Below are 111,839 nucleotides of genomic sequence, written 5' to 3'. Positions count from 1 at the left end.
AGAACATTGTGAGTCTCCTCAATATGTCACATGTGCTCATTCCATCAGACAAGAGGCGTAAATTGCATCACAGAGTCATTCTTTCTTGAGGCAGGGGCATGACCTTTGGTAAACCAAGCCAGTCAGGGTAAGGCAACTTCTACTTTGACCAAAGGGCAATTGTCTAGAGAAGGAGGCACTAGTAGGCCAGCATCCCCAGCAGCTGGGAATAACACACTGGATAGTAAAATCTGGGTAGGACACCACCAGCACCCTTATAAACAATAACAGGTGACATTTATTGGGCACTAAGTGGCCTCTGTGTTAAGTTAATTTTTTGTAAACTTACAGTGAGAACTCTCAACACAGAGGCTTAAAGAATCCTTTTAAATAGGAGTTAAGTCAGGATATTTCTCTGCTCAAAATCCTGCATGGCTTCTCATTTCACTCAGTGAAGAAGCTGGAGTCCTTGCAATAACCTCAAAGCTTTCCTCCCCCCACCCCCTCAGCTGATCTCATCTCCTGTCCCCCCACCCCGGCTCACTCTGCTCCAGACACAATGGCCTCCCTGCTGTCCCGTGAAGACAGCAGACATGTACCCATAGGGCTCTTGCCCTGGCCGGTCTCTCTGTCTGGAACACTCTTGCCCTAGATATTCACATGGCTCCTCCCTCACTTATTTCAAGTCTTTCCTCAAATGCCTTTTGTTGTGGGTCAGATCGTGTCTCCCCCCCCCGCCAAATTCATATGCTGAAGTCCCAACCCCCAATACTTCAGAATGTGATCTTATTGGGAAATAGGATTGTTGCAGATGTAACTGGTTAAGATGAGTTCATTAGGGTGGGCCCTAATCCAATAGGACTTGTATCCTTATAAAAAGGGGAAATGTGGACACAGAGACATGCATAGAAGGGAGATGATGGATGGGAAGATGTAGAGAGAAGATGGCCATCTACAAGCCAAGGAGAGAGACCTGGAACAGATTCTCCCTCCCCGTGTCAATTCCAGTCCTCAGAAGGAACCAACACTGCTGACACCTTGACTGCAGCCTCCAGAACTGTGAGACAATAAATTTCTGTTGTTTAAGGCACCCAGTTTGTGGTTCTTTGTTACAGAAGCCCTAGCAACAAATACCCCCTTCTCGATGTTCTTAATGAGGCCAACTCTGGCCATCTCACTGTAAACTGGGGACTGCATTTCCCTTACCTCTGCCCCGGCACCCCCATTTCCCAGACCATATTCTATTGCTCTTTCTCTACAGCGCTTATCACCTATCATACTCTACAGTTCACGTGACTATTCTGTCTGTTGTTTATTTTCTGCTCCTTCTACTAGAATATAAATTCTGCAAGGACAGGGATCTTTATTTTGTTCACTGATAGGTCCCAAGTGGCTTGACCAGTGCCTGGAACACAGTCAGTGGTCAATAAAAATTGGCTGGATGGAGGGAGAGACTGTTTCTTGTATTTACAGGTCAGAGGACTAAGGCTCTGGGAAATTCAGTATTTTGCTCGGGCACAGAACCAGTAAATGGCCAGTCAAGCTGGGTGTCAAGTAAACAGTGAATGTGGGGAAGGCTTGAATGATTCTCTTTCTGTTGGTTAATATTCCTCTGGTATATCTTTTGTTCTATCTCTAACTTTTGACCTCTCTCTGTTATTCTTTTAAACTTTCAATCTGTTTTAAGTTTAAATCTTGCTTTGTTTCAGATTAACAAATGAAATTTATAAATTTTAATTTGTGAGTTTATTTCATCTAAATATACTGTGATTACCAATGATGTTTTATTTCTAGCATTTTATTTTGTGATTTCTATTTACTTTGCTTTTCTCCTTTCCTGCTTTATACCTTGCAGTTGTGGTTAAGAGCATGGGGTCTAGAGATAGCCTGTCTGGGCTTGGTTCCATCACTTGCTAACTGTGCAGTCTTCACCAGGATACCTAATCTCTTTGAGATTCACTTCCTTCATATATAAAAAGGGATACTATCCACCTCAAAGCTTGTGAGCCTTCAGTGATGAAATATATAAAGAACTTTTAGAATAGTGACTGGCCTACTCTGAAGGCTTTATTTTGGCCCCTTTATTTTTATTCTCTTTTTAAACAATTATTTTAGAGATTACCCTTGAATTTTAATGAATTTACTAGATATTGCAAGTTAAAATGTTGTTTAACCCACCCTGTGAATTGTTTTATTATTAGTGTATTTTATTTATTTTTTAATTTAATTTTTATTTTATATTGGAGTATAGTTGATTTACAGTGTTGTGTTGGTTTCAGGAATACAGCAAAGTGATTCAGTTATGCATATACATATATCCATTCTTTTTCAGATTCTTTCCCCATATAGGTTATTACAAAATATACAAACAGCTCATGCAGCTCAATATCAAAAAAACAAATGACCCAATCAAAAATTGGCAGAAGACCTAAATAGACATTTCTCCAAAGAAGATATACAGATGGCCAAAAAGCACATGAAAAGATGCTCAACAACACTAATTATTAGAGAAATGCAAATCAAAGCTACAATGAGGTATCACCTCACACCAGTCAGAATGGCCATCATTAAAAAGTCTACAAACAATAAATTCTGGAGAGGGTGTGGAGAAAAAGGAACTCTCCTACACTGTTGGTGGGAATGTAAATTGGTGCAGCCACTGTGGAGAACAGTATGGATGTTCCCTAAAAAACTAAAAATAGAATTACCATATGATCCAGCAATCCAACTCCTGGGCATATATCCAGAAAAAAAATAATTTGAAAATATACATGCACCCCAATGTTCACTGCAGCACTATTTACAGTAGCCAAGACATGGAAGCAACCTAACTATCCATCAACAGAGGAATGGGTAAAGAGGATGTGGTACATATATACAATAGAATATTACTCTGCCATAAAAAAAGAATGAAATAATGCCATTTGTAGCAACATGGATGGACCTAGAGATTATCGTACTAAGTGAAGTAAGTCAGACAGAGAATGACAAATATCATATGATATCGCTTATATGTTGAATCTAAGAAAAATGATAAAAAAGAACTTTACAAGTTTACAAAACAGACTCACAGACATAGAAAACAAACTTATGGTTACCAAAGGGGAAAGGTGGGGAGAGGGATAAATTAGGAGTTTGGGATTAACATATGCACACTACTAGATATATAATAGATAAGCCACAAGGACCTACTGTGTAGTACAGGGAACTCCACTCAATATTCTGCAATAACCATTGCATTTTATATATCAGATGTTATATATATTTCATTTACAGAAGTTCTGTTTAGTTCTTTTAAAAAATTGATCTTTTTTTATGATGTCCTGATTTTTCATGTTTTCTATGGTTTATTTTATTTTTTTAATGACTCATTCATATTTCTTTTATGCTTTCTTTTAGATTGTTTCATAATTTTAGGCTCCAGAATACTAATCATCCTGGTTTTTGGGGTAAGCTACTTCTTCCTCATGGCCAGTTATTTACTTCTAGTTTTTGTCTTGTGTGTGTGTGTGTGTGTGTGTGTGTGTGTGTGTGCATGTATGCATGTGTACTGTAGTGTGAGCTCTCCAGCAAGCATTATTTTTTCCTATGATTGTCCCATACATTCTGCTTTATAAAAGTTTCCCTAGAGAACAATTCTGTATTGCTTATCCTAAGGACCCAAGTAATTTGATCAATCTGGAATTGTTATGTTTTTTGCTTGGGAATTCCTGAATCATAAATAGAGTATACATTTGGATTCCATATCCACATGAAATGTGGGCTTGGAGTTTAGATTTTTTATGGGAGACTTTTTTCCTAGAGACCCTGGAAGCACCAGTTTCTTCATCCCTTTCGTGTGTGTGTGTGTGTGTGTGTGTGTGTGTGTGTGTGTGTGTGTGTGTGTGTGTGTGTGTGTAGTTCATTCAGTCTCCCTTTCAATGAAGGGGCAGCTCATCCAATAACTTTTATGAGGGAGGTTTCTATAAAGGAAGTCTCTACATCTGGTATGAACCCTATTTTTTTCTAAATAGACATTATAGCCCTATTCACTGCAGATTAAAACCTCTTCCCTCCAGAGTGTTGTGGCATCAGCTTACAAACTTGCCATTCTGGCTTTAAGTGTCCTCTTTATATGTTACCTGGGAACTTCTCTCTCCTTCATAGTTAGCCCTATATTATTTTAGTTGTTGTTGTATTTTATCCAGCATTACTAAAAGTTTTACTTAAAAGAGATCCAAATCAGCTCAATTCACCATGTTTTCCAGAACTGAAAGCTTCAGTTCTGGAGTATCAGTTTGATTTTTCTTAAAAATAGATGCCAGTGTATTTCTCTGGTGAACATCTTTATACTGTCATCTATTTTCCCATAATTGCCTCTATTTTCTTTAATATATTAAAGGTAATTATTGTATAGTCTTTATTTTTAACTCTTTACATCATCTGTGGGTTTGCATCTATTGTCTAATGTTTCTTATTCTCATATTATCAATCATGCAGTCTTGACACTTTTCATGTCTAGAAATTTTTTATTACTTGGCAGACATTGTGAGTGAAAAATCCATTGATGCTACGTATGTTATCTTCCATGAGAGAAATTCCCCTGCCCCTTCCTGTTAGGCAGACAGAATGAGGGGCTATCATCTCACTCCAGTGAGGCATTGAGGTGGGTCAGGACTGAATTGCTTTTTCTTAAAATAGTTTTGGGGTATACTTGGCAAAATAATTTTTAACACTTTTAAAGTATACAATTTAATACATTTGCCCTAAGTGTTTCTCCAAGAAACCATCACCACAGTCAAGACAATGAACACACCCATCACCCACAAAAGTTTTCTCCTGCCCTTTTGTAATCCCTCCCTCCCCATCTCTTCCCCTGGAACCATTGATCTGCTTTCTATCACCGTATATTGCTTTGCGTTTTCAAGATACTTGTATGAATGGATTCATGCAGTATCTATTCTATTTTGTCTGACTTCTTTCATTCAGCATAATTATTTTGAGATTCATCCATGTTGTGTGTATTAATGTTTATTATTTTTTTGCTGAGTAGTGTTTAGTGCTGAGTTATTGCTGAGTAGTTCATTGTGAGTAGTGTTTGGACCCTACTTGTTTAGACCCTAATTTGTTTATCCGTTTACTTGCTGATGGATCTTTGGGTTATTTACAATCTTGGCTACTATAAATAAAACTGCAGTGAATATTTGGTTACAATTCTTCGTATGGACACATGCTTTTATTTTCTAAAGCACCTAGAAGAGGAATGTCTGGGTCATATGGTAGATAGGTGTTTACCTTTTTTTTTTTTTTTTTCGGTAAGGTGTTTACCTTTTTAAAGAAACTGCTTAACAGTTTTCTAAAATAAGTGTATTACTGTAAATTCCTTACAGTGTATATGAATTCTTATTGCTCTACTTCCTTGCCAAAGCTATGTAAGGTCAGTCTTTTTAATTTTATTCATTCTAGTATGTGTGTAGTAGTATCTCATTGTGGTTTCCGATTGCATTTCACTAATGGCTAATGGCATTCAGCATCTTTTCATATGCTTATCATCCATCTGGATATCTTTCTGAGGTGTGTTTTCAAGTCTGGCTCATTGTCATATTGGGGAGTTTGCTTTATTATTGAGTTTTGGGAGTCCTTTATTCTGGATATAAATTCTTTATCAGATATATGATCTGCAAATAGTTTCTATGGCTTGTCTTTTCATTTGCTTAACAATGTTTTTGAAGAGTTTTGAAGACTGTCTTCATTTTGATAAAGTTCAGTATATCAATTTCTCTTTTAAGTGGATCATACTTTTGGTATTATAGCAAAGAAATAGTTGCCAAACCCAAGTCATAAATGTTTAATCTGATGCGTTTTTTTCTAGCAGTTTTACAGTTTTAGATTTCCTATTTAGATCTATAATCCATTCTGAGTTAATTTTTGTGTATGCTGTGAGGTATGGAGCAAAGTTCATTTTTTTTTTTTTTGCATATGGATATCTAATTCTTCCAGCACTATTTGTTGAAGAGATCCTTTCTCCACTGATTTGCCTTTGCACCGTTATTGAAAATCAGTTGTCCGTATATGTGTTGGTTTAGTTCTGGACATTCTATTCTGTTGCATTATTTTATTTGCCAGTTTTACACCAATATCATACTTCTAGATTACTGTAGCTTCAAAAAGTCTTAAAATCAGATAGTGTAAGTCCTCCAACTTCATTTTTCTTATTCAAAGTTGTTCTGGGTACTTGGGGTCCTTTGCATTTTTATATGAATTTTAGAATCAGTTTTTAAATTCACTTCCTTACATCCTGTTCTGCCAAAGTTCCACCCATTTCTTTGGCCATCTCTTTTCCAGAAAAGGCTCTCCAGAACCCAGGTGAAAGGAATTTCTCTTTCTTCTGTGCTCCATTCACACTTCATAATACTTTTATTGCATTTATTCATATTTGGCTAGATGTAGTTTTCTGATCTTTCCTGCCATATAGTAAACCTTTCAAGATCAGGAATCTTGACTTTGTTCCCTTTGTCTGCTGAAAAAACTAGTTTTATACGTTGCAGGTGTAAGCCCTGCATTAACAGCTCATTTCCTGCATATTGTCAAGGAATCCAACAGATTTAGAATTGCTTATTCTATTGTTTATCTCCAAGATGGCTCTTTCTTTATCATTTCTATTACTACTACTGCACTTTCAAAGAAAAATGGGATACTTATTTTCCAAATATCAAAACATAGTATAATTGACTTGTGGTGCTAACTACATGCAGCTGTGTCTTAACAATCTACTTATTGTTCACATACTCCCTCACTCATTGAACTTTTGGGAAAATGTCTATCCTTAAAGATATCAGTGATATCTTTGGCTGTCAGGGCAGCAGTACCTCAACTCAGACCTACTGTATTTCTAATAGTTCCCTCCAACCCTACTCTAGCCCTCCACTGGGGGAACAGCAGTTATGCCCTCTAAAAGCTTATTATTTCTCAGGAAGAGTTTCTGTATGAAGTATAATCATGTCCTTCTTATGCGGACATTCAACCCAGAGATCCGGCAGCAGGGGAAAATGTTTAGCCTGCTTTTTGTAGAGACTAAACTGTTCCATACTTATTAGGAACAAGTACAATGAGGAAATTGTTTTAGCACCTAACAAATTAGCGGCATAACTGTATGATCGCGGAAATCAGCTTTCCCATCACGCTCAGGCCTTACGTTGATGTGTCACTTACCTTGGGTAATGTTTTCTCCTGTGAGCAATGTAAGGTTCAAGACACTTAAGAATGGCTTTTTGTTTTCTTCCTTAGTCTTTCCACATTCGTTACATCTGGTGAGATCATATGGCTCCTGTTAATATGCCGCCCAGCACTAATCATTTTTTAAAGGATCACGTGTTTAAAAGGCTAGCAGACGATTAGTTGGAAGATAGAAATCCTCTTAGAGTTTTGTCCTAAAGTAAAATCTTGGTTAGTGGCTAAAGAAAATTCTCATTAAGATCTTAAATACAGTGATATAAAAATTTTTTAAAATGCTGAACTATTAGTTGATTCCATTAAACACTATAGCAGTTAAGCCTGTTTCTGTGGCAGCCTTAAAATGATTCCCTCCTTATCAGAGTCCTTGAGAGGCCCCTGCAATCATTGTCAATATCATCATCATCATCATGATGGAACTGATTCCTCTAGGAGAGTCTAGGAAAATAAAGAGATGGGTAGGGGATGTATGTGTGTGATTGTGTGCATATGTAATGAGAACAGTGATCAGACGTTAGATGCAGGATACAAGTTCCATTTAGAGAAGATTTGATCATGAAATCCTGATATGGATGTGAACAAAGGAAGTGGTGGGAGTGAGATGGCCAGTGGAAAGGAGGAGGAAGTGAGTAGAGGTGGGAGTATAGGTGGCTCGGTTAGAAGATCTGCACATTGATGTGAATGAGGGGAGTATGGTGGGCAAAATAATGCCCCTCCCTCCTCCCCAAGGTGGCCAGCTGTGAAAATGTTCCTGTACATGGCAAAAGGGACTACAAAAATCTAAGAGGATTTATACCTTCTAATAAATTGTCTATTAGCCTTTTAAACACGTGATCCTTTAAAAGAAGATCAGTGTTCGGCTGCAAATAAACAGAAGTCATATAATCTCACCAGGTGTAACGAATGTGGAAAGACTAAGGGAGAAAAACAAAAAAGCCATTCTTAAGTGTCTCAACCCTTACATTGCTCACAAGAGGAAACATTACCCAAGGTGAGCGTCACATCAACATAATACCTGAGTGTGGTGGGAAAAGAGGATCCTGAGAGGAGGCCATGGGAAGAGGAGGCCATGGGAAGAGTAGCCTGGATTATCCAGGTGGGCCCAATCTAATCACATGGGTCCTTAAAAGAGAACACTTCCCAGCTGCTTTTAGAGTCAGAAGGGGATGTAACCGCAGAACGTTCAGAGAGATGCAAGCTTGCTGGCGGTGAAGATGAAGCGGAGGGCAAAAGCCGAGGGATACGGGTGGAAACGGCAAGGAAACATTCTCTCCTAGAGCCTCCAGAAGGAACGCACCCTGCTTTTAGCCCGGTGAGAACTGTGTTGGACCTCTGACCTCCAGAACTGTAAGGTGATAAATCTGTGCTGGTTTAAGCCATTAAGTTTGTGGAAATTTATTACGGTAGTACAAATAGTAGTAACATAGGGAGGATTTGGGTAAGAGATTAGAAGTCTGCTGGAGAGGGAGGCCGGGGTAAGGATTCTGACATTTACACCTAAAAAACAACAGAGTGAACTGGGAAGGGGAAATGCTCAAGCAGAGCTGGCAGTGCTGTTTGGCGGACTATTTGGAGTGAGGAGAACACTGGAGCAGAGGAATCAATTAAACCTCTACCAGAAAAATAAGGAGTGAAATGGTGACAGGGCTTCAGTGGTGGTGGACATGGGAATGGAAAAGGACATTGATATAAGCATTATTCTGAAGAAATTGGCTACAGGTTTGATGACTCCATGTTGGGAAAAGTTACTCAATGTATGGACTGAATGTTTGTGTCCCCTCAAAATTCATCTGTTGAAACCTATTCCCCAGTGTGATGGTATTAAGAGGCGGGGCCTCTGGGAGGAAATTAGGTTTCCGTGATGTTGTGAGAGTAGAGCCCTCCCGAATGGGATTAGTGCCCTTATAAATGTCCCAAGAGATCTTGCTTCTCTCTCCTCTCTGCCATGTGAGAATACAATGAGGAGACAGCCTGGAAGCAAACCCTCACTCAGATACCTTGATCTCAGACTTCTCAGCCTCCAGAATTCCTTGTCTAAGCCACCCAATCTATGGTAATTTGTTACAGCATCCCAGATTGACGAAAAGGGTCAAGAATGCCTTAGAGTTTGGAACTCATTGGAGAATGCTGCAACTCAGGGGAGTGGGCAGCTGGTTTCAAACATGCAGACTTTTATGAGAACAGTGGGTGATTCTGACAGGAATTAGGAACAGGGGCTGGCACTCAGGAGAAATGAAAGGTAGGGATCAGACCCAATGTTACCCTGCTGGTAGTGGTGGCTGTACCATGAGTATGAGAGTAGATGTGATCTCTGGGGATTGGAGGGAGCAGAGGGTTGTATGTAGATGGAGGTGAAAGGACAAGAGAAGGTGATAAATTTATTAAGCCCCTGCTATATGAGGGACTAGGCTGCTATGAGGCTCTGACCCCAAGCCAGGAGAGTGAGCACCTGCCTGATCTCATTAGGGTTCCTTGCACGTGGCCTTGATAATGAGCAAAACAGGTAAGACATGGGCATGAAAATATCTTTGATCGCTGACACTGCCTGAATCCGGTGGGAGAAAAAACCAAGATGCTTCATTCCACTCAGCCTTCTCCAATGAGCAGGGTCAATTTAACCCTTTTGTCAACAGTCCTTCTCTAATGACTTCACTTTTGCCTGCCTCACAAATCCTTCCCCCAAGTAGCTTCTAGATCCTTCTCCAAGGAGTTAACACAGGCCACGTACAGTTCTATGATCTGTTCTCTGCATCAGGACTTTCTCATTGTAATATCAATACCCTAAGGTGGGGACCACTGGCAGGCCACCAGGAGTTCAAGAGCAGGCCAAGCTTACTGAGACTAGCTCCACTGGACCAGACTCCTGCCATGTTCCTGCCTCTTCGCTTTTGTGCTCCAAGGATGCACACCTGGTACAATTATCGCACCCCCCCCCCCGCGCCCCGTTTTTTGTCCCCTTTTCCACAAAGTCTCGTCTCTTGTTACTGAATTTACTAACAACCCATTTTATTCTACTAATGGAACTTGGTGCCTCTCCCCCTTTCCTCTGAAATTAATACTGCTCTTCAAACTGATTTGTTACAACAATCCTAGAGAGTAGGTGTTGGTGGGAAAAAATGTTTCCCCGTTTGCACCATTTAAGTAGTGGTGATGGAAGCTTTCAGCAAACCTGGAGAGAAAACTGGACTTACTTTGGTTTAGAGGGAAGGAAATAGGTTAAGTTATGCTAGGAACTAATCCCTTACCAAGCTGGACAGGTGCTGAGAAGGAATACATGTGCTTTTCATTAAAGACTCTTCGATAGAAACTGAAAAAGGCTACAATTAACAGGCTCAAATACTAAAGTAGAATTATCCGCAACTTGGATTAGGAAACTTTCCAACTTCACTATTCCAACCATTGCTAAGGGGCTCTTCAAAGTAGGAGGCCATTGAATAGTTATGTAACTACAAAGTGTCCAATTCCAAGTAAGTTTACCTGTTATATAACATGCCAGCAGATATTAGACCTACCCAGTTAGAGCCCTTAGGAAGTGTGAGTGGGAAAGAGGAATAGATGTTTCCATCTTCTTGGCATTTAGTCACAAATTTAGGGTTTTTCTAATATAGAATGGGACCCTAATACTAAAGCCTGGATTTCTGAGGGTTGATGGGTAGATACTAGTTATGGAATGCTGTGGGCTCACAATAGATCCAATCAGAAATCTCTGCACAAAAGCAGCGGTGAGAGCAGCAACCATGTATCTTGACCAGGTTCCTGAAGGGAAGGCCTGTGGGTGCAGGTGTCCTACAACATTGTGAGGGAGATGGAAGTGGTAGAAGAGGACTGATAATTTCTGGAGTCTGAATCTTCATAAAAGCTTTCCTTTTCAAGATGGCCTAAATGTGTCCACCTTCTGTGTTCTCATCCTAGACCCTCAGTGCAATAACTAAGGGATGGGGTATGGTCCCCAAGGTTTCTAGTTGTAACTAATAGTTCTGATAGTACGTATGGACCTTTACTCTGTAAGTAAAACTGAAGCTGTGCCATGTGCACAGCTTATTCCAAAACAGAATATGGAGTCCTCATCAATGTAGGATGTACTTTCTCTGTAAGTGATAATCTAGTGTCTGTACTTCTTGTGTTTCAGAATCAGCTGTGTTTGTGCTTAGAATGAACGGCCCATGGATAGTCAAAAAAAACAAACGGGGGCGGGGTGTAGTTATAAATGAGCAGGTTTGCAAATAAAAAAACCGACAAAAGCACACTCAAATAATAACAAAATAGTTTATAACTTAAAATTCTTTCACATAAAAAACAACAAACTATAATTAATGCTTTCTACCCTCTTAGGAAAAGGACATTAAAAATTCTGGACATTAATTGCATTCCTTTAATTTCCACATTTCACATTTGCTACCTACAATTTCACTAAGATTTATTTCAACTGTCCTTTATAAAGCATTTCACTTTGTAATGATTATTCTAGAACTGCACTTGCTGGCATGTAGTTACTGAGCACTTGGAATGTGCTGGTCCAAACTGAGATGTGCTATAAATGGAAAACTTGCCAGATTTGGGGGACTTAGTATGAAAAAAAGAATGTAAGAACCCAATTTTTATATTGTTATTTTAGATATATTACATAAATTACCAAAATTAACTTCATTTGTTTCTTTTTATCTTTTTAAATGTGGCTACTAGAAAATTTAAAATCACATGTGGCTCGCACGATCCTTCTACTGGACAGCACTGGGCCAGAACATTTGAAAACAAAGTCGCTGCAGCTTTAACTTACCAGTTATCTTGGATGCCCACTATCTGCTTTTGGAAATGAAATTGTAAAACAAAAGAATAATCTGGCTACCTTTATGCATGTTTTTAATTTTTTCTAGTGAACATATATTTACTTTTTAAATGAAGTAAAAATGTTATATTCTGTTTATAACCTTAAAGTTACAAAAAAGGAACTGACATTTAAGACATGTAGCATGAAAGATTAAAACAGTGAATAAATCAAATTCCCCTATTACTTGTGAAATATATTTTGCACTTTTACATCAGGTGCAAAATGAGGCACCTAGAGGTAGGAGTGGAAATCTGGGAGAACACGAGAGTTCACTCCCTATCTACTTGTACAGAAGTTACAACTCTCATCAGGATGATCACGGAAGCGCCACTACTCTAGTGCCTGTCCGAGCCTCTGTGCTCACATTCCTCTGTGTCTCTGTGGGAAAGAGGAGCTGTCCTTCTGGCCAGGAATTAAGAATACACACTTAGTCAATGACGGCAAGGTATTTGCAACTTTGTTTTCTTTGCATATCTAGCGCGAAAGTGAGAACTTTTGCAATAAATCTCACTAGTTCTAGTCACCTGACAAAAAGGGACTTGTCCATAAATTATTTAAAATGTGACTGGTTAATGATTTTCAGTAAAATACACCATTAATGCTGCTCTTTTTTTCCCCTCCTAATCGGTAAAGGGTAATTTATTTTGAAATGTTGCTTTTGTGTTCTGGCAACATACTGTTAACACTTTTTTCAAAAGCATCCTTCTGACAGAGACCCCATCCACCGTCCATCTTCAGGCCTTTCTGTGAGGTCACATGAAATGTGAGTTTCTAGTAATGCTCTGGTGCCTTCACTTCTTCTGCCAAAGCAACTGGCATGACCAACCCCTGCCGGTGCAGCTCTCGGAGAACATCCAAAATCGAGTCTAACTCCGTGCGGAACTTGTCCAGCTCACGATTCTTCAACTGTGCAAGTCTTTTCCATTTCTCAATTTCTTTGTTTTGCTCGGTTTCTACTACTTGGTGTGTCTGCTGTATTATCTGCAAATTAAAAAATGCCGAATTACTTTTAGGGTTCATAGTGTGGGTGAAGAACCTCTAATAGCCTCAAAGAGCTCAAGTGGGACGATGCTGATGACGGTAAACCTGTGACCTATATATCAGAGGGGAGGGAGGAAGAGGGAGGGGAGCATTACCTAACGGGCCCCGCTGGGTCAATAAACAGGCTTGTAAGTAAAGAGTAAGTGGGAATTTTAGTATCTAATTCTGATAGGGAGTTATGGAGTTTAGTCTTTTTCTTTTAAGCCATGGTGGGGGGAGGGGGGAAGGGTACCATTTAAAGCATCCAATACCTTGGAATGAATCCAAACATCCCCCAAATGCTGTTTTTGGTTTTTTTTAAGGATTTTTTTTAAAATTTAATTTAATTTTTGGCTGCATTGGGTCTTCTTTGCTGTGCGCAGGCTTTCTCTAGTTGCGGCATGGGGGCTCGGTAGTTGTGGCTTGCAGGCTTTAAAGCGCAGGCTCAGTAGTTGTGGCGCATGGGCTTAGTTGCTCCGCGGCATGTGGGATCTTCCCGGACTAGGGCTCGAACCCGTGTCCCCTGAATTGGCAGGTGGATTCTTAACCACTGCGCCACCAGCTAAGTCCCTAAAGTGCTGTTCTTAAGAACAGTACTTGGGATGCAATCAAGACAGTTTTAATGCAACACATGTCATTAATGAACCATACATTGTAGCAGCAGGAATTATATAGGATAAAAGCACATACATCTATCACGTGCCAGGCTTGGCTTTAAGCATTTTACATATGTTAACATTTCATCTTGCCAACACACTAGGAGATATTCTACATATTCATCCCCATTTAACAGGTAGGGAAAGAGACGCACAAATAAACAAAAAATTAATCTGCCCTAGATTCACACAGAACCCACTGCAGGCGGAGTCACGATTCACACCCAGGCAGGGTGGCCCCAGAGTCCCTGCTCTTAACTACCACACTAGACTGCCTTGCTTATGTGGGTCAATTTTTTTCAACTGTGAAATGAGTGTACCTTGTCCAGTAGCTTACAACACTGTTCTTATAATTTCAAAATACGTCATCATAAGGGAATCGTTAGTCACAGGCACTTCAAACCACAGAAAGCTATAGACATACAAAAACAATTAGGGCAACAAAGTCAATAATGTTGCCAAACATTACACCCGCTGAACCTCTGCAATAAAATTTTTTTTTAAATTTATTTATTTTTGGTTGCATTGGGTCTTCGTTGCACAGTGTGCGGGCTTCTCACTGTGGTGGCTTCTAGTTGTGGCACGCGGGCTCAGTAGTTGTGGCGCACAGGCTTAGTTGCTCCACAGCATGTGGGATCTTCCCAGACCAGGGCTCGAACCCATGTCCCCTGCATTGGCAGGCAGATTCTTAACCACTGTGCCATCAGGGAAGCCCAATAAAATTTTCGTTTATAATTCTGCCTGGCTACAGAGTAACTTCATAATTCTAAAATGAAAGAATTTCAGAAGTACTGTATAAACACGTGCTTGAGTTAAGCGGAATACAAAATGCTGTATGAATTTTCAATTCTAAGTTTTAAACTTTGAAAATTTTGGATGTCTATTATATATTGAAATTTGGCATTTAACCATAACTAATGTAACACTGTATAAGTTTAAGGTATACAGTGTAGTGACATGACATATGTAAAGGCTGTGAAATGACTACCACAGTAAGTTTAGTTAACATCTGTCACCTCACGTAAGTTTCAAAATCTTGTACTGGAAGTTTTAACCTTCTGACCACCTTCCCCCAATTCCCCCAATTTCCCCGCACCCTGCCTCTGGCAACTGCCAATCTGATCTTTGTTGCAGCGTGTTTGGGGTTGTTTAGAGTACACATGTAAGATTACATAGAATCTGTATTTCTCTGTCTGACTTAATATAAAGCCCTCAAGGTCCATCCATGTTGTTGCGAGTGGCAGGGTTTCCTTTTTTTTTTTTTTTTAATGGCTGAATACCATTCCACTGTATGTATATATAATATATCACATTTTCTTTACCCATTCACCCACTGATGGACACTTAACATTATTTCCATGTCTTGGCTGATGTAAATAATACTTCAATGAGCACTGGCTGCACCAATTTACAGTCCCACCAACAGTGCACATGGGTTCCTTTTTCTCCACATCCTCATTGATACTTGTTACTTCTGTGTTTTTGATAATAGCCCTTCTTTTTGATATAGCTCACTGTGGGTTTGACTTGCATTTCCCTAATGATTAGTGATGTTGAACACCTTTTGATGTAGCTGTTGGCCATTTAAATATCTTCTTTGTAGTAACGTATATTCAGGTCCTTTGCCCATTTTTAACTTTTTTTTTTTGCTCTTGAGTTGTGAGTCCCTTGAATATTTTGGATATTCGCTCCTTATCAGATGTGTGGTTTACAAATATTTTCTCCCACTTCATAGGTTGCCTTTTCATCACGTTAATTATTTCTTTGGTTGTGCAGGCTTTTTTAGTTAGATGTAGTCCCATCTGTTTATTTCACTGCTTGTGTTTCAGGTGTCATATCCACAAAGGATGTATGCCAAGACATGTCAGGGAATGTTCCCCCTATATTTTATTCTAGGAATTTTATGGTTTCTGGTCTTACTTCTCTAATCCATTTAGGATTAATATTTGTGTGTGGTGTAAGGTAACGGTCTAGTTTCAGTCTTTTGCATGTGAATATCAAATTTTCCCACAACCATTTATAGAAGAAACTGTCTTTTGTCCAAAGAGTATTCTTGGCTCCCTTATCAAATATGTATGCATGGATTTATTTCTGGGTTCTTGATTTGATTCCATTGGTCTATGTGTCTATTTTTAATGCCAGGACCATACTGTTTTGATTACTACAGTTATATATTTGTATAATATAGTCTGAAATTAGGAAATGAGACGCTTCCAGCTTTGTTCTTCTTTCTTAGGATTACTTTGGCTATTTGTGGTCTTTTGTGGTTCCATAGAAATTTCAGATTGTTTTTTCTATTACTGTAAAAAATGCCATTGGAATCTTGACAGGGATTGTAGTGAATCTATAGATGGCTTTGGGCATTTTAACAATATCAATTCTTCTAATCCATGAACATTGAATACCTTTCTATTTGTGTCTTCTTCAATTTCTTTTATCAATGTCTTATAGTTATCACTGTACAGATCTTTTATCTCCTTAGATAAATTTATTTCCAGGTATTTTATTGTCTTTGTATTATTGTAAATGGAATTGTTTTATTTTTCAGATAATTTGTTGCTAGTATATAGAAGCATTACTGATTTTTGTATACTGATTTTGGTATCCTGCAACTTTACTGTATTTGTTGACCAGCGGTTTTTAGGTGGAGTCTTTAGGATTTTCTATATATAAAATAATGTCATTCAGAGACAATTTTATTTCACCCTTTTCAATTCTAATGCCTTTATTTTTCTTGACTGATTGCTCTGGCTAAGGCTTCTAGTACTATGCTGAATAAAAGTGGTGAGAGTGAGCATTCTTTTCTTGTTCCTGATCTTAGCAGAAAAGCTTCCAGTCTCTCACCACTGAGTATGATGTTAGCTGTGGTCTTGTTATCTATGGACTTTATTGTGTTGAGGTACATTCATTTTGTACCTAATCTGTTAAGACTTTTTTTTTTTTACCATGAATGAGTGTTTAATATCGTCAAATGTTCTTTCTACACTGATTGAGATGATCATATGATTTTTATCTTTCAGTTAATGTGGTGTATCACATTGATTGATCTGCATATGCTAAAGCATCCCAGGAATGAATCTCACTTGATCATGGTGTATGATCCTTTTAATGTGCTGTTGAATTTGGTTTGCTAATTTTTTTTAAACAAGGAATATATGCCTTTTTGGAAATAATTATATCCTGATACGGTCATCTTCTATACACTGACAGTGGTAATACTGGTAGTATAAGTATGCCTTGGTGCAGGTGGGTCATGAAGGCTTCCCCTCATATTCACTATAATAGAACTCAGAGCTGAGAGCAGCTTCCAAATAGAAAGGAAAAACACAGGTTTAAAAGGTCCCTTTCACAAGTGCTACAAGCATTAAATTTGTTCTGTAATTTCAATTCTGAAAGAAACCCACAAAACCAAAAAACATTACCCTGTAGCTTCTTACAAGCATCTGCACTGTTAATCTAGGAAATAAGTCTCTCCAGAAGATGCAAAGGTTTCACTATATGTGCTGCTAGAGCAGCCTTTTGACTTCACTGTTCCTTTTTTATTTTTTTAACTTTATTGGAGTATAGTTGATTTACAATGTTGTGTTAGTTTCAGGTGTACAGCAAAGTGATTCATTTATATATTTATACATATATTCTTTTTTTTCAGATTCTTTTCCCATATAGGTTATTACAGAATATTGAGTAGCGTTCCCTGTGCTATACAGTAGGTCCTTGTTGTTATCTATTTTATATATAGTAGTGTATATATGTTAATCCCAAACTCCTAATCTATCCCTCCCCAACACATTTCCCCTTTGGTAACCATAAGTTTGTTTTTTGAAATCTGTGAGTCTGTTTCTGTTTTGTAAGTAAGTTCATTTGTATCATTTTTTAAAAAAATTAGATTCCACATGAGTGATATACGATATTTGTCTTTGACTCATTTCACTTAGTCTGATAATCTCTAGGTCCGTCCATGTTGCTACAAATGGTATTATTTTGTTCTTTTTTATGGCTAAGTAATATTCCACTATATATATATATATATATATATATATGCATGCCACGACTTCTTTATCCATTCCGCTGTCAATGGAGATTAAGGTTGCTTCCATGTCTTGGCTATTGTAAATAGTGCTGCTGTGAACACTGGGCTGCATGTATCTTTTCAAATTAGTTTCCTCTGGATATATGCCCAGCAGTGGGATTGCTGGGTCATGATAACTCTATTTTTAGTTTTTTAAGGAACCTCCATACTGTTCTCCAGAGTGGTTGTACCAATTTACATTCCCACCGACAGTGTAGGAGGGTCCTGTCCCCTTTTCTCCACACCCTCCCCAGCATTTATTGTTCATAGACTTTTTGATGATGGCCTTTCTGACTGGTGTGAGGTGATACCTCATTGTGGTTTTGATTGGCATTTCTCATGTTGAGCATATTTTCATGTGCTTTTTGGCCATCTGTTTGTCTTCTTTGTCTATTTAGATCTTCTGTCCATTTTTTTTTATTGGGTTGTTGGGTTTTTTTGATATAGACCTGCATAACCTGTTTGTATATTTTGGAGATTAATCCCTTGCCAGTCACTTCGTTTGCAAATATTTTCTCCCATTCTGTGGGTTGTCTTTTTGTTTAGTTTATGGTTTCCTTGGCTGTGCAAAAGCTTTTAAGTTTAATCAGGTCCTATTTGTTTACGTTTGTTTTTATTTCCATTATTCTAGGAAACAGATTCAAAAAGGCATTGCTGCAATTCATGTCAAAGAGTGTTCTGCCTATGTTTTCCTCTAAGAGGTTTATAGTATCTGGTCTTTAATTCATTTTGAGTTTATTTTTGTATATGGTGTTAGAGAATGGTCTAATTTCATTCTTTTACATGTAGCTGTCCGGTTTTCCCAGCACCACTTATTGAAGAGACTTTCTTTTCTCCATTGTATATTCTTGCCTCCGTTGTCATAGATTAATTGACCACATGTGTGTGGGCTTATTTCTGGGCTCTCCATCCTGTTCCATTGATCTATGTCTGTTTTTGTGCCAGTACCACATTGTTTTGAAGACTGTGGCTTTGTTGTATAGTCTGAAGTCAGGGAGCATGATTCCGCTCGCTCTGTTCTTTCTCAAGATTGTTTTGGCTATTTGAGGTCTTCTGTGTTTCCATACAAATTTTAAAAGTTTTCGTTCTAGTTCTGTGAAAAACGCATTTTGATAATGCGTTTATTTGACAGGGATTGCAATGAATCTGTAGATTAGGGTAGTATAGTTGTTTTGACAGTATTGATTCTTCCAATCCAAGAACATGGTATATCTTTCCAACGGGTTTAGTCATCTTCAATTTCTTTTGTAGACTTTTGGTTTGCGGTTACTATGAGGTTTTGATATCGCAGTCTATATATATACAAGATTGTTTTAAGTTGCTGGTCTCTTAATTGCAAATACATTTCTAATATCCTGAATTTGTACTCTCCTCTTCTCAACAACTGCTGGTTCTGATATCATATTTGTGTGTGGATGATTTCCTACCTTTACTTATATTTGCCTTTACTGGTGAGCTTTCCCATTCATAATTTTCTTGTCTCTAGTTGGGGCCTTTTCTTTTCTGCCTAGATAAGTTCCTTTCGTATTTGTTGTAAAGCTGGTTTGGTGGTGCTGAATTCTTAGCTTTTGCTTGTCTGTAAAACTTTTGATTTCTCCGTTGACTCTAAATGAGAGCCCTGCTGGGTAGAGTATTCTTGGTTGTAGGTTTCTCCCTTTCATCACTTTAAATATATAGTGCCACTCCCGGGCTTCCCTGGTTGCGCAGTGGTTGGGAGTCTGCCTGCCGATGCAGGGGACATGGGTTCGTGCCCTGGTCCGGGAGGATCCCACGTGCCGCGGAGCGGCTGGGCCCGTGAGCCATGGCTGCTGGGCCTGTGCGTCCGGAGCCTGTACTCCACAGCAGGAGAAGCCACAGCAGTGGGAGGCCAGCGTACCGCAAAAAAAAAAAAAAAAAAAAAAAAATATATATATGGTGCCACTCCCTTGTGGCCTGCAGAGTTTCTGCTGAAAAATCAGCTGATAACCTTATGGGAGTTCCCTTGTATGTTATTTGTTGCTTTTCCCTTGTTGCTTTTAATAATTTTTCATTGTCTTTAATTTTTGTCAGTTTGATTAATATGTGTCTTGGTGTGTTCCTCCTTGGGCTTATCCTGCATGGGACTCTACTGTACTTCCTGGACTTGAGTGTTTCCTTTCTCATGTTAGGGAAGTTTTTGGCTATAATCTCTTTGAATATTTTCTCAGGCCCTTTCTCTCTCTCCTCCTTCTGAGACCCCTATAATGCAAATGTTGGTGTGTTTAATGTTGTGCCAGGTCTCTGACACTGTCCTCATTTCTTTTCATTCTTCTTTCTTTATTCTGTTCCACAGCAGTGATTTCCACCATCCTGTCTTCCAGCTCACTTATTTGTTCTTCTCCCTCATTTATTCTGCTATTGATTCCTACTAGTGTATTTTTTCATTTCACTTATTGTACTGTTCACCTCTGTTTGTTCTTTAAATCTTCTAGCTCTTTGTTAAGCATTTCTTGTATCTTCTCGGTCTGTGCCACCATTCTTTTTCTGAGATCTTGGATCATGTTTACTATCATTACTCTGAATTCTTTTTCAGGTAGATTGCCTATCTCCACTTCACTTAGTTGTTCTTGTGATTTATCTTGTTCCTTTGTCTGGAACATATTTCTCTGTCATCTCATTTTGCGTAACTTTCTATGTTTATAGTCTCCTTTCTGCAGGTTGCGGGATCGTAGTTCCTCTTGCTTTGGGTGTCTGCCCCTGGTGGGTGAGGCTGGTCCAGGGGCTTGTGCAGGCTTCCTGGTGGGAGGGACTGGTGACTGCCTACTTGTGGGTGGAGCTCAGTCTTGTCCCTCTGGTGGGCAGGGCCACGTCAAGTTGTTCGTTTAGAGGTGGCTGTGAGCTCAGTGTGGCTTTAGGCAGCCTGTCTGCTGATGGGTGGGGCTAAGCTCCTATCTGCTGTTTTTTTTGCCCTGAGGTATTTCAGCACTGGAGCCTGCAGGCTGTGGCGTGTTGGCTAGGGCCAGGAATTGGTGCCAAAATGGCAGCCCCTGGGATAGCTCATGCTGATCAGTGTTCCTGGGGCCTCTGCCACCAGTGTCCTTGCCCCCCAGTGGGCCACAGCCAACCCCCGCCTCCCCAGGAGACTCTACAAGACCCACAGGTAGGTCTAGCCCAGGATTCTATGGAGTTACTGCTTTGTGCTGGGAAAACTTGTGTGCACCCTCCAAGAGTGGAGTCTGTTTCCCCCAGTCCTGTGGAGCTCCCGCAGTCACGTCCCACTGGCCTTCAAAGCCAAATGCTCTGGGGGTTCCTCCTCCCAATGCCAGACCCTCAGGCTTGGGAGACTGACGTGGGGCTCAGAACTCTCACTCCTGTGGGAGAACCTCTGTGATAATAATTATCTTCCAGTTTGTGGGTTATCCACTTGGTATGTATGGGATTTTATTATGTCATGAAAGTGCCCCTCCTCCTGTCTCACTGTGGCTTCTTCTTTGTCTTTGAATGTAAAAACATCTTTATGATAAGTTCCAGTCTTTTTTGTTGATGGTTGTTCAGCAGTCAGTTATGATTTTGGTGTTTTCGTGAGAGGAAGTGAGCTCAAGTCCTTCTACTCTGCCACCTTGTCCAGAATTGAGGGGCTGTCTTTAGTTTGGATGCTTGCTGCCTCTTTCCTCAGTGCATGCTGGCCATTATCCCCTTGATGTGGGGTGCGCATGCACGGCCCCTTGTGTGCTTCTGGGACAGTGAGGGCAGCCCTTGGTGCCTGCTCAGGGGTCCCCTAGGGGTGGCTGCAGCCCGTGCACTACCAGGACAGGGGGCAGTGCTTGCTGCCTGCTTGCGGGTCTCTATTTTTTTGTTTGTTTTTGAGAATTGTTGCATCTATATTCATCAGGGAAAGTGGTCTATTGTTTTATTTTCTTGTAGTGTCCTTATCTGGCTTTGTTATCAGGGTAATGCTGGCCTGTAAAATAAGTTTGAGAGTATTCCTTCCTCTTCTACTTTTTGAAGTTTGAGGACTGACGTTAATTCTTTAAAAATTTGATAGAATTTACCTGTGAAGCCATCTGTTCCTGGAATTTTCTTTGTTGGGAGACTTTTGATTACTGATACCATCTCCTTGCTAGCATGCTCTTTTCAGAATTTTCTATTTCTTAATAATTCAGTCTTAATAGATCGTACGTTTCTAGCAATTTATCAATTTCCTCTAAGTTGTTCAGTTTGTGGGCATTTTTTTTTTTTTTTTTTTTGCGGTACGCGGGCCTCTCACTGTTCTGGCCTCTCCCATTGCGGAGCACAGGCTCCGGACGTGCAGGCTCAGCGGCCATGGCTCACGGGCCCAGCCACTCCACAGCATGTGGGATCTTCCCAGAACGGGGCACGGACCCGTGTCCCCTGCATCGGCAGGCAGACTCTCAACCACTGCGCCACCAGGGAAGCCCGGCATTTAATTTTTATAGTAGTCTCCTATGATCTGTTGTACTTCTGTGGTATTATTTGTAATGTCCCCTCTTTCATTTATAATTTTGAGTTCTCTCCCTTTTTCTTTCCTCAGTTTAGGTAAAGGTCTGTGGTATTATTTGTAATGTCCCCTCTTTCATTTATAATTTTGAGTTCTCTCCCTTTTTCTTTCCTCAGTCTAGGTAAAGGTTTGTCAATTTTGTTTATCTTTTAATACAACCAACTCTTTGTTCTGTTAATCTTTTCTATTCTTTATTTCTGCTCTAATCTTTACTTCCTTCCTTCTTTTAACTTCGGGCTTAGTTTGTTCTTTTTCTAGTCCCTTGAGGTATAAAGCTAGGTTTTAAAATTTGATACCTTTTTTCTTGAAACATACATTTATTTCTATAACCTTCCCTCTCAGAAATGCTTTTGCTGCACTGCATTAGTTCTGGTATGTTGTGTTTCACGTTTCATTTATCTCAAGATACTTTTTTTTTCTTTCAATTTCTTCTGTGGTCCATTGTTTATTTAGGAGTGTGCTGTTTAGTTTCTATGTATATGTCACATTTCCAGTTTTCCTCCTGTTGATATTTAGTTTCATATCATTTAGGTCAGAAAAGATACTTGCTATGATTTCAGTCTTAAGTTTACCAATAATTGGTTTGTGGCCTAACATGTGATCTATCCTAGAAAGTGTTCCTTGTGTGCTTGATAAGAATGTATATTCTGCTGTTGTTGGCGGGGGGAAGTATTGTATATATCTGTTAGATCTATTTTTTCTATAGTATCACTCAAACCCTGCTGTTTCCTTATTGATTTTCTGGATGAAATATCCATTGTTGAGAGTGGAATATTAAAGTCCCCAACTATTACTGTATTGCTGTTTGTTTCTACTTTTAGTTCTGTTAGTGTTTGTTTTATATATTTAGGTGCTCTGATGTAGGATGCATAAATATTTACATGTTATATCGTACTGATGGATTGAGCCCTCTATCATTACATAATTACCTTCACTGTCTCTTTTGGTGATTTTTAGCTTAAACTCTATTTTATCTGATATAGCTACAGCTACTCCTGCTTTCTTTTGGTTACCATTTGCTTGAAATAGCTTTTTCCATCTCTTCATTCTCAGTCTACATGTGTTTTTAAAGCTAAAGTGTGTCTCTTGTAGGTAGCATATTGTTTGGATCTTGTTGTTCATCCATTCAGCAATTCTACTGTTTTGAATGAAAAATTTAATCCATTTAAATTAAAGAGAATTATTGATAAGAATTTACTATTGTTATTTTGTTGTTTTCTGTCTTGTAGATCCTTGCTTCTTACATTTCCAGTCTACTATTGTGAATTAATGATTTGTTGTGGTATGCTTTGACTCCTTTAGCATAATCTTTTGGATAACTATTACAGGATCTTTTCCTTTGTGGTTAATGTGAGGCCTACATAAAATGTGATATATTTATAACATCCTATTTTAAGTTGATAAAAACTTCAATAGCATACTAAACTTGACACTTTTACTGCTTCCCACCTCAATTTTAGGTTATTGATGTTACAATTTACATATTTTAATACTGTGTGCAATAACTAATGTAGTTATGGTTATTTTTAATACATTTGCTTTTTCAACTTTTATACTAGAATTGTAAGAGAATTATTCACCACCATTACAATATTACAGAATCTGACTTTGACTATATATTTAGCATTACCAGTGAGTTTTTCAACTACATTCATATATTTTTATGATGTTAATTAGCATCTTTTTATTTCCATTTGATGAATTCCCTTTAGGAGTCTTGTAAGGCAGGTCTAGTGGTGATGAACTCCCTGACGATTTTTAATTTGTTTCTGAAGGAGAGCTTTGCCAGCTATAGTATTTTTGATTGACAGTCTTTTCTTTCAGTATTTTGAATGTATCAATCCATTGTCTCCTCACCTGCAAACTCTCCACTGAGAAATCTACATATCCTCTAATGGGGGTTCCCTTGTATGTGACACATTGCTTTTCTGTTGCTGTTTTAAAAATTTTCTTTGTCTTTGGCTTGTTTCTTGATGTAGGCATTTATTGCAATTATCTTCCTTCTCAGGACTGATTTGCTGCATCCTATAAATTTTGGTATGCTGTGTTTCCATTTTCAATTGTCTCAAGATATTTTTAAATTTATCTTTTGATTTCTTCTTTAACCTGTGGGTTGTTTAGCAGCATGTGATTTAACTCCACATATTTGTGAATTTTCTAGTTTTCTTCTTGCAACTGATTCTCAGTTTCATTCCACTGTGGTCAGGGAAGATGCTTGATGATTGATTTTAATCTCCTCTTAAATTTATTAAGACTTGTTTTGTGGCCTAATATATGATCTATCCTGGAGAATTTTACACGTGTGCTTGAGAAGAATGTGTGCTCGAAAATGTATTTTGTTCCTTTTGGATACTATATATTATATATGTTATAAAGTCCATCTCGTCATAAGTCATAAGGGTGGAGCCCCAGTTAGACTGGATTAGTGTCCTCATAAGAAGAGGCATTAGAGAGCTCTTTCTTTCTCTACTCCCCCTCTCCACCACACAGAGCACACATGGAGAAAAAAGTTCATCTGCAAGTCAGAAAGAGCTCTCACCAGAAACTGAACCAGTTGGAAACCTTGATTGTAAATTTTAGCCTCCAGAGCTGTGAGAAGATTTGTTTTTTAAGCCACTCAGTTTATGATATTTTGTTGTGGCAGTCCAAGCAGACTAATACACTGTTCAAGCAAAGCTAAATATCAAGACCAAGGCTAGTGCCTAAAAACACATCAAGCCCTTCTGCCCATTTTAATTTCTGTTAATTTATCTGTTTAACCCCAATGTTACTAGTGCTAGGCAAATAAGATTTTAAGTGATCGCATTTTAATATAAGCCTGTTTCTTACTAACATTTATTGAAATGACTTAAATATGGAACACGGTTCCCAAGAGCCCTGTTCCCAAGGTAAAATGCCTAACTTTCAGGCATCCATCAACAATAAAGAACAGAATACAAAAGCTGTTACTCTATTTCTGTAGATATAAGGCAAACCAATCTTCAGGTATTTAAGAATTAAAGTCTTATTTTCTCTTAAAAGCTATACATTTATTTTTAGTAAAATCAATATACAATGGAAATACTTTTTAAGTAATTTGCTAGGGAAGACAAAACGATAGCAAACGGGAGGTACTTAAATGTGAAGAACTGTACAAATATGTAAAAGTGATTTACTACTTCACCTGTTGAAGCTCCTGCTCTCTTTGCTCATGTCTCATTTCCATCTGTTTAATTTTCTTTTCTAAGACCATGAAATGTTTCATCTCTGGTGTATGGTTTTCTTTGGCTTCTCTCAATTCTTCCAAGAGTTTTGTAATCTAAAATTGAGATATGAAATAAATGGGAAATTATGATAACAAGGAAATAATTCATTTTTAACAGGCAGTCATAAGAAGTAAGAACAGTCACTGCATATTCTTTGTATAAAATTTCTCTAGATAAGAGGCTTTTTGTTAACATCAAAGGTATCTGGAGTTGTTAAAATAATAGCTTTCATTCCCTTGGTCCAGAAAGTAAAGGCTCATCCTTGTTCTGAAGTGACCTCACATTCCAAAAGGTTCCAGATGATTGGACCACTTTCTCCCTCCCAGGTATGCCAGGCTGGTTGTGGTGCAGAAAATGAAGTTGGGCACTTTCTTTGATGTATTCAGCCTTGTTACAAAGTATTTGTTAATAGTGTGATTACTGTTGGGATTAAATAATACATTTAAAGCACCCAATACACAGAAAGAGTTCAATAAATATGGATCCTCTTTTGTCAACTCCCTATAATTCTATTTGTAATTATCTTCTGGTTCGTATCACTTTGTCACTTAATTCATTCCACATGTGAATGTATGCATAGAAAACAGAGATAAGGAAGTACTGAACTCTTTCTGTGCTGGCTCTTAGGTACTGAGGATGCAGAGATGAAAGACACAGTTGCTGTCCTCATGGAGATGACAGTCTGGTGCAGTACCTCCTTTTTCATATCATGACCCAGAAAAAATGGTAAAACTTTTATGGCACCAGGGAGTGAAATGGAGGTGACATGAGGGATCTTTACATTGGACTTCATAAAAAAAATTAATTGCATTTTGTTTATACCATAAAATTATGATAACTTTGCCAACTGTTAATATCAAAAGGCAAAATAATTAACAAGCAAATGAAAATGGATAAAATTAACAATTCAATTATGCTTTACATGGAAACACCCAAGTACTTAATAACACTAATACAAAAAAAAAAAAGAACCCATATACTCTTCTGAAGTTAGTTTAAAAAATGTGAAAATACAAGCAAATTAAATCAGAGGCAAATCTAAAAATTTTAAGTGTGGGACATCCTTGATATCATCAGTGACCAAAGAAATAAGCAGACCTTAATTAGGATGATTTGCAGAAAGGTTGGGGAGATGCCATACATACCATGCTGGGCAGTATGGGTGCTGGGCAGTATGTCAAAACTATGATTGCTAAAAATTGTAAAACAAAACAAAAAACCAAACAAAACCCCCCCTCCATCGAAACAAAACAAAAAAAATGATACTGAACTAAGAAAGTTGTCAGAGGCATTGTCATACTTGTAATGGTCAAATATCACTTCATCTTCTATAAACTAACTTTTTAATAATTGAAAAATGACTGAGTTTGTCATTAGACGACCTTTCCAGCCATCATCATCTTGTGACCACAGGTAACCCATTCCAGATCCACCAGCTGGGAAGTTCTGGTCTAGTGGAAGGCGCACTTGAGAGAATGAGAATTCTAACATGATGTGCTGCCATGGAGAGATGCCCAAGAAGCAGTGAGGTGGTAAGTGAGGGAGTCCTGAACCTGAAGGAGAGGTGGGCTGCAGGATTCTCAACCTGAGGCAGCTGTGGCTGAACTGACTCTTAAAGGACAGGCAGTAGTGAGTTATGGCAGTATCATGTGCTAGGCTAAGTACTTAACAGATGTTGTCTCAGTTGATCTGATTTATCAAAAGTTACATTTGTTTATTGTCTGATTCCCCAAATAAAACGTAAGCTCCATGAGAGCAGGGATTTTTGTCTAACTTTGTTCTCCTCAGTATTCCTAGCACCTAGAGCCATGCACAGCAGAGAGTAGGTGTTTAACAATTATCCATGAATAAATCAACGGAGTCACCTTTCAGAGGCTAAACATTCATTTGTAAACTACCTAAATTCAGAAATTTGGTTCTAGACAAAGAATAGAGATAACGTCCCTTCATCTGTACCTACTTAAAAGCACCTTTAAGAGTATAAATTAAGGTTGAATCTTTACTTTTAAAAAATTCTTATATTTTAGTGAATTAATCCATTGGAGGCAACTGGATGCACAGGCAAAGATGTATGATCAAAAATGCTTCCTGCTACTTGAATGCTATAGAAAAAAACTGGTAACAACCTGAATGTCCGTTGATAGGGGATTCGTAAAAAAGTAACTGATGGGACTTCCCTGGTGGCGCAGTGGTTAAGAATCCACCTGCTAATGTAGGGGACACGGGTTTGAGCCCTGGTCTGGGAAGATCCCACATGCCACGGAGCAACTAAGCTCGCGAGCCACAACTACTGACCCTGCATGCCTAGAACCCGTGCTCCGCAACAAGAGAAGCCACTGCAATGAGAAGCCCGCACACTGCAATGAAGCGTAGCCCCCCCTCACTGGAACTAGAGAGAGCCTGCGTGTGGCAACAAAGACCCAACGTAGCCAAAACTAAATAAATTAATTAAAAAAAAAAAAAGTAACTGAGAGCCTTGGACCTGGAGCCAGAGGCCCTGAGTCCTAATGCTTCCATTTCTATATTCTGCTTGGTGACCTCAGGTAAGCTATTTCATTTTACTTAGCATCAGTTTCTTCATCTATAAAATGGGAATAGTAGTACCTACTCTTTTGGGTTATTGTGAGAACCACACAGAACACCTCAGTGCCTAGTAAACACTTAATAAACAGTAACTATTATTACTATTTTGACTCCTCTATTATAAAATGTAGGTTCAAGTAAACATTTAGAGTCATACAGTGAATAAACCACAGTTGGCACTCTGGATACAGGCTAGGCAACAGCTTCACTTGGGTAGGGAACCAAACCAGGAATCCTGTCCAACTGTACTCAGCTAGTGGCATCCCTCTTCCTCCAACTTCAGAACTCAGGCAGTGGCCTTGCCCAAAAATAGACCATGAAAGCAAGCCCAAGGATGTGACCAGCAGACACATCCAGAAACCCAAGCTGAGCTGACTGGTAAAGAACTATCTCTGCCGTAGCAAACCTGCAAAGTCTGGAAGAGGACACCAATTACTCGAATGCACAGATAACCAATGCAGGAATCAAGGATCAAAAAAAATCAGGTTAAGTATGACACCATCAAAGAGAACTAAAAATCTCTAATAGCTAACTTGAGCTATGCTGAAAAATTTGAAATCACTCAGTGTTCTTGTAGCTCTAGAAAATTACTTTAAAAACAAGCAGTCACGGACTTCCCTGGTGGTGCAGTGGTTAAGAATCCGCCTGCCAGTGCAGGGGACAAGGGTACAGTCCCTGGTCCGGGAAGATCCCACATGCCGCGGAGCAACTACCCCTGTGCGCCACAAGTACTGAGCCTGTGCTCTAAAGCCCGCGTGCCATAACTACCGAAGCCCGTGCGCCTAGACCCTGTGCTCCGAAACAAGAGAAGCCACCACAATGAGACGCCTGAGCACCACAAGGAAGAGTAGCCCCTGCTCACCACAACTAGAGAAAGACCGTGCACAGCAAGGAAGACCCAATGCAGCCAAAAATAAAAATAAATAAATTAAAAGAAAAATAAAGCAGTCATAAAACAGAATTCACCACTGTTTATTATGCTTTCACCTGAGGCCATGGTGGAGTAAGCAACAGGGATTTCTTAAACAACCAGAAAAAACAGACAATATACGAAACAACTATTTTCCAAAACTGGCTAATAGCACTGCAGGGCTGTAATTCATGAGAGAAAGGAAACAAACAAGATGAGCTCTATAACTGCCTAGTCTGTTGTCCAGAGGCGGTTTCGAAGCCAGTGGAAACAGTAGCCTGAACGATTCTTGGAGCTCATACGGGCTGGGAATGGTTTATATTCCCACTGGCCTGAGACGGAATGCCTCATGACACACAGGGCACCAGAGAGGGAATAAATTAGCCCTGGTAAAACAGCTATGATAAATATGGTTCATATCAAAAGGCAGACTGTCATTAACTTTATTCAAGACACAGAGTGCTTTACTTAGTTTTCCAGTAAATAGGCTTGAAAATCATGTGTTATAGCTTTTCTATTTTCAAAATATTTAGCTATTCTCAAACTAAGAACACTGTAACTTGACCAAAATTGACCTTGCTCTTTATCTTGCAAACATGAACACATACTTCCTTTTACTGTCTTCCTAAAAATTTTACTTGAGGTCTGTGAGGTTCTGTACGTTTACTGCTTATTACAACAAAGTTTATGTACCTCTTAAACACTGAAAAGGATGCACGGTGCTGAACTATATAGCCTTTCAACTCCTAGAACAAGATTTTTAAAACAGATAGTTGCATAATTGTGGAGTATTTTTACATTAATCTTTCCATAATGCAATTAGTTGTATGTTTTGCTTTTATCATGTGATTTAATAAGTCCTTGAATAACAAAAAAATGATGTATATGCTTCAAACAGAATACACAGCTTATCTGGTTTTTCATACGTCCTAGAATCAAAAGAATCTCAGAGTAATAAAAATGGTGAGTTTTGGGGCTTCCCTGGTGGCGCAGCGATTGACAGTCCGCCTGCCGATGCATGGGACACCGGTTCGTGCCCCGGTCCGGGAAGATCCCACGTGCCGTGGAGCGGCTGGGCCTGTGAGCCATGGCCACTGAGCCTGCGCGTCCGGAGCCTGTGCTCCGCAGCGGGAGAGGCCACAACAGTGAGAGGCCCGTGTACCGCAAAAAAAAAAAAAAAGGTGAGTTTCTAGAAAGATCTATTTCCAATAATGGTTTTCTTCTTAGTGATCCAGCATCACTGTCATAATTTCTTTACCTATTTCTTAACCAAATTAAATAGTCTTAGTACTTAATGCAGAAATGGCCTTAACCATCCAATTTTACCTCCTAAAAACTCAAAACAGCCAAACCAAACTCGCCCCATTTCCCTACTGCCCAGAAAATCTCAATGACAAATACAAACATATAAATAACTTAATCAACTAACATTTGAGCTTCATCTGGGGAAAGCTGGCTTTTATTAATATTTTCTTGATGTGATAGATATTTCTGGGTTATCTCTGTACATTTAAATTTAAAGAATTATACAGAAATATGAATATGATTGAAATGGTTAAGAAAGGCTTATATTAGCAGAATATTTTGGTTATTTCTTACCTCCTTCTGTAGGATTTCTTCTCGAACGTGAGAAACTACAAGAGACTCTTGTTTACCCTGCAGCTCGTTAACTTGATTTTGGAAATGTTTTATAAGTACCTAGGAAATTATGTTAGAAGTACTGAGTTAATAAAGCTTTTCCTTGAACATTATCTGAAAAATGAAAGTGAACTAATGACTTGTTTGTATTAAAAAATAAAAAGGATCCTAATATTTTATAATTGCCAAAATCTAACATCATTGCCACAGAAATTAAATTCATTGAATAAATTAAACTCATTGAATAAATTCATCATTTTGTTTCTTTCAAAGTTTAATATATAACACCACACACATAAATTAATAACTATGTAACTACTTGGCTTCTTTATCGCTAATACTTTTCTTTTGAAGATCTGAAAAATACCACTTAAAATCAACTTCTATAAAGTTTAAACATTTTGAAGAAAGTGGCCAATATTATCTTTATACTTTGTAATTAAGATAGTTTTTATTAAAGAGCTAGTGACTAAAATAATAAAACCTAACATCTGTGAAAAGTCTCATTTTTAGACAAAGAAACTGAAGTACGTAAGTAAATACTTCCATCAAGAAGCTGCAAAAACAGGAAAAATTCATGTTTCTTTTCTCTAATGATTTACTTTTACTGTTTCTACAATCGGACTATGCTGACTTCATTTAACTCTCAATTTAAAATATTACACTTAGAACTCCTCTGGGAAAATTACATATTGATACTTATGGCACTGTGGCCTAATGACACTACTTTCCCCATCCCTCCCAGACCTCTCCTTATCATATAATCACTTGATATTATGTTTGCCGCCCACTGACACCCCATTCCTTTGGGGGTAAGAAAGCTAGAGAAGCTCTCTGCAACGCTGTATAATGGTTACTTCAAAAAAGCACTTTAAATCTTTTTCAGTCAAGTATTAAAACAGTCAAAGTTCTTTATTTCTGAGCTATCTGAAATTAAATTACTGACCTCATTACATCTCACCCTTAGATACACCAAATATTTCAACACGCATTTTCTTACAAATCCACAATAACATTTTTACACCTAAGAAAATTTGCAGTAATTTCATAATATCTCCTGTCTTGTCCACACTCAAACTTCCCCAACTGACGGACTTGTTTTTAATTAAAATCCTATTAAATAATTATGGGTGGGAGAGGTGATCATGAGATAATTATTTCTTGAAGTTTTTCCCCCTCAGTTTGGTATTAAAACCTACAGAAAGATGAAGAGCACAATGAACATTCATCTATTCTTCAATTTGAATTACCGACTGCTAACATTTTGCCATATTTGCTCTCTTTTCTTTTTTTCTTGGATACACCATTTGAAAGTAAGTTGCAAATTCTATTTTAATGCTGTTTTTTCAACTGGCAAAAACCACAGAAGATGGGCCACACAGTAGATATTTATAACTATTCCAAGTTGACAAACATGCTATCCAAGAAGGAAGACACACTTGAGGAAATACGGATGAGCTGTCACCGTGCCCTGTAAAAATTCTCAGGAGACTATGCTTCATAATGGCTGTAGTTGTGTACATGTCTCTGTTCATTATTTTATCCCCAGTGGCTGAATGACCACAAAACATTATTTAATGAACAACAGGTCATGGGGAAAGAAGAGTGACTTGGCAGCTGGGACTTGGGGTGGAAGGAGGTGGTTCAGCATTCAGGCTTAAGTACAAGGTCCCCATCACATTGGATGTATCCCTCAACCATCTATTACAACCTACTTACAGGAAGATATATTTGAGAAATATAGGGACAAAATTGCAACAACACTTACTTAAAGGTATAACTGTAAAGTAGAATAGTTAAACACATATACGGTAAGAGTGTTGTCTTCTATTAAAAAAAAAGAAAGTGACAGTAATTTCCCATTCCTATCACCAACCTCAAGAATTGAAGTTAAAATATTTCCAGATACTTTGTCAACAGTCTTGAAAAAGAAAATTGCATTACACTCAAAGTTTATTAAAGTCACCTACCTCTTGAGTTGCTATTTTACGATTTAGTTCGGCTACTTTAGAAGAAGAATTTTCGACTGCGTTTTGGCAAAGGAGTTTCTCTACTTCCCTCTCATGAGATGCTTTGAGGGATGTGATGTGTGCTGCAGTTTCTTCCTTGAACCTTTTGAGCAAATGAAAGAACACCACACATAAAAGTGGCTCTTCAACCTCTAATTCAGAGTCAGCACAAAAATAGTGTAAGAAGCCTGGAAATTAAAGAAGCAAAGGGAGAGAAGGCACCAATATCTACTGTACTGTGCTTGGTGCTTTATACATTATTGCCTATGAGTTCTTACAACCCCTCCATGAGCTTGCTCTTGTTTACTCAATTTCATAAAGGCAAACTTGAGTGTAGGAAAGAGTGATGTATCTAGGGTCCCAGATCAGTAAGTTGCAGAGCTGGACACCCCCCAGCCTGGGGCACTTTCTGAGAGAAACAAAGGTTCTAAATGTTCTGTCTGGATTTAAGGCAAAGAGCTTGTCATTTTATCTTTTAAGATAAACTCAGATTTCTTGCCCCAATTATTTAGACTCTCCAATGCTTTGTTTCTAGGCAACACTCACCAGTTTTTGGTCCATGCATATGACTCCAGGGCTGGCTGCTGGTTGCAAGAATAAAATGATCTTTACGGTAATTCTTAGGACATAGGGTAGTCTGAACCTGAGACTACTTGAACCTGAGACTACTCGTTTGTCTCTATGACAAAATTTATGCATTCAGTGGCAGTTCAGTAAATGGTAAAGTTATACCAAAAAGCTGATACATTTCTTATGAACATTTCCCCTTATTGGAAAAATTATTAAAAAATGACAATTTTACTGAAAGCAGATATTTAGTAAATCACTGTTGATACTTATTAATATGGCAATCCCCAAACTACAAACATATCAGTTGCTTACTTGACTACATTTCTTCATGGAAACAGTGTGATTAGGACCCTCGGAAAAGCATAAAAATCTAAAGCACCCGTGATATAACTGAACTGTAGTAAAAAGCAGCCTAAATCTGGGCCTAGGAAACACTTTTCACTTCTCAGGCCCAGAGCTGTCTGAAAGACAGATTAACAATACTAAAAAAATTATGTATAGGAAAATTTATAGGAGAACCTGAATTTTAAATTATTTCTAGGAAGGAATATGATTCTTTCCAAACAGCTTCATTACTACTATCATATTCAGGACTAAAGAAACAAGGTTTCAATTTGGAAGCAGTCTGACTGCCATGATGACTCAATTAGATGCGGCTGCTAATCAGTCGATAAGCATTTGTTAGGTGCTTCCTATCCTCATTCTCTGGTAGAAGCCCTGCACTCTCCCAGGTCCTACCTCTTCCTTCACTCAGGCGCTCATTACGTATTCTGATGCTTCCAACTCTGGGTTCCGTAAATCAGTCAAATGTACTGAAATCCTAATCTCTGAAGGGCATGACGTTACATATTCTCAATATATATGTTATATAACTTCACAATTCATATGTTGCTTCACAAACATTAAACTACACATGTTCTGTACGCCCCAAACCTTATTTTAAACTTCATAATCAAACCTATTATTGCCTACAGGTTGCAAAAGAAGTATAATCATACATCAGTTCTCAAGGAGCTATTAGGTGGTGTACAATTAGTGCTTCTTGGTACATAAGTTATACAGGAGTTGAAGATGGGAGCAAGAAATTTCTAAGAAGTTCTAGGTAATATTTTTCCTAGAAAATGAAACATGAGTGAGCAAAAGGCAGGAAAGAAATTTGGCAAGTAACACTACTCTGATGGCGCAGGATGAGAATGGTGATGGGACTTGAGATGCCAGGTAGAGAAATTCAGTCTTGATACTTTAGGAAGTTGGGAGTCACTGGAGAACAGAGTGACTCAGATACAGGAGTACTTAAAGAATTTTAATGGTTTTTAAGCTAGATGACTGGGGGAGATGGAAACTGAAATCAGGGAGAGTGGGGTGGGAAAACTGTCTAGTAAACCAAGTAGACCACACTATAAAAAGGAAAAAAGCAAAATTAATACTTATAAGGAAGCACCCCATAGACTGTCAACCCAAGGAATAAAGGTGGTAAAGCTGGGCCTGGCAACTGAAAATATGGTCATAGACAGAGATGGGGAAGTTGGGAGGTAAAGCCAGTTTATGGTTAAAAAAAAAGAGAAAATCTGTGATACTACTGATTCCAAGAGGAATAATCCAACACATTTTTAGATTTAACACCTGAGCTCAGGGAAGAGAACAAGCCTTGAAAAGTAAATCTAGGAGTCGTGGTTCACAGAAGCCATAGAGAACAGATGAGTTTAGCAAGGGAGAAAAAGCAGAGAACAGAGAGAAAGCCAAAACCTGAACTTTGGTAGAAAGTCAGATTTTTGAGGAGGGAGAAGGAAAAGGAGTCAGGAGTCTGTCAAAAGGAGCAGAAAAGGAGCTTTAGTCAGAGTGTCAAGTCATGGACGTTAAGGAGGAAACCCTTTCAGAAAAGGCAGTGTAGTCAACAACGTCACAGAAAATGAGGATGGAGAAAACTCCACTGGCTGAGAAAGGCTATTGAGAGACCAGGTTCAAAAGAGTGTGAGGGTGAGAGCCACGCTTAGAGGAAGTCAGGGGGAAATAAAAGGAGAGGCTACTTGTGGAAAACTGCTACTGAAAGGCAGAGGACCAGAACTTGGTTTGATCAGGTGAAAAAGATCTGAGCATGTAAGAAGGCTCAGAGGGAAGAGACAGGAGATGGTACTTGGAGATTCTGAGTAGGAAAGGGATGAGTACAGAAGTTCTTCAAGGCATGAAGAGATGTAATCACAAGACTAATCTGAAGAGTTATTTTGGAAGAGGACCTTTTCCTCTTAGAATGTCAACTAGTTTCACTAAGAGCTGTTTTCTGATAGCTATCTGCCTACAGCAACCATAAACGATGGTATTCATTTGCAGGAAGGCCCAGTGGGTCAGCTTATCAACACCATTTGGATAAGTGCAGAAAGGTAAGACTGCTCGGCCCAAGAACGGGGTTGACATGAAGATTCAAGTTCATTAGAATCTGAGCTTCCAATAGGTAGAAGATCCAACTCTGAAACAGATCTGTGCTTAGCAATGTAATATAGGTTCTTAAAATTTGGTAATGAACTTAGTTCAGGGTCAAGCTAATTATCCAGGGGAAATACATCTACGATTTTTTAATTTTTATCTTTTTATGTCTCCATATACTGACGAAGTCACATTTTTACCTTTTTATGGAGTTTTCAAATTGGTTCACTGCTACTTCAGATTTCATCTTCAGCTCATTCCTCTCCACAGTTAATCTCTCCAGTTCATTTTTCAATCTGCAGTTTTCTTGTACAACCTCTGAAATATCGGAATCAGTAAAAGTATGTGGTTGGTAAAGCTTGCCCTCCAGGGTTCCAGAGGAGTTAGCATTTCTTTTACCCGGGTGCAGAACATGTTTCTTCACCCTTTTGGCAGCCATTTCCTCCCTAGCCTTAGAGTGCTGATTAGAGAGCATCTTTCTCCTCTCCTTCTGAAGCCTCTCCACAGTCTGTGAAAGGTCCTGTATCTCTCTCCCCTTTGCGGCTAGCTCCTCGTTGAGTCTGACCAGTTTAGCTTTAGAATGAGCCTGTTCCACCTGGAATTCTATAGACTGGAAATCTTGATCATCCTTATCATCTTTCTTGAGCTCCCATTCAGCATTCTGATGTTTAAGAACATCTATTTCAGCTTCAAGATTTCCTACAGTGATTTGATGGGCTTCCTTAACGTCATCCAGTTCCTTCTCTAGTGCTTTAACTCTGGAGGAGCTGTCATGTTGGTTCTGGGAGGCCTCCTTCAACTTGCAGGCAAGCAGCTGTTCCTGCTCATCCAGTCTCTGCTCATACTGAATCTGTAGAAAAGAATCCATGTAACGACAAACCACTGCTAAACATTTCATTAGTTACGGAAGCCCTGCACTCTCCCAGGTCCTGCCTTTTCCTTCATTCAGGGACTCACCATGTATTCTGATGCCTCCAAGCCCATGTTCCTTGAGTCAGGCAAATGTGTTGAAGTCCTGTCTCTGAAGGGCATACCATTATATATTCTCAATATATGTTATGTAATTTCCTAATTATACGTTGCTTCCTAACGTTACAAGTTTTTATACACCAAAACTTACTTTAACCTCACAAGCAAACCTATTACTGTGTACCCTTCTCTATGCAAACTGACACACTATACTCCCTGAGGATAAATAGGGAAAGCAGTTGGGGTTACTGATATCTGTAAGAAGTAGCACATTTTCAACCTTCTAACATCAATTTAGAAATCTCATAGGAGTAATAAGTCAGCTTAGAATTTGCATATTGGAGCTTTATTATTATTAACAAAATAACCTAATAGTCTACTCTGTGGAGGGAGGCATGAAAGAGCTTTGTTCATTCAATCACTGAATGTATTTACTGCGCTACAACTGCATGCCAGGCACTGTGCCAGATCCTAGAGATAAACTCAGCTCCTGCCTTCAGACAGTCCACAGCCCAGTGAGCTGAGTGACATGGCAAATTTCACTGTCCTATGATAACTGCGATAATGGGCCTATGAACACGGCGCAGAGCGGCACCTGGGTGTGTCTGGAGGCCTGAGGGAAGGAAGGAGGGAAGATGGCACAGAGGGAGCACATTCAAGTTCAGCTTTGAGGGATGTGTGTAAATTTGGGGATAAGTGGAAGCAGGAGTATTTTGGAAGTAGGAAGAGCACATGCGAAGGCAACTGAAATGCTTGGTGTGCACTGGGAATCAGAAATGAAAGGAGGAAGTGGCTGGAAGTGAGCAGGGGCAGGAGAGGGGGGTGGGATAGGGACTGGAAAAAGGAAAAAGTTAGGTACGTTTAGATAGATTAAAAGAGGGGTGGGGTTGGAATTCATTCCTCTATTTGGTCTCTGCCCTCCAAAGACATACTCTTCGGTCTCATTCTAAGAAGCCCCCAAGCCCCCATGGTACACCTCTGAGCCCCATCTCCATGGCTACCCGGCACGTACCTTCATTTTCTGAAACTGCTGTTCCATGGTCCGAAGGCTCTTCTTTGCTTCTTCATCTTTGCCCTCCAGATCAGCTTCTAGTTTTTTTATCCTTTTTTCCATAAACTCCACTGTATTTCTATCCACTGTATCACCAGCTGCTGATGCAGCCAATATTAAAGCAGGCAAAGAATTGGGATATCGTCTCTTTAGAATTCCTTCCATTTCCTTAACCTATTAAAATATTTTTGTATGCATGTTAAGGTCACAAATGTATTAAAATTAAGCAGCTTAATGTAAAAATTTAGATTATGCTCTATCAGTCATGTCTAGGTTTCAAAGAGATGTTCATATCACATCTCAAGACTGAATCAAATGCACAGCAGCACAAATTAATTTCAAATTTTATATCCTGATTAAAACACACTATAGTATAATGTCTAATCTAATACTGGTTAATTTACAGAAATCCTCTTATGTTTATTTGAAATAGATCTTCGGTCTTCCTATTATACTAGTAACAACCAATCTTTGTGAGGACAAAGCTCTTTCCCCCTCCCTTTTTTCTAGACACCCCTCAGATAAGTGTTTATACTGTCTACTGATTGAAAAATTACTTATCTGCACATGAATGTGCAAAGTTTTTATAATAAACATACAGCTTCCTAAGTGCCTGCCCCTGCCTGCAACCATCTCCCCGCTACCCCAGTCCTCCTCCAAATAAAGTTTAATCTACTTTAAAATGACTTCTTTCAATCAGGAAGCAAAGAAGATTAGATGACATTTAATGAAGTCCTCATAAAAACAACTTTTCATTTAGTCTATTAAAAACAATAACATACTACACAGTCCTTCTGTAAGGAAAAACTGCACCTGGGTCCACAGAAATTAGAGCTTGATATTATATACACATACGTGTGTATACCTGCTTTTGTTTAAGGTGTTATGTTAAGATACCTTTGAAAAACATAGAGTAAGAGACTAAAACTTCGTTGAACAGTCTTCTAACCCCCGAGTATGCAATAAAATAAATAAAATAGCACCTAAGAGGTGGTCTAGTGCAGAGGTTAGAGCGTGTCTGGAGTTAAGACTGTGTTAGCAGCGTGTCAACTCCTCAATCTATATATCTCTTTCGCCTCATCGGTAAAATGGGGAAGTAACAATACTGATTTCATGGTGTTCATATATTTGAGGATCAGATGACATCTATCTTGGTGAAGTGCTTAGCCGAGTGCCCAGCATGTGGTGAGGGCCTGATAATGGTTTTTAGTATATATGATCTGGTCCCAAAAACTACCTTTCCTAAGGCAAGATGGGTTGCTCAAAATCCTGTTTATAGACTGAATATTGTTCCTAGTAGGTACTTAAGGGTCACATCGTTTGCAAAGTTAACAGCAAATATTTCCATTCCTGAAGACTGCTTGCACATTCATAGATATACCATAAAGTGGAATACATCCAGATACAAAAATGGATCATTTCATCTATAAACTTTTTCATTTTGCTTCCCCTGGTATTAAAAATCTAGATTAGATGTAAGCATATAAAGGTATATATATCTCACACACACACACACACACACACACACACACACACACACACAGAGCCACCATGTATATTAAAAAGAGACTAGATTTTTTTAAATGAATTTGTTTTAACATATTTACAATTAACATATTAATTAAAAATGCTAAACAATATTTTCAATCTGACTTTGATATTTTGCAAAGTATACTACATTTTTGGCAGAAAATTAATTTTATTTCTATCTTCTTTCATTTTGCTTTTTAATTTATTCTTTGGTCTCTGATACCAGTGTGGCTCTTGTTGTTGTTGTTTTTTAAATCTCACTGGAAATTAAACTATGGAATATTCCATTAAATAAAAGCATGAATGAACACACATAATTGGAAATTTTCACTATAACATGCATATAAATTAGCCCCACTTTTACTTATGTGCTATTTAGAAAAAAAGATGTTTTATTCTACAATTAATCTATTTCAGAATATGGCTCAAACTGATTCTGAATATATTGTGATATACTTTGATTATAAAATATGTATTAAGATTTAAAATCATTAGGATAGAAATGTTCTGTTCAAGGGAACAGAACAAGATCTGAAATGTATGTGAGCAAACTATACAAAATATTAACAATATTTTAGAAAGATATAATCTAAGACAGTAAACCAATAAATTTTTAATGAAAGTGTTAGTAAAAGAGGGAGGTTACTTTGATAAAACGTTACATTTCTGATCCATATGGATCACCGTTTCAAAGAAATTTCAAAATCTCTTTACTCTCATACGTTCACTTCTACATTATTCTCTTAGAATAAAATCATCTAGTGGAGAAGTGGTTCCTTTGTTCTTTCCTCTCTCACAATTCTGGATAGCTTCTTCTACATAGGCTAATCTTAGTCTTAGGCACTGGAAAAAAAAAAAAAAAAAAGCCAAGCAACCTAGACTATAGTTATTTCAGAATATTTCTCGCTCTTCAAACCACTTCAGTCCTGTTCCTTTCCTGGCCACTAAACCAAACTACCAAATCATACCTTTTAATATAATAGGTCCTGTAAAGTAACAAAGTTAATTTTTTGCTTAGTTTTCCTTCTTCTCATAAAACTGGGATGATATGCAGCCCAGTGATGACCTCACAGTCTCAGGTTTGTGATGGAATAATATCTGTATGTCTAAGGGTCATGACTTGACTACAGGATCATGTTCTCTTATGAACAGGACTGGAAATTCTAATTTTGTTTTAATATTTAGTTATGAATACAAATACTACGTTATAGAAGGCTTTAAAAACATAAGGTACAATTAATATTCCAGCCTACAAAACAACTATTTCAATGAAAAAAAACCTTTATCCTAGTAAGTGTTACTACATGGGTTTTGAAAAAAGTCTTCCAGCCACAATGACCATGAAATGAGTATTTCTAAGCCTAACCAGTGAGCCAGAGCTGAAAATTATGGCCAGCTCTCTGGGAGGGGATGTTCGGTTTCCAGGGTCTTCTGCTGGACTTCCCTAGCGCTACTAACATGTTCCCAACTGGAGGGTCTCCTTCTGTGCCCTCCTCTCTCACCTGGTTTCAGGGATCCTAGCTCTACAGGTGATCAGGAGAAGGGATCCTAGCTCTACACCCAGAGTGGCAAAGTTCTGTCTCCTTCTTCCTGGATGTCAAATAGAGCTGGGATGCAAATAACCTTTCATCAATAGGTCTACCACCTAATGAGACACACTACTCTTAAAAATTCTTTATGCAGAAAGCCACAGAGTACATAAAATAATGTTGTTTACTGTGTTTTTATTGTTACTTTAAATACTGTATTCAAAGTTTAATGCAGAGGCAGTTCTGTATTAAAATGAATGAATAAACCCAAAAATTTCCAGGTTGACTACATCTTGTAGGAACTCCGGAAACAAAAGAGAAAACAAAAATGCTCTGTATATAAAATATCTTAATGAAAATTTACCCTGAACACGTACTTGTCGCTCTAGATCCTGAATTTTTTTGGCATCAGTTGCTTTTTCTTTTAAACGTATCTTCTGCTGGATGGATGGATTTCCAGATTCAGCTTTCAGTTTCTCAACCTACCAATAAGGAAAGACCATGTTAAGAAGCATATTTAAAATACAGCAGAGAAACACCAAGAGGAAAGCGTAATGGCAGTTCATTAATTCACTTATTAGATCCCAGATAGCGCACTGCGCTGGAGATATGGAGAGCAAACAAGACAAGCCAGGTCTCTGCTTTCATGGTGCTTAGATCTTAATGGAAGGAGACAGTTGAAAAGCTAATAAACAAAATCATTAAGTAAATTAAATAACTTCAGAGAGTGACAAGTACTATGAAGAAAATAAACTCAAGGAATGAGAAGAGTCAGAGGAGGTGAGACTGGTAGCTACATTAGATTAAGAGGTCAGGAAGATCTTTCTGGGAAGTAGAAATCGGAGCTGAGACTTGAACAAGGAGTGAGACACAGGAAGAAGCTAGGTCAGAGCACTCTAGGCCAAAGCAACAAGTGGAACGAGCTCGGCATGTTCAAGAACCACAGGGAGGCCCGTGTGGTTGGGAGGAGAGTGACCGGGGAGTGCAGTATGGATGGGGCTGGAGAGACAGGCAGGGTTCAGACCACATGGGGACCTCACAGGCTGTGCTAAGGAGCTTGGATTTACAGTTGCCCCTTGGTAACCGTGGGGCACCGGTTCCCAGACCCCTGCAGATACTAAGATCCGGGCATGCCGAAGCCCCAGGGATGCTCAAGTCCCTTGTATAAAATGGTGTAGTATTTGCCTGTAACTCCCAGATACTTTAAATCATCTCTAGATTACTTATAATACCTAAAACAATGTAACAAATGCTATGAAAATAGCTGCCAGTGAACAGCAAATTCAAGTTCTGCTTTTTGAAACTCTGTTTTTCTTCCAAATATTTTCAATCCACAGTTGGTTGAATCTGCTGGATAGGGAACTTCTGGATACAGATGGCTGACTGTATTCTCAGGCTAATCTAAAATAGACTACACAAATAAACACAAACCAAAGTCAAACTGGCCATTTTAATGAACAGAATTTCGAGTATACTGATTTGATGACACAAAGCTATGAAGGAGTGTTGAAGATAATAGAGTTCATCTATAGAAATACATTCTGAAATGATCATTACCTCAAGTTTCAGCTTCTCAATTTCTTCATTTGCTTCTTTAAGCCGAACTGCATCTTTATCCAGAAGTTCCTGATTTTCGGCGTACCACTGTAATCTTTTTTGCAGGCGACTTATTTCTTGTTTATGTGTTTCTTCTAAAATTTTTATTTCATATAATTTTTCACCTATAAGATAAAGTAATACAATAACTCCATTGTAACTTTTCAAAATATGGAAATAAACTACATTGAAAGATTTTAAATGAAAACCAATGTCTCTCAAATGAAAGCATTAAGAAAAAAATAAAGAGGCCCAAAACAACTAATGTACGTAAGTCTGTGTCTAGTTTAGTGTATTAGTAAAGGAGGATGAAGACTGTGTTCAGAGTCCAAATCCTCAAACTTGTAGCAAAGCTGGCATATAGAAATTTTTGATAAATCACTTGTTTTCCCACTGACTTTCATTATAAAACTAAAGTCTTTTCTATGAAAATAAATGTTGGATTCAGGAGATAATAAAAATGAAGAATTCCTATAATTATATTAAAAAGTAACAATGGCAAACATTAGAGAGCGCTTCCCATGTAAGACTTTATTTAATACAACAAACATATGATGGGGACTACTGTTGTTATTCTATTTTACAGATGAAGAAAGTAAATTTCTTACAAACAATAAGTGGATTTTACTATACACATCTTACACTGAAGATCATGGTATCACAGAGGACAGAGCCTTGCTTTGGCAAACAAGGGGTTCTCTGATGAACCTTTCTAGCCCTGTGTTCTGCCGTCCTAAGCCGCAATCCAGGTGTATCCAAAAACACGCTAATGAAACTCCCTTGAGCGGCCCCTCCATTCGTTTACTCCTGAATCTCTCCATCTGTCAGGACCCTCAAATGCCATTCCTCCCTGAAACCCTTATTAGCACCCTCATGTTTATTTCTAATTTTTTTAATATTAAACTTTATCTTACTCTCCTTCTGCGTTCTTATCTTCCTCTCCTGTGTTTTCCCTGGTGGGGTATACCATATCCATCCTTGTGTTTCTACAAACATAGTTTCTACAAACATTTGTTCATTTGGTAAATATTTGAGAGCTTATGTTTCAGACCCAGGTACAAAAAGGGAGACCGTGCCCTGGAAAGTCACAGTTTAGCTGGGATGACTGTAAACAACTAAGCTTACAATGCCATGAATTCAAAACAATCTGTGACTTTCTTTGGTCTCGCAATTATTGCTGCTAAAACCAATCAAAGGCACATACCTATTAACTAATTTTTTAAAGTTTCTAAAATTACAATACACTTCAAGGAATAGCATTTTAATTGTACTATCCAGTTGCTATTACTTAACTCAAGATTAGAACAGTTAAGAGTATAAAGGTAAACCGTTTCAGCTCAGACTTCTACCTGTGGCATAAGCAATCTGGTCTTTGGCTTGGTCTCTCTCTTTCTTCACTTTTTCCAAGTCTACTTCAAGAGCCTGTTTGTCCTGCTTCAGTCTTCTGATGTCTTCCAATAAACTGTTTTTTTCTTTCTTGATATTCATAAAAATACAAAAGCAAATTATTTCCAACCACAATAAATTGTGGTAGAGTCTCCTTCACCCACGTCATCATAAACACTGCTAATTATTTTTCTAAATTTTAGCTTGATCTCATCACCATTCCCCTCCAAACGATCACGAGCTCCCCAGAGCCTACTAGAATCAGTTCTAATCACGTAACTCAACACAGCTTCCAAGCCCTTCCACTCTGCCGTTCTCACTTCTCCTCGGTTACTCCAATACCCTTCTAACCAGTCTGCCTCTTCCACTCTCAGCACCTAGTCTTTTCTCCTCACAGTAGCCAGAGGAACTGTCTTCAAGAGTCAGTTAATGTCAGTCTTCTGTCTGAAGCTCTCTGGTGGCTCCCACCCCTCTTGCGGGAAGCCGACAGTTCTTACCATGACCTTCAGTGTCACAGAACCCAGTCGTGCCCGCTCCTCTGACGCATCTCCTGCAAATCTCCCCCTCGCGTTCCACGCCAGCTGCAGAGACCTCCTGGCTGTTCTCTGAACCCGCCCAGCACGTTCCAACCCCACGGTGTTTTTGCACTTACTGTCTCCTCTGCCCTCACACAGCCAGGTGGTTCGTTCCTTCACTTTATCAGGATTTCTGTTCAAACGAGGCCCCAGGAAGGCTTTCCCTGATCATTCTAAAATGGCAACCCTCATCCTGGCCCCCAGGGGTGCTGCTATTTTTTCTTCTCACACACTCATCACCGCCTGACATAGACGTCTACTTGAAAGCAGAACTTTACTTTGCTCATCCCTATATCACAAATGCAAAAAAATGCTTGGCACATTTTTTAAAAAGTTAAATTCTCAATGTGTTCACATGCCGCACTCTCTCAACTGCCCTCATTCCTCGCCTTGCCAAAGTCATACTTATCCTTCAGAGCACAGTTCAAATGAGGCTATTCCTGATAACACCTGCCCCAGCATCACCACAAACTTTCAGTGTACCTCTAGCACAGCATTTACTACTTTGTTTCATTCAACACTTATTTGCGTACAAGCGTTTTCTCTTCGTTAGGCTGAGAGCTCTTTGGGGACCAAGACTGATTTTACTGCTTGCTTTCCGGCACCAAGCACATGGCAGGTACTCAGTAAATGTATACTGAGCTGAACTCATACCTGCTGAACAAACTCCTGGGGCACAGTTGGTATATTTTACTTTCAAAATGAAAATTCTTAGAAACTTTCTATCACCCTACCTTAGAATCTAAAATACAGTCTTATGAAGAAAATAAAGCCATTCATAAGGGCTTGAATAATCGTGGTTCTAGCTGTATCATTTCGTTGTTTAATCTTCTGTGCGATCTTCTGTGGATGTCTTTTCAGGAGAGCATTGAATTTCTACAAGAACCTACTGTGTGGACACTCAGAGGCCTCTGCCTGTCTCTCCGACCTTTTCTTCCATCACTCTTGTCCTTACTCACCCACTTCTGCCTCAGGTGCCCCTGTATCTGGAAGGTACCAAGCCCAACCCTGACTCGGCCTGTGCTTGCCCCTGGCTGGAAGGCTCGGTCTTTGCACAGTGAGCTGCTGCTTCTCCTCCATTCTCGATGCAGACACCACTTTCTCAGAGAGCACCTCCTTGCCCACATGGCTGACAGCTGCCTTACCCCTGCCCTGCCTACCGTTAGTCTCTATTCTTATTTTCCTCAAAGAACTTACCTCTATTTGTAACTATTTCTTGTTCACTTATTATCTGTCTTCCCTGGTAGAATATAGGTTCCTAGTGAGCAAGGCCCATGTCTGTCTTGTTTACCTACTCTTTTTCCAACTCCAGGACGATTGCCTGACTGACTGGCCGAACTGCAGTCAGCCTCATCCTCCTCTCCACCCTGGGAATCTAGAAGGACAGGGCTCAGGACCTTCGCTTTTAGTATGTGTCCATCCATAGTTTACAAAACAACAATTCACATTTTAAGACTACACTAACTGGTATTAATTTTTAAGGTACAAATGAGACTATACGTAAGTAGGTTTGATATGAATATTGTATTACAGATTTATCTCAGTATGAATTTTTTGCTCTTAAACTATTTAAACTCAGAAAACCAAAGTGAATGAAAGTTAACGCATGACATTCCATCTTTCAATATTTGCACAAATAAACACAATCCTAAGTAATTTTTATCTTTAACACTTCTTTTTTTGATTTCTTTTTTTTTAAATCTTTTTTGTTTTTTTGGCTGTGTTGGGTCTTCATTGCTGCGCGCAGGCTTTCTCTAGTTGCAGCGAGAAGGAGCTACTCTTCGTTGCAGTGCACCCGCTTCTCCTTGCGGTGGCTTCTCTTGTTGCAGAACATGGGCTCTAGGCGCGTGGGCTTCAGTAGTTGTGGCGCACTGGCTTAGCTGTTCCACAGCATGTGGGATCTTCCCGGACCAGGGATAGAACCCGTGTCCCCTGCAGTGGCAGGTGGATTTTTAACTGCTGCGCCACCAGGGAAGTCCCTTTCTGATTTCTTTTAAGGTGTTCCCTGCCTTTGGTACTTTCACCATGATGGGTTTAGATGTAGATTTTAAATTACGTATCCTGCATAGGACTCACTGTATTTCCTGAATTTGAGAATTCATCTCTTTTATTAATTTCTAGACAATTCTTAGCCATTACTTTTAAAAAAATTTAATTACATACTAGAGTATCTCACATCTCTGATATTTTTCATTTCTCTATTTTTTGTGTTTCACTCTAAGCTCCTTAGATCTATCTTCTAGTTTACCAATTTCTTCTTAGTTATGTATGATCTATTTAATTTTTCTACTTATTCTGTTTATTTTTCTCTGAATTTGCCTAGTCTGTTTTCTTTCCTCACACTGAATTTCTCACTTATTTTGTATATTAAATCATTTAAAGTCTATTTATTTCATAGTCTACTCAGTAATTTGATTGGGGTTCTAATCCTGCTGTTTATTAAACCATCCCATGCCTGCTCACGGTGGGTTGTTTCCCCGGGTTTTGTAATTCTGCATTCTGGGCGTACCGTCAGCAGGATTTTATCTGAAGGAATACCATGTGAGCTGCGTTAAGGATGGATACCTCTAAGAGTGTTTTGCATGTGTTTCTTAAGACACACTTAAGATGATCACTAACTCAGGACCACCTTTTATGCTATTTTCCTTTTCCAGTTTGAGTATGACCAAACCTTGAAAGCAGTGTCAATTCAAATACTAAAACACAAATGAAGGCAGTAGGGATGACATTTATACTGAACAACTAGTAAGACACTGAGCAGAGATTTTTTCCCCCCCCCCTCTATATAGAAATCAAGTTAAGACAGATAAGCTTTCTTGATATCTCAGCCCCTTCTGAAGGTGGGTGGATTTTTTCATGGACCACTGTTTTACTGAAGGATGTGGCCCTTTGAAATCCTGGGGTCCTATCTCTACTTTGCTGTTAAAGCTCAAGGCTCGTGGTTACTGAACTGGTAGCCTAGGAGCAATGTTTACTGCTAGGTTTGTATCCCTGTTCATTTGTGACCCTTAGAGATTCCCCTTACTTTCCTGAGAGCTGGGTTATGCATTTACAAGATGTTTCTTATATTTTAGCCAGCACTTTCCAGTGATTTCAGTGGCAGTTTTAGTTTCCCGTTTGTCAGAAAAAAGTGTGTTCAAAGTAGCACTTTTAAAAGGTCACTAATAACAGCCTTCAAATGAAGCTAATGCTGTGCTTGAAACCTTACCATGTTTTCCCAAGTCTTCATAAACTTCAGCAATGTTAATTGCTCTCCTAACTTGCTAGTTTTTGAGGCCCACTGATAAGTGCGGGTGTCCAATCATTTATTCCTTCTTTCTACTTATCTGCCTACCTATCTAATCATTCTGTACATACATGCATCTTAAGAAAGTTCTCTAATGGATTCATATTTGAAGATGTATTTTACATACAAGTCTGTTAAGCATCAATTATTGAACTAAGGCATGTTTAAAGTGCTATATAACCTAACTTTATATAATAAATTTCTAATTAAAAAGTGATATGTAATTGGAATTTTTCTAATTTACATAATCATTCAAATAGACTGGAAGGACTTTTTAGTTTAGTGCTGTGGTTCTTAATGGGAGGGAGTGGGGAGAGTTGACTGCCCTCCCACAGGAGATGTCTGGAAACGTGGCAGTGCTTTTGAGTGTTGCAGCGACTGGTGGGTGCTATGAGCATAGTTCCTGGCGACAGGAGTGATAAAAATCATGCAATGCCTAGAACTGTTCTGCTTAAGACAGAATTAATCTGCCCTAAATCCCCAAACTTCTCCTATTGATAAATACTGCTTTAGAAAATTCTAGGCCATATTCTTTATAACAATTCAATACAAATAAAGAAAAAAGTTATACAGTAGCTATTGCATTTCACCTCTGTGTTAGGCACATCAGACACACATATTTGCAGATATAGCCTCTGGCCCCTAGAACTGCACAGTCCACTTGGGAAGACAGAGGAAAAGCCAGCTAACTTGTTAAGGTGAATGATTATCTTCAAATTATTTTCCTATTTTAGCCGTACATTTCCAATGAGGAATTTGAAGTTAGGTATACATGCCCTAAATAAGGTTATGCGTCCAACCATGGCTCCACGTGAAAAATGCCTGATGAGAGGTTGGATTATAAAGAGGATGCCACCTAAAACCAGCATCACATTGTCTCCTCTATAGTAAGGTCACATGTGTCCCAGTGCTAACCTTAGATATTTCCTAATTTTTAATTGGTATGAAATTTATAAGCAGAGTTTATTTTTTCATAAATTACAAAAGCAGATTTTTTTTTTACACATGTAGAGATTTTTATAACAATCTTTCCTATTGCTAATGGTTAAAATCCTTATGCAACTTACCTGTGCCACCCGTAGTTCTGCTAACAGATCTGTAAAATTCTCGTTTCTGGTGGGCTCTGAATCTTCAACTACTTGAGACAGGAAACGACTTTTATGCATCTGTTCTCTGATTTATTTTGAAAATAAAAAAATATATATTTTTTACAAGGTACTCCTTTCAATACAAAATATTCAATTCTTAAAAATTAAAAACACTTTGCACGTTGAAACTATGTGAGTCACTGAAGAGAAAGTTTATTTAAACTAAAGATTACAATACTAAAATACTAAAAGAGAAGTATACTTCATGTGAACTTTTTATGTATAATCTAAAAGAACCAAAACCCTAAGAGTACTGGTTTATTTGTAATATAAAAATATTTCCTGCCAATTCTCAGAAAAAAAAAAAAAATCAATCGCCCGGAAAGACTTGCTGTATTTCCCCTGTGGTGTTCTGTACTCCTTGTCACATCATTCTAGACTCCTGAGAAACACAAATTGCCAATCATACCCATGGAAACTAACAAACAAAAACAAACACAGTCTACTACTGGTACCTTAGAATCAATTTTTCTGTTTTTTTCCAGAGATATTATACAAGTTTAGGAGTACACATATGATTACCTAACCCTACTTTCTAGAGAAACCATTTATTCCATTGTGAAAATTCATTCAGAGCTTCAGGTTTGGATCTTGGAATAGATCTTCTCTCTTAAAAGCCAGGCAACAGGGCTTCCCTGGTGGTGCAGTGGTTGAGAGTCCGCCTGCCAATGCAGGGGACACGGCGGGTTCGTGCCCTGATCCGGGAAGATCCCACATGCCGCGGAGCAGCTGGGCCCGTGAGCCAGGGCTGCTGAGCCTGCGCGTCCGGAGCCTGTGCTCCGCAACGGGAGAGGCCACAGCAGTGAGAGGTCCGCATACCACAAAAAAAAAAAAAAAAAAAAAAAAGCCAGGCAACATTATCAGATATGAAATTTTAAAATACTTTATTGAAGCATCTGGGAAGAAAGCAGATGTAAATGCCTTCATGCCTCAGAACTGTGCAGATTATCAGCCTTGGCTTGGGGTCACACTTACCAGGAGAAAGGGGCATTTTCCCCTTCCTAATTTACACAAAAGTGCCCTCACTAGCCAACCTGTGTACTTTCCAGCTTTGTCTGCTACAAGATATGCTTTTTTCTATTTTGCAGGAAAGATGAATGTGTGCTAACAGCAGCCCTGCCTCACATGCCCTAAGTTACCTTACAAAAAAAATGGAAGAAGTATGTAAATAAATAAAACATACATGACATTCAGAGTCAAAGAAATTTCTTCTGATAGCGGTCCTATCTGAGGTTTTAGGTGTTTAGGTGAAATGATGCATAGCTGGCAGTCATTTCCCAAAAGAAGACAGTACCCTAGCTTGCCCACATGTGTTGGTTCAGCTCTTTCACTTAGTGTGTTAAAGACGGATGTGATAACATCCCAAAGGCCGTATAGTCTGAAGTATGATTGATTCTTAAGTGGGTGCTGGTGCCCCGTCAGCCTGCCACGGTGAGCGCTGGTTGTAATAACTCGCAGGTTCTCCTTCTCTGGAGAAATGCCCTTGCCAAATAGCAACCCCTGACCCCTGGCCCAGAGGATACCCCCACTCGCTCCCTGGGGCCCACCTCAGCCAGGGACTGGCTGCCTTGGGGGGTACAAAAGGCTGCCCCCCACGTGCCTCAAGTAGGGGCCAACTCTGCAATGCAATGTGTTCTCCTGAGCCTCCTGGCGAGAGCAGAATGAAGCCAGCCTCCAGCCGAGACCACATTCTTACTTGCCTGCCCTCCTGCTACCCGCCCCCATCTCGCTTCTCTGGCTCCCCATCTCCTGAGACTAATCCTCCGGGAGATCACCTCCACGACGATCCCCACCTCAGGCTCTACTTGTATGGAACCTGACCTAAGACAGTAAATAATACTGTATTTTCTCTTTACTATTATTACTAACAGCATTATTACTAAGATGTATTACCCAAGTATCTCAGGCTTAAAAGGAATATTCAGTTTCCTGAAATAGATGTCAAACTCAAATACGAATATACTGAAAATACTGGAAGTATGTACTAGTCATCTAATATCAAAGGAAAATCCACTGAATATTAAAAATACAAAAGTTACAGAACTGTAAATCAGTGTACAATTTTTAAAAATTTCTAAGTATCCTAAATGTTTTATTAATATAACAATAAAATGCTTAGAAATAGTCCAAGTATATTTGATTTTAAGAATTTTAAAAGGACTTACTTTAAGGCAGCTAACTCGCTGAATAAACTCTGGTTTTCCTTGAACATTCGCTCCTCATTTTTCTTGTTTTGTTCTTGGAGATCTTTCACTTGATTATACAATTTTTCGTTTTCCTTTTTATACACGGGAAATTATGTTTTAGTTAAAAATCAGTAGTGCTTACATAAGTGTATCTGCTTCTAAAAGATACATCCTTTAAACATTTTTAATAGCTTTTAAATTTCTTCAGTTTTTGAGTAAGCAAAATCTTTTTCAAACTCTTTGATTTGTCTCAGAAGAAAATCTGTTACCTGAAAACAATTCTTTCTAAAATGATCAAAACGCTTACTTGAAAAAAAAGTTGCAAAAAAATTCCCAAAGCCAAAGAGCCTGTCAGTATAATGTACCGCATTTCACAGGAGTAAATGGGGGAGAGACTGCAGGAATAACCACATCCTGACTTCAGGCACCAGGGATGGAAAGGCCAGTGGGACTGTTTGCATCTTCTTTTTTCCTATTTTTGGCCCGTCTTTCTGCCGTGAGGTAATTGGATGTACCCACGGTGGGTATCCATGTTTGTTTCTGGAAATTTCTGTGAGCAGGGAGTTAGAGACTGGATGTTTGTGGAAGATCAGGACAGAGCAGAGCAGAGACTAGACCCAGTACAGCACCTGACTTGAGCTGAAGGGGGACTCAAACAGTGAGATCAGGGGGAGAAAGTACCCATCTGTGCTTAGATGCTCTGGCTTAGTAACCTCTTTAAAATCAAGAATCTGATGAAAACCACGGACCTCTGAGGATCTAATGAAAACTATGAACTGTCTCACCACGTCTGGCCTAGTGCCTGGCACACAGTCTGTGCTTGATTATCTGCAGAATTAATGAAACTCCGAAAAATACATACATACATAGACACATAAATTTTGTATTATCTTTGTGAGAGTGGGTGGTTGGCATACTCAAAGGTCTGTGAAATCCTCCTTAAAACCCATGTCCTATACAGCAAGCTCAGAATGGCAGGAAGGGTTTTTGGACGGTTCTCACTAACTCTATGGTGGGGTGTCCTGCAAAATCAGTACAATTTCATTTACAGCAAAAGCTGTAGTCTCTGATGTGGTGATGCTTTCTCTGGATGTCCCTGGAATGAAAATGCTGGTTATCGGTAGGCTGGATGCTTAGGCTATTGTTGTCACAAAAGAAAAAGGTAATGAGACAGAAGAAGAAGGGGAGGGAAGTTAAGAAAAAGGAGTGATGGGAAAGAAACTAAGACAAGTCTCATTCTGGGGATCACCAAACCTGCCCTGGCTGACTGTCAGGTCAACACCACCAACACTCCATCATCCCAGAGAACAAATGTATGGCTTCTATAGGACACACTCATTTTCTCCCATTTAATTCAATTGTTTTTCACTCTCAGGGCATTGGCAATTGATTTCAGATTTATATTTCTCAATATAATCTCAAAACTAGCCAATATTATCTACTGAAAAAATTATAGAAAATTAAAGAAAAAGAGGACAGTTTCTAAGGAAATATGGCTATTACAATTAGTAACAGGCAACAGGCAGTAACTGGTTACTGTGTGGAAGGCACGAAGTGGTTGATCTGTACTGTCTTATTTTAATTTCACAACCACCTTATGAGACAGGTACTATTATCCTCATTCCCACTTCACAGATGAGGAAACTAGCTGAGAGGTGAAATGATCTGCCTAAGGCTGCACAGCAGGTAGTGAAGCAAAGTCTAAAACCAGATTTTTTGAATCCAGAGCCCATGCCCTTCACCACTTTAATTCTGCCCATGAGAAATGTACAGACTAGTCAAAGTATTACTTCCTCGCGTTGCCAGAATTCCCATTACCTGTTAAATGGACACAAATATTTTTAAATGCCTTGTTTTTATAATCAAAGAATCTCAAGACAAACTCCCTATGTGCTGAAGAGCCATACCTGTTGATATCCTTGAAGAAGTGTCTCCTGTTCTTGTATTTCTTTTTGGATTTGCTTCAATTTTTCTTCAGTGACAGGATCAGCTGTTTCCCCAAAATGCAAGCACCTTTGTTTTTTGTTTGATTCTTCAAAGCCACTTAACTTTGAGAACATGCAGGTATTGTTTTGTTTGGAGAAGGAAATGATACAGTGAGCAGTGAGGGAGAATAACAGAAAATTCGAGGTACATAAACCTAAGCCTGCCTTATAACCACCGTGGAATGATCATAACGCCAACTACAGTCAAACCACTTCAGTGTGCTTTGTGCTGATAGTTCTGATGATGGAAGTAACTCAGAAATGCTACACAGTGTCACTTTCTGAATCTAGACCTTCCATAGCTTTCTTTCTGAAACTCCATCTTCTGTGAAGGTCACAGTGAACCAAGGGATTTGTTTTCAGAAAGGACTGCTAACAAGAAAACTATCAAAATGAGCCAATTTCAATTTCAATTTCCCCCCCAGGGGTTCCATGTAGGCTCTTCTGTAAGGAGGCACTCTCAGGAACCATGTTCATGTTTTATACAGCAAATGTATCAAGTGAAGCAGCCCCAGGGACAAGCAAATGACAATGCATTTAGCGGGGAGTACCAGTTCTTTTTTAATTAAATAAAAGGAGAAGTAGGACAATGTGTCTAGTACCTTGGCTTGTAGAATATAATTGTCTTGATTCAGTCTGAAGAGTTCCTTTTCCTGTTGTCTCTTTAGTTCCTCCACCTTGTTTTCCAGCTCTCTCTCCTTTTCTGAGAATGTGACTTTAATCTGCTCAATTAGGGCTTGGGCACCCCTCCATTTTTCCTCTGCTTCCTGAACTCTTTTAAACATAATCAATTCTGTCTCCTTGTTCCCACCATGGTATCCTGAAGAATCCTTTAAAGGAAAAGCATTACTTCATTATGTAGAGTTATAATATTAGGTTTGAACACAGGTGGTTAGGGGAAAAAAACCCACAAAGAATAAAAATGACACGGTTAAACAATGTTCTACTGTATAAGAAGATCAATAAATTCTTGCGTGACAAGAATATCAGTCAACATAAAAGAAATTACATATATTTCATTATTTATAATTTACTTTCAATATATAATTACAGAACATAAAAACATTATGAATATTATTTTGAAATTCAATACCTACATTCTGAACCTGAGCACAGGAATCTGCTTCTGTAGGGCCTTCAGACGTCTTAGGAGTAGCCAGGCAACTTTCCGTTTGGGGTGCTGCTCTACCCAAAGCTGCAGGCCTGATGAGTCTCGTTCCAGATAAGATTTCTGAAGATTGTAAGCAATGGATAAAAGCACCACAAATACAAACTAAGTTGAGTGTGTATTCAGCAATTATGTAACAATAAGTACTAATACAATGAGAACACTAAGACAAACGAGGATCACGAAGCAGGCTGACGCCTGCGACGCATCTGTTTCACTGCACTCCGAACTCCTGCCCGTAATCCACATTCTGCTCAATTTGACACAGAAGGGTAATGACACAAGATTCACGTCAAATGACAACTGGAGCTGAATAAACGTGAGGAGAATGTAGATTGGGATAATTTCAGGTTTTATTATTTTTCAATAATTATTCTGTCAAATGTTCACAGCAGTAACAAATAAAAATACCTAAACAATGAATCAAAGAGCAGCTGATAACTTTATGAAGCATTTTACTTCAGATTAAGTGTGCTTTCAGAGCACATTTTTTATAAGTAACGTATATCAAGATATAGCATCACTGGAATAATATAGATTACATGGAAACTTTATAACAAGTAGTTTAAATCTGATTAAAAAACAAAATGATAATACTGCTATAATACCCTGTTTATTAAATTAGAAAAAATGTGATTAATGTATATATATTCTGGTGAGATTTTCAGCTTTTAAAAGGTACCTCGTAAATCCTCAAACAGTGGAAATAATTCTAAGGCCAGTAAGTTATTCAGTTAATAATAAAAATAAACATTTAAGGGAAATACCTAGAGAGGTCTTGAGGCCCATGTTCAATTATTACAGATTCTGAACTGCACACTGAGTAAATATTTATTTGATTGCTTTAGATGTAAATGAAGCATTTGATATTTATATTTTTAATACAATTTTTTCAAGATGCTAACTTTTCAAATGCAGAGTTTACTTTTTCATTAAAGTGAAATACACGGTCATTAAAAGATTTGGAAAATACAGGAAAGTCAAAAGAAGAAACACGTCCCCAATAGTACCTCAGCCCGAGATTTCCTTCTAATCTTTTCTGGGCATGCAGGATTTTCCTTATAGAGTAGTAATCATATTTAATTGGATTGTTTGATGTGGAAGGTTTTTCTCGAGAAATGTCTTACAGTGTTCATAAAGGAACTGTTTGAATCACTGTAAAAGCAGGCATTAATCCTTCCAAGTCACTGGAGATGCATCAACATGGCCAACGAATGGGGTGTGATTCTGCTAGCACTGTGATTCTCCCTAGGATGTGGTGGCCAAGAGTGGCAGGTGGTTCTTGCTCAAGCTGCAGTCAGCCAGTGCTTTTATACCACAATTCTCCCTTCCTGGATTCTTAATTTTGGTTTCTCTAAGTAATTATTTTCAATAATAGTACATGGACAGTATCTTTTCCCTTTATACCCGAAAGAAAATTTGCTTGGATATAAAATTCAAACGTGAAAAAACACTGCAGAATTTGGAACCCATGAACCCTTCTTGAAAAAACAATGGATTAAGAAAATTCAGTCAAATAAGAAACCAATCAAAATAATTCCAGAATGGAGAAGCGATGGATAAGGGACTGGTGAAAAGCATTCTGGCCCTTTCATAGCCAGAACCAAGACCCTCATTCAAACGCTGAGGAGAATTACAGTCGCTGGAGTGAATAAACTAAATATATCCTGAACAAGTAAAAATAAATCCAACAAAAATGGGTAGTAGGCATGTGACTGGGGGTTTTACTACCTCGTATTTCACAGAAGGGAAAACAGATAATGTACAAAATGTAGGTAAAAATGACAACATGGTTTTGCCAACCTTTCAGAGGTTTCCACAGTCTATTTTCTTAAAGGGATCTTTTGAGATGTAGTATTTCTTAGGATAAAGTTTCTTTCTCGTCTTACAGATTTAAGTAAAACTCAATCTAATATTTTATTTAAAAAGAACTTATGAAGTGTGATCTGTTCTTATAAAATGCTTTGTCTGTTTGTCCTGCCTGTCTCCTTCCTTCCAGCTCCCATCCCCGCTTCCTTCGACCTGGACAAGGACATACATACAAGAAGCATGGAAAGAGGCTCACCCAGTGTGACCCCAGTTGTTCCTGGCTAATTATTGCTTTCTTTTTACTTCTCTGTGTTTTTTAAATTTAAAGAATGAGCAATTATTCCTTCTGTGACAGTAAACGTATCAGTCTAAAGATAAAAATATAAGAGGCAATAGCCCAAGAAAATTAATTTAGAATAAAAAGGAAAACTGCCACGTGCAGACACCAGTAGCCGCCAATCTCCTTTTCCTCCCTAATAACAGAAACCTAATTTTGCCCTGGGCAGCAGTGTGCCAGTTAAAAACACCCATCCCCCTGGACTCCATGCAACTGGGCAGAGGGGTGGGAAGGAAACACAGGATCAAAGTTCTGGCCAATAAGATGAAAGCAGAAGTTTCCTACATGGCACTTCCAAGAAAGTGACTACTTTTCTGATTAAGAAGCTGCTGAGTTAACAGGCAGGGACCTTTTACCTTTCGCCTCTCCTCCTGACAGGCCTAGAGGTTGTGTAGCCATCTTGTGACAAGGAAGACAAAAGTCACCGACTAAGGATTTTGCAGCAGGAAAGAAGGGTCCTTGCACAGTTGCACCAGCTATGAACTGACGAGCCCTGGTTTCTTGGTTACGTGAAAAAAAAGAAGACTTCTAACTGCGTAAGCCCCAGTCATTGGGCTTCTTCTTCATCATACCCAATGTGGATCCCAAGCACAGTCTCTAGACTTTCTGGACACTCATCTTTGCCTCAGGGTCTGCTTCTTGAAGACCCAACCTGTGACAAGTAACAACCACCCCAAAGGAATTCCAGTTCTTTGGAAATGAAACTAAAGTCACTCTGGGAAATTTTCCAATAAAAAGACAGAGATTAAAAAATCATACTTAATGGATAGTCTAATGAGAAAAAGTAGCTCAGTATAAAAATAGACAGTCACAGTTTACCATTGTACTTTAATATGAATTTTACTGATGTGTTTCTTTTTTATTTCGGTAGTCACAAGCACTATGAAATTGTGAAATAGGGAAAAATATCCATAAAAATATTACTTTAATCTATCAACCTCTATACCAACCCCCTCGTTTCCTTCCCACCCCATGACATTACTTCTCTTCACTCTCAGTAACTTCCATACACGCACAGGAGATCCTTTCAACCCCTGTATATACGTGCCTCTCCGCCCCAGCTGCTCTCTCCCACTGGCGCTCTAGATCTTTTTCTATCACCAGTAACGCATTTACTCTCCATCAATCCTTCCTCCCACCTGGATTCCCACCATCCTTGGGACCCCCTGGGACTCACTTTGTGGTCCTGCCTGTGTCATGCTGTATCACCCCCCTGATGTCTTTTCTTCCTTCACGACTCAACTTACATTCCACATACGTTGGTCTCTCCCTTCTTGCTCCTCTCTCAGTTCACTGTACTCATTTGGCAAAAGCCACGCCTCTTGACAACCCCAACTATACAACTACCCAACACCTGCAATCGTGCAGTAGAATGTGGCTGTGCACACACATATACAAATACACACACACCCTGCCTGGTCTCAACTTACACTCGTGGTCACTAACTGCACGCCGACGCTTCCTGCTGCAGTCTAACCCTCCAGGATTGCCTTTTCACATCTTCCCTCCTCCAACACCCCTGCCCCAACTTCACTGCCACCTCATCACATTGTACTTTACTTCTCAGAGTAAATGGAAGCAACCTCTCACCACTTCTACCCACCCACCAGTCTGCACCCACATCTCCCCCCTTCCTATCGGCCTGCCCACAGGCAAACTGTCCATGGTCCTCTCTGAAGCCAACTCTTCCCATGTGCACTGGATCCCAAGACAGCTCCTCTACTCAAGGACACTGCTCTAGCAATTCTCCCCTCCATCATGCATTTCTGCCTGTCCACTGCATCTTTCCAAAGTGCATAAACATACTATTATTCATTCACAACTATTATTTCTCCCATTAAATCAAAACAAAGCAAAATAAAAGGCTTCTCCTAACTCCACTTCCATGCCAGCTACTGCCCCATTTTTTTCTTCCTACCTTTTACATGCTTTCCTCCAGGGGCATCTAGAGCTCGAAGTATCCAACTCCACTCCTCCTATTCTCACTCAGCTTGCCTTTCACAGCCACATATCCATGGAAACTGCTTGTCCAATACTGATGGCTTCCTTTCTGCTAAACCCAAAGGCCAGCTGTCAGTCCCCATCTCTCTTTATCCCTCAGCAGCAACTGATAGAGCAGATCAATTCTCCTTTACACACTGTCTTCACCTGGCTTTCAGGACCCCGCATACTCAGGTTTCCTGCAACCTTGCTCTGTCTTCTTTGCAGGCGACTCCTCTTCCGCCTGACCTCTTAAGGTTAGCATGCCCAGGGTTCAGGCCCTGGCTCCTTTTTCTCTAGATATGCTCTCTTGATAATCTTCATCAGTTGCAGAGAACATTATGCTTAGTGAAGTTAAGTCAGACTGAGAAAGACAAATACTATATAAAACTTCTATGTGGAACCTAAAAAATAATACAAATGAATGTACATACAAAACAGAAAGACTCACAGACATAGGCAACAAACTCGTCGTTACCAAGGGGAGAGAGGGGTGGGAGGGACAAACTAGAAGTGTGGGATTAACAGACACAAACTACTACACATAGAATTGATAAGCAACAAGTATTCACTGTACAGCAAAGAGAATTATACCCAATATCCTGTAATCACCTATAATGGAATATAATCTGCAAAAAAAAATTTCACTATGCTGTACATCTGAAACTAACACAATATTGTAAATCAACTATACTTCAATTAAAAAAACCCAGACAAACATGGCTTCAAAAATATTCATCTTTAACGTCTGAAACCTACAGTCCACACCACCCTCTTAACTCTACACTTTTCTACCTAGCTGCCTCCTTGTTTTCTCTACTTGTGTGTAGAACAGACACCTCAAAACTATCACCTCGACAGCTGAACTCTTGGTCTTCTCTCCACCCCCAGATCTACTCCCCCTCAGCCTTCCCCATCCCAGCAAGAGAGTAACTTCATTCTCCCAGTTGCCATCATCCTCGATTCCTCTCTCACAACCCCAAACCGATCTTTTAGACTCTTGGTTCTGTCTTCTAAATATACCCTTACCCAACCGCTTCTCATCACCACCACTGCTGCCACACTGGTTCCAGCCCCATCACTTCTAGCCTGCACTCCTAACATCACCTTCTAACTGGGCTCTGAGCTTCTTCCTGTGTCCTCTACAGTGTGTGTATATGTTTGTATGTATATGGTCTATGAGGTATCAGCCAAAGAAATCTGTCTAAAGGATAATTAGATGAATCACTCTCATGCTCAAAACTTTTCATTGGCTCATGTTTTCACACTAAGAGTGAAAGCCTAAGTCTTTAAAATGCCCTAGAAAAGCCTACATGTGCCTCTCCCTTGACTCTCCGGTCTCATCTCCTACTCTCTCTGCCCACGCCGTATGGGCTTCCATGCTGTTCCCTGAACATGCCAGGCATCGCTCCCTACTTCAGAACTTTTGCACTATTTAGTCATTTCATTTTTCTGGAATACGCTTCCCCTAGCTATCCACACGGCCAATTCCTTTGCCTCCTCCAAGTCTTTGTTCAAATGGCTCTCTCTCAAGGAGGCCTACTCTATCTTATTGAAAACTGTGACCTCCCCCACTGACGTTCTTGCTCTACCTTTAGTTTTCTTTAGCATATAACCTCATTTACTGATTTATTATGCATATTGCTAAAAGTTTATCTCTCCTCATCAGATGAAAGCTTCACAAAATGAGGGAGGGGAGATATCTTTGCCTACTTTGTTTACCAATGTATCTCAAGGGCCTCTAATATTGCCTGGACCAAGGTCGGTGCTCAAAAAATATTTGTTATGTGAATGGATCTGGATAAAGTAAACTTCAAAAATGTTGGTGGTTAGTTTATCTAAAATACATACAATAGAGTAAATAATATTAAAAACAAAATTTCATTTTCTTGATCCCGAAAGTACAGAATGAATACTCCTAAAACATTAATGAAAAATTTTCACACTCCTCTTGATGATTCTAAAATTTGGGAAATGTTCCAAGTGTTTTTCCTTAACATTAAGCACTAGATCCAATGGGCAGTTAATTATTAATAACAATGAGTAGATGACAACATCACAAGCAGATGTCCCACAGAAACGAGAAAGTAAGAGAACACAAGAGACTTCTTAGGAAAAGGGGTCAGAGGTCTGTAGGTTAAGAACAGGAGGAAAGGAAGCTTGCATTAAGCCAACAATCAATTCCTGTCTCTCCAGAATAGCCATCCCCCACTGCTGTTCTCCTGCACTCTCATACAGATCAGCCCTAGCCTGTCCATCTTACACACACAGATCGCTGCAGTGAAGACACACCAAAACAGACAGAAGAAGAGAGTCTTTAATGCTGAAAGAATTTTAAATATAGACAAAGTGGTCCTGGAATTGACAGTAGTAGGGAAAGGCACTTCCCTACTTTTTAAGCTAGAAGTGAATTTTCCAGTGAGGTTAGTTCTCCTCCGACAACTATCACCAGAAAACAATGATGGAATTGGTAACCTATTTGATTTAATCACAAAGAAAAGAACAAAACGCTTCTGGTTCTACTGCTCTCCCTTCCCCACTGGAGTCTTAAGGCAACAGAAATGTTGGTTTGACTTGAGCATTTCTATTTCTTTTACTAGTTGCATGGGCTTCTAAGAGGAAAATTACCCTTTCCTTCTGCCAATATAGCGATAAGCAACTACATTAGGAAATAACTAACAGAGACACTGAGTATAAAAGTATGCATTCTTTGATCTATAAAACATCCTTACTCTCCAAGTCTATACTGAACTAATACCCAGATGGTTGACCCTCATTTATACGTTGCCATTTGCATTTTGAATTCATAGCTCTTCTCTGGCAAATATTTTGGATATTACATAGCCAACCCGATGAAGAGGGGTTTGACTCTCCTATTTTATATTCACTTCCCATACTTTCTGGGTCTCGTTCAGGAAAACCTAGAACTTATGACGAAAAACCTCCTGAACTCAATTGAATTGAATCTTTCAAAGATGGAATGCAGTACCTTATGAATAATTTTTTTCTATGAATAAGGAAAGTTCATGGAAGGAGGAAGGAAACAGGGAAAGTAGAGAACAAAGAAAATAAAATAATACACTATATGTACAGAATTCTATCATGAAAAGAGTATATGATTACCTTTTTTCCTAGCCTGATTTGAGGTAGGAATGGATCTCAAGCTTTTGCTCTTCATAATGTCCTTTGAAGTTTTCTTTTCAAGATTAGAAAATGTCTTGAAGGGTGAACTGGGCTTGCCATACCCTGAGCTCCTAACTGATGCATATAATCCACTCTGGGGTTTTCTTTTAAATAGAGGAGGTGCACTTCTGGCCTTCTTGTATGGTAGCTGTTTACCAATCCCAGTCCCTTCTTCTCCAGAACTGAGTTGAGATCTAAAAGTCTGCGTACAAGTACAAGCTCTTTAGTACTTAAACTTTGACTACAGTTGCAAATAAGATTTAACAGATAGCAAAACCATACTGATTACTAAAGAACATAGTTCATAGAAGGCAAATCATTATATTAAAGTTCTCTAATTCATCCGAATTTTAGTATTTGGAAGCACATCTTCAAAGTCAGGAGTAAGACAAAGCAAAATAATAAAACAAAATAAGCTTGCCAGAAAGCAAGACATGTAATTACTAGAATCAACATGGAGGAGAGCAGGGAAGAACATGTTTTGAAACGACAAAAGTCTTAGCTTCTTTTTTCTCCAGATTTCTCAAGGTAAAAATTTATTAGTACCCTGCCTTATTCTATTGATACAAGGAGATAGTTTATGGTAAACACATAGCTCAGAACTGTAAAATAAAAACGGAATACTGTGGTCATGGAGCCTATATAATCAGAATAAATCAAGAACAGAGAAAAAAGGAACAATGAAATATAGGTTTCTTAAGAGCTGCTAATAGCATTTACAGGAAATGTCAACTTACCTACTTTTGCAGAACACAAACTACTAGAAAGATTGAAAAGCACTAGAATGACGAATACACTTTATTTTCTTATGTTACTCAAACTCTGGACTACCTTTACTAAAAAAATGAAAAATATAAAGAATGGCTTCAAGAAGAAAGCTAATGCTACGGTGCTATTTTTAAATTTGGGGACTACAGGGTGTTGTTATAGACTGCTCACAGATATCCAGGATCTACGTGGAGGTTAGTGTGTAACCAATCCCACTAGCTTAAGAAGTACATACTTATCAATAGTATTTGTATAACTTCATTTATCAATATGTCAAATCAATTTGAATGATAAAAACTTACCTTATTTCTTTTGTCATCCTGAGGTAATAATGAAGGACCAACAGACATTTTTTTCTTCAAAATATCAAGGTACATTTTATCTATTTGTTCTTCCACAGCATTTACTCTTGGATGGTTAGTTTCTGTACCTTCATTTGTTGCCTTTTCTAAAACTACATTCTCTTCATTTCTGTCCAAAAATTGGTTCACAGTTTGTGGTTCTTGAGACATAACATTTTGGTTCATATTAAGGGGTAAAGGTCTAACAAATTCAGATTCTTCATTCTCAGCCAGTTTCTTATAGCTATAAAACAAGACAGGACACAGAGAATGAACCCTATATAACTCCTCAAATATCAGTTTTATTAATATACACATACACGTGATACATATAAAATACATTTACATGATTAATATATGAGAGTATTAAATATATCTAATATTTGTAACTATTCAAATTAGGTCATTAATGTTAAATATATTATTTATAATTCTGGTTAACAGAGTATACTCACATAGCATCACATAATTGTTTTAAATTTCAGGTGGTAATTGTAATGCAGTATAATATACAGGACTTCATGGTTGACTCTGAGACCTACTTCAAAGGAAAGCCAAACCAAACAAGGCTGAGATTGCTTTTGTCTAAGAAAAATTTAAAAATGAATTTCTAAGTGGCCTTTTTGTAATATATCTTTTATCTATAGTATCTCATAAAGTCAACATGCATTTGAAGCAGGTTAAAAACATTTTACACATTTCTAGAAGAAACCAAGTAAGTAACCATAATTTACATCAATGAGCCATAAAATATAAATATTAAAATGCATAATTTCATCACAGTATAGGAAAATTTTTAAGTAAAACAAGAAAAATCACTAGGATTTTGAAATAAAATCATCTCTGTGGTTTAAAACACTTAAATGCAATGTCACATTTCAGACCATTAGATTTTCAAAATATGGAAACTGTCCCTTAAGGAAATGTTATAAATGTGGTTAAATATCAGCATATTATGGGAGCTCCCAAAATATGGATATTGTCATTGTCAAATTACTAAATCATGGTCAATTAGGTCATTTAATTTTGTAATTTATAAAATAAGATTAAAGGAAGTTTAAGAAGCTACCATTTTCATATAAGATAGATTGGCTTCTTGATAATTGTTAGAAATAACAGAAGTAGCTGGAATCATCAGAAAATATAATAGTTCTTTCCTTCTTAATGGTAGCAGAACCTGGCTAGCTGCTCATCAAAACTGTTCCCTGTTCTTGCTGTGAACCAACTAAACTACATTTCCTCAACGCCTTCAATCTAGACGGGGCCATTCACTAGTTCTGGCCTTTAGAATGTGAGTGCTGTGGCGACAAGAACCTAAAATATGAGGCAGTGGCTTAGTGCTTCGGTTTTGGGTGGCAAGGAAACTGATAGTAGAGGCTGGAGAGGTGACAACCCATGTTTTATAGCGACAAAACATTTGCTAAACTGTCACCTATAACAGTTTATAAGGCAGACCACATGGGTACCGAGTGTGGGGTACTAAGGAAATGGTAGGAGAGAACAGGCAGTTTTTAGGTGCTAGCTACTACTGGCTACTTTTGACAAGATATTATGAGAAAAAGATGAGCTCAAGATAGAATGGGCTATTTTTTTAAGAAGAAATCAAAGGAAACAGAGTCGAGAAACTCAGGGCCTCTTAGGTTCACTCTCTGTGTCTGAACTCAATAAGATTCAGCACTGAAAAATGCTATGAAAAAGCAAGACATCATGGGACTTCGTGGTTGAAAAGAGTGACTCAGTCCCTTGGCAAATATCACATTATAAGTGTCATTTTCAAACACAAGGTTATTGTTCCTAATAATATCCAGACAGCTGCAATTAAATTGAGAGAGAAAAAACAAAACAAAAGAACAAGGAAGCAAAGACATAAAGCAGATTTAAAACCTTTGTGTAGCAAAGAGTGTTTAGTGTAGTTGCTGGCACATGGGACTAACTGGAACCAAATAGATCAGAAGCCTAATAAACTTTCTGAAGTAACTAATTACAAAGAAACCACAACCCTACTATTAAAAAAAAAAAAAAAAAGACTAGAGACTTGTTTGGGAGCCTTAAAACCACCTGTAGGCAGAAAGTGGACAGAGAAACCAGTGCATCCTCCAAGATGGGCATAGCTTCCCCCCCGAAACCCCCTTCAGTTGAAGCCAATGGTGATGAGATACAAGACAAATCCTTCAAGGATTGGAACCAGGAGCTATATGGAACCATATATATATATATATATATATATATATATATATATATATATATATACACACACATACCTACATACATACATACACACACACACACCCCATATATATATATATACACACACACACACACATATATATGGTAGTTTCTCCTTAAGAGCAGAACAATGGCGTAATTAAGGAAAATTCCCATCTTCAAGGTAGGGGGTCTTTACAAGGTCTTTCACTGGATTTCAAAGTTGCATTACTGATGGCTGTATTTTCTTCATACTTTTCCTTTCTGAATGAGAAGGTGTGGGTAATGAAGTATGTAACTTGTCTCTTTAATTCACTGATTAGTAGACAATGAGGAGCTATATTCAAACCTGATAAAGAGAACTGTGCTTCACCTGGAAATCCTGGCCTTTCAGATGGACAGAGTCCTGAATGGGACTTGAGCTGTTCGCTTTGAGGAGGGGCTGAGTAGGTCTTTGTATTCATAAGAGTAGAATGGATATTTGGCTATTAAAAGAGGAGATTCTGGGCTTCCCTGGTGGTGCAGTGGTTGGGAGTCTGCCTGCCGATGCAGGGGACGCGGGTTCGTGCCCCGATCTGGGAGGATCCCACATGCCGCGGAGCGGCTGGGCCCGTGAGCCATGGCCGCTGAGCCTGCGCGTCCGGAGCCTGTGCTCCGCAACGGGAGAGGCCACAACAGTGAGAGGCCCACGTACCACAAAAAAAAAAAAAAAAAAAAAAAGAGGAGATTCTTGTGGAGACTAGCTAGATGCCTACCAAACGCATTTAACTTTTCTTTCTGGGCACACAAGCAAACCATATTTCCCAGCCCTCTTGGACTCTGTTAGCTAGATGTGCTGGTTTTTACCGATAGAATGTGGACTGAAGTGATGTAACATTTCTGTGTTAAGGCAGTTAAAAGGAATTATGGTAAACCATCTTTTTTCTCTCCTTAGCGACCGTTTAGATGAGGCCATGAGAACCTTGAAACTGTGTGTTGATGACAGAAGCAGCCTGGGTCCCTAAATGACCATGTGGAGTAGAGTCCCGCCTCAACTCCACTGAGACACATGGGGTTATGATGCGAGCAAGAAATCCATTTTTGATGATGTTAAACTACTAAAATTTCAAGGATATTTTTGTTACAGCAGCTAGAATTACTTATCCTAATTTACTAAAAAGTTTTTTGATATGTGTACTAAAGTTTATACTACTGACATTTCTATAATTATTGTTATGCCTTTAATGTAAGTACACTTGGCTCTCAACTTTTAAAACACAATGTGAAAATCCTTATTTAGAACTCACATTATTAAAATGGTGCTACCTATGCCAACAAAGACACAGGATGTGTGAAAAATCTCTTCAGTAACACTAGCACAGCCCCAAACAGCAATGGTAAGGAAGCATAACTGCGCTTTAAAAATACTAACTAGCACTGCAGACCAGTGGAAGAATACTAGGCTTAGTATTCAAGTCGACGGGGTTTAGTGTAAGCTACGCTGCATCATTTTCTCTCAATTAGCATAAAGGGAGGAACAAGGCCAAGAAATCACTGCAAGTGGATTTACAGGATGAGGATGGGGTTCAAGGGAGGCTCAAAAAGTTGTCTGTTGATAACACAAATGAACAAATGAATACATGCATGGATGACAGGCTTTTCACAGAAATGTTTCATGGAGATCAAAGACCTGACAATCCAAGTGCATTCCTGGGTTATGGCCACATGATCTTGAACAATTTACTTAACCTCTTTAAGCTCAGTTTCTTATCTATGAAATGGGGATAATAATGGAAGAGACCTCATAGAGGTGCTTTAAGATTAAATAAAATCTAGTATGTAAAGAACTCTGCACAGTACCTGGCCCACGGTAAGCATGTGATTAAAATGCTAGCTGTTATCATCACCATCATCGTCGTCATTACTGGCTCCTGTGAGAGCTCCACCACTAAGTTGGTTTACCTCAGTTTCATCGATAAAGATGCCTGACCTACTTATTCTGAGGATCTCATGAGATAACGGGTGTGACACTCTAAGTGCTTCACGAATGCAAAGTGCAGCCTTACGACGAGGCTACTGTGATATGCTTCTCTGTGTTGGTGAATGACAGCCATGTCCCACAAGCTGTCATTAAAATGTACCAGAGCTGGAACATTTTCATGAAGCCCATTTTTCTTGTGATCCAAGAACTCACCCTGAAAGACAACAGCTGGTCTGTGACTAAGTGTAAAACTAACTGGCTTATAAAGAAGTGAATGGATGACTCAGCACAGAATAAAATTAATTTCCCTCTCAGCATTCAAATCAACTGTCCCTGAGCTATTTAGAGCTGAAGGGATTTTATTTTTCAGTGGAAAGCTTTAAGACTACCTACCTAGTGGCAGCAACTTTTTAGTAGCATTTATTTTTAAATTTTACCATGAGAAGAATTTTGATAAACTAATTGAGTAAGACTAATGTGAAAAAAAAAAAACAGGAGTGACTCACAGGTAGACACATACCAGCTACACGTTAATCATTCATTAGGAATGGTTTTGTAGAACAAATGATTCTAAAAGTTCCCAGTGACAAAACAATAAACAAACAAACAACCTGTTCAATCCATTCCAAAAAAGTCATACCTGAGAGGTTGTAAATCGAAACCACTGACCCCAAAGGAATCTATTCTGATGGGCTTCATCAGCTCCTCTACTGTGGGCAGATCTGAGAGGGGAGAAAAGTTAAAACAGCAACCAAAAATCTTATGTAAATTGCTTAACTTAGTGTCTAATACCACCAAAATCACATTTTCTCTGATTGACGTAGTTAACAGAACAGCACATACAATAATCCCAGTTTCCCCCATAAGAAAATCTTCTTTGATATTTATATTTGATATATATATTTACATATTTTATCTCTCTCTCTCTTTCTATATATATATACGTACACACATCAAATATATGTGTATGGGTGTATCCACAAATACACCCACACATACACAAATACACATACATACACATACAATTATATATTTAGTTGATCCCAAAATACTGTTCTCTATTTAAAAAGTAACTTTAGTATATGTTCATGGAAAAGTGTAAAAAATGTGAAAATACGCAACTGATTTCTTAATTCGGTCAAGGCATATTAGAGGAGGAACTGAAATTTCATCCTATGTTCAGCTCTAACTTTATAGCTAAACCAGTGATTCCCAGATTTAAACAAACGCTTTAAATTCAGATACTGAGAAACAATCACTAGAGCAAACTGCATTTAAATTATACCACACTGGAAACTGTCCAGAGAGGGTCTCAAACAAAGAAGCTTTTACCAGATTCTGTGGTAGAGACGTTTTTAGAGGACGCTTCATTTTCTTGAGGATGATCTTTTGCTGAGTTCTTGGTATTTTCCACTGCATTACTCTCAGGTCTTTGTTCATCTGCATCTCCCAAAGAATGGGCAATATGACAATAAGCCTGATGTAGTGCTTCAATGTCACTACTGCTCTGTCCATAAGAAACACCTGTTGAATTAAATGTAATCTCTAGTACATTCACACAAATACCTAAGAAATATGGAACACTAACATTGTCCCTTAATCTATCAGGAATGGTGTACAAGCCTATAGGACAATACTGACATGATCAAAATAGAGTGAAATACAAACCTGGGTCATGCATGGCCACAGCCTACCAGCATGAACCACAGCAGGCTCAGGAACTCTTGTAGCGGGCTGAGATGTGTCCTGACGTGCTAACTGTAAAATATGACTCTACTAGTTATCGTCTCTTCCTACTACCCTTAATCGACCTCTCCGCACTGGATAAAACTATTCCTAAATTTCTCAAATTGACACAATTTTTCAAGGATTCTGTCTCTCTTCTCTCTCTCTCTGCCTCATGGGGCCACCAAGCATCTTGTACTCTGCATTTCTTCAACTGAAATTCAATCCTCTAGCTTTGCAAACCAATATGTTCCAACAGCCTGCTAAAGCTGCTATAATAGAAAGTGATTTCCTAGTAGCCAAACCCAGCCTTTAATTTTCTTCAACTTTTAAAAATTTTCTTCACCCTGTGAGACTGTGACCCTGCCATTTTCCTGGGGACTGTTTCCTCTGCATAGCGCCTTCTTGTTCTTCCCACTGCTCTGATGGCTGCTTTTCCATCTTGTATGGTAAATGACTCATCTCAGGGCTCCTCCATCTCTTTTTAAAACCTCTCTTTTTTTCTGGGGGGGGCAGTGGTAGTGGAGTGGATAACTTCATCAAGACCCTTCACTTAATAACTGCCCACGTGCACGTGACTCCCAAATCTATGTCTTTTGTCTTTATCTCTTTTTTGAACATTAAACTTCCTGACAAGGAGACTGTTCTATAAGCAAATCATATCTAATGCATCCTCGAGTGAATTAATTATATTCCCCAACAAAATCTGTTCCGCTACTAGTACCTGCTATTTTGGCTGTGGTATGATCAGTTACCCAGTCATCCAAAATAGGAGACGTGATGTCACTGTTCACTCTTCCTTCCCTATTAACCTCCTCCTCTTCCCACCAACTGATGAATACACTCTAGAGGAAATAATTCAAAGGATCTAATGACAACAATGATCTAAGACTTTTATGAGTATTTTCTTACTAATTTTGTACTCTTCACTACTAACAGTGGAATTTTCAAAATTAGAGAAAAGAAAAAAGTGCTATAGAAGAGTGGAAAAAACAAAAAGAGAGAAATATGGTGACCAGTCTCCTTTTCTCTTGATACCCATGAACTAATCAATTAATGCCTAAAAATATTTACAAGAGCATATACAGCCTCCTCTTCCTCTATATGATGTGTAAGTTGCATAGTATAAAATTCTGAGGAACTATTTTCAACTCTAAACATAAGAGGGAGCCAAGTGCCACATATGATTGTGTAAGAATGCCTCACAATGGGATATCTTTCTATCTACTGCTTCAGGTCACCACTGTTATTTGGAGCATGCCCAATAAAGGAACAGATTTGATTAAATACATTAAAAACAAAAAAGTGGAGGATACCGTGAGATCAGAATCACTGACAGTTTTAGCGGCAGGGATATTCAGTAGGACTTGAGGAAAAAGACCTTGCCTGCTAAGCTAAGCCTAATGGTCCCCAACCCCCGGGCCATGCCGTGCATGGCCTGTTAGGAACCGGGCCACACGCCTGAGCTCCGCCTCCTGTCAGATCAGCGGCGACATTAGCTGTCCACTACCGGACAGCAACCAAAATGAGATTACAGAGTAGGCTGGACATAAGCAACACACTTTGGGTGTCACTGTCTACCATCACCCCCAGATGGGACCATCTAGTTGCAGGAAAACAAGGTCAGGGCTCCCACTGATTCTGCATTATGATGAGCTGTATAATTATTTCATTATATACTATAATGTAATAATAACAGAAATAAAGTGCACAACCAATGCAATGTGTTTGAATCATCCCGAAACCATACTCCCCCACCCCCCGCCTATGGAAAAACTATCTTCCATGAAACCGGTCCCTGGTTCCAAAAAGGTCGGGGACCGCTGCCCTAAACCACCTGTCAGATTCAGAGTAGCATGACTGAGGGAGAGAATGAATTTTTATGAAGAAAGGGAAAAGGCACAAGGTGTTTTGTCTCCTCTACAGAAATACCAGGATGCTTAATTATCTTCAGAGTATGTATAAAAGAAATGATCCCAGTGGCAAATCGCACAGCAGCACTGAATGCTCATACCAAATTTAACACGTGTGAGGTGTCAGAAAGAAGAGGCTCTGGCTTAAAGCAACAGCTGAGCAAACATGCAGAAAAGCAATGACCTAAAAGTTAGAAATCAGAAATGGAAGATCGAGTGGTATCATGGGCTGCTCAGAAAACAGAGCAAGGGAAGGCACTTTTCTCCTAATTTGAGTCATTAACCCAACTGATGTTAAAAATAATTCCACGGTCATATATGTTAACCTTTTTCATGCATTTTATAGAGAAAAGGGCTGACTTCTCTGCATGTATTTTATATATCACCACAAGTCAAAAACGCCCTATTTTTTTCCACTTTAGGAGGTTGAAAAGGGTCAAATCCTGCTGGGCAGAGGCAAGGGTCCCGTTGTGGAGCCACACTGTCCTCCTGTGACTGCTCTGGTCATGCAGCCCAGCACAAAATGGTACCTGCCCTTGAGACAAATGAAAACAAGCAAAAGGCCAGATCTGGCCCTCACTTTACAGTTACCAACCATTTTAAGACAATAAAGCACAAGTTTCATGACTAGTATTATCAAAAAAGAGATAATCTTTGACAACATATCACCTAAACGGAGCCTGCTTAATACTGGAAGACACCTGGTAAACAAAAAACAAGCCACTGATCTTTTCAGTTTTTAAACCAAGTTCAGGTGCTGATTTGAAAATTTTCGAGTATATTTTTTGAAATGCTAGGTAAATTCAATACCTCACAGCCAAAAGGTATTTATACTCTATGCCTTCAGGTTCTTTATTATAATTTGTACTCTTAACAGAGTGTTGATATAAACAATAATGATGAGAACCACACAGTTGCCACTGCTTGTTGAATCTTAACAATATACTAGGCACTATATATTAACTCAGTTGATCATCACAAGAGCTCATTTTAAAGAAGAGGAAACAGGCTTAGAGGCATTAACTGTCCAGTGTCATGCAGCTGGTAACTGGCAAGGCTGGGAATATGAATCCAAGGCCACAAGACAATAAGATTATACTTACACTCTTCTAGTAATTGACTTACCAAATTATTTCAGAGTCAAGAACATTTAAGAAATAAGACCAAGAAAATTTAGCTTTATATAACTGACCTGGATCATCTTAATAGAATTTTTGCTTCCAGCAATACATTTTTTATTTCTGAGTTTTTCTTATAACCTACAGCAGCGGTTTTCATACTGAGTGTTACAAAACAGTTTTCAGAGAAAATCACGGGTTCCACAGACATTTGACTGAAATTTCATTTTAAAACACAAAAACTGTAATAAAAAATAATCTGCACACTCAAATGTGCCATTTATATAACTGTAAAGAGCATCAGAGTGATAACTCTTGCCTCTGGCTTTGTTTCTGTGTGTATCTTAGAATAAAGCTTCTCTGGCCATCCTGTACATAAAAGAACCCTCTACTATGCATCACTGATTAGAAAAGCTGTAGCTCTACACTGGTCTTTTAAAAGAATCCATATCTGCTTACTGAAAGAAGTGCAAGTGGATTGACCATCACAGCACATATGTGACAAGTACTTAAATAAAAACAGCAGTAAGAATGAGGAACATGTGCTCAGCACATGCTTTCAGCATCGCAGAATATTCACTTGGGTAGTAACAAGTAAATGAGTAACATGTCTTGATGGAAAAATTCTGTTCTAATTTTTTTTACGTTTTAAAATGGAAGTGGATGAAACAAGATAGTGGTGACTCTTGGAACGGCACTGACTAGAAATAAAAGATCTGAGTGGACTTTGTGGTTTTGATCATGTTTGGTTTTCTCATCTGGTTGCTGGTTACATGGATGTGTTCAGTATTTGAAAATTCATCAAGCTATGATGATAGGTGAATTATTATACAAGTATATTATACTTCCATAGAAAAGTAGAAAAAAAATAAGAAATAAAAATAAAATGCAAGCAGATGTTCAGAGTTGGTTAGTGATTTATCATTTCTATTGTTCTTTTTTTCCAAGTGTCTGGGTTGGTTTAGTTGACCATACTGGTCAACTGAGACTTGCAAAAAAGTAAGTTGAAAAGTTCCCATTTGCACTTGTTTATCTGGTAAACCAAGAAAACGTTCATATTATACAACAAAAACAAAATATACAAACATATTGGAAGTCTGATGATATAAGAATGTAATATCTAGAACTTTTAATTTTAAGAATTTCAAAGGACCATTACTACTCTCACTAACTTTATAAGTAAATGTCACATATGTAAACATTTATATTTATACTGATAAAATACATTTTTTATCTATATAGAGGTACTACCTAAGATTCCATTTAGAGGTAAGAGTTCCACTGCTTTAAAAAAAGTTTGAAAAGGCACTATCTTAAAGGTCTTTACAACCTTTAGTCAAGTCTAGATGGTCCTAGACATTTCAGAATTTTAGGATGTGATCTAGCTTTTGCCTACACAGAGGGAACTATGGAAACGCACAAGACCGAAGTCTCAATTCTCTGACGCATGGCAAATTTAATGGAACACTCGGGGGGGTGGGGTGCAGAAAATGAATCAATATTCATCTACAGTACTATACCTTGTAACAACAGCATTCATTCATTTATTAACAAGTATATATCTTAAAACACACTTTACTCAGCCTACTAGCATTATGTGTCACAATTAGCAAGTTCAGATTATTTAAGTTGTTAAATATAGTAGCAAATATGAGACTGAAAATTTTATTGTTGACACAGTCCACCAAAACTGAATCAAGAATAAATAGATAATTTGATCAGACCAATCACTAGAACTGAAATAAAATTTGTAATAAAAAAACTCCCAGGCTTCCCTGGTGGCGCAGTGGTTGAGAGTCCACCTGCTGATGCAGGGGACATGGGTTTGTGCCCCGGTCCGGGAAGATCCCACATGCCACGGAGCAGCTGGGCCTGTGAGACATGGCCACTGAGCCTGCGTGTCTGGAGCCTGTGCTCCGCAACAGTAGAGGCCACAACAGTGAGAGGCCCGTGTACTGCAAAAAAAAAAAAACAAACGAAAAACCAAACCAAAACAAAAAAAACGCCCTGCAAACAAAAGTCCAGGACTGGATGCCTTCACTAGGGAATTCTACCAAACATACAGAAAAGAACTTATACTGATCCTTCTCAAGATCTTCTAAAAGACTGAAGAGGAGGAAACACTCCCACAGTCATTCTATGATGCCACCATCACTGATTCCAAAACCAGACAAAGACACTACCAAAAAGGAAAATTAGAGGCCAGTATCTCTGATGAATATAGATGCGAAAATCCTCAACAAAATATTAGCAAACCGAATCCAACAATACATAAAAAGAATCAGACACAATGATCAAGTTGGATTCACCCCAGGGTCACAAGGATGGTTCAACATATGCAAATCAAGCAATGTGATACACCACATCAACAAAAGAAAAGACAAATGATATGATCATCTCAACTGCTGCAGAAAAAGCATTTGATAAAACTCAACATCCATTCAGGATAAAAACTCTCACCAAAGTGGGTACAGAGGCAACATATCTCAACATAATAAAAGCTATTTATGACAGACCCACAGCCAACATAATACTCAACAGTGAAAAGCTGAAAGCCTTCCCACTGAAATCTGAACACGATAAGGATGCTCACTCTCACCTCTTCTATTCAACATAGTTTTGGAAGTCCTAGCCACATCAATCAGACAAGAAAAAGAAACAAAAGGGATCCAAATTGGAAGGAAAGAGATAAAACTGTCATTACAGGCAGATGACATGATACTCTATATAGAAAACCCTAAAGACTCCACACCAAAACTATTAGAATTAATAAATGAATTCAGCAAGGTAGCAGGATACAAGATTAGTATACAGAAATCTGTTGCATTTCTTTACACTAACAATGAAATATCAGAAAGAGAAAATGAAAAAACAATCTGTTTTAAAAATGTATTAAAAAAATACCTAGGAATAAATCTTACCAAGGAAGTGAAAGACTTATATGCTGAGAACTATAAAACATTGATGAAGGAAATTAAAGATGATTCAAAGAAATGGAAAGCTATCTCATGTTCTTGGACTGGAAGAAATAATATTGTTAAAATGGCCATACTAGTAACTGAAAGCAATTTATACATTTAATGTGATCCCTATCAAATTACCCATGACATTTTCACAGAACTAGAACAAATAATCCTAAAATTTATATGGAAACACAACAGGCTCAGAGTTGCCAAAGCAAATCTGATGGAAAAAACAAAATTGAAGGCATACCTTCCAGACTTCAGACAATACTACAAAGCTACAGTAACCAAAACAACACGGTATTGGCATAAAAACAGACATATGGATCAGTGGAACAGAACAGAGAGCCCAGAAATAAATCCGCACACCTATGTTCAATTAATCTTCAATAAAGGAGGCAAGAATATACAATGGAGAAAAAAACAGTCTCTTCAGCAAGTGGTATTGGGAAAGCTGGACAGCCTCATGTAAATCAACGAAGTTAGAACACACCCTCACACCATAAACAAAAATAAACTCAAAATGGCTTAAAGACTTATAAGACATGACACCTTAAAACTCCTAGAAGAGAATATAGGAAAACATTCTCTGATATAAATCACAGCGATGTTTTCTTAGGTCAGGCTCTCAAGGCAAAAGAAATAAAAGCAAAAATAAGCAGATGGGACCAAATCAAACTTATAAGCTTTTGTACACAAAGGAAACCATAAACAAAACTAAAAGCAACCCACAGAATGGGAGACAATATGTGCAAATGATGCAACTGACAAGGGCTTAATTTCCAAAAAATACAAACAGTTCATACAGCTCAATATCAAAAAAACAAACAACACAATCAAAAATGGGCAGAAGACCTAAACAGACATTTCTCCAAAGAAGCCATACAGATGGCCAAAAGGCACATGAAAAGATGCACAATATTGCTAATTAGAGAAAGGCAAGTCAAAACTAAAATGAGGCCATCATCAAAAAGCCTACAAATAATAAGTGCTGGAGAGGGTGTGGAGAAAAGGGAACCCTCCTACACTGTTGGTGGGAATGTAAGCTGGTCCAGCCACTATGGAGAACGGCAGAGAGGTTGCTTAAAAAACTAAAAATAGAGTTACCATATGATCCAGCAATCCCATTCCTGGGCATGTATCTGGAAAAGATGAAAACTCTAACTCAAAAAGACACATGCACCCCAATGTTCATAGCAGCACTACTTACAATAGTCAAAACATGGAGGCAACCTAAGTGTCCATCAACAGATGAATGGATAAAGAAGATGTATACACACACACACACACACACCCACACACACAATGGAATACTACTCAGCCAAAAAAAGAATAAAATAACATCATTTGCAGCAGTATAGATGAAATTAGAGATTATCATACTAAGTGAATTAAGTCACAAAGAGAAGACAAATACCGTATGATACCACTTATATGGAGAATCTAAAAAACTGATACAAATGAACTTATTAGCAAACCAGAAACAGACTTACAGACACAGAAAACAAACTTTTGGTTACCAAATGGGAAAGGGGGGAGAGGGATAAATTAGGAGTTTGGGATTAACAGATACACACTACTGTATGTAAAATAGACAAATAACAAGGACCTTCTGTATAGCACAGGGAACTATATTCAGATCTTGTAATAACCTATAATGGAAATGAATCTGAAAAAGTTATATACACACATACGTGTGTATGTGTATACACACACACACACACACATAATTTAATCACTGCTGTATTCAGTGAATATAGCAGTGACACAATACAACACTGTAAATCAACTATACTTCAATAAAAAATGTAAAATTTTATTGATATAACTATGACATATATCACATACATTTCCCTAGAAATGAAGTCAATTAGTCATAGAACATTACATATTTAGAGAACAGCTACTTTGTCCCTCTTACCTGTTCCTGTCGTTTCATTATCAGTCATATCTGGTAGTGCTTCTGGATTAGTTGTTGCTCTCTCCTGGTCATCAAGGTTGACCTCTGCAACAGAGTCTAATGAATCAAGCAGCACTACTGGAATAACATAAAAGAAAAAAATATTAGGAATATAGAGAAGCTTGTATGGTTCCATAAACAAAATATTTAAATTGTATGCAATCTGTATAAAAACAAAGATAAATGTTTACATATAAAGAATACATAATCATAGATCTAAAAGAAGCATTTTATTCTTATATACAACAGAGTAGGCTTACGTCAACACATATCTATGCTTATATACAAGTCTAATTTATGTTTATATGTAAAAGGCAAAAGGTCTGCAAAAAATAACAAAAAATTTTTTCTTCCTCCAATTTTATTGACGTATAATCGCCAATTAAAAACTGTACATATTTGAGATCTATGACTTGTTGATTTGATAAACATACACATTGTGAAATAATCACCAAAATCAAGATAATTAACATATCCATTTACCCTTTTTTGTGTATGTGGTGAGGACACCTAATATCTCCCCTCTCAGCAAGTTTCAAGTAGTATACAACATTAACTATAGTCACATTGTTGTGCATTAGACCTTGCACATTGTTGTGCATTATTTATCTCGCATAACTGAAACTCTGTACCCCTTAACCAACATCTTCCTATATCCCCCAACCCCAGCCTCTGGTAACCAACATTCTACTCTGTTTCTAGGAGATTGACATTTTTAGATTCCACATATGTGAGAATATGCAGTATGTCTTTCTTCATGTGGCTTATTTCACTTCATGTAAATGTCCTCCACATTCATCCATGTTGTTGCAAATGGCAGGATTTCTTTCTTTTTTTAAAGCGAAATGTTACGCATGTAAATACATATTACATATACATGTGTAATATTATATATACTACATCTTCTTTATTCATTTGTCTGTTGATGGACATTTAGGTTGTATCCATACCTTGGCTACTGTGAATAATGCTGCAATAAACATGGGAGTACAGATATCTCTTCCAGATATATATCTAGAAGTGGGATTCTGAATAATAAGGTAGTTCCACTTTTAATTTTTTTCAGGAACTTCTATACTGTTTTCCATAAAGGCTGTGCCAATTTACATCCCTACCAACAGTGCACTAGAGTTCCCTTTTCTCCACATCCTCGCCAAAACTTATTTTTTCCTCTTTCTGGTAACAGTCATTCTAACAGGTGTGAGGTGATATCTCATTGTGGTTTTGATCTGCATTTCCCCGATGATTAGTGAACTTCAGTATCTTTCCATACACCTGTTTGCCCATTTATATATCTTCTTTTCAGAAATGTCTATCTGGGTCCTCTGCTCACTTTTAATTTTTTGCTGTTGTTACTGAGTTGCATGAGTTTTTTGCATATTTTGGATATTAACCCTTTACCAGATACATGGTTTACAAATATTCTGTCCCACTTTATAGGTTGCCTTTTCACTCTGTTGTTTCCGTTGCTATGCAGAAGCTTTTTTTAGTTTAATGTAATACCATGTATCTATTTTTGCTTTTGTTGTCTGTGCTTTTGGGGTCATATCCAAAAAATTATTGCCTAGTGCAACATCAAGAAGCTTTTTTCCTATGTTTTCTTCTCATAGTTTTGCAGTTTCTGGTCTTATATTTAAGTCTTTGATCCATTTTGAGTTGATTTTTGTATGTGGCATGAGATAAGAATCCAATTTCATTCTTCTGCACGTTGATGTCTAGTTTTCTGAACACAATGTATTGAAGAGACTATCTTTCCTCATTGTATATTCTTGGCACCCTTGTTGAAGATCAGGTGACACAGATGTATGGATTTATTTCTGGGCTATTCTGTTTCATTGCTTTTGTTTTAGCTTCATTGGTTTTATATGTCTGTTTTTATGCCAGTACCATACCGCTTTGGTTACTATAGCTTTGTAATACATTTTGAAATCAAGGAGTGTGATGCCTCCATGCTTTGCTCTTTCTCAAGTTTGCTTTGGCTATGTGAGGTCTTTTGTGGTTCCATACAAATTTTAGGATTGTTTTTTCTATTTCTGTGAAAAATATCATTGGAATTTGATAGGGATTTCACTCAATCTGTAGGTCACTTCGGGTAGTATGAATGTTTTAACAGTATTAATTCTTCCAATCCATGAGCACAGAATATCTTTCCACTTATCTGTGTGTTTTCAACTTCTTTCCTCAATGTTTTATAGTTTTAAGCATAATTTACCTCGTTGATAAAATTTATTCCTAAGCATTATATTCCTTTTGATGTCACTGTAAATAGAATTGCTTTTCTGTAGTATTCCTGAGGAATATTTGTCTGGTTTTCGTATCAAGGTGATGCTGGCCTTACAGAATAAGTATGCAAAAATTCCCTCTTCCTGTATTTTTTGGAAGAGTTTAACAAGGACTGATATCAATACATCTTTGAATGTCTGGTACAATTTATCCATAAAGGCATGCTGGGCTTTTAAAAAATAAGTACTCTTAAATACAACAGGAAGAATTTAAGGTAGGCATAAGGAACGTATTATTGAGAAAATGTGTAAAGTTTAATTCATCAGAAAATATTTAAAAACAAAAATAGTAATTTATTCAGAATTATTTAGATGTAATTCTGAACAGACCAATTTTTCGCCAATGAAAATTTATGAATATATATAATATTTACCATTAGCCAGCATGCCAGTTTTCTCTTCTTCCTAAATTAAAAAAAGAAAATAGTTACATGATTTGAAACTGAAGTTACACGAAATGACTGCAATGCAAAAGAATAACAAAACTTGAAAGCCAGTGCTTTACTCCATGATGAAAAGATCAAGAAACGTGCTTTCTGGATTTCTTTCATCACACTCATTCACCGACAATTCTATAAGACTACAGGATGTAGCTGTGAGAGAATGTCTAGAAGTCTCTTCAGAACCTTGGTGATTACCAGCAATTAATTCAGGCCTTTATAAGCCTTGTTTAAAGTATCTCAATGCCATTTGTTCATCCACCTTGCTCAGAAATTCTCCTACTTTTCGAACTCCAAGATAACATGGCTAGTTCACGTAAGATTCCTGCTATTATAATATCACCATTTTCCCTATTGATCAAAATTAATGATCAAATATAAGTTGCACTCATCATTTCATCTACATTTTGAGACAAAATCTTCAAAAAAGGCAGGCCATCAAATGGCAAGATAGTTGAAATTTGTCAAAATTATAGCTTCCCTTAGAGTAAGTTTTCTGATTGTGTCACCTGTATTCTCCACCTGGATAGGCAGTGTATAGGATCCACCCATAGGAGCAGAGCTTTCATTCCTTCCTATTTTGACCCTTACTCAGACGGCTCTCTACTAGGCTTCCACATTTAGGTGGACACTTTTTTATACAGACTATACTTTCTTAATATACCAAACTATTGTGCCCTCTACTGACCTATTTGTTTTTCTAGTAGAAATTACTGCAATACAAAGTACTGTAATTGCCATATTCCAAGTACGAATCCCATTAACTTTCTAAGCATAATTATCAGATCGCTTTAACCTTCATGTATTTCTAAGGTCATATTCTTTTCTCCCACAAACTGAGTGACATAATGATACCAAGGAAAAGTACTAGGTAAATTAAAAAATAAGAGTATTTCTTAATACCCAGAAAGTGATCCCTGCTTTTATTTAGAGTCTATGGTTTCAAATATGTTCAAAACATCTAGTCCTAACATACAGTTGCAAAAGAGACTGTATCCAGATCAAAACCAATATAACAAATAGTAATTGTCCTACTGGTTACTATTAGGTAGCTTCAAGGATAAGTTCTGTCTGGCAGGCAATATGGAGTAGTACCCTTAGCCAGTCTTGGTAGCCAATTCTTGGTAAGAACTGAGAAACAAGAGAATTAGAGTACAACAACACTTAATGTGAATGGAATAGTTTAGTTTACAATCTTAGCCCAGTAAGTTTCAGGCAGTAATGTCACTATTAGCATAAATACTGAGGGAGCTATGTATTGCACTTCACAAGGACAAGACCTACCAAAGAAAAGTATAGTTTAATATACCTGTTTAAAAATTAGATTTGAGATTTTAATGAAGTTTTCAATTTCTAAAGCTTAAGGAAACTTGCCAAAAGAAATCTTTCAGAAAATCATCAACTGCCATGTATTTCATTAAGATTTAAATTTACACCTGAGTTAAGAAAACGTCTGAGTATTAAGAGACCTATAACTTTACAACGAGCTAGACTATAAAGAACTCTGTATTTTGAGCTCTTTATACAGCAACAGTCAGCTAAGGTGATGAAAGACGTTTCCAAACTGTCCAACATATAATTGATACATACCTGTTTAGGTACATTTATTTTTTCTGATTTGGAATTTTCTTTGGAATTAGTCTCTTCTTTAGGAGTCAAAGGTACATCAATATCCTCATCTTCAAAATCATCACTATAATTTTCTGAAGAAAATAGTTTTAAAAATACAAGGATCATACTGTCAAAAAAGTCAAATTCCATGAAAATATTACTGATTTCCAAAAGAAGTCTGCATAAGAGTAATTTATTTAAATGTTAACATAAAGATACCTTGAAGAACATACTTTTTTGGGCAAAGATTTAAAGAGAATTCAATTCGTAAGATTTGGGTTTTATTTTTGTACTTTCAAACAGTTATCAGTTTTACATTTTTAATATTTTGTATAATTAACCAACTGAAAATTTCTATAGCTGTTCAAGAAATTTTATATCTTTAAAAAAAACTTCAATTACTTGATTTTTTAAAGACAAAAATCTCAAAATTGCTTACTTATAAAAGGGAGCTCTTTTGTGAAATCTTGACACTCTTAAACAAAAGGTTGGATTTTGCTTATTTTTTTAAGTTGATTTTTTTTGTCTTTATAGGTATCTCTTCTGTAACCCTTAAGCAGTTCTTATGAAAGGTCTATCTCTGACCCCTTCCTCAGGTAAATACTAGCCTTATATGACCTCCACTGTTTCTTAATCCTGGGCACTTCTCAGCTAAAGTCCCACATTATATCTCAATGGCTTTGTAGCAGAAGGGAAAGGTGTGTCCATGTTAATATGATGCCATCAAGCTACTTATGGCAAAGGTGGGCAGGCACTATCTGGCCAGGATCTCTTCATCAATTTTTAATTCGTTGTTTACAGCCGTTAAATCAAAGGACTGACTGAGATTTGTGGGCTATAGAACAGGAATAGCCTTTTCAGAGTGGAACTGATCATTCATAATCTTATTTGTATTTCAAAAGTCAGATCACATTCAGAGACAGGATGGCCTGATGGGAGAAAGACTGCACGAGGTACAAGAGAGTCTGCTTCTGGAATGGCCATCCTTCAGTCTTCTCTTAGAAGAGAGGGGACAACTTGAATGTGATTAACAATGGAAGTCTGAAAATAATTAAGTTAAATAGAGGTGCTTTCAGGGAGATCTACTTACAGAAACATCTCCATGTTAGTTCATAAGGAATACAATGGTGGAACAGCATGGGTATTGTGACTTAGGTAGATAAGCTAGGTGAGTTGGTTAACTACATCAATATCTACATTCTGAGGACGAGAAGCACACCTTTCCTTCTCTTCTATATAAGAAAGAACACTGCCTGGGATTTTCTAAATATCAGTAGACATAATTCAATTCACAAAACAGTTACTGAGAAATTACCTTGTATTAGACAAATTCTAGATGCTAGGACCAATATCAGATGATTAAGATCCTAATATTCTAGTGGGAATCACTGAATTTTAAGTACCTCAGTGATTAGTCTTTCTTAAGTAAAGATGATAAACAAGGAGAGAGGAGATAAGGGAGGGTATGACAATGAACTCAGACAACTACTTGGGATTTGGGAACTATCTGAAATCAATGGAGGGGGATGCAGCGTTGGTGTCACTGCAAAGAAGCAGTATAAGAAACAGTTTGGGTAGTGTGGCGTAGTGCTTAGAGCATAACCAGGAGCCAGAAGACTTGGATTCAATTCCTGGTTCTACTGTTTTCAGCTGTAGAACCAAAAGCAGGTCACAAACCCTCTTTGCCTCATTTTTCCCATCTGTAAAGTAGGGATGATAATAGTACTTATTTCAGAGGGTTGCTGAGGAGATTAACAGTTAAAGTGTTATATAATATGTAGTATATATCAGTGTTAGCCATTATGTTTAGCGGTAGTAATTATCTTTGTTAGTATTATTATAGCTTGTGTTGCACTTAATCTGAATTGAAAGTTAATAAAGCCAAATATTATTTCTGATTAAGAAAAGTCCTAATCTAATGTGCATTTTTCAAAACTACATTTTGTTAGTTGCACTTACTAACTGAATAGTCTGTAGGCAAATACTATTGTCCAACATATAAAAGACCAACCTCCTCCTCATGAATTTGTCATGATTAAACTAGGTTTGAAGCAAGAAGGAAATGCCACTGGTAGTCACAGAGAGAAATGAGACAGGACAAGAAATAACAGGAAGGAAAACAGCATATCAGAGATTTCTGAAAGAAACACCAAGGGAAATTAAGTTTATATAAAAATGAAAGAATAAAACCCAATTGAAAAGGTGGTTCTCATATGAAAAATATCAGAGACAATAATATCCAGCTCTTTCACACTGTTTGGGAAACAATGAGAATATTAATTTTTATCGTTCTGACCTTTTGACAGGAAGATGTTACACATGTTATATGTTTCTACTATTATATTCCATACCCTTGTAACTTTGAAAAGATTATTTGCGTAAATAGAAAATAGGTAAACAATTCTCAATGTAAAAGATCTAAAAGATACATTTTAGAGACATTTTTCATTCTCTGTTGGAAAATTTGGCTGTGAATTTTAATTTAAGTATGACGCAATCTAGAGGACTTTCTCCTCTACCATCTTGGATATCAAGGACTCTGTAAATAATGAGTAAAATGGACAAAATATATGAAACAATTGTTTTCAGACACTGGACAATCGATAGCACAAAAATATGATTCCCAAGAAAGATAACAAGTGAGCTGAGCCCTACGTTCACTAGAAGGTATGTACATCCTGGAGCGCTGAGCAGGGAGGAGGAGATCAGGAAGGTCTCACTGTGTTAAGGATACAGAGATAAGAGTACAGAAAAGACAAGGTGATTAGAAGCTGCAGGGGAGTGATAAAGAGAGAAGGTACTGATGCAGAAATAGAGCACTAGAAATCTATATGGAGTAGATTTCTGAATCTTTCCTGGAGTCTTTCCTGAATACTGAGTCCTGTATGTGCAGCTGGAGCAGAGAATAACTGGGAAGCTGCAGGCTAGACAGACAGTTCCCAGAGTTCGCACAGGGTAAGGAGATTCTGAAGCTCTAACCAGCTTAAGTGGAAAAAATCCTCATTGTCCAGTAGGGGCATTCAGTGGAAATCTCAGGAGGGCTGTGCGTGAGTAGCAGGGTCAAACTCTGCTAGACTAAGTAAGGATCCTCTTGACGTCTCCTAACAAAGCAGAAGAAAAGGCTTGAAAGGATCAAGGTATCTGCCAGAACAAAGCTCAATACTCCTTAAAAGAAGAAAACAAGATCCAGACACTCAACAATGTAAAAAATCTATAAAATATTCAACACTCCGTTAAAAAATTACTAGAATTACAAGGAGGAAAAAGTGACCACAACTAGGAGAAGCAGCAGCCAACAGAACGAGACCCAGAAATGAACAAATACTGGGATCAGCAGAATATACTCAATGTTGGGGACTTGGAAACATACTAAAGAGATGAAAAAACAAATCCAAAAGAAACTTCTAGAGTAAAAGGAAAAAAGAATCATTCAATGAATTAACAAAACATTAAAGAAAAGAAAAAAAATCAGTGAACTTAAGACACTGCAATAAAAACTGAAGCAGAGAGGAGAAAAGGTTTAAAAAATGAAATAGTCTTAGTGACCTGTGGGACAAAATTTAACTTTCTAACATACTTGTAATTAGGATCAGAAAGCAAGGGGTGGCAGAAATGATATTTGAATAATTAATGGCAAAAACATTTTTTGATTTTGATGGAAACTATAAATTCACAAATCAATTGATGCTGAACCAGCTCCAAACAGGATAAATACAAGAAACAAACAGGATAAATACAAGAAAAGTACACCAAGATCATCCTCATCAAATTGCCACAAAACTGGCCTAAAGAGAAAAATTTGAAAACAGAGGGAAAAGAAGACAATATATATACAAAATCACAATAACAGGAATTACCACTGACTGCTCATGAGAAATAATGTCAGAGGACAATAGAATGAAATCATTAAAGTGCTCAAAGAAATAAAAACTACCTACAATTTTATATCAAGCAAAAGTGTTCTTCAAAAACAAAGGCAAAATATACTTTCAGATAAACAAAACCTCAGAGAAATTATCCCTAGTAGACCTGCACTGCAAGAAAAGTTAAGGAGGTTTTTCATGCTGAACAAATACTAGATAGAAACTCAAAATAATACTAGATAGCAACTATTTGGAAGTTGGTAAGAGAAGAAGTCTTAAAAGTTGTCATCACAAGAAAAAATAATTTTTTTGTAATTATGTAAAGTGACAGATGTTAACTAGACTTATTATGGTGCTCATTTCACAATGTATAGATATTAAATCATTATGTTGTACACCTGAAATTAATGTTATATATGTCGATTATATCTTAATTTTAAAATAAACTTTTAAAATTCATTTCAAAATAAAAAGTTAAAAAAAAGAAATTCAAATCTATGCAAAGAAATACAAGTCATTGGGAATGGTAAATACATGGAGAAATATAAATCTTTACATATGTATAAATTTTTTTACCTTCCTTAAAATTTTTTTAAAATAACAGATTGTTAAAAGCAATAATAATAATGATAGTAGTAATAATACTGCTGTATTGTGGGGTTTTTAAGACATGTAAAAGAAAAATGTATGCCAAAAATAGCAAAAAGGTTGGGGGAAGTTTACTGTTAAGATTCACGTAATGTGGTATAATGTTATTTGAAAGTAGACTCTAGTAAGATAAAGATGCATATTGTGAATCACAGGGCAACTAAGAAAAAAATACAGCAAAGAAGTACAACTAACAACCCAAAAGAAGGGTTAAGATGGAATGGTATAAATACTCAATCCAATAAAATGTAGCACAAAAGCAATAACCAAAAAAAGATGGGAAGATAAAAAAATGAATGGCAAAACAGTAAATAACCATACCAATGAATATATTTTTGCAAAGGGTAGAAACATTTCAATTAAAAGTCTGAGATTGTCAGATTGGATATAAAAGCAAAACTCAGCTATATGCTACCAAAAGAAAACCATTTAAAATATAGAAACACAGACACATTAAAAGTCAAACGATGGAAAAAGACACACCTCCCTCACCATGCTTTGGAGGTATTTGTCCTGACTGCACACATTCTTCTGGTCCTAGCACGAAAGTCCTTCTTCTGTCTTCCAAATGGGTCCACTACCCACTCCCAACAAATGAAGCAGTCCTGCACTTACAACAATTTCTTAGTAGCTCTAATTGTGCTGTAGGCAACTCACTCTACCTGTTCAAGCTCTTTCTAAGATAATATGATTTTCCTGTTATTTTTCTCTTATCAATGTCTTTATTAAAAGCTATATTATCTTTTCAAATACTGTAAATTTTAGAACCATTGAAATTACCTGTCAGTTCCTCATGTTTTGATTCATCCTCATGTTTACCTTCAGTCAGTTCCACATTAGCTTGATTACTGGAAAAATATTTACTTAATTTAGTATTACATGTTAATAATACATTACCATGCAATATTTTGTGTATATTTTTTAAAAACCTCTAACATTACATATTTCTTCTCAAGTACTTTTGTTCTAGCAAAAGCTAAAAATTTGGAAGCTATGAGGGAAATGTTTTGAAAATAAAGGATCTAAGACTAATTGTAGTTGCCAAAGTAATACAAAGGGGAAAAAATGCCATTTTCTTAATTTTATACACAAATATACACAATTTTATACATAAATATGTGCATTTACATTTCTCAGGGTCCAGCCAGCCTTTCTACGCTAAAGATTAGGAACTGACCACAAGCTGTAAGAATCAGTGAAGTCTATGTGGAGACCAGAAAAAAACCGCCAGAATCAGCATTTACATGCTAAGAAGCAATTTCATCCTGAAATGGAAGCTGAAGGAGAGAGCCTTGAGCCAGTAAATACTCAGCAAGGTGACGAGAGCTACTTTTAATTACATTGGATATATTAGTTCATATACTGCCTTCCTTCAAACCAAAGAATCAGTTCTACCTTTTTCAGTCCCCCAACCATGGCTTTAGTGAGATCATTAGCAGATCAAGAAACTATAAACTCTAATTAGCAGAAAATACCATTGCATACTCAATACACTACTGCACTCTGACTAGGCTGTTCTTGCGTAGAAATATCAGTAGTTAAGAATATCGTTAAGAACAAAGAAATGTTAAGAAATATTGCAAAGGGGCAAAAACTTGTGGCCAGCAAACCTGTGTATGTTTAATCTGTGTCACTGTTAGGACAGGCAACCACCATGGGCCCTGATGGTCCCTAGGTGTTCTTGCTGGGTATGCCAAGAACGCAAGGCACAGACCCTCCTTCCTAGGTCATTTCTCAGGGTTGTGTGCACTGAGCAACTTTGAGAGATGAGGCAATGTTTCTGCCCCCAAAGCAGGCTTGTTTCTGCTTACTCTAAAGCAAAGATTCCCCAAGCTCAGTGACCCTCTCCTGTAAAGCAACCCATTGCACTGGCAAACAGCCATCATGGACCCTGTGAACCTTGTGGGGCATGGGAAACTAAGGCAAATAAACGTGACCCTCAGGTCCTGCTTTTGTGATGAGAAATAAAGTCCATTTGTTTCTGACCCAGGAATCCTGTGTCTATTGTCAGCATTCATAAAACTGGCAGGCTGACTTGTCAGCTTGCAAGTAGGGTAAAAATCTCAGACACAGTTCATAAGGGTCACTGCTTTGTCCACTGTCCAAGAAAATAAGCATCTTGAGGAGACCAGGCACTCTAATGACCAGAGGCTATGAGTCTCCTGACTCTTAATTTAAATATAGTTTGGTGTTCTTAAAATCTTAAAATTGTAATCTGGCTTCCATTTATAACTTAAAAAATTAGATGGAAAACTGAAACTGAGGAAATTAAAGATATAAGGTTTCAAAGAAGTCTTGAGAATGCCAAAGGCCTGTGGCACTTACAAGGCACCAGCTTAGTCGATTAGTAGAATTTCCAGGATAAATGAGGTCCCCTAATAATCATTAGGGTCAACCATACACAAAGGGAGGACACAAACCAAATCAGTCTTTGCTCCCTGGTTCCTCCTTCCCTTTTTGTTCCTGTTTCCCCTGAGTTTATAATAGCTACCAGGCTGGACTCTCTTACTGATCTTACCTCTGGAAAATCACTTAATAAATTACCTTCCTAGTTAGGTCTATTTGGCAATGTGCTATTCATTTCAAAAGTACCTCATGCATGAAATTTCAGATCTCTAGAGGTTCTCAAATACACATCAACATTTTCCAGCCTATATATATATGTATATATAAATCATATTCTACACACACACACACGTAAGCTACCCCTGACCAAAATAATGAAGAGAAAATAGAATTAAAACTAAGATTTAAAGTTTGCCTGTTATATATGTTTACCCCTTCAATTCCATACATCTACCAGCCTTTCAAAAATATAAAGACACAAAAATCACTCAATGATTAGTTTATATTTTATTTACATTACCTATGTAAAGCTTTAAAATGTGTGGAGTCATTAGAATCCAATTCTTTATTTAATCTGGAGTAATCAATAGAAGATGTGAAGCCTTTCTCAAGCCTGGCAAAAAACTGCTCTTTTTCCTCTTGCTCTGCTAATGTGTCCAATCCCAATCCAAGAATGCTATGATTGAGCTCAGGAACTACTATCTCTAAATGGAAAGCACAAATATATTTCATTAACACATAGAATTTTGAAAAAATTAATTTTAATGATGCATTTATTGACATTACATAGTCAGACTTCAAAAAATTTGAAACGTACTTCACTTATTCTCTTACTCAAATATAGCTTTATATTCATTATAATATGTAAGGCTATGAAGCTTCTCCAGGGGTATAATTCTAAACCTTCTAGGAAGATATTAAATCTGTCTACACGCTTCAGTAAAGGAGGCTCCAAGATAGTTATGAGTTAACTTTCCTAAAAGTCCTGATTATAAGCATAGTAATTAACCTGTCAACTCACATCCCTCACAATTCTTACCATTGGCCTCTAAGCTGTCAATACTTAAGATAGAGGTTCCACTGCTCTTAAGAAACTGAATCCTTTCAGCAGATTCCTCTTCTATTTCCATAATAGGCTGAGGAGTCTTCTTTGTTTTCAAATAGCTTACATTTGTTCCAAGTAGTCCTGGGATGGGATTTAATATAGTTGGATATTTATGTTAAGAGAATTGTTTTGACTACTATGCCAACACAGTAGTACTGTTATACTAGCTTAGACTAGTTGTACTGTTATATTAGTTATACTAGTAGACCGTAGCTATGAAATAAATCTGGTCTATGAAATAAAAATCCACCAGACCCAAAATTCACAAAACAAAAATTACAACTCTATTTGACTGCAGTGCATCTTATTAAGTGGAATATTTCAACAACTTGCATAATGAGACGAGATTTTTTAAAAATGATTTTGAAGCACAAGTACTTAACACAGTGTACCATGCCACTTGGGGAAGTAATCCCGGGGCAGGAGTCAACGGTCAGACCACGCTCACCTACATAGGCTGGGGGTAGGGTTTTGCGCTTCATTCTAAAAGCACTAGAAAACACTGGAAAAGTTATACAATATCAAAATTTCTTTATCCTAGCAGTATATATTTGTTGTAAAAAACTGATATATGGGAAAAAATAACTATATTATATGATACAAATAATAAGATTAGAAAAATACCACTTTTGCTTAGAAGGAAGCCTTATTGAGAAGTTACAAATTGTGATTTCAATTTCCTACTTAGCATCCTATTGGAGAGGCTTTAGAAACAAATTATTTTATGGTTCTGTGTGAATAATGGTTTTAACTGATCCAGTAACAGCTGGAGAAAATCAGGAGATATATCTATAGGCACTTCAAATGAAAACATACACGCCAAGGTCAGGGTGCCGTCGGGGCATCTGTCCAGGGTCTCAGCCCGGCTCTGAAGATGGACTCAGGGATGTGACCCACACTAACCAATCTCATTTGAGACTAATACAACTGAAACCAAGATCCAGTTCAGTTATTTATAATGAAGAGTATAACCAGTAGGAGAATTAGACTGTTTCACTAACTAGACAGAACATTTTGTCCTTATGGCAACTGAAAGAGAAAGCAAAATTATAAGGTTGAAGTAGCTCAATGTTGATGTTTAATGGCATCTATGTAAGATTGGGAATGCATTCCTCTCAAAAGGGGTGTTCAATTCTCCCTTAGAAGCTTCTATACTCTTGATGGCAGGAATCATATTTAGTTTTTGCATACTAGTGCCGAGTACTCAGAACATAACATGAACTCAATAAACGTTTGTGACTGAACCAGGGACCAGGTAATATCCCGGGGCAGAGGAACCTTCTTCCGCTGTGTTTAAATGGACACTGTCAAAGCCTCCTTCCTAAGTATCCTTTGCATCCTTTACTAATCAAATCCACTCTGATTGATACATTCTTTTAAAAAAAATTTAGTATCTTTAATCAGGTTACATTTAAGTGTTGGTCTAGGACCTATTCTTTCCCTTTAGGGTGAGTTTGCATACTCCATCTCTGATTCATTACTTTCTAGATAAAGATTTTAATGCTAAATAAGTCACAAATCATTGTCAATTATTTCAATAGTACTTAATCATATAATATCCTTTTCAAGCATCAATGGGGGAAAGATTCTAAAACATAATTCTTCACATGCAAACTTTAGCACTGTGCGTGGTTTATGGATTTATGAAAACACACTGAACTTTTCAATAAGGCAATTCCTTACTGTAAAGTATTAAGAAGAACAGAGAAGTGACTATCAAATTCACAGTAACATTTATTTATTAAACACATTTATTATTTACTGTTGAGGGTCAAGGAGCACAAGGAAAAAGAAGAGACATAGAAATCCTATCAGTTCATAAAATGGTGCTTACTGATACACAAATATTGTGAACATAGGTACTTAATAGAGGTAGTCTGAGGATCCTTGCGCATACAGCAGTATCATATATAGTAGCTATACTGAAGAAAACACCCGGAGAGTAATTTTCTATTTGTAAAGATGTGAGTAGGAATAGTTCCAAAAAAGATATATGCATGTGCTAGACAGGATCAATAATGAGTTATTTACTATTAAGGTAATAAAATTATTTTTCTCTACTGTCATTAACAGAGAGCAATACCAAAATCTATAGATTTGTTAAAATCTTCCCAATGCAGTGACATTAATACATTGTCAGAATATTTTATTAAATCACTTTAAATCCATTTACCATTAAACATGATAATATATAAATATACCTAACATTATTCACCAGCTTAAATTGAGGAACGATAAATTATTTCAATGTAAAATAATCTGATAATGCAGAAACACAGATTCCCTATTATATAAAAAATATATCATAAAGTAATATGAAAATCAAGTCAAACTTCAAAAATTCACACTATTAGTATTATTTTCCTTATATATTTATTAAAAGCATGGTAAGAAAATCCAGAATTAAAAGTCTTGGCTAGGCTTCCCTGGTGGCACAGTGGTTGAGAATCTGCCTGCTAATGCAGGGGACATGGGTTCGAACCCTGGTCTGGGAAGATCCCACATGCCGCGGAGCAACTAGGCCCGTGAGCCACAACTACTGAGCCTGCACGTATGGAGCCTGTGCTCTGCAACAAGAGAGGCCACGATAGTGAGGGGCCCGTGCACTGCGATGAAGAGTGGTCCCCGCTTGCCACAACTAGAGAAAGCCCTCGCACAGAAACGAAGACCCAACACAGCCAAAAATAAACGAACAAATGTGGGGTTTAAAAAAAAAAAAAAAGTCTTGACTGCCCCCCTGTGGTCAAATAACTTAAAATTAAAAATCAGCAATATTTACCACCATCTTCAAATTCATCTTCAGTTATCCACCATGGCACTGTATCATTCTTCTTCACTTCTTTAGGTTGTCTAGGTGTTTTATTTGAATTTTCAAAAGAATCATCTGAAAGCTAAATCATATACAAGCTAGTGAATTTTAAATTCAAGAATCCCAGATTTATTACTGAAAATGTTTCTTTGTTCTCTGATATTTCAGTTATCACCTAAACATTCTCAGCAATTATGTATAAATTCATATATTTCTAGACTTATGGGGTCAAAATAACTTAAACATCAAGAATACATCTCTGAACACTGATTTCATACCCAGAACTAAACAAGCAGACGAAACAAGGAGAAAAACATCAACAATAAAAACAAAGAAATAAAAAACTTGATCAAGAAACCTAATCAGGAAGGAATAAAAGGATATAATCCTTTTTTAGACACTATCTCGGGTCTAAGAATAAATAATGATTGTGCAAAATCACCTAGCATCACTCTAGAAGAACACAAAATTCTAAGACCAGGAAGAACTGAGTGTGAGGTGTTTACCAGAGAAATTTGCATTTGTCACAATGATTAATAAACTTTAATAAACTTTTATTTGTCCTTTTCTACTCTTCAGGTTCAAATCTTACTACAATCCTAAACCCCTACTCTAACCCCGATCTACCACCCTTACTCTCAGCCAATAACTCGGGCTCTCTCTTCACAGAGAAAAAAAAGACCTTAGGTCAAAATCCACCTTCCTTCTCCTTCCCCTCACTCCACCACTAAACTCACCCGTTAAGACACTGCTTTCCTCTGTCAGAAGAGCAATTCTTTCCTCCACTCCCAGGAGAACCTGCAGAGGGGCCACCTCCCGCCTCACCAAGTTCTCGCTTGCTGGGTTATCCTAATGCATCTCTGCACCTCACTCCCTCTGCAATCTCCTTGCCCTCCTTCCCTCAGGTTATAAACTTGCTCATCACTGCATCCCCAGGGCCTAGCACAGCACCTGGCATAATTGTATAGTATAAGAATGAACACTTGGGCTTCCCTGGTGGCGCAGTGGTTGAGAGTCCGCCTGCCAATGCAGGGGACACGGGTTCGTGCCCCAGTCCGGGAAGATCCCACATGCCGCGGAGCGGCTGGGCCCATGAGCCATGGCCGCTGAGCCTGCGCGTCCGGAGCCTGTGCTCCGCAACGGGAGAGGCCACAACAGTGAGAGGCCCATGTACCGCAAAAAAAAAAAAAAAAAAAGAATGAACACTTAAGTCTACCCTACTTAAAAAAACCAAAACAAACAAACAAAACAAAGCAAACAGGCAAAGTTCCTTACTCCTACCTCCCTTTCATTCTATCATCTTTCCTTTATGTACATTCTAACTTCTCCAGGTCACTGTTAAACCCCTTAAAATCTGGTCCCCATCCAAAACAGCTCTCCTCAGTCACCACAGGCCTCCTACATGCCACAAATAAAGGATGACTGCCAGTCACCTCCCTGATCATACCATGGAGTTTGACATGGTGACCAACTCTCACTTCGGGCAAATCTCGCCCTTTGACCTCATAGCACCACCTCCTCCAGGTTATACTTCACCTCTGTGACCTTTCCTAACCAACTCTAATAGCTCTTGGCCCTTTTGCCCTTTTCTTTAACACGAGACTTCCCCAGGACTCTGCTCTTGGTCCTTTTTATCCTTATTCTACACACTTTTTCTGGAGAAGAAATCAACGTTTATTAATTACTTGCCTGCTCTATGTCAGGATCTATACTCAGGTTATTTTAGTCTTTAAATAATCCAGCAGAGATTTACTGATGGGGAAGTAAGCTCAGAGAAGTTAAGCAACTTGTCCAGGTTGCGACTATCAGTAAGTGATACAGAGCTGGGATTCAAACTTGGGTTTCTCTAACTAAGGCCTGTCCACTTTCAAATACTCTATATGGTCCCCCAACTAGGACATTGGTACCTGGGGCACTTCTTAAACTTCTGAGATGACTACACACACATTTCCACCTGCCAACCAAACAACTCTACCCCAGTGACTTGTAAGAATGCCATTTTTAAATCTTCGAAAAGAACTCACTGTCTTCCTTGACCACCAGGCAGGATGAGGGGAGGAGAAAAGAAAGAGTATTCTTTACTCCATCTGAATTTTAGTTGCATCACCTTCCACACAGTCTTATACTTCACTGTCATGCTGAAATGTTCCATTTCTCTCTTTCTATCTCTCGCTGTTTACCAAACTCTGACAATCTGCCTCAGATTCAGTTTTTTCCTCCTAAACCCATGGCTATGTAAAAGTGTGAAAGAAGGACTATAAGTTTTTGGAGGCAGACAGATCTGAGTTCAAACTTTTAACTTCAAATTAAGCTAGTTCTGTTGCTTAGGGAAAATTACGCCTCTTTTCAGTTTATACATATATAAAACAAGCATGGCGACACTGACCTTGCAGGGCTGTGGCAAAGATCAGCAAAGAAACAGAGAATGCCCATCCTACTGTCTAATACATAGTAGGTATTCTCACTTCTGACAATCTTCCACACTGCTTTCTAGGCTACTATCATTAAACACGAAACAAAACAAAACAGCTGGCCGCTCAGTTAACAACAGTGCTCGTGAGGATATGGAGAAACTGGAACCCTAATATTACTAATACACTTCTGGTAAGAGTAAAATGGCACAGCCGTTTAGGAAACAGCCTGACAGTTCCTCCAAAGGTTAAACATAGAGCTACCATATGACCCAGGATTCCCACTCCTAGGTATACACACAAGAGAAGTGAAAACATACAACCACACAAAAACTTATATACAATTGTCATAGCGGCACTATTCATAATTGCTAGAAAGTGGAAAGAACTCAAATGTCCATCAGCTGATAAGTAGGTAAACAAAATGTGGTAAATCCATACGATGGAATATTATTCAGCTATTAAAAAAAGGAATGAGGTACTGATAGATATGACAACATAAATGAACCTTGAAATTGTTAAGTTAAGTAGAACAAGCTGTAAGAAAGACATATGGAATCGGGTAGGAAGGGAAGAAAAGTGATCAGGTCAGGACCTGTTCCCCAGGGAAGGGACACAGAAAAGGAAGGGGATTAAAAGGCTTGGAAACCCACTCTGGGGAGTAGGTGGCTAGAACCACATATTGGGGGCCACAGCCCTGGGGTCTGCCACTGGGAAGATGAGTCCCCATAGCTGGTTATAAAACCAGTGGGACCGACAGTGGGGCTGTAAGAAACCGAGACTCTGCTCGTGAAGAGTGTGCACATATTTCCTTACTCCCGAAACAAGGTGGAAGAAGCAGAAAGAAACTGCACGGGACTCTGGCTGGTTTCCTATGACCACCCTGGCACAAGGCCTGGCCCAAGCCAAACCCCTACTCCAGCCCCTCTTGCTCCAGCACTACTCCTCTCTGGGGCAAAGATGACAATGTGACAATGCTAGGAGAGGAAAGAGTACATGCTTATAGGGAACAGAAGCAGCTGGGACCCAACCCTCAGGGCTTCTGCTCCAGCACCTTGGGACTCACTCCCACCCCTCATAGGGTGGTGTTGGCCACTGAGTGAGGAGAAGCCCTGGCTCACACCTGGCTCTGCCTTGAGCCCCTTCGTCTCCAGTCCCACCTCTTACCAAAGTGATAGCTGCCAGCACACCCTGGAGAAAGACACAGCTCCTGCTTACGTCAGATCCAGCTCTCCCATCAAAGCCACCAGGCACGTGCAGACTGCACAGGGACACTCCCACAAAGGGGCACCCCTTCAAGATGGGGATAGGTAACTGTTTCACTTAATTTCATAGAGACAGAGAAAGTTAAACAAAATGAGAGGACAGAAGAACTTGTTTCAAACAAAAGAACAAGAAAAACAACTAATGAAACAGAGATAAATAATTTACCAGATAAGAAGTTCAAAGCATTACTAATAAGAATGCTGAAAAAGGAATAGATGAACACAGTGAGTATTTTAACAAGAAATTAGAAAATATAAAAGAACCAGCCAGAAGTGAAGAATACAACTGTAATGAAAAACACACTAGAACGAATTAACAGCAGACTAGGTGATACAGAAGAATGCATAAGTGATCTGGAAGACAGAATAATGGAAATCACCCAATCAGACATGGAAAAAAAACACATTTAAAAAATGAAAACAATTTAAGGGAACTCTGAGATACCATCAAGTGTACCAACATTCATATTATAGGTGTCCCAGATGGAGAACTCAGAGAGAAAGGAGTTGAAAATTTATTTGATGAAATTATGGCTGAAAACTTCTTGAACCTGAGTAAGTAATCAGATATCCAGGTACAGGAGGCACAGAGAGTCCCAAATAAAATGAATCCAAATAGACCCACACCAAGACATATCACGATTAAAGTGTTATTAAAATGTTAAAAGTTAAAGAGATTATTCTAAAGGCAGCAAGAGAAAAACAAAGAGTCGCATACAAGTGAACCCCACCCCCCAAAAGCTATCAGCTGATTTTTCTGCAGAAACTTTGCAGGCCAGAAGGGAACGGCATGATATATTTAAGGTGCAAAAGGGGAAAACCTAAAACCTAGGATACTCTACCCAGCAAAATTATAATTTGGAATTAAAGGACAGATGAAAAACTTCTCAAACAAGCAAAGACTAGAAGAGTTCATCAATACTAAATTGACCCTAAAGGAAATGTTAAAGGGTCTTCTCTCAGTGGAAAAGAAAATGCTACAACAAGAAGTAGACATGTATAGGAAAAGAAAAACCCCACTAATAATGACAAATATATAGTAAAGGCTGTGGATCAACCACTTAAATAAGCTAGTACAAAGATTCAAAGACAAAAACTGTATAATCAGCTATAACTATAATAAAAAGGTAAGGCATAAACATGAAGATGTAAAATATGACACAAAAACACAAAATGTTGGGGAAGGGAGAAAAAAATGTAGAACTTTTAGAATGTGTTTGAACTTAAATGAAACAAGTTTAAAACAAGTGGATATAACCATAGATCAACATATATGAACCCCATGGTAACCAGAAATACAAACCCAATAATGGACACACAAAAACTGGAGAGAAAGGAGCACAAGCATACCACTAAAGAAAATCATCAAATCACAGGGGAAGAAACAAAAAGAAGGAGAAAAGAACAGAGAATAAGTACAAAAACCAGAAAAGAGTAACAAAATGGCAGTACGAACATACCTATCAATAATTGCTTTAAATGTGAATGGACTAAATGCTCCACTCAAAAGACATAGGGTGGCTGATTGGACAAAAAAACAAGACCCATCTATATGCTGCTTACAAGAGACTCGCTCCAGAGATAAAGACACACACAGACTGAAAGTGAGGGGCTAGAAGAAGTTATTTCATGCAAATGGAAACAAGACAGCTGGGGTAGCAATACTCATATCAGACGAAACAGACTTTAAAACAAAGTCTATAACAAAAGGCAAGTAGGGCATTGTATAATGATACAGGGATCAATACAAAAGAGGATATAACATTCATTAAAATATATGCAACTAATATAGGAGCATCTAAATATATAAAGCAAATGTTAACAGCTATAAATGGAGAAACTGGCAATAATACAAAAGTAGTAGGGAATGTTAATACCCAATTGGACAGATGGACAGATCATCCAGACAGAAAATCAGTAAGGTAACACTGGCCTTAAATGACAAATTAGACCAGATGGACTAATAGATATCTACAGGATATTCCATCCAAAACCAGCAGAATACACATTATTTTCAAGTGAACATAGAACATTCTCTAGGGCAGACCACATTCTAGGCCACAAAAAAGTCTCAACGAATTTAAAAGGACAGAAATTATATCAAGCATTTTTTCCGATCACCATGGTATAAACTAGATATCAATTATAGGGAGAAAAATGGGAAAAACACAAACATGTGGAGACTAAATGACATGCTACTAAAAACACAATGGGTCAATGAAGAAATCAAAGAGGAAATCAGAAAATACCTTAAGACAAATGAAAATAAAAACACAACTTTCTGAAATTATGGGATGTAGCAAAAGCAGTTCTAAGAGGAATGTTTACAGTGATACAGGCCTACTTTAAGAAACAAGAAAAATCTCAAACAAACAACATAACCTACCATCCAAAGGAATTAGAAAAAGAAGAACAAAGTTCAAAGTCAGCAGAAGAAAGGAAATAATAAATACCAGAGAGGAAATAAATAGAGACCAAAAAAATAAAATAAAATAAATTTTAAAAATCAATGAAACCAAGAGCTGGTTTTTTGAAATAATAAAGAATTTTTTTTTTTTTTTTGGTTGCATGGCATCTTAGTTGTAGCAGGCAGGCTCCCCAGTTGTAGTCACAGGCTCCTTAGTTGAAGCACGTGGGCTCCTCAGCTGTGGCTCCAGGGCTCCTTAGTTTCAGCTTGCCAGCTCCTTAGGTGCAGCTCATGGGCTCCTTAGTTGTGGCTCACAGGCTCCTTAGTCACGGCATGCAGGCTCCCTAGTTATGGCATGTGAATCCCTAGTTGCAGCATGCATGTGGTATCTAGTTCCCTGAACAGGGATCAAACCCAAGCCCTCCACATTGGGAGTGTGGAGTCTTATCCACTGCTCCACCAGGCAGGGAAGTCCCCCACAAAATTAAGAAAATTGATAAGCCTTTAGCCAGGGGTTCATCAAGAAAAAAGAGGACCCAAACAAACAAAATAAAAAAGAAAGAGGAGAACTAACAACCAATATCACAGGTAATAAAATCATAAGACAATACTACAAACAGTTACATGTCAACAAATTGGACAACCTAAGAAATGGATTAATTTCTAAAAACATACAATCTTCCAAAACTGAATCAGGAAGACACAGACAATGTGAACAGACCAATCACTAGTAGTATAATTAAATTAGTAATCAGAAACTTCCAGCAAACGAAAGTCCAGGATAGCTTCACAGGAGAATTCCACCAAACATATAAAAAGCTAATATCCTTCTCAACCTATTCCAAAAAACAGAAGAGAGGACACTCCCAAATTCATTCTACAAGGTCACATTATCCTGATATTAGAAACAGACAAAGACACTACAAAAAAAGAAAACTGCAGGCTGATATCTCTGATGAATATAGATGCAGAAATCCTCAACAAACTTAATTCAACAATATATAAAAAGAATCATACACCATGATCAAGTAGGACTTACTCTAGGGATGCAAAGATGGTTCAATATTTGCAAGTCAATCAATGTGATACACCACATTAACAAGTCACATGATCATCTCAATAAATACAGAGAAAGCATCTGACAAAATTCAATATCCATTCATGACAAAAACTCTCATCAAAGTTGGTATCTAAACACATATCGCAACGTAAAAAAGGTCATTTATGACAAACCCACAGCTAACATCATATTCATTGGTGAAAAACTGAAAGCGCTTCCTCTAAAATCAGGAAGAAGATAAGGATGCCCACTCTCACCACTTCTATTTAATAAAGTATTGGAAGTCCTAGTCAGAGCAATCAGACATGAAAAGAAATAAAAGGCTTCCAAATTGAAAGGGAAGATGTAAAGCTGTCAGTATTTGCAGATGGCATGATACTACATATAGAAAACCCTAAAGTCTTCACCAAAAAACTCTCAGAATTAATAAATGGATTCAGCAGCTTTGTAGGATACAAGATTAATATACAGAAATCTGTTGCTTTTCTATACACTAATAATGAACTATCAGAAAGAGTAAGAAAACCATCCTTTTTAAAATCACATCCAAAAGAATAAAATACATAGGAATAAACTTAATCGAGGAGGTGAAAAACTCAGTCTGAAAACTATAAAACATTGATGAAGGAAACTGAGGGTGATACAATGAAATGGCAAGATAGCTCGTGTTCATGGATTGGAAGAATTGATATTGTTAAAATGTCCATGCTACCCAAAGCAAGCTACAGATTTAATGCAACACCTGTCAAAACATGTACGACATTTTTCACAGAACTAGAACAAATAATCCTAAAATTTATACGGAACAACTAAAGACCCTGAAAAGCCAAAGCAGTGTTGAGGAAAAAGAACAAAGCTAAAGGTATTAAGCTCCCTGACTTCAGCTCCCTCACTTCAGACTATACTAGGAAGCTCCAGTAATCACAACACAAAAACGAACACATCCATCAACAGAACAGAATAGAGAGCCCAGAAATAAACCCGTGCACTTATGGTCAATTAATCTACAACACAGAAGGCAAGAATTTACATTGGAAAAAAGACAGTCTCTTATTGAAGTAAGTGGTGCTGGGAAAACTGGATAGCTACATGTAAAAGAATGAAATTAGAACATTTTCGCACACCATATATCAATACAAAAATAAACTCAAAATGGAGTAAAGACCTAAGTATAAAACCTGAACCTGGGCTTCCCTGGTGGCGCAGTGGTTGAGAGTCCACCTGCTGATGCAGGGGACACGGGTTCGTCCCCGGTCTGGGAAGATCCCACGTGCCGCAGAGTGGCTGGGCCCGTGAGTCATGGCCGCTGAGCCTGCGCTCCGCAATGGGAGAGGCCACAACAGTGAGAGGACTGCGTACCGCAAAAAAAAAAACCTGAAACCATAAAACTCCTAGAAGAAAACATAGGCAGAACACTCTGACATAAATTGTAGCAATATTTTTTTGGATCTGTCTCCTAAGGCAAAGGAAACAAAAGCAAAACTAAACATATGGGACCTAATCAAACTTAAAAGCTTTTGCACAGTAAAAGAAACCATCGATAAAATGAAAAGAACCTATAGTATGGGAGAAAACAATTGCATATCATATGACCAATAAGGGGTTAATATCAAAAAACAAACAAAAAAACCCAACCTGATTAAAAAATGGGCACAAGATATACACATGGCCAACAGGCACATGAAAAGATGCTCAACATTGCTAATCATCAGGGAAATGCAAATCAAAACCCCAAATAGGTATCACCTCACACCTGTCAGAATGGCTACAAATAGCAAATGCTGGTGAGGATGTAGAGAAAATGGAACCCTTGTACGCCATTAGTGGGAATGTAAATTGGTACAGCCACTATGGAAACAGTATGGAGGTTCCTCAAAAAACTAAAAACAGAACTACTATATGATCCAGTGATTCCACTCCTGCGTATATATCCTAAGAACACAAAAACACTAATTGGAAAAGATAAATGCATCCCAATGTTCATAGCAGCATTATTTACACTATCAAAGATATGGAAGTGTTCATCAACAGATGAATGGATAAAGAAGGTGTGGTATACAGATATATGATGGAATGTTACTTAACCATAAAAAGAATGAAATTTTGTCATTTGAAACAGCATGGATGGACCTGGAGGGTACTATGCTTAGTGAAATAAGTCAGAGAAGAACAAATACTGTATGTTATCACTTATATGTGGAATCTAAAAAAATAAAACAAATGAATATAACAAAGCAGAAAACAGACTCAGATATAGACAACAAACTAGTGGGTACCAGTGGGAAGAGAGAAAGGAGGAGGGGCAAAATAGGGGTAGGAGTAGGGATTAAAATGCACAAACTACTATGAATAAAATAAATAAGCTACAAGTATATATCATGCAGCACAGGGAGTACAACCAGTATTTTATAATAACTTTAAATGGAGTATAATCTATAAAAATTGAATCACTGTTTGAACTAATATAATATTGTACATGAACTATACTTAAATAAAAAAAAATACAGCTGTCATGTCAAAGACCATTCATTCTTAAGGGAGGCAGAAAAGAGAGCTAAACAAGTGAAATAATGAATGGTTCTAAGAGCTACATGGAGAATGAGCTACATGGAAAATTAAGTACACGGTATAAGAAGGAACTTGGTAGTTACTTTTTTACTGGATCAACAGAAAAAAACCTCTCTTAGGTAGTAATTTTAAAAAGAGATCTTCACCATCCAGGTGAAGGATAGAGGAATAGACAGCATTATTGGCAGAGGGAACAGTAAAAGCTCCTAATTAGTGAAATGAGCTTGGCGTGTCTGGAGGAGAAAAAAGGCATGAATGGAAAAGGGGGAAGAGCAGTGTATAGTCAGTGAGGTGGGCATGAGCAAAATCATCCAGGGTTTTGTAAGCCACAGAAAGGAGTCTGGATTTTACTCTGTATGTGATGGGAGGCCAATAGTGTTTTCCATTGGGAGTAACAGAGTCTGATTTATGTCACAAACCACGCTGGCAGCCGTGTGGTGAAGGAACGCTTGGACAGTACGTGGGAACTGTTGCAGTAGCCTAGTGAGATGATGGTGTCCTGGATTAGGTAAATTGCAGTGAAAAGGGAGAGAACTAGAGGGATGATAGATATATTTTGGAAACAGGTGACAGAGCTTGATGATAGGCTGATTGCATCCTAGAAGAATGAGTTTCTTGTAGGACTATTTACAATATAGCTTTTAAAAATATAAACTTACCTCTTTCATGAACTGTTCAAACTCTTCATCCAGCTCTTCTTTGGAATAGTGGGCCATTATCAGTAATTTTCCCTTCCCAAAGTAAACATTCCAAAGTATTTACAACACTGGAAACACTAAATGGCAAGAGATAATAAACATCCTTTAAGGAAATCCAAATCACATCATAAAAACCGTCAGCCTTGAACTTCAGACATTTCTCTTATGATTTAGCATATACACACAATCACTGACCAGTAAATTGGACATGAGATTTTTAATTCATTAATAAAACTGATTTGAAAAAGCAACTTTCACAGTTTGACTTAGAGTTGAGAATTACATTTTCATTCTTAACATACAGTTGTTAAAAAGTGGCCTCGAGAATATTTCCTAAATCTATGCATATTAGCGTGTGTGTGTGTGTGTGTGTGTGTGTTATTTAACATCCCTTAAATAAACCAGGGCTTCTCAAGGAAACTTTTAAAAAGTAAAAACTAGCAAATCCAAAAGACTGTTTCCCTTTTGCAAAGCGCACGACAGAGTTTGTGCCATCTTATCATTCAACTAGTTATTTATCAATCCATATTAAAAAGTTTTGAAAAATAGACTGTTTCCTGATATGGGGGCGTTTCCAGATACAAATTTCTGGATTAATACCTTAAGACTCAGAATCTACCTAAAACAAAGTTAATGGAGCAAATTAGAACAAATTATGTTTCTCTTGGACGGAGGGAAGGTCAACAAAAACTACGCAATGGTGACTTGCAATGCTCAACTCTCCCCAGTCTCCCTAAAGAACCCAACTTCGGATCTGCGTCAGCTTCTGGACCGTAACTCCATGAGGCAGCTCCGACCTCAGCTTCCTTTTGTGGAGGCGGGAGGTGTGGAGATCTGGTCAATACTTTGCTCAGCCTGCGCGGTAACATCTCCTCCCCCTCATTTTCATTTCTGTTCAGTTCAGTGTGTGGGCGGTTAAGGTCTTGGCCCCAAATTGTGGGTCAAATGCGGGTCCCACTCAGAGGGTCCCAGGCCCCAAGAAGCGCGGGCTCCGGAGTCGGCGGGAAGACAAAGACGCGCCCGCAGCGTAGCCGGGGTGGAGGAAGGGAGTGACCCGAAACTAAAGCCCTGAGCAGCGGGTCTGAGCACAGTCTGGGCCCTGCTGAACCGAGTGGAAAGCAAGTATCCACGCCTCACCTACCTTTGCTTCCGAATTCCCCGCTTTCCCAGACGGTCTGAGGGGGCCCAGCAGTTGCCAGGGTAACTGACGTCAGCCGCCAGGCTCTGGAGTCACATGACCCGAGCTGGTCACGTGGCTCGCGGGAACAGAGGGGCAGCGGTGAGTGTCTCTTCGGCTCTACAAGCGCAGGGTGGAGTGGTCGTGGCTCAGCAGGACGATCTGGCGGGTTGGAGCCGCCGCCGCTGCTGCTGCACCAGTGGAGACTCCGTGCCCTTCTCTGTGCTTCTTGGGGTGGTGGATGGACGACAGGGTCGCGAGCGCCGTAACAGGCGTGGTGGGTGTGGCAGGTGCGCCCGTGGCTTCCTGGGAAATGTAGTTTAGCTCCCCTGCTCCTTGTCTTTCCGCATTTCTCATCCCTTCTCACCTCTCCCTAACAGTTGCCTCCTGTGTCGTTTCGGCTTTCTGCTTTACAAGCGGAAGCCTTGAAAAAAATTAACTTATTGGGTGATTTCCTTCACGTGCAAAGCCCTGCGTGGGCGTTGTGAGAGAACCTGTAACCTTTTATGAAGAACTCTGTTGCCAGGATAGGGACTCTGTTCCACCATCTAGTGGACAAGAAATTGAAAATACACAGACACACCCCAAGTCCTACCCATATCAGAACATCGCTATGGTTTCCCATTACCCCTCCTTTCCCCCCATTCTACAGCGGCATCTTACAATTACTTTCTTGGATTTTTATTTTATTTTTGCTATTCCTTCCTCTAAAAAAATAAGAACACAACGCACGTTGGAGTTTCAGAGGACAGCATTTAGGTTACAAAATGTAAAAGCGACAGCAGTTGAAAGCGTTGCTGCTGGCAGACATAGTTAAGGACCTCATCATGTCCGGCCTGAACTTTTCTTTCAGCAGGTGTTTATTGCGATACAAATGTGTACATGCCAGAACTGTGCCCTATGATAAAGATTTGAATAATAATAGAGATTTTTAAAAGCTACTATTTACTGAGCACTTTAGTTGTTAGGGGCTGTGCAAGCATTACTTCACTTAATCTTTACAATCTACAAGACAATTCAATTAAGTTTATACTTTTGTTTCTAATATGTGCTCCATGGGCGAAGACAGTCATAATCCCTGCCCTAACAGAGTCTTTGGTCTAGTGGGGCAGATAAGTGATCGGACAATTGCAATTCTGTATGACCACTGCTATTGTAGAATAAGTAGGGTGTGGTTGGAAAACATCAGAAGCCACCTCAACCTCTGAGAAGATGGAGGAAGCTTCTTTCTCACTGAAAATGGCCTGTCTCCTCTTTATCAACTCTTGCTGACTTCTACTCATCCTTTAGGTGGTTTAGGTTTCAATTTAGCCCTCATTTCCTCTAGGAAGCTTTCTCCACCCATCCCTACTAGGAAGCCTTTTGCAAATTCAGCCTCCTTCCCACTAATTCACACATATGTAGTAGCCTCAGATCTTCTTGGCCTCGTTTTTTACTCTCGCCACAGCTACTGGGACCACTGCCATTCAGGCTGTCACTAGCTACACACAGGTGTAGCTCGTCCGTGTGCCTGCCTGGAGCTTGCAGTGTGAACTGCTTGCTTTCTGATCCGTGGGGCTTCTCTGATCCTTGAGGGTAACCATTCAGCACTCAACATTTGCAACTTAGAAGTGGGGGATTTAATCTCTACAGGCCCAAGCTTGATCAGTGGGGGCTGGAGCTGATGAACAAACGATTCCCCTTACTGGCCCTGGACAGTGTTGATACTCGTTTCATAAGACTAATCACGATGTCCTCTGTGATCCAGAGCCAGTTGTTCACAACAGAGACCAACTTGATAGCACATTCTGGTATTGGCTTTCCATCCTTCTCTACGTCATTCTCCTTGTTCATGGCTACTGCTACTTGGCAACCCACTCCTGAGTAAATTACTCTCATGCAGAGCTCTGTCTCATGTTCTGCTTTCAGGCAAACACTAGGAAAGATAGATAGATCAGGATTAGCCCTGGAAAATGGACCATTAGGATGGGATTTAGGAACTGAGTAACTCAACAGTCAGATGGCAATGAAGATCCCACTGCTAATGGGAAATGGGGTGGTGATAACCAATGGAGCACAGCTCTACGATTCTTATATGAGGTTCGTTGGCCGTAGGTACAGGTGGAAAGTGAAGGGTTGACTCATATACTTACTGTTATACTTGAATGGTATGGTGGCAGTGGTAATTATAAGGATGGTTGGATTTTTATTGATTTCTTTGAATTCTTTGAAATAAGGAAAATGACTGGCTCAGGTCAGCCAAAATCGATTCAAGGCACATGGTAAATGCCAAGGGCCTCTATCAGCATTTGAGGAGATCATCATTTTCTGCAGCATAGGTGCAAAGGAGAATGAAGACACAGCCTCTTTGGGTGTCCTGAGTTAGGGCCCTGGTTGAAAACAGTTAAATCCTGAAACCAGCAATAGAGACGTTTGGGTAAATGATTCTGGGAATCTTGAATTCTCAATTTCCCTGAACTCTCCTCACTGGCAGAAGCAGTCCCATTCCCTTTGCTAAAAGAGAGCATCCTCCTATTGCCTGAAGAGCCTGCAAAGACTTAGAGACCCTCATATGAGGAAGGCAACTCACAAGATGACACTTGTCCTCCTCAGGATCCAGCCCTGCCACCATTCACCATCTCCATGCCAGTGATCAGGTCAGGTCTCAGACATCTTCTGAGCGCAGAACTATAATCCTTGCTCTGGGAGGAAATAGTTTACAGAAAGTGCAGGTCCCGTGTTATATATACGAAAAGGAACCAGGGGAACACATGTAGGAGTGAATCTTGAGAGTGTTGAACTGGTAAGGAGAATAAAATAAGGCTGCATAAGGATTTATTGACATGGGAACACTCACTCATGTCTTGAGGTTCAACATGCTAGTGAGAACACCTGGCGTTGGTCCTCGTCCACTGCTGGGATGTTTCCTTGAAACCTGAATGTGATAATGGCCAATAGGAAAATGAGGTAGAGATGCTAAAATTGCTTTGGCAGAGTACTAAGGAAGATGTCAGAAGGCTCACAGAGATGGGAATGTTAGAGTAGATATCTGTGATATCTAGAACCTAGCATCTGACTTTGCTCCCCAGGAGGATTCATAGGACATTCCCTTCAGTAAGGCAAGAAGGAATTCACTGGTGAGGAAGAGGCCAGCATCTGTGAAAAAACTTGGTGATGTCTGTCCTCCACAGGTCAGAGTTATTAACAGGAGATGTTGTTGTGGAACTAGTCTCCCCAGTATCAGTGCAGTTATGAGATTTCTCAATGGCAGAGCCCATGTAGCAATACAAAACTATCAAAGGCAAGATGGTTGTAATTACTGAAATGGGCAGAAGTCTTTAGTAGCAATCAGGTGCCTTGACCTGCAGGGATTTGTGCCAATAGCTAATAAATCATGGTGTTTTGAGGGATGAGATAAATAGACAGCTGATTGAGTGATTACTTGATTGTGTGTGTGTGTGTATAACAAAGTGATCTAGTGAGTGGAATACTGACATTAGCTATCACAATGGAAAATCCAGATCCTTCATCCAATTTCTGGATTTATTTAATTTCAACAGACCCAGATACCAAGTGTTCAAAGGGAGGGTGAGTGCCCTTGAGGAAGGACTCTGTAATGTCATAAGAATAGTTACAAACATTCTCCCTATCTTTCCACAAAGGGCATTATGGCCGTTCACCAGGGCCACCAGAGGACAAAGTAAAAGAGTTCCACAGAGCTTAACTACCACCTCTTTGGGCTCCTCGTTCCTGGATCATTAAGCAAAAGATAATTCATATGTTAGCATATTTGCAAGACTAACCTACCCTTATTGACGCGAAGAGCCTGGGTCACTGCCCTATGATGGAAGCAGGGAGGAATAGCCATCGGCTTGATTGAAGCATCTCCTGGTGTTTTGTGCCAGGTGATAATGGTGAATCAGCATTTACAGCAACTATTCCCTGATGAAGGCAAAGCAAATCAACCCAGAGGAAGAAGGTCTGGATCCCTCTGCCAGGCAAACAACCTTAGATCAGCTGAGATGCTGGCCACGGGTGAGAAAAATTTAGAATCGCTGGTGGAGAAGAGAGCTGATGACTATCAACAAGGCTTTGGGACCAGCTGTGGCAGCAGGGATGGTAGCTAGTTCACAAACCCTCTTGCACAAGTTGTGGCTGGCTAGCACCTTGCAGTGACAGATAGGAGTTAATGGAGAGAAAACATGAATCTGAGTAGTGCAAAGGTTCTAGTGCATCAGTGACCACTTTGTTCATCACTTAAAATTCTCTTGGCCCTGCATTCAACTGAAGTCAGTTTCTACAATCAGTTCTCGTAGACTTTCTGCAGGTGCAACTGGGGAGTGCCTCACCTCTGACCAAGGTGTGAGCCTCCGCTTCCTTCCCTGGACATTTTCTGGCAACAAGTGCAGGTGTGGAATGCCCACTGAAGTGCCACACATGTGCAACCTACAAGTGGGTATGTGGTAGTCGAAGTCCAAGGGCCACTAAATCCATGGGGGATGGAAGCCCATTGAAAAATCCTTGTCCTTTTTTTTTCTTTCTTTTTTTTTTTGGCTGTGCCACTCAACTTACAGGATTAGTTCCCCAATCAGGGATCGAACCTGGGCCCCCTACAGTGGAAGTGCAGAGTCTTAACCACTAGACCTCCAGGGAATTCTCCCTTCTCCTATTTATTTCATGGATTTCATTGCGGCCTCTTAAAAGGCCTGTGGAATCCGGCATAGGTTGGCCATAATCATTTTGATAATGCATCCTTATTTCAGCTCTTCCTTCTTTCCTCTTTTTATTCCCCTGTTCATTATTCCTGCTCTCTGGGGTCATATTGCCAGATAAATTACCTGTGTAGAAGCTTTTTAGGGAGGAGCTCAGGTCTAGACAGTAATCTTATTAATGAACTTGAAGTAATAAATAAGTCCAAATAATTCAGGTCTTAATATGCAATTATGCTGCCTTATTCATATATACAGAGATTTAGGAAGAGTGATGATTTTGTAAATTAAAATAATTGTTTCAATTTTATCGAAACTTTATTCCATTTCCATTTGAGAGCTAGTAGTCACAGTAGTAAGTTTTTATATCATTAAAATGTTCTTTCTATGCACACATACATTCAGAGATTTATAGACTGAATAAGAGGGTTTTCTTATGCTTTGAAGTGGTAGGAAATTGTCTAACACTCTTTCTGTATTGTTGAATAATTGATACCATTACATTCTCAAAGTAAATAAATATGAAAAGAAGGGAAAGGATCTTCACTAAAAGGTAAATGGAATTTGTGGTATTATTTCTGTTAGTATTTGTAATGTCAGTTTACATTTTCACCATCAGAGGTCATGAAAGAACAATGTTGAACAGAAAATTTGAGCTTTGTTGAAAAAAACTTAAGTTTGAAATCTGACCTGTAACATTCTTAGGAGGCTTTTTACAAAGAAAAAACCACAATCTACTTAATGTCGTTTCTGAAGGAAGAAAAATATTTTTTAACAATAAAATTATCCACTAGGTTACAAAAACAGGAGGCTCTATTTGCCTTCGGTGGTCTCAATTTTTAGTTTAAGAATAAAATTTTAAATGCAAAATGTTGGTGACTACTTGTCTTGGGAATATATAATTTTTAATCTCATCTGGTTTGTGGGGTCTATACTTGACAAAAAGTATTCCACTTATTAAAAAAAGAAAGGAAATAAAATTAAAACTTAGAAGTGTTAAGGAATACATTTCTTAGTGCACATAGCATCTACTTCATAAAGCATAGTAAAGTGTGTCTCACAAACTTTTCACCTGAGAAACTGACAATGCAAAATGTATCAAATATCTTAGTGCTAATAAATTTTATTTTAAATATCTACCATCGATATGTGTTTTGTCTGTCATAGGTAGCACACATTGATTTAAAATGTTTCTTTTTGTTTGTTTGTCTGTTTTTTTTTTAGCATCTTTATTGGAGTATAACTGCTTTACAATGGTGTGTTAGTTTCTGCTTTATAACAAAGTGAATCAGTTATACATATACATATATCCCCATATCTCTTCCTTCTTGTGTCTCCCTCCCTCCCACCCTCCCTATCCCACCCCTCTAGGTGGTCACAAAGCACCGAGCTGATTTCCCTGTGCTATGCGGCTGCTTCCCACTAGCTATCTATTTTACATTTGGTAGTGTATACATGTCCATGCCACTCTCTCACTTTGTCCCGTCTTACCCTTCCCCCTCCCCATGTCCTCAAGTCCATTCTCTAGTAGGTCTGCGTCTTTATTCCCATCTTGCCCCTAGGTTCTTCATGATCATTTTTTTGTTTGTTTTTTAGATTCCATATATATGTGTTAGCATACGGTATTTGTTTTTCTCTTTCTGACTTACTTCACTCTGTATGACAAACTCTATACCCTGAGAAAACCATAATTCAAAAAGAATCATGTACCACAATGTTCATTGCAGCTCTATTTACAACAGCCAGGACATGGAAGCAACCTAAGTGTGATGGACAGATGAATGGATAAAAAAGATGTGGCACATATATACAATGGAATATTACTCAGCCATAAAAAGAAACGAAATTGAGTTATTTGTAGTGAGGTGGATGGATCTTTTTTTTTTTTTTTGGTGGCGCTGAACAGCCTGTGGTATCTTAGTTCCCCGACCAGGGATTGAACCTGTGCCCCTTGCATTGGAAGCGTGGAGTCTTAACCACTGGACCACCAGGGAAGTCCCTAAAACCTTTCTTGCTCTATTAGAAATGCAAAAAAACAATAAGTTAAAATAAGTTTCATTGGCATTATAAAACACACAAGTCATCAGTTGTCATTGCCCTTTTTGGGGAGTAATAATAATGAAAAACCTTCTTGTAAAATGATTGTTAATATTTTTGCATTGGCATAGTTTTATATGTTTTCAAAAATTCCGTGGCACATGAAATAAGTGAATCACAAAAAGACAAATACTGTGTGAATCCATTTCTATGAAATATCTAGAGTAGACAAGTTCATACAGACAGAATGTAAAATGGTGGGTCTGTGGATTATTTCATGGGTATGGGATTTCAGTTTTGCAAGATTTGAAGGGTTCTGAAGGTTGTACAACAATATTCATGTACTTACTACTGAACTGTACACTTCAAATGGTTAAGATGGTAAATTTCATGTGTATTTTACCACTATTAAAAAATGGGGACTAAAAACTACTGTGGCACATGAGTTGACATTGGACAATCAAAATCCTGGTTGAGAGAAATTGTATTTGACTTACACAAGAAATTTAGATTAAAGCATGACACCATCCATCCCAAATTCCTCATTCATCCAACAAATACAACAATAGAATCTACACCATAGCATTGTGAGGAATAAATGAGTTAAAACATATAAAAATTTTCATCAGTGATTGTACGTCATAATGCTCAATGCACGTTAACTGTCATGTTGTTTTGCATGAAGCACATCGTACGGTGTATGCGGTCAACGATGATTTGATACCTATGATTATCACCATTATTATTTGTTCCATTTTTCCAATCTAGTGTATAAAAAGACATTTTTCATTTGTCTCTTGGAGCCCCAGAGGCATCAGAACCATCAAAAAGCCTTAAAAGTAATAAAACTACAAGTCTGTGACTAACAGAGGAATTCATTTTTGTGAATTATTTGTTTAAACAACCAAACTTTAGTCTTAACTAGTGTCCATACAATTGTTCCTCCCCTCATTTTTGTCCTCTTTTTTGAGTCAGTTCTATCTTACTGGGTTTCATCTCTGATCTTCCAGTGGCTCTCAAATTCTGGAAGCCTCCATGCTGCTTATATCTGAAATCATCTTTACATACGATGACCATCTGTGTGTGGTGGCCGGGGGAGGCCGATTAGAACCTGGAGCTTCAGAAATATTCACCGCAGATTTTATTATTTTAACTCACACTCCTTTCTTGGTAATAATAATTATTTTAAAGTCATTCTTTGGGTTTAAAAAATTTTTTTGCTTTTAGATTTTTTTTTGATGCTCACACCTGCTTCATTATTAAATTTAGCATCCATCAATTTTAACATGAAAATAGATTCTGCTACTTGTGTGAATACTGATGTGTTCTGTTAGTTGAAAAATATTTTACTATGTTTCTTGTTTGTTTGGGTTATATAATCAATCTTAAGAGGAAAAATATAACAATATTTGATATGAAATGGGGGAAATTTTTGATTTTTTTCTCGAAGTCCTTCTTTGAAGAACTCCTTTGTCCAGAAAGCCAAAGCACACGTACCACTTTCTGGTCACCATATAAATCTCACGAGGTTTCTGTGAAAGAAAGAATATATATAAAGAGTCTGTTTCTACAATTCCACCAAACCTTTCACCAATGCTTCTAACAAGTTCCAAAATGAATTTCATCTCCATCCCCTCCCTTGTTTGCTTTCTGCAGGAGTTTTATGAGCAATGAACTGGTTCTCATGGTGAAAGCCAAAGGAAGACAAATCCTGAATAACCCACCATCTGCATTGTTCCATATTCCATAATCAACTATATTGAGAATAGCATTAGTTCTATAACACCACTACCTTATTAAAGGAATCCATGTAACTTTGGGAAAACTGCATATGGAGGAAAAGAACATCCAATTTAGCTTTATTTCATGCTCACACTCAAGCCTTCAGTGACCTTCTGATACTTCAAGTTGGAAACAATAGTTCTGCTTTGCTTATATTTCTAGTAGAAAAGTTATTTGTGTTTTAAAATATTTATTTACTTACTTATTGAATACTTGCTCTTTCTCTTTCTCCTACCAGATCATAAATTCATTGAGGGTGGCTGTTGTGTTACGAATTTTTGTATCATACCAATGTTTTGCACGAGTAGGTGTAGAATAGCTAGTTGTTGAAACTATTGGATTTATTGTCTCTTG

At 38.2% G+C, this 111,839-nt stretch overlaps 1 protein-coding gene across 3 annotated transcripts; it reads right to left on the bottom strand.

Annotated features, from left to right (window-relative positions):
- Positions 1–11,443: 11,443 nt before the first annotated feature.
- Positions 11,444–103,234, bottom strand: CEP162 (centrosomal protein 162). 3 transcript variants are annotated; one of them, XM_067702655.1, is made up of 27 exons: positions 102,943–103,234; positions 101,763–101,878; positions 91,363–91,474; positions 88,518–88,664; positions 87,999–88,182; positions 85,913–85,980; positions 80,601–80,713; positions 78,945–78,975; positions 76,250–76,366; positions 67,942–68,133; positions 67,250–67,331; positions 62,406–62,688; positions 61,276–61,537; positions 53,956–54,089; positions 53,461–53,688; positions 52,781–52,921; positions 50,853–50,965; positions 48,607–48,712; positions 43,642–43,768; positions 42,254–42,417; positions 41,074–41,178; positions 37,599–37,811; positions 35,818–36,467; positions 32,588–32,729; positions 30,579–30,677; positions 25,405–25,539; positions 11,444–13,000 (listed from the first exon to the last, which is right to left on the bottom strand). In XM_067702655.1, exons 2-27 carry the CDS (start codon positions 101,817–101,819, stop codon positions 12,791–12,793), a joined length of 4,215 nt encoding a protein of 1,404 aa, XP_067558756.1. In that variant the 5' UTR covers positions 101,820–101,878; positions 102,943–103,234; the 3' UTR covers positions 11,444–12,790. The 3 variants fall into 3 exon arrangements, with proteins under 3 accessions (XP_067558756.1, XP_067558757.1, XP_067558758.1); XM_067702656.1 differs by having other exon boundaries at positions 67,942–68,049; XM_067702657.1 differs by lacking the exon at positions 88,518–88,664.
- Positions 103,235–111,839: the final 8,605 nt, after the last annotated feature.

The sequence above is a fragment of the Pseudorca crassidens genome, chromosome 13 (genome assembly GCF_039906515.1).
Source record: "Pseudorca crassidens isolate mPseCra1 chromosome 13, mPseCra1.hap1, whole genome shotgun sequence".
In the NCBI taxonomy this organism is placed as follows: domain Eukaryota; kingdom Metazoa; phylum Chordata; class Mammalia; order Artiodactyla; family Delphinidae; genus Pseudorca; species Pseudorca crassidens.
The sequence above is the reverse complement of the archived record's forward strand: the minus strand, read 5'-3'. Positions and strand labels throughout refer to the sequence as shown.

Coding starts and splice junctions, on each gene's coding strand:
- CEP162 (XM_067702655.1), bottom strand. CDS start 101,819: ATGGCCCACTATTCCAAAGAAGAGCTGGATGAAGAGTTTGAACAGTTC. Junction 54,090..61,275: donor AAATCAGGCTAGGAAAAAAG/GTAATCATATAC, acceptor TACAATCTTCAG/AAATCTTATCTGGAACGAGA. Junction 43,769..48,606: donor CAGAACTACGGGTGGCACAG/GTAAGTTGCATA, acceptor ATGAATATCAAG/AAAGAAAAAAACAGTTTATT.